The sequence below is a fragment of the Macaca nemestrina genome, chromosome 4 (genome assembly GCF_043159975.1).
Source record: "Macaca nemestrina isolate mMacNem1 chromosome 4, mMacNem.hap1, whole genome shotgun sequence".
NCBI lineage: Eukaryota > Metazoa > Chordata > Mammalia > Primates > Cercopithecidae > Macaca > Macaca nemestrina.
The window spans coordinates 59,848,236-59,992,390 of NC_092128.1; the positions used below are offsets into that span (position 1 = coordinate 59,848,236).

General features: G+C 36.8%; 1 protein-coding gene and 1 long non-coding RNA gene across 5 annotated transcripts; one reads left to right on the top strand and one right to left on the bottom strand.

The window, feature by feature from the left end:
- Positions 1-35,449: 35,449 nt before the first annotated feature.
- LOC105475386 (G protein subunit alpha transducin 3) lies at positions 35,450-119,628 on the bottom strand. 3 transcript variants are annotated; one of them, XM_011730585.2, is made up of 8 exons: positions 119,425-119,628; positions 73,078-73,120; positions 66,902-67,043; positions 56,783-56,940; positions 52,195-52,323; positions 40,153-40,282; positions 39,810-39,963; positions 35,450-36,546 (listed from the first exon to the last, which is right to left on the bottom strand). In XM_011730585.2, exons 2-8 carry the CDS (start codon positions 73,080-73,082, stop codon positions 36,356-36,358), a joined length of 909 nt encoding a protein of 302 aa, XP_011728887.1. In that variant the 5' UTR covers positions 73,083-73,120; positions 119,425-119,628; the 3' UTR covers positions 35,450-36,355. The 3 variants fall into 3 exon arrangements, with proteins under 3 accessions (XP_011728887.1, XP_070950185.1, XP_070950184.1); XM_071094084.1 differs by lacking the exon at positions 119,425-119,628 and adding an exon at positions 92,859-93,089; XM_071094083.1 differs by lacking the exons at positions 66,902-67,043; positions 73,078-73,120; positions 119,425-119,628 and adding an exon at positions 58,392-58,769.
- Positions 119,629-125,471: 5,843 nt separating this feature from the next.
- LOC139362781 (uncharacterized) lies at positions 125,472-131,459 on the top strand. Of its 2 annotated transcripts, none has more exons than XR_011622090.1 (3): positions 125,472-125,538; positions 127,283-127,392; positions 131,408-131,459. It is a non-coding gene; the product is annotated as an uncharacterized lncRNA (long non-coding RNA). The 2 variants fall into 2 exon arrangements; XR_011622091.1 differs by having other exon boundaries at positions 125,478-125,538; positions 127,299-127,392.
- Positions 131,460-144,155: the final 12,696 nt, after the last annotated feature.

The following is a 144,155-nucleotide window of genomic DNA, read 5'->3' on the forward strand; positions in this document are numbered from 1 at the left end:
TGTGCCTGGCCCATCAATATTTCAATAAATGAACTGTTTTACTGAGTCTATATGGTGAGCTAGTGGGTGGATATTCAATTAATGATATATTACTTTTATACTAAACAGAGAATATTTTACAAATATACTTTATAAAAATAGTTTGCAGTAAAGTATATGCTATTGTTATGGACTGAATGTTTGTTCCGCCAACTCCAATTTATATGTTGAAGTCTTAACCTCCAAAACAGTTGAATGTGGAGATGGGGTCTTTGGTAGGTAATTAGGTTTAGATAAACTCATGAGGGTAGGACCCTCATTACCGATGAGTCTTTACAAGAAGAGACACCAAGAGCTTGCTGTCTTTCTTTCTCTCTCTATACAGTCACAAGGATGTCACGTGAGCACACAGTAAGATAGAAGCTGCCTACAAGTCAAGAGAAGAGGCCTTAGAATGAAGCCCACCTTGTTGGCACCTTGATTTTTGACTTTACAGGCTCCAAAACTGTGAGAAATACATTTCTGTTGTCTGTGATATTTTACTACAGCAACCTGAGCTAAGACACTTATGTAACTGTATTTTGTTAAATATCCTAATATGTGTGTACTAAGAAAACAAAAGGAAGAATAGACACCAATCTTCTAACAATGATTAGCACTAGAATATAAGAATTCAGGGTTCTTCACATTTTACACTATAAATTTGTGTATTATAGTAATATTTTAATAAGCATGTAATACCCTTCTGATTTAAAAAAGAGAAAAAGATACTTTAAGAAAAAAATAAGAATAAAATCTTAGAAAGAACACTTAAGTTTAGAGTCAAATGACTGATATTTTTCTTGATCGTTTTGCTTAAAAACTATATAGGCAAAGATACTCAAGTTTCATAAACCTCAATCCCTTCATAAATTATATATAACAATATTTGCCATACCCAAGGTCTGCAAATTTTGTGGGGAAATTTTGTGAGAGATAAAACATAAGAAAAAAATTAAAAACCATGGAAGTACTTTTTATAACTTATTGTAAATAAGTTAGTCCTTAAATTTCTAAAGGAAACATATTTCTGAATAAGAAAGAGAAAAAAAAAGCCTCTAGACATGAGAACTTTAAGAACTAGCTAGCAATACACAAAGATGCTTTTAAAAATCTTATTCATCCATATGAAAAGGAGTGGAAATTGAAACTGTTAACATTGCTAACCATGTCTGGGAACAAAGAGAACTGGCCTATTATTCTGAGATGTCACATATTTCCAATGATAAGGTTCTTATCTTTTTTTTTTTTTAAAAAAAAGCATTATTCTGATATTCTCCATCTGCTAAGCTTATCTTTTTTTCTTCTTTCCAATTTCTCTGCATTTCTGTCTTTGAATGTGTATTTCACAAAATTGAGAGTTAACATCCTTAGCTCTGATCAGAATAGACTAATTCAAGGTCTATGTTTCCTCATTACTTTCAATAGTTCAGTAAGACCTATTGACCAAAAACAATACTTAGAGTTTTCCTATAAAAAGTAATATGTGCTACTAAAACCAAACAAATGACTCATTTCTGTCCGCTGTCTTGATTGATGCTGAAGTAACTTTAGCAGTGCCTGCAAAAACAGGCTAAGTTTGACTTTGAGTGGCTTCACGGTGTATTTGACAGATCATTCACTTTGAAAAAAGTAGTCCCATTTTCCTGTCACTTACCTTCATTGTATTGTGGGAATAAAAAGCTTGATGAAACCAAGGTCATATATAGTATTAAATTTAAAAAAATGTGACATTGCTATCTTAGAGGACAAGTTTTCTATGGAATAACTGGCAACCACAGCTAAAAGTAAATCTGTTCTTGGTGTCATCTTTTACTCAACAAGTAAATAAATCACCTTGTTAGAAGATGTATGGATACTCTGTCATATGTACATGATCACAAACATCTAACACTTCATATTTTCCATTTGCGGATTAGGATAGAAAATTTCCAATAAAGAAAATTTAATGTTACAGGCTTTGAGTTGTCACTGCAGTTTGTTTGTTTGTTTGTTTGTTTTTTGAGATGGAGTCTCGCTCTGTCACCCAAGCTGGAGTGCAGTGGTGCGATCTTGGCTCACTGCAATCTCTGCCTCCAAGGTTCAAGCAATTCTCATGCCTCAGCCTCCCAAAAAACTGGCATTACAGGTGCACACCATCACGCCCAGTTAATTTTTGTATTTTTAGTAGAAACGGTGTTTCACCATGTTGGCCACGCTCATTTCAAACTCCTGACCTCAAGTGATCCACCCGACTCAGTCTCCCAAAGTGCTGGGATTACAGGTATGACCCACCACACCTGGCCTGCAGGTTTAAAAAGAAGCATGCACTGTTTCACATTAAAGTATAAAGTAGATCTGGTATTCTATGAAATTTCTTTAGTCTATGCTTCTTTTAGAAAAAAGTAAATAAGGGCAGAATTCTCTCTCTAGGTTCTCTACATTCCGGATTAACTGACAGTGCCAAATTAACTAGACAAGAAGTAAATATATAAAACACAGGTTCCGTTTGAAATTTAAAGTAGTTTTTTCTAATTCTGTGAAGGAAGTCAAGGGTACCTTGTTGGGGATAGCAGTGAATCTATAAATTACACAATAGCAAAAACTTGGAACCAACCCAAATGCCCATCAATAATAGACTGGATGAAGAAAATGTGGCATATATATACCATGGAATACTATGCAGTCATAAAAAAGATGAGTTCAGGTCTTTTGCAGGGACATGGACGAAGCTGGAAACCATAATTCTCAGCAAACTGTCACGGGGACAGAAAACCAAACACTGCATGTTCTCACTTATAAGTGGGAGTTGAAAAATGAGAACACATGGACCCAGAGAGGGGAACATCACACACCAGGGCCTGTTGAGGGGTGGGGGCTAGGGGAAGGATAGCATTAGGAGAAATACCTAATGTAGATGACAGGTTGATGGGTGCAGCAAACCACCATGGCACTTGTATACCTATGTAACAAAGCTGCACGTTCTGCACATGTATCCCAAAACTTAAAGTATAATAATAAAGAGAATGGTTCTACTACCATACAAATTTCCTGAGTGTGATGTATTAATTAACCTTATTTAGTAAAATGCAACATCATACGGGACTTCTGTAAAACAAGAATGTGCCAAGAATAGTTTTCAGAAAAAAAAAAAAAAAAGGAAGATGTGAAAGTCTAAACTGATAATTTAGAAATGAAAATGGAGTTAAACCAGAGTGTTATACTTTCAAAATGAAAATGCTTTAAGAAAAAACAATTTTCGAAAAGGTTATTTGAATGCTTAGTGGATTTATTTAAGTGTGTTTAATTTTATTTTGATATTTGTATTAAGATATAATTCACATACCATATAATTCACCCATTTAAAGTGCACCATAGCAAGCCGAGCCTGGTGGCTCATGCCTGTAATCTCAACACTTAGGGAGGCTGAGGCAGGAGAATCATCTGAGGTCAGGGGTTCAAGACCAGCCTAGGCAACACAGTGAGACCCTACAAAAAATTTAAAAATAAATCAGGTGTGATGTTGTGTACCTACACTCCCAGATACTCAGGAAACTGAGGTGGGAGGATAGCTCGAGCCCAGGAGGTTGAGGTTGCAGTGAGCCAAGTTCATGCCACTGCACTCTAGCCTGGGCAACAGAGTGAGACCCTGTCTCAAAATCAAATCAAATCAAATTAAATTAAAAAGTATGCAGTATTTTTTCATATATTCATGCTTTCACAACCATCATCACAATCTAATTTTAGAACAATTTCTTTACTGCTAAAAGAAACCTTGCATGGATTAGCAGTCAATCAGCATTATCACACACTCCTATTGTCCAACAAGATCAATTGTTAATCTGCATTCTATCTCCATAGATTTGCCTATTGTGGATATTTTATGTATATGAATCATACAATATGTGGCCTTTTGTGATTGGCTTCTTTATTTACCATAATGTTTTTCAAGGTTCATACATTGAACACAAAAGTCATTCCATGTACCAATATGCCATTTCTTTTCATTGTTAAATAATACTTCATTGTATGGATGTGCCACATTTTACTGCTCCATTCATCAGTTGATGGACATTTGCATTGCTTCTACTTTTTGGCTACTGGGAATAATGCTGCTGTAAACAGCTACCTATCTCCACAATAGGCAAATCTATGGAGACAGAATGCAGATTTACAATTGATCCTGCTGGAAGATGGGAGTGGGTGATAATGCTGATTGACTGCTGATCAGTGTAGGTTTTCTTTAAGCAGGGAAGAAAATGTTTTAATATTAGATTGTGTTGCTGCTGTAAACATTTATGCACACGTTTTTGTGTTTTCTGTTCTCTTGAGTATGTAAATAGGAGTGGAATTGCTGCATCATATAGTAACTCTATGTTTAATTCCCAGGAAGGATGTAGTGACGTTATTGTTACAGGATCAAGTCACAACTTGACTCTTGGAATCAACTGGCGAGTCCATTCTATACCAAGCTCACATGATGGTTACTTTTACGTGTCAACCTAGCTAGGCTCTGGTCAAACAAAAGTCTAAATGTTTCTATATTGTACTTGTTAGATGTGATGAACATGTTAATCGGTTGACTTTGAGTAAAGCGGATTGCCCTTCATACTATGAATGGGTCTCATGTAATCAGTTGAAGGCTTTAAGAGCAAAGACCGAGGTTGCCCAAATAGGAAGGAATTCTGTGTGAGTTTCCAGCCTTTGGACTCAAGACTGCAACACTGACTCTCAGACTTTTCAGCCTACCAGCCTACTCGCAGATTTTCTACTTGCCAGGTCCCACACTCATATAAACCAATTTCTTAAAATAAATATCTCTGGATATATATCCATCCTCCTGACCTGTTTCTCTAAAGAGTCCTGTCTAATATACCACACGATTTAAGATTGAGGGAGACGTGGTTTCACACAAGACATCAAGGTTCTGGTAAGAAGGACAAGAGATACAAAATATGTGTTGGATGATAAAATAAATGTGGATACTACTAAAAATCTTCTAATGTTTTAATCTAATATCCAACTTGCTCTGAAAAGTTCACTTGCAATGTCACTTTCTATATTAATATGCACAATAATAACACAAATATTTTATTTTTTTGAGATGAGGTCTCACTCTCTCACCCAGGCTGGAGTGCAGTGGTGTGATTTTGGCTCACTGCAACCTCCGCCTCCAGGGTTCAAATGATTTTCCTGACTCAGCCTCCCTAGTAGCTAGGATTACAGGCACCTGCCACCACCCCTGGCTAACTTTTGTATTTTTACTAGAGAGGGACTTTCACCATGTTGGTCAGGTTGGTCTCAAACTCCTGACCTCAGGTGATCTGCCCACCTCAGCCTCCCAAAGTGCTGAATTACAGGTGTGAGCCCCCATGCCTGGCCAACACAAGTATCTTTTAGAAGGTGGAGGAGAGCTCTGATTAATATGTTATGTTTTCTTTCTCTGCTCTATTAAGATATTATTAGCATATGTTACTTATTTTCCATCTTGAACATTTTTGAAGAAACGAAGTCATTGGATGGCATAGAACAAATATGTTTTAATGTATAAAATGATTATGGTGCATGTCAGATCTATGAATTTGGGTATAAGCACTTCACAGATGTTGCCCAGAGAGAGAAGTCTGGGGTTAAAGTAAATATAGGCATACAGAGAGAAGTAGCGACAAGGAGCAGTCAAATATTTCTCTAATACCAATCTCACAAAGGTTTCCATTTATTTTATAGTTGTACAGATTCCCAGGGAATCCCAGGATTTGAATGTATTAGACATTGCAATAGTTATTCTCTAAAAATAACTAGGAGCTTATCTACTAAGTATCAGTATATAAACGTACACATAAACATATACACACATTTGGTCTGAGTCTAATGGGATCTGGCAAGTGCTAGGTGGACATGTTCAGAAGCATTTCTAGACGGTACCAAGAAATATGGAAATATAGGAATAATAAAGCATAGCATGTAAACCTATGCAAATTACAATAAATTTTATTGAATTCCCATTATGGGCAATGCTTTGTGTTTGGCACTTAGGATAAAAAGGTACATGAGACCGATGACATCTCCCACAGATGTAAAAGTCTTGTTGAAACAGACAGCAGAAGCATTATTTCCATCAGTCTGCTTTACTCTACGAGTAGCCACACATCCAAATCACTTTGAGTTAAATAAAAAATAAGTATATCACAATGTCACATCCTAAGGTAGGGAGGATAAGGATAACCTAATTGGCAAGTCTTGCCTCTGCTTCCCTTGACTTTCTTCACTTTGCTTGTTCTTATGTGGCAGTGGTGTGGACCTCATCCAAGGTTTATGACTTTTAGAAGAAGGAGAATCCTATAATTCTAAGTTTTAGCCTTCCATGTCAGAGTCTTGGATAGTACCTGTCATTGAAACTAAAAACAATCTCTGAAACCACAAGGTTGCTGTACAATAAGAAGGGAGAAGAATGAGTTACTATGGAAAAAGCATCAATTTTCTTAATAGATATAAAAACACAAATCATGTGTGCCAAATTTAAGGAAAACACAATTATTACTACAATAACTCAGAGAAAATAATTAACAGATTTGGAATTAATGGGAAGTCTTAACGGAAGGTGTATGTGAAACTGTTACAGTAAAGGTAAGAGTTAGAAAAGAGATAATTTCATATATATATAAATATATATCTCCTGAGCAAAAACACAGAGACAGCCTTGCACAGATGTGCTTAAGAAACAATGAATAAACCCGATTGTCTGAACACCATGTGTGGAGCATTTGACAGAACCCGGATTACAAAAGGTCTTATACTAGTTTGAGGAATTAGTATTAATCTTTTGACAGCAAATTATACAATTGTACAGAAAAATCAATTGAGGCCATCTGAGGCCTAAATTCTAGTTTGCTACTAACTTTGCAACCTCTGGTAAACCGCGTAAATTGCCTAGGTTTAAATTTTCTCATTAATCAAATGACTAGGTTGGAATATGTGATTCCTAATTTACTTTCCAAACTTTATTTCCTTTTGACTCTATAAAACTCTGAAACGACATCAATGTGAAAGTTGTTCAGCAAAGGAGGAATACAGAAAGCACTGGATTAGAAAGGCAGAACTTACGAAAGTGTTTGAACCACTTTGAATGTAAAGGATGTAGCTTCAGGGGGTTCAGGTAGGAGACAATTATTGTTTGGGGTCATGTGATAAGAGCCCTAACTAGAACTGAAGCTCTGGGAATAGAAACAAAAGAATAGTTGATTTTGAAAAGAAAACATTTTTGGAGATTTAAGACTTTTGACAAGCTTGATGATAGGGAATAGGAAGGTGAAATAAATCAGGATCAATCTAGGAACATTAGCCTGAGTAAGGTATAAAAGGTAAAAAATAAGGAAATTAAGAGCAGGAGACGGTTTGGGGAAAAGATATCACTGAGCTCTCTAAATAAAGACGGCCATCGGACTTTAGAACACATGCTGAAATGTGGCTGAGAATGGTGGATATGAGACTCATTCACAGAGGGGCAATGAGTGATAAGATAAAAATAAAGATAAGATCAGAAACAAAACAAAATGAACAAAATGGAAAGAGGCAACATGATGATTCAAGGGTATGTCCATTTTGAAGCAGTCAATGTGAAGGGGAAATTTAAGAAGGGAGGAAAAGAGAGCTGTGTTCTGAAACTGAAGAAAACCAAGTCGAGGCTGCAAATAGCTCACGGAGAGCAAGAATAGAGACTTGGATATTAAGTGTGGCAAAAAGGAGACCAAACATTGGTGACCTTGAAAATAAGAGTTTGGGTAGGGTGAGAAAAGTAGTACTATGTAACAAGGAGTGAGAGTCAGGAAAGGGGCCAGGGCAGACTCATATTTAGAAACTTTGGTTTCGCAAAAAAAAGGCTGTGATAGGGCTACATCTCAAAACAGAAAAGCATGTTTGTTTGTGCTCAGGGAGGAAAATTCGGTACATAGGAAAAGAAGTTTAAAAGAGGGAATCATTAATAGAGAAAAGGAGCAGGTGATGTGATAGAGCTTAAGACGAAGAACACAAGTGTGGGTGGACCCTTCAAGAGAACCTGACACCATTCTCATAGGTATACACTGAGGTAGGGAGGGAAGTTGCCTTTGGAGAAATTTTGGTTTGGGTTGCAGAAAATACCGAGTAGCGAATTGAATTTTCATTATTACTTTGACACCTATTAAGCATGTATTATATTCCAGGAACCATGGTAAGTGCTTTCTGCATGGAATTTAATGATCACAACAATCTTATGAGATAATTAAGATTTCATGGGATAACTGACATTTTATAGATGATAAAACGTAAGGCTTAATGTTTAGGCAACTTACCTAATATCACAGGACAATCAAGGTACGATGTAAAACCAAACCTGTCTAACTCTGCTTTCAACCATTATCCATGTCCTTCTGTTATGTTGGCCTCAATCTTTTTCATAAATTAAAAGAGAACATCAGCCGGGGGCAGTGGCTCCCAGCATTTTGGGAGGCTAAGGTGGGAGGATCACTTGAGCCTAAGAGTTTGAGACCAGCCTGGCCAACACGGCAAAAATTTGTCTCTACAAAAATAACAAAAATTAGCCAGGCGTAATGGCATATGCCTGTAGTTCAACTACGAGGGAGGCAAAGATGGGAGAATTGCTTGAGCTCCAGGGCTCGAGGCTGCAGCAAGCCAAGATCATGCCACTGCACTCCAGCCTGGGTGACAGTGAGAGCCCATCTCAAAAAAAATAAATAAATACAATAAAAGAGGACATCATCTGCTGACATTCAGAGTGAGTGTGGCATATGTTTGTGGACTAGATTTGTAACCTATTTTATTACTTAGAAACATAGTCTAGGGTGGACATAAAATATGAAAGCTTAAATATATCTGAGCCCTAAATTTCTACCTTGAACAGAGCTGGGAAAACAATGATACTAAGGCTCATTGTTGCCTTACCAGTGAATTCATGGCTTTGCTATTCTCCAGTAGGGAGCAGCACACAACCACCTATGCAACCATTTACTCTGTTGCGAATAATACAAGACAAAGAAAACCTTTTGAAGATTCCACTATAAGTAGTGAAGAAACCGAACCTCTGATAATTGGGTCCTGCCTTCAGAAAGCTTTTAATGAAGTACGTAGATTATAGATTTACCCTTTATTGGATTATATATGCATTAGTTAAAAGAGCTATTTTGTCACTCCTATTTGAGAATCGTAAGAGAGCTTCCTAGAAATACTCTTGATTATAGATTAATGTAAAGAGCAAATAAATTGTAACCTGATATCAAACATAATTCTTAAAATTCAGAGTAATGAGAAAAATATTGTCAAATCAGTGCTTGGACATTGATGCATAAAAGATATTTCAGCATTTAAAACTTTGGAGTATAAATAAGAAAGTACTATTTGTCATTGATCGAATTAAAAAGGACATAATAATACTACAAAATGAAGGTTTCATTTTTATTTTATTTTTTTTGTTAGAAGGCTACTGGGCCATGCCGAGTTTTTGTTATAAGTATGCTACATCCTATGTTTGTGATTTTATGAATTTGGTTCATAACACTGCTATTACATTAAATACTTTGTTTCAAAAATAATTTTGGGGTGTTGAAGGGATAATTATTACCAAACAGAAGAAAAATCATGGTTGTTGCTGAAGACGCAGGCCAGAAATGTAAAAATGGAAGAGAAATTCAAATCATCTAGTGACTAAGCTTTTTGGTTAAAGGTAAATATTATGTTTCTGGGCAATCTTAGATTTTTTTACTCAATGAACACAACATTTTAAAATTAAATACACTAGTTCTAGCTTTAGAACGCTCAAAATTAACCATAAGAAGTAAGCTTTGTTGTGTAGGTGTCAAGGCCTTTGGCCCTCTGGAGGTTCAAAAATCTGACATGAGGCAGATTAATAGGAGAAAAGGCGACACGTTTATTTGACATGTATACAGAGGAGCCTTCAGAATGAACACTCAACCCCCACTAAGGTACTGAAGCTTATATACCATCTTGAGGTTGTAGAAAGACAGTTGGTTCAGAGCATGGGAAGAAACAGATTATGCTGTTAAATCAGGATTTTGTGGCAAGATAGGTGATGGGAGAGGCAAAATAGGAGGCTTGCCTGGCAAAGGTGGTCTTGTTATGTCGATGAAACTGTTAGGGGAAAGAGGTCCGATCCAGACCCCAAGAGAGGGTTCTTGGATCTCACACAAGAAAGAAGTTAGGCCAAGTCTGTAAAGTGAAAGGAAGTTTATTAAGAAAGTAAAGGAGTAAAAGAATGGCTACTCCACAGACAAAGCAGCCCCAAAGGCTGTTGGTTGCCCATTTTTTATGGTTATTTCTTGATGACATGCTAAACAAGGGGTGGATTATTCATGCCTCCTCTTTTTAGACCATATAGGGTAACTTCCTGATGTTGCCATGGCATTTGTAAACTCCCATGGTGCTGGTGGGAGTGTAGCAGTAAGGATGACCAGAGGTCACTCTCCTGGCCATCTGGGTTTTGGCGCGTTTTGGCCAACTTCTTTACTGCAACTTGTTTTATCATCAAGGTCTTTGTGACCTGTATATAGTGCTGACCTCCTATCTCATCGTGTGACTTAGAATGCCTTAACTCTCTGGGAATGCAGCCCAGTAGGTCTTAGCCTCATTTTACCCAGCTGCTATTCAAGATGGAGTTGCTCTGATTCACATGCTTCGGACAAAACCTCAGAGATAGCAGCCCTCAGAAAGATTAGGTGGTGTCTCTTTTTGGAACACTAAAGGTGTCCCATTCTTGGCTAATCTATCCTAGATCCAGGAAAGGGCCTAGAAAGGGATCTAGGAAAGATTAGCTGAATTAATGGAGATTCTCTGCAGATGCAAATTTCTGCCACAAAAGACTGCTTTGCAGGGCCACTTTAGTTGGCTGGCCCTGTGGCAACCATTTCAAAATAAATTATGACTTCCTTTAGTTTGGTAACCAAACATGAGTTTTATGTATATTATTGTTAGAGTAGGTAGCTAGTCACACATGAGCATGGCAGGAGAGGGAGCTCCCCACCCCCCACCAGGAATGTCAGGTGACCATCAGGTGATGGTGAAGTGGTTGTTAACTGTCTCTCTAAAATAATAACTGGTCACAGCCAGCACCAGGAAAAGGCAGTCTCCCAATTAATACAAAAAACCTGAAACTGGGGATCAGCAACTTCCCGATAAGATCTTAGGAGTTGGGTAAGTGGGTCCAAGTATGCACATTAAGAGGCAAAATGGTGGAGTTTAAATGGTGTATGGCCTTCTAGGGATATTCAGCTGGTAAGGGAAGAACGCCTCAAATGAGCATGCATGTAGTTTCACTAAACACGTTGTGCATGCTCCTCTCCCAAGTACTGGCAGGACACTGTACATGTGGACAGCCCACCCTAAGGGAAGAATCAGGGGGAAGGGACACATGACCCCAGATGTATGCCAACATATAAAACCCAAGTCAAAGGTCATACAGGGCCCTTGACTCTCTCAAGTCACCTGCATGGCCCTCTTTCAAGTGTACTTTCATTCCTGCTCTAAACTTTTTAATAAACTTTCACTCCTCTTCTAAAACTCACCTCAGTCTCTTTCTCTGTCTTATGCCCCTCAGTCAAATTCTTTCTTCTGAGGAGGCAAGAATTGAGGTTGCTGCAGACCTGTATGGATTCACTGCTGGTAACATTGTTGGTAAATACTTCTTACTACCTATGAGGTAACCACTTTCTGTTGCTGAGGCTCTGACACCTCACCTGGCACCAGTGACACAGCCTCAGGAGATGTGCTCAAGGTGATTGGGCTACAGCTTGGTTTTACACATTGTAGGGAGATATGAGATATCAGTTAATACATGTAAGATGTATATTGGTTCAGTCCAGGAATGCAAGACAACTAGAAGCAAGGACTTCCAGGTCATAGGTGGATTCAAGAATTTTCTAATTGGCAATTGGTTGAAAGAGTTAAGTTATTGTCTAAAATCAATAGGAAGGAATGTCCGGGTTGAGATACGAGGTTGTGGAGACGAAGGTTCCCATTATGCAGATAGAATCCATAGAAGGGAATGTTTCTTACCAGACTTAAGGTCTCTGTTTACATGTTAATGTTGGTCAAATGTGCTTGAATTCCAAAGGGAGAAGAGTATAATGAGGCATGTCAGACCCTCACTTCCCATCACAGCCTGAACTAGTTTTTCAAATTAACTTTAGAATACCTTTGGCTGTGAGGAGGAGTCTGTTCAGTTGGTTGGGAGGCTTACAATTTTACTTTTGGTTTACTTCTAATAAAGTTTTTGGATTTTTTATAATTTAGTTGAGGTATAACTGAATTGTAATACAATAAGTTGCATATATTTAAAGTATATAATTTAATTTGTTGTGACATCTGTGTATGTCTGTATAACCCTCACCTTAATGAGGATAACAAGAATTTCCATAACCCTGAAAAGTTTCCTTGTTCCCCTTGCAACTCGTCCCTTCTTCTACTTTGTCCCAACGCAATCACTAACTTGATTTCAGTCATTACCACTTTCTTTACAAGAATTTTTAAGTAGACTCACACCATTTGTAGAAGGTATAAGAATGGTGAATGAGCAGATGAAAATTTCAATGTTTGTAGTCATTAGGCAAATGAAAACTAAAACTACAATGGTACTAATATATACTTATTTGAATTAATAAAACGTAAAAGGTTGATGACCAAACCATGTGTTGGCAGGGTGAAGCAACTGAAATTTTCATACATGGGTGTGGGAATGTAAAATGGTACAGCCACTTTGGAAAACAGTTTGACCATTTCTTCAAAAGTTAGATACACCTGTCATATGACCCAGTCACTCCACTCCAGGGCATTTACTCAAGATAAGTGAAAACATGTCCATGCCAATACTTTCACATGGATATTCATAGCAGCTTTATTTGTAGTAGCCCCAAACTTGAAACAACTCAGATGTCCATCAGTATGTGCATGGATAAACAAATTATGACATATCAACACAGTGGAATATTACACAGTAATCAAAAGAATGAACTATTGACACATGCAGCAACAGGGCTGAATCCCAAAGGGTGTACATTTTTAAAGCCACTTCCCTGCCTTTAAATCAGGGGTTCTCAGTGAGGGAGAGTGAGGAGGCAAAAAAGGAAGAAGGGAGATCTGGCTTATTGTAATCATGTAAAGACTTTTTCCCTAAATGTACACACAAGATCAATTCCATGGAGTATATCAGGCAGAGAAAAACAGAAAGAAGCCTAATATATTTGCAACTTCTTTCCTTGTCTCCCTTCCTCCACGGAAATGTCAAACATGGGAAAAGGAGAACTAGATATATTTAACTTTCTTGGCATGTCTTTTGTCAAACTACACAGCTTTCAGCTTTTCTTAGGCCAAATGAATCCTAGATATTGACAGCATGAAAATATCCATGACTTTTAAGTATTTCTCCAAAATAGGAGAGACTCATGATGAATGACAGATAGGAAACCCTTTTGAGCAAACAGATCTACTAGAATTTCCAGGCCCACATAGAGACTAAGCAAAACTGAGAGCCCACAGTCCATTTTCTTTTGGGTAATATTACTTTGTAGGTGTTTAATATTGCCCAAAAGAAAAAAGAAGAAACATCATGAGTTAATGCAAAATATGAGCTATCTAAGGGATAAGAAAATCATTCTAGTCTTTTTATTAAGACTTTTACTTCACTATAGCCTAATTTCTTTATAATTGGTCATCCTGATAGTGACAGGAGACAATCAAATGCCCAGGCAGATAGGGGTGGGTATCTGGTGAAACCTCACCTCCAAGCTGAAGACAGTTTAAACTTGAAAGCCAAGCTACAAGCTAAATCCTGGGATTAGATTGAGAACTTGTCCTATTGTTTGGTGTGCTTTCCTCTGATTGATCCCCACCCTTCACCTATTTTATGTACACCTACCCTTTCCTAATTGGTTTTCTATGCTATTGTGCCCACCTTTGAGTCTTTGAGTGGTGTTTTCACTTTAACCTTTGTTACATACTCACAAATCAATCAGCATACACACCCCATCCTGTGCCTATAAAGACTCCAGACTCAGTCAATAGAGGGGGAAATGAACTGACTTTGGGAAAACACAACCTGATTTTTTGGAAGATGACCAATATACCCTTCCTGTCCCTTCTGTAGCTCCCCCTCCTCTGAGAGCCATTTTCATTGGTCAGTAAAATTCTCTACCTTCACCTTCTTTCAACCATCTATGTGACTTCAATATTCTTGGATGTGGACAAGAGCTCAGGACCCACTGAGTGTGGGTACCCAGAAAGGCTGTCACACCAGCCCTTTGCCCTCATTGGTGGAGGGCAACTGCCCCATGGGCTGAGGTAAAGAGCCAAATGAGGGTCACAGGCACCCTCACATGGGCACTGCCACATTCCCCTTGAGGTGACATGCCTGGTCCGGCTAAGGGCCCTACACGGAGCTTGTTCCTGTGTTGGCACCCTGTGCAGCCAGCCAGATCCTGCACTGACTCACTCTCATGTTCCCTCCCTCAAGGGTTGGAGTGCAGTGGGCCGAGTAGAGGAGGTGCCCCTGCCATGAGTCCAGCAAAGGGACTAAGAAAATTCCTGCATCAATTCTTTCATAAAGCTCTTCCAATTTCAGATATCCTCTTACTATATATTCAGTCATAATTTTTCTTTTTGCTATTCATTCTGAATGAAATGATTGCTGTTCTTGTTATTATGGAAAGTTCTTGATTTGGATTTCAGTGTGGTATGTTTGTCTAGGTGCTTCCAACTGGCTCATGACTACTGTGACCTTTATTTTTTCTCCCCAATAGCAATCTCCCACTCATCTCAGGTTTGTAATTACAGTCATTAAAAAACCTATGTTTTTCTTTACCCTTTTCCTTTTCCCATTTCAATTTCATCTTTCATTGTTCCAATAAACAAATCTGCTATTATTTTTCAAGTTGATAATATGACACATATTCAGCGAATCCCATAGCTCTATGTATGACCTAGACAAGGGCCCCTGTCCTTCAAACTGACCTTCCACATTTGCATGCATTCCCTATGTCTTATTCCTATATTTTTGTTTTCTCCAGATGTTTTATAATTGCTTCCATTGTCTCTCTTACAAAAGAAGACCCCCCCATAATAGTAATTAAAAGCAATCTTCTGCTTGGATCAACTAGACCAACATATGACAAGCAAAACCTCTTAGATAATAATAGGATCAGAATCTTCCTCCAAACTTGAAGATGGCAGATTTTTGGGAAAATCATGATCAGCATATACATATCATAAACTGAAAGACATGTTAGCAATTGTAGAAATTTAATGAAAAGTAGAAGAAAAACAAGCAGCTTCATAAACTTTGCAACAAATAGGAAGATAATTATATTTTACATTTTTTTTTAATGTGGGAAACATTTTAATTTTATTGAAGTATTTATTTCTGTAAAACATACTATCACAAATTTGTAATTTAGAGTTAAAAATTAAGCTTTTAAATATCTGTAATCAAATCCAATTAATGCAAAAAAGTCAGTAATTTTAGTGTATGAATTAATATATTTCAATTATAGTAATACATTAATTACTATTAATAGCCATAATGACTCAATCTTTCACACAATCCAAAAATACAGATTCTAGTATTATTAGAAATCTACACATAGGAGACTGAAGCTCAGAAAAGATAAAGTAAATTGGAAAATATAAACAAGATAAAGCAACAACAAAAATTCATTATGAGAGTATTATGTAATCAAATGCATAACAATGCAAATCCCCTCCTAGAAGGGGAGAGAAATGTCTCTAAATTATTTTTCTGCAATGTTTCTTGGAAGAAAGATTTCTCCATCCATGGAAGTAAATTAAAGTGTATAAATTTTCTTCAGAGGAAGTCTCCATCTTTCCCTGGCTCTCTGTTTATAAAAGCCTTCCTAAAAAGGTAGTTGTAGAGCAAATTGGCTGTTTTGCCTGAATGTGGAATAACATAAGAGTTTAATGGAGAATTGTCTCTCAACAAAAAGCAATTGGACTATCCTCAATGTATCTATAAACGTGACTAAGTTCAGAAAACTAAGGAAGTTTGTAGAGTTTGTGATATAGTTTGGATATTTGTCCCCAACCAAATCTCATGTTGAGATGTAATCTCCAGTGTTGGAGGTAGGGCTGGGTGGGAGGTGTTTGGGTCATGCAGGCAGATCCCTCATGAATGGCTTGGGATATCCCTTTGGTGATAAGTGAGATCTTGCCTTGAGTTCACATGAGATCTGGTTGTTTAAAAATGTGTGGCATCCACCACCCCCACCTTCTCTCTTTCTTGTTCCTGCTTTTGCCATGTGATATGTCCACTCCCTCCAGGTTTGCCTTCCACCATGATTGTAAGTTTCCTGAGGTCTCCCTAGAAGCTTAGCAGATGCCAGCACCATGCTGCTTCCTGTAAAGCTTGCAGAACCATGAGGCAATTAAACCTTTTTCTTTATAAATTACCTAGTCTGAGGTACTTCTTTATAGCAATGCAAGAACCACCTAACATAGTTTCCGTTATCTGAGAGTTACCCTTAAAAATGTATAATAGGCTCAAGGTGATAGTTTTGAGAATTTAGCAGCACTGGTTGCAGGACATTGGAGTATTAAGAGATATGAAGACCAGTTCAGGTGATACTGAGGAGATTGCCAGTTTTCAGATATTACAAGAAGGGTAGGTATTTCATGAAGCCTACAATAAGAAAATAAATAAAAGATGTGTCTTCCAAAAGAAGGAACACAAAACAAGAGAGGGAGGAGGAAGTGGAGGAAAAAGAAGGAGAAAGAGACAGAGAGGGAGAAAAGGTAGCATAAACACCCAATGGGTTAATTTTGCCCACTGCCCAGCTACAACTAATTTATTAAGACAAGGAAATTGCAATAGAGAAAAGTTTAATTCATGCAGGGCTGGCCGAACTCTTGGTGTTGTACATTCTATGAGTTTTGGTGTTGTACATTCTATGAGTTTTGACAAATGAATGACTCGTGTCCATGATTATAATATACGAAGTAGCTCTACGACCCTAAAAATCTTCTGTGTTTTGCCTGTTCATCTTTCCCTACCCTCAACCTGGCAACCATGGATTCTTTTACTGGCTCCAGAGTTTTGCCTTTTCCAGAATGCCATATACTTGGAATCATACTGAATATAGTCTTCTTAGATTGGCTTGTTTCATTTAGTAATATGGATTTAAGTTTCCTCCATGACTTATCATAGCTTTATGGCCTTATTTTTAAGAGCTGAATAATATTCCATTGTACCTCAGTTTGCTTATTCATTCATCTACTGAAGGACATCTTGGTTGCTTTCAAGTTTTGACAATTATGAATAAAGCTGCTATAAACACTTGTGTATGGGGCTGGGAGTGGTGATGCATGCCTGTAATCCCCGCACTTTGGGAGATCGAGGTAGACAGATCACGAGGTCAAGAGATTAAGACCATCCTGGCCAACATGGTGAAACCCTGTCTCTACCAAAAATACAAAAATTAGCTGGGTGTGGTGGCAGGCACCTATAATCCCAGCTACTTGGGAGGCTGAGGGAGGAGAATCACTTGAACCCAGAAGGCGGAGGTTGCAGCAAGCTGAGATTGTGTCACTGCACTCCAGCCTGTGCAACAAATTGAGACTCCATCTCAAAAACAAACAAGCAAACAAACAAAACACTTGTGTATAGTTACTTATGCCCACATGTAAAAGTACATTTGTGTACAGGTACTTATGTCCACACATAAGAACTCTGATGAAATAACCAAATAACTAAATAAATAATAAGACATTCCATGTTCATGGATAGGTGTACTCAATATTATCAAGATGTCAGTTCTTCCTAGTTTGCTTTATAGATTAAACACAATTCCAATAAAAACCCTAGTGAGTTATTTTGTGAATAACAACAGATTCTAAAATGTATATGGAGAGGAAAAAGTCTCAGAATAGCCAACTGAAACTTTACTTCTTAGGACAGAGTGACCTCATCCAAGTTCCTTCAATGTCAGACTGGAAACTGGGAGTCTTTCAGAGGCTTTTCAGTGTACTTTTTGTCACTTCTGTATTTGTAAAAAAGCTGCAGTCACAGAAATAGCAGCTAGTACCTGTTTGATGTTTAATATGTACCAGACATTGTGCTATGTACTTCATACACATTAGTGTACTACTTGTAATAAATCAATGGATTAGGAAACCATTATTATGGTCATATTCACAATGAGGAAACTATCATGGTGGCTCACACCTGTAATCCTAGCTGCATTAGGAAGACAAGGCAGGAGGATTGCTTGAGCCCAGGAGTTTGAGACCAGCCTGGACAACATGATGGGACCTCCTCTTTACAAAAAATTAAAACATTAGCTATGCATAGTGCTGTGTGCTTGTGGCTCCAGCTACTCAGGAGGCTGAGCCAAGATGATTGCTTGAGTCTAGAATATCAAGGCTGCAGTGAGCCATGTTTGCACCACTGCACTACAGCATGAGTGAAAGAGTGAGACCCTGTCTCAAACAATAAAGAAACTGAAGCTCAGCATTTAAGTCACAGAGTTAGCAAGCAGTAGAGCTTAGGTTTGAACTTGTAGTACAGCCTGGGTTTGAACCCAAGGAGTCTGGCTTCAGATCTTATATTCCTGAGCAATAGACTTTGTTGATTCATATCACACAATATTACTTCTTTCAAAGGTAGCAGGTGGGAGAAGGAAGGAGTAAATAACAGGATTTCTCTCACTTAATAGTGTCTATGATTCCTCTAAGGGTTTCACTGAATCAGGGTAGAAACCCAGTGAATCTGAATCTGTAAATTTGAGAAACAGCAGTTTAATACTGCTCTATATTTATATTAATTATAGACATAGTGATTAGAAAAAACTTGATATTGTTCACACACGCCTTAAGGAAGTTATGTTCTTCTTTTCTTCTTACCTTCCTTTCTTGCTTCTATCCATTAGTTTATATTGACACAGTCCTAAAATAAAGTTTATTTATGATAGACTTATAAATGTTCTCTTCTTTTTTCCTGATTCATATATACATTTTGTATTTTATCTGGCAAATTTTTTGCTAAGGACAGAAACATGTTTGTCCTCCTGTGTGATAAGGAAATTGTTACTTACATCTTGAGGTAGGAGAGACACTAGTTAAGGTTGAATGCTAATAGTGTGGTTATACCTGATAATATATGATTTATCCTAATCCACAATGGTGCAACTTTGTCTCATATATTTGACCGCATATTCTTTTGGGAAATCTTAACCTAAGTGCTAACGTTTTTCTAGGTTCAATTGTGTGGACTAAATTGTCTGGAAAATAGCTAGGCTGAGGAAGCCAATGTTAAGATTATTACAACAGCATTTTAGTGAAAAATTAGAGTATTAAGGAAGAAATTTGCTCAGATGAATAACCTCATATTGATTTTTTTACAAAGGGACAAGTGGTTACCAAGTAAAAGGGAGAGAGAATCTTGTCTTTTGTTTGGCATGTTAAAATGCTGATAAATCAGATTAATAACATTCTAATGGTTCCAATTTTGGAACAATCAAGATTTCTGCCTGTGTGGGATTTGGGTTTAAACATTACAATTTCATATTTTAAACATAGCCATCTTTATTTTTCATAACTTAAAGATAGCCATCTTTTTTTCATGCTCAATTCACCATGTAGAGTCAGGATAAAAGTCAAGTCCCTGAAGAACACTAAGGACTTCTTCTTACCCAGTGCTTTTTTTTTCCATAAAGAAAATTGCAGTACAAAATTTCTTCCTATATTATCTAAGTTCTATTCAGAAAAGAATAGTGCTGGCTGCTGGCAGAAGCCCATTATCCAGAAGGCGGCCTTACCAGGTTCAGGACAATACTCCCTCCCTGTGAACTGGCCTTTGTCAGTCATCAAAGCTGCCCTTAACTGTGAGAAAGTCTGTTTCCAATGTAAGTGATTTATCTAAAGGGACACAAGTGGTCCCCTATTTCATTGAAATTTGCTTTGGGATCACTTTATGCTGAACAGAATTGAAAATGAGGAAGTAGAAAAAGTCATTTCCAAAAACCACTCACAAAGTCCATGGAATAATGTTATTGATGTTAACTTGCGTAGTATTTCCCAAACTAAATTTTCTAAAATAAGAGTTGTATAAGTACGAGTTCAAAAAGAAAGCATTCTTATACTGTGTTCCTTTTTTGAAGATGCATAGCAGTAAAGAAATATGTTGAACCTTATTTAACCTTGTATGTCAAAATCTTGTTTAAGGACACTAATCCCTTGCAGATTACCATAGACTGGGTGGTATAAGTAGCAGAGGTTGATTTCTCACAGGTTTGGAGGCTGGGAAGTTCAAGATCGAGGTACTGGCAGATTTGGTACCGCCCACTTCCTGGTTCATACTATGCTGCCTGCTCTCTGTGTCCTCACATGGTGGAAGGGATGAGGAATCTCTCTGGGGACTCTTTTATAATGGCATTAATCCCATTCGTGAAGCCTCCACCCTCATGACCTCATCACCTCCCAAAGACCTCACCTCCAAATACTATCTCAGTGGGGATTAGGCTTCAGCATATGAATTTCTGGGGAACACAAGCACTCAGTCTACAGCATGTTAGGTTGAGTGTTTGTTGTCTCAATATGAGGACAGACACAGACACCTCATATTGAACCTTAATCATTACACAGTAACTTTTAAGGTGCCCATTCATATAGTTATTTGTTAAAAACATGAATGAATAAGTGAATGGATTAGTGGATGGATGGATAGAAGATAGATGAACAAATAAATGAATAAAAATAATCCATAGACCTAACACAATGAATATAATTATCAAATATAATTATGGTAAGGATGGAAGAAGAGTTGCTAAAGTCATGTGTTACTGGTAAGATGACCAATATTTGCAATAGATATAAAAAAGTTCTGTCAGATCATTCTTTTAATTAATATGCTAACCTCTTAGAGGATGTTGCTTCCGAATCTCTTTCCATTTTACCTCTACTTTCTTCAAATCCCTTCCCCTTCCCCAACCAGAGGTATACTACAAAGAGGTATACTACAAAACCTCTCTATATTTTGGCTGGGAGTGGTGGCCCATGCCTGTAATCCCAACACTTTGGGAGGCTGAGATCGGCAGATACCTGAGGTTAGGAGTTTGAGACCAGCCTGGCCAACCTGGTGAAACCCCATCTTTACTAGAAATACAAAAGATTAACTGGGTGTGGTGGTGTGCACTTGTAATCCACTCAGGAGGCTGAGGCACAAGAATTGCTTGAACCCAGAAGAGGTTGTAGTGAGCCAAGATCACACTACTGCACTCCAGCCTGGGCAACAGAGCGAGACTCCATCTCAAAATAAACAAAAAAACGAAAAACAGCCCCCCCCAACAAACCTCTTTATATTTTTATCATACAATATAATAATTACATGTTAACTGCCCCCTGCATTAATAATTATTCATCTTTACCATGTACCAGGTGCCAGGCACTCTTCTGAGCATTCCACACATATTATCTCATTCATTTCTCATTCATAATAACAGCAGTAGCTGTTATTATTTTCCTTATTTTATAGATGCAGATGCTGAAGAGTTAAGGGCCTCACTCTAAGCTGCACAGCTAGTAAGTGAGAATGCTAAGATATCAGCCCAGATGTCTAACTGAAGAACCCTTACTTGTCACTACTCTTCTCTATTTATAATTTCTCCACACTGGGGAGGATGTTCCTCTTATTTTTTGTCTTTAAAAGCAAGGGTTTTTTTGCTCCTGTTGACTAACATTAGCTCCTCGTATACACAAGTTCCTATAACAGTGAATAAAATGAAACCCACATGCCTAAATTGAAACTCCGACTATTATTGTATTACATAGTAACTATTGTTCATCATAATGATTACAAGACACTAAGAAAGGGATAAACTATGTTGAAAATATTCTGCCTCAGAAGACAGAATAGTCTATAACACAGTTAAACTATTCATTATGCTTTAAGATACCAGGGTTTAAAAGGAACAAATGCCCTTATAGTCTAAAAACATTCTATTTAGTAAAAAATCCTCTATGTAGCTAGGTGTTAAAAATAAATAATGTCCTTTGAGTTCTGGATCCCAGTTTTATTATATTCTGCTCACACAACTTGCATATCTACACAGAGTTTTTACTGTCAAAATTTATACTCAGTTATACTTCCTCGCTTCATGACATCTCTTGTTGGAATCTTAATAAAATATGGTCCTACATGAGCTACTTGATGAAGTGATTTAAACTAAAACATGTTTCTCATGCAACCCTAACATCCTTCGTCAGTTGATGGTTAGAGATTAATGTCACAGTTAGCATGTGGGTATTTAATATTCCAACCTCCTGGGTTTGGAACACTCATAAAATGCTATGAGCTCAGCTGGGCATTTTGTTATCATAAGTCACAAAGGTAATATAAACAGACATCTGCTGGGCCTCTGCCGAGACAGAGTTTGAAGATAGTCCTCTCATCGAGTAAGATTTTATTTAGGCGAAAAAATGGACTTTCAAAGTGGAAACATTGTTTCAGCAGGTAAACATCACAATGCATTTTGTAGACTATTACATGATCATCAGAAAGTCAAATTGTGTACATTCACCATTCTTGTTCTGAGTTTAATCAATTCCAAACTGGTTGCAATTTGGTCTGGTCATTATGCATGGGAAAAAATTTCCCTCTTCAAACCTCTTTTAAAATAGAAAGTGACACTAACCACATTTTTGGAATTTAAATACAACTAAGAAATAGCATAGGCTAAGTGTAAGAACTGTAGAAATTTATTGAATCTGTGAGAAGTTTTTAATGCAATTTTTCAGTAATGAAACCATGAATTCTGTGCGAAAAAAGGTACAACCCTCAATCAGTTGGACTTAAATTTGTGAGCTTGAAAAGGACTAAGTAAATGCTAGGTTTCACTAGTTAATTTTTTAGAAAACACTTATATATTTGGCAAAAAAATGTTTTAGATTTTCATGAAGCATGAGCTGACGTAGTTGACTATATTCAGCAACTTGATGCTTTACAGCTAGAAGACAAAACCCTTGAAGTAGCTAGGCCTGATGAATTTATAAGTTTAAGGAAGGATAATAGAAGAAACTTGAAAATGTTATGATGACTTCCCTAAGTTACACACACAGGCATGGTGTGCACTCATACACACATATATCTATATATGTACATATATATAATGTTTTGCTTAATAAAAATGATCATACTCTTCAGATACATACATCTAAAAAATCGGTGCACAAGAAATTCTTATTGAACTTGACTTTTTTACTTCCCTTAGCATGAAACCATGAATATTCATTCATAATTTTAGTATTAAAATCATAGTTGCTAAACTTCCCCAAGAATCTATTGAATTTCAATAGAAGTCTCTCATAAATGGCTAAGTATATTCTTGTACATTTCATTGAGGAAAACACTTTTATACAAAAATATTTTAGGCCGGGCATGGTGGCTCATGCCTGTCTGTAATCCCAGCACTTTGGGAGGCCAAGGTGGGTGGATCATTTGAGGTCAGCAGTTCGAGACCAGCTGGCCAACATGGTGAAACCCCATCTCTACTAAAAAGAAAAAATACAAAAATTAGCCAGGCATGGTGGCACACACCTGTAGTCCCAGCTATTTGGGAGGCTGTGACAGGAGAATCACTTGAACCTGGGAGGCGGAGGTTGCAGCGAGCCTAGATCGCACTACTGTACTTCAGCCTGGGTGACAGAGTGAGGCTCTGTCTTAAAAAATATAGATAGATAGATGGATAGATAGATAGGTAGGTAGATAAATAGATATAAAAAATATGTAATATAAATGTGAGAAATTCAAAGGAAAAATACATTCATATTACAAAAAACTACAAATAAGAGTTCCCCTATTATCTACTTGTAATTGTAGGCATTAGAAAGTCATTAACCTATTTATTAGTTATCCAAGTTATATTGCAAGGTTTGAAGTGTAAGCATTTTCCAAAGCTCTGTGATAAAACTTTAATCAGGTATATATGCCTTGTTATCTCTTGGAAGGTTACAGACAGTGGTCGTTTATAGTAGAGGTTGTTACTAGCTTTAATTTAGTACTGATATTTTGGTGAAAATATGTTTTAGGTTTGTGAAGTGGTTGAGTAAACAGTTCAGAATCTGTACTGACATTAAAGAGACAAAGGCTATCCTTGGAAGGCTCAGAGATAGTAAGGGAAAAAGACTATTAAAAATATAGTGGTGTATTTAAATAGGTTACACTGTATTTATTGTAAAAATATAATTTAAAAGTTATAAAACAAAATGTTTAAGGATTTTGAAGGTTGACTCCTTTACTATTGTGTTTTATTGCTCCAAGGACAGTGCTTCATATGTCATAAATCTGCTTTTGCAAGCAGTTAGACTGAAAAAATGCTCCTAAACAAAAATACTCCTAAACACATTTCAAGATTCATGTTTCTTTTCTTTTCTTTTTTTTTTTTTTTTGAGAAGGAGTCTTGCTCTGTCGCCAGGCACTAGATAGAGTTCAGTGGTGTGATCTCGGCGCACTGCAATCTCCACCTCCCAGGTTAAAGCGATTCCCGTGCCTCAGTCTCCCAAGTAGCTGGGACTACAGGAACTCACCAGCATGCCTGACTAATTTTTTGTGTGTTTTAGTAAAGACAGGGTTTCACCATGTTGGCCAGGATGTTCTCTATCTCCTGACCTTGTGATCCGCCCACCTTGGCCTCCCAAAGTGTTGGGATTACAGGCATGAGCCAGCACGCCCAGTCTCATGTTTCTTATATAATGGACAGATAAATAGTTACAGACCTTTCGGATGTGCTGTGCTTTGTTATCAAAAGACTAAAAATCCATTTGACTTGTATGTCTGCCCTTAGTTCAGCAATCTTACCTCAAGCCTTCTGAGACACTAAGGTGGATCTCTGTTTACAGAAACATCTATCAGGTGGCAAAGGCAAGGGTTGTGTTGCTTTCTTTAACATGACTTTAAGATTCTACCATTACTTTGAATAGTGAAGGGTCTGGTTTCCTCTCTAGAAGCATGTATAACTTTTGTTGACACCAATGAAGTTAGGTAAATGGCTTTGGGAGAACAGAGATTGCTGACCTTTATGTAGCCTTATTTGGAATATAAAATTAATGTGTAAAGCTTACCAATTGGAAATTTTACCAAATGTACTCAAGATTTAAAAGTCTGAATTGGGTAGAAAAAAAATGATGGCCTTTTACTCATAATACCTCATTTTCCTTAGACATTTTTATTATTCCTCCCTTTCCCACCAAGAGCATTAATACAGAACTGGAAACCTTAACACCGACATACATGTACATACATACACATGCTCTGTCACTCACAGAGTAACAGAGCATACACATAACTATGCTTATTTAAATGTGATTGTCTGTTTTGTGTACTATTCACAGAGATTTACTTGACTTTGTTATAGTGATGAGGGCCTATGAAGAAAAAGTACAAGTTGGTCAGAGATCACATAGGACAGACGGGCAGCCAAGAACTGGCTGGTAAAGGGAGCACTTCTTAAAAAAGTAAAAACCTAAAGGTTGAGTTAGTTAGTTAACCAACAGGGAGAAGAAGAATGTTCTGGGAGAGAGGGTGTTTGTCATTGTATTTATAAAGGTAAAAGATTGGTCTAGCCAGGTAAAAAGATGCCAGGTCATTAAGAACATTTAAATGGTTTGGGAGCTGGACATTGTTCTTACAGGCATTAGAGAACCATGGAAGCATTCGAAGTTGTGTCATGTAATTGCTCTGCATTTTAGAAAGAGCATCTGGTAGTTGGGTGAAAACACTGGAAGTGGCAAGAGTGGAGGCCGCCGGACAGTTTAAGAAGGTGTTTCAGTAATCTCTGCAAGAGAGATGAACAAGACAAGGGGCAGTGATGATGGAGAAAAGCAGATCATTAAAAAAAATTTAGAATGAGAACGCAGAATAAACAAAACATGTTGAAGAGTTTGAAATGTGAAAGAAAAGATAGGCCAGAGGCAGTGACTCATGTCTCTAATCCCAGCACTTTGGGAGGCGAAGGTGGGTGGATCATTTGAGCCCAGGAGTTCAAGAACAGCCTGAAACACAGTCTCTACTAAAAATACAAAAAAAAAAAAAAAAAAAAAAATTAGCCAGGCGTGGTGGTGCACACCCATAGTCCCAGCTACTTGGGAGGCTAAGGTGGATCACCTGAACTCGAGAAGTTGAGGCTGTAGTGAACAGTGATTGCGCAACTGAACTCCAGCCTGGGCAACAGGAGTGAAACCGTGTCAATTTAAAAATAAAAAGAAGAAGAAGAAGAGGAAGAGGAAGAAGAAGGAGGAGGAGGAGGAGGAGGACAAGAACAAGAAGAACAACAACTAATCCAGCTTGAATAACTCAGAGGAGGGATAGACTTGGTGGAGGCAATAAATCGTGGGCTTTTTTTTTTTTTTTTTTTGAAATGTTGAGTTTTATTTGTCTGTATATGTTTGAAGAGACAGTTAAAATATGCATGTAGGGATCAAGAGACTAACCTTGTCTAAAAAAAACGAAGCCATGAAAGACTTAAGATTTCTCAGAATATATAGAATGAGAAGAGAAGATGGTCTAGTGAATATTTTTAGTAATACTAACATTTACATGATGATCAGGGAAGCTTGAGGAGAAGAAACATGAGATACAGGAGAAAAACCAGGGAAGTATGGCATTCTGGAAGTCAAGAGTAATAGGGAAGCTGTCTAGGAGACCTTGGTAAACAATCATTGGCTAATTTGTTTATTAATTCACATTCATTCATTAAGTTTCTATTTTGTGTAAACAGCAGTAGGGGAAAAACCCGTATCTGGTCTCTGATCTCAGGGAGTGTATAGTAATATGGAGAAATAAATATAAGTTGAAAAATTATTCACATAAATATCTCTTTGTAAACTTTAATAAGTAGTAAAGAGTAAAATTATGGGCTAGATACGGTGGCTTATGCCTATAATCCCAGCATTTTGGGAGGTTGACAGGGACAGATCACTTGAGGCCAGGAGTTCGAGACCAGCCTGGCCATTATGGCAAAACCCTATCTCTACTAAAAATACTAAAATTAGCTGGGCATGGTTGTGTGTGCCTGTGGTTCCAGCTACTCAGGAGAGTGAGGCACAAAAATCACTTTAATCCAGGAGGTAGAGGTTGCAGTAAAGCCAAGACTTCACTCCAGACTGGGTGACAAAACAAGACTCTTCTTAAAAGAAAAAAAAAATAAAGAGTAAAATTATGAAGACCTGTAGAAGTACATACAGGCGAATGAACTTCTATTCTGTGACGTTTGAGAACCCTGTCTTAAGAAGTGAACTCTAACCTAAGATTTAAAGAATGAGTAGGCGCCAATAGGGCTTGTAGGGCAGAGGGCAGTCCTGGCAGATAATCCTGCAAGTGGACTTTGATCCTGCAAAGGACCGAACATGTGACGTCAGGGCCACTTTCCTTGAGTTCCTGCACTTCTGAAACTTTGTTTTAACCCAGGAATGATCTCACCTTCTAGGTGTTTTAAAAAGCAAAATTTAACTATTACTTTTAGGCAACCAGCTATGCAGGGAATGTAGACCTATATTGACAGGGATGTTGAAGTTTGGAACATTTCCATTTCAGGCTGAGAGGTCACTGTGGAAAATATGGACTCAATATTTATTAATTTATGAAATACTTTTTAATTCTCTTACATAGGTGAGACACTATGGGTATGAATGAATGCCACGTTATTCCTTTAAAAATCACCTTTATTATTTTTGTTATGATTTTTGGGAGCTAACAGATATTGGCCCATTTTATGTGTTCAATTCAGTGATGTTTGGTAACTTACCAAGTTTTACATTATTCTTTAATAAAATTTTTATACATTAATTCATTTTCCCTCTCTTGGATGACAAGAGATGATCTTCCAGGCTTAATAATGAAATGTTGCCCTTGTGAAATCTTTACTAGGGGCAACATTAGATATCTGGTTCGTTTCCCCAGGAATAAATAACACTTTTAAGCCTTCAATGTAAACCTAAAATGAAAAGGAAATCACAATTTTTAAACATAAAGGTCATATTTTAAATGTTCATTAAAAATCTTTTGCATACCGTTCCTCTTCCTCTTTTGTTTTCTTTTAATAAGAGTTAAGACAAGCTTACTCTGGTATCAGTTTTCAAAATAAATTGCTGAGTCAGAGGCTGAGTTTATGTTTGTCTGTGGTCTGTGGTGGTTGTTTAATCTCTCTGTTCATGGGTAAGAAAAATTACCACCTCAAATAAACAACTGTTCAATGTCTCACAGTGGGTTGGTGCTCAAACTGAGATTTAAAATTAAGTCCTTAAACATAGCCCAGGCTTCCCTACAGTGACTGTGTCACCTGTCCCAAGAGGGAAAATATACTTCAGGGGAACGTTTTTTGTTTGTTTGTTTTAGTTTTTTGATTTTTGATTTTTTTTTTGAGACTGAGTCTTGCTCTGTCTCCCAGGCTGGAGTGCTGTGGTGCAATCTCGGCTCACTGCAAGCTCTGGTTCCCTGGTTCACACTATTCTCCTGCCTCAGCCTCCCAAGAAGCTGGGACTACAGGCGCCCGCCACCACGCCTGGCTAATGTTTTGTATTTTTTAGTAGAGACGGGGTTTCACCATGTTAGCCAGGATGGTCTCGATCTCCTGACCTCGTGATCCACCCGCCTCGGCCTCCCAAAGTGCCAGGATTACAGGTGTGAGCCACTGTGCCCGGCCTAGTTCAGGGAAACTTTTTGCCACAAATTCACAATGAAATACCGGATTAGTGATTTGCTGTTGGAATCTAAGTTTAATGAAGACTTCCAGGAGTGCAGTCCAAAATATAACTGCATATGTGCTTCCACTACTATTTTAAGGTAAAAAACATCTTAGGAAAAACATAGCAAAGCAGCATCACTGTGGCTTTAGATCATCAAGCAGTTGTAGGGGAGAAAAGCAGTATCTTTTCCTCATCCATGACTAGGTTCAAGGCTGAAACCCTTATTACAAAAGACAGGGTAACAAGAGAAAGGCATGCAAATTTAGTACAAGATTTATGTGACACAGGAGTCTTCAGAAATTAAGACCCAAAGAAGCAGGGAAAACTGTGTGTTTTAATGCTTACATTGAATGAAGGTTGGACAGTTGATATGGTTTGGCTGTGTCCCCACCCAAATCACATCTTGAATTGTAGCTCCCATAATCCCTGCGGTATCATGGGAAGGACCTGGTGGGAGGTAATTGAATCATGGGGGTGGGTTTTTCCCATGCTGTTCTTCTCCTGATAGTAAATAAGTCTCATGAGATCTGATGGCTGTATAAAAAGCAGTTCCCCTGCACATGCTCTCTTGCCTGCTGCCATGTAAGACGTGCCTTTGCTCCTCCTTAACCTTCTGCCATGACTGTGAGGGCTCCCCGGCTATGTGGAACTGTGAGTCCATTAAACCTCTTTTTCTTTATAAATTACCCAGTCTTGGGTATTTCTTCATAGCAGTATGAAAAATGGACTAGTACAACAGTCATGTGGAAGTATGATTGAATGAAAGAGGGCGTGATCTAACAGTAATAAGCAAGAGGGACGTTAGCAAGGCCTGTTCAAATTATTCTCAGTGTCTCTGTGTCTTTATTTCTTTCCTTTTGGTGTAGGAAGTATCTCTCTAGAATGAGGACTTTCTGATCCTACTAAGAAGGAAGATCAGAGAATTCTTTTATGGTCTGCTTCAGGGAAGAATGGTGAGAGAAAGTCAGAGAGACTTTCTTATTCAATCTCTCTTCTCAAATGCCAAGTGCTACATTGTGGGTGCATGTGCTGAATGCTGTCACAGTATCATTTGTTCTTTTTTAAATATGAAAAGGAACACAATTGTGAAGATGAAATAAGCATTTGTGTCTGTTTTTTTATGCACTTTTATTTATTTATTTTTAAGACAGGGTCTCACTGTGTCTCCCAGACTGGAGTGTGGTGGCACCATCATAGCTTACTGCTACCTCAAACTCCAGGACTCAAGCTATCCTCCCACCTCAGCCTCCCAAGTAGCTGAAGACAACAGGCACATTCCAACATGCTCTGCTAAGTTTTTATATTTTTAATAGAGACAGTGTCTTACTATGTTGCCCAGGCTGGTCTGGAACTCCTGGGCCCATGCAGTCCTCCCACCTCGGCCTCCCAAAGTGCTGGGATTACAGGTGCATGCCATTGCACCTGGCCTATGTACTTTTTTTTAAATAAAATCCTCTGCCTTTTGTTTCCAAAAGTGTAGGTGATTATGCTATTCTGCCACATGTATCATTGTAGCGCACACCATATATGGGAATAAAAATGTTAAGGGATTATTTCTTGAATAGAGGCTAAGCATTTGTGGATTCAGGTGGACTGACATACTCACAGACCTCTAACTCCTAGGGAAATGAAACTGTTTCTTTTGCTGATAAGTTATCTCACCTACATTGTGCTTTATACAAATGTACACTTGTATACCAATATTTTAAGTGTAATAAAATATTCACTTTTAATGAATAAGATGAGTATAGCCCAGATCATCTTTTTCTTTGGCATTCAGGATGGGGTGCTTTATATGACAGACTTTCTTATGCTAACTCTAAGTGCAATCATCTAGTTCTTTTCTCCCAGGTAAGGCTTTTAATGTATTCGATATAAATATTCTTCATTATTTTTGATATTGTAATGCAATTAATGCTTGATCATTTTTCTTTTTCAGAGGAGAAAACTTACAGCAGTATACTTTGAAAAAATTTTTTTCAATTACATTTGTGTGATTGGTTTTGTTCCAATCTGACCACTCTAGAAAATATAAATGTCTTTCACATAAAATACTGGCTTTGCCTGTGTCTCATATATTATTCCTTATCTGAAAGGTGTAATAATTAGAAGGCCATTACTGTCCTCCATGAATTAAAATAGAGTCTTTTTATTTCCTTTTTCTTTCATTTGACTCTATTTATTACTTAACTAGTGTGACAAATGTGGCTTAAAATAAAAATTGTGTCATTATTAATGAAAAATGTGCTGGCCGCAGCAGTGGTGATAAAGAAAAATGTCATAAAGCATTCATTTTCCTCATGATTTGGTGGAGTGGTCGTTGGGAAAAAGTTGTGATAAACAGAATAATACAATGGTTAATGTTTTAGCAGAATGGGATTTTACTTTGATTTGCTGAAAAGATATACATTAATAAGCAGTCGATTGATTACAACTCACAAAACACAGTTGTCAGGCGTCAAATTATATTTCTCCTACTAGTCCCTGTGAGCAAATCAAGATTTTAAACACAATACAGATAAATTGAACGACACACTTTACAAAATTAATAATTACTTAGACTAAAACAGCAGTTAGAAAATGAACAAAAAAGTAACAAGATCGTGAAAAGAACTATATATCTGTGTAACACTCTACAGATTTGGAGCAGCTTCAGTAGCTTTGTTAATCATAAACTTGACTAAAATGTTATACATTATGTTTTCAGAATGTTATCATATACTACTGAGCTAAAGGCAAAAAATACACTATGATTCTTAACAAGATTTTATTAATTGTTTCACTAAAGTTATTGGTCATCTAGATGTATTGTTTTTAATAGTTGGAGGGACAAACCCGTGATGTAAGTGTGCCCTCATGTGGTTATAGATTGGTTTGTAAGAACGTCAGAAAGGCATTAATGGAAAGGGGGCTTCAATAGGTTATATTAATATTATCTTGTTAATATTTACTCCTTCCCAAGCAGAGAGTTGTTTCTCTTTTTCTAAGATAGAGGATTCTCAGTTTCTTCCATAATTCTTACAAACATATTATTTTTAGTAGTCATACATTTTAACCAATGTGTCTACTTCTAATTCTGAAGTGTATAACATAGTAAAGACACATAAATCAACACAAAAGATGTATTTTTCTTCATGTCTAAAGTATTTGGTTAAGTCAAGCCTAAGTCATTCTCTGCAAGTGTTTAAAAATACATTTTGTAATTAAATAGGATGATACATCCGGTAGGAAATTTGTATTAGGACAGGCCTATGGCCTGAGAAAATAGTTCGCCCATTTATGTGATATTTTAATAAGACTATTATTAACTCTATTATTAAGAGTATATTTGTTCATAATTCTTTTAACCAACAGGATATTGGATATTCATAATCAATGTCGGCGATTCCACAGAATTTGAAACCCCTTTTCTGTACAGCATCTTTGTGGAGTTGATTACTTCCATAACGTGTGTGTGTGTATGTGTGTGTGTGTGTGTGTGTGTGTGTATGTGTATATATATATTTGAGACAGAGTCTTACTCGGTCACCTAGGCTTGAGTGCAGTGGCACAATCTTGGCTTACCGCAACCTCCATCTCCAGGATTCAAGCGATTTTCCTGCCTCAGCCTCCCAAGTAGCTGGAATTACAGATGTGTGTCACCATGACCAACTAATTTTTTTGTATTTTTAGTAGAGACAGTGTTTTGCCATATTAGCCAGGCTGGTCTGGAACTCCTGATCTCAGGTTATCTGCCCACCTCAGCCCCCCCAAAGTACTGGGATTGCACGCGTGAGCCACCACTCCCGGCCACTTCCATATTTTGACACAAAAGTATATCTTTATTTAACTCTCTAGTCACTAGTCCAGGATGCAAAGCCTAACCTATTGGCCAGTTGATGCTTCTGGAAAATCACTGTGAGGGTTGGTTGGTAATGACCCCATTGTATACAAGCCCACATCTTGTGTCTGAGGTAGTGCAGTGTGTTGGCATTATAATCATGTTTGAGCGAGTTTGAGTGGCATTCGTTTTGTTTGTTTGTTTGAGCATGTGACTGGGCGGCAACCACAAAAAGCAAGGGCACTGACTGCGCAGACAGAAGCCTGAGCTTCAGCTTGAAATGCGTGTTTTCCTTTTAACCAACATTACTGTTCTCAGTGGAAGTTTCTTCAGGGTAGAAGCAAACTTGTCCTTATTTTATTTTGTTATATTTAAAAACTAGCCCTAAATGCTGTGTTTCTATTCTAACTTTTTATATTAAACTTTTGAAAGTGAAAACTGAAATAATTAAATTTTAAAGGTTGCAATCATTAAAGAATTAATACAAATATCTATTTAATTTTTTTCTTTACTAAAAATTTTCTTTTCTTAATTAGAATTCATTGTTTAGTATCGCAATATTTGCAATGATGAAGAAAATTTCTTTAAGTTAAATCATAATATTGGGAGGAATTTAACAGTTTTCTTTTTAAAAATAATAAGTCAAGATAAGTTCCATGTTCATTTTGGTCATTTAACATACTGTTTAGTGTTCTCAGAGAACAATATTCAGAAATTAATATTTATGCCTGTCACTTTGTGCACAGGGCAAAATGAGTTACGTACTTTGTTTGTTTGAGACGGAGTCTCGCTTTGTCGCCAGCCTGGAGTGCAGTTGCATAATCTCTGCTCACTGCAAGCTCCACCTTCCGGGTTGAAGTGATTCTCCTGCCTCAGCCTCCCAAGCAGCTGGGACTACGGGGCATGCACCACCACACCCAGCTAATTTTTGTATTTTTAGTAGATATGTGGTGGTTCACATCTGTAATCCCAGCACTTTGGGAGGCTGAGGTGGACAGATCATGATGTCAAGAGTTATGTACTTTTGAAAGGCAAATTGAACCATTTCTGACCCCACCCTTTCCACCTACATTGTCTGAAAAATGAATCCTAAACTTAAGTCAGTAACATTTCAAATGATATATTTTCCTTCATGGAAGCGTCTCTTCACACTTATGGAAGAGAACAGGTTGAAGTAGAGTGGGAAGGGAGGAAAGACAAAGCAATGAATCAAATATAGTAATATTTATTTAAAATCTCATAGTATTGAACGTCTCCAACAAACTGTTGGATGGTTGTCATACAGATGGTGATTCTCAGCTAGAAAACTTTATGGAATGTCTGAACTAAATGATTGCTCATGCTTTTCTTCATGTGTGCTTGATATCTTGGAATTTCAAATTAATTTTTTAATATAATTTTAAAAATTTGACTGTATTTGTGGATAATTGCTTTGTGTTTTTGGGAAAAAAAGCCACAGGCACTTTAGTGAAGATTATTCAATGAGTTATGATTATCTTTATGTGTTTAGAAGGAAAACATGTCATAGAAAAATGAAGTAGCAACACTGAGAGACAGAATTATCTAAATCCACCTAAACCGCAGACTGGCAAATTGTTTAATTTATGTTCCCTGCAACTCACCTAGCTTATAAGAATTTAATTAAATATTTTAAAAGAGTCATTATAAATCTAATAAGCTGACCTAATAGTCTGACTATATATTATTTTCCAGAAGTATAGAAGGATAAATGATAGTGAGACATACTTTTTTTTTTTTTTTTTTTGAGACGGAGTCTCACTCTGTTGCCCATGCTGCAGTGCAGTGGTGTGATTTCAGTTCACTGCAACCTCTGCCTCCCGGATTCAAGTAATTCTCCTACATCAGCCTCCCGAGTAGCTGGGACTACAGGCGCACGCCACCACACCCAGCTAATGTTTGTATTTTTAGTAGAGACGGAGTTTCACCATATTGGCCAGGATGATCTTGATCTCTTGACCTCGTGATCCACCAGCCTTGGCCTCCCAAAATGTTGGGATTACAGGCATTAGCCACCGCGCCTGGCCAAGACATGTTTTAAAAGTATGTTTTGCAGGGCCAGGAACGGTGGCTCAAGCCTGTAATGCCAGCACTTTGGAAGGCCGACGTGGGTGGATCATTTGAGGTTAGGAGTTTGAGACCAGCCTAACCAACATAGTGAAACCTTGTCTCTACTAAAAATACAAAAACTGGCCAGGCAGTAGTGGCATGTACCTATAATCCCAGCTACTCAGGAGGCTTAGGTGAGAGAATCCGTTGAGCCTGGGAGGCAGAGGTTTCAGTGAGCTGAGATTGGGCCACTGCTCTCCAGTCTGAGAGAGAGAGTGAGAACCTGTCTCAAAAGAAAAAAAAAAAAAAAGAATGTTTTGCAAATGGTAGACAATTTATAAAAAGAAAAAAACACCTGTAATCTTCATAAATAATATGATTTAGTTTCTAAAGCACCAACTTGGTTTGTTAAAAAGTAGACTTTGACCATTAGGATAAAATATGATAGTTAGAATAGACCATACAGTACCAGTGGAGGAGCTCAACATTTATCTTCTAAAAATCTGCTTGTTCTTCCTTCCCACTTCTTATTCACAAAACACAAAACATACGAGTACTAAAACATTATTTTTCTCTCTTGAAGTCCAGAGTTATCATCCCAAAGCCCATGTGGTCATCAATTGTAATAATGTTCCATGACAATCTGGAATAAAATGTGGGGAATTGGTGTTCCATTAAAAACTGTTATTCACTTATAAAGCCTTACATTGTGTATTTGACCATACACTTCACCCTCTATTCAACCAGGCTAGTGCAAAAAAAAAAAACAAATTATTGAAATTTTCAACTCTAAGAGTAAATTCAGCATTAATGATTTTTTTTAAAGAAACTAATGTAGGAGATAAAATTGAATATATTTATTTTGTAAATGTAATTTCCTATTAACAAAGAAGTGCATACAGAACATTTCACTTGCAGCTGCCTAACAGAGGGTAGTTGACTAATAAATGTCTCATGCCCTTTTACAATAGTCTTTCCAGGCCAAGAGCCGTGGTTCAAGCCTGTAATTCCAGGGCTTTGGGAGGCCAAGAAGAGAGGATCACCTGAGGCCAGGAGTTCAAGCCAGGCTGGGCAACATAGTGAGACACTGTTACTACAAAAAAAAAAAAAAAACTCACAAAAAAACAAAAACACAAACTTAGCTGGGCATGGTGGCATGCACCTGTAGATCTAGTTACTCAGGAGGTTGTGGTGAGAGGATCACTTGAGCCGAGGAGTTAGAAGCCATAGTGAGCTATGATTGTGGCACTGTACTCCAGTCTGGGCAACACAAGGAGACCCTGTATCTTAAAAAACAAAATCTCTACAGTACTGGCATGTTACATTATCAACAAAAATGAATGCCTCTCAAAATCTGGCCAATGGAAATAATATTATTCCATATTTCTTCATTATTCTATGAGTAAAAATAGTCCACATGTAGAAGTTTATTTCCAAGAAAATTCAGTGTCATTGATATGTACTCTTACAGTTACCAAAACATATCAGTTTTTAGATATAAGGACATCGAAGGCCCTCCCATTCCCCATGTTCCAAAGAAATTTAAACTTATCCAGATACAGATGATAATATATAAACCTTTTTGTGGGAAAACTTTTTGCTTTACAATGCTAGTTATATGTCTAAATAAGTTACTGTCTATTCAAACTAAACACATCACACAGCACCTTTTCTTTTATATTTTGAAAAGCATACATGAGCAAGAGTGGAAGAGAAAATGGTTGATTAGAAAAGCCCACAGTCTTTTAGATTCTCTTTGATTATTATATCTGTAACTGCATCAAACACAAACTTGACATTTTGGGTATCAGTAGCACAGGTCATGTGGGAATAAATTTCCTTATCTTCTTTTTTTAAATTCAGGTCTAGAAACTGGTTCTTGATGTAGTTTCCTGCATCTTCAAATGTATTTGGCCCTTGTTAAACAAAATATTTAAAGAGGTAAAGATTAATCGTATGTTACAAAGAATAGGCTATAAATAATATCAGTAAGTTTTAGGATTTTACTTTGATATGCTAAGTATTGCAAAATCATAAAGGCAAGGTTCAATTATCAGGGTGCTAGGAACTATGCTCACCCCATTGGGAGCTCCCGGTGGCTAAAAGGTAAACTTTGCATCAAAAAAGCTCACAATACAGAAGAAATCCCAAAATATTTCTAAAACAAAGTGAGTGATACAAACTTACATATACATCAAATACTGTGTGTGTGTTTGTGGGTAGGGGTGTGGGCGTTTTTATACACACTAAAAGAGAAAACGAATGGAAAAGGTAGATGACTAGGGTACAGAAGGAGATGGTATTTGAGCTGGACTTTGAGAGGTACCTACAACAGAGAAGAGGAAAGTAAGTGCAAGCAAAAAAGTGGAAGTGAGAATTGTACCACTAGACTTGAGGGTAGGGTCAGGAAACAGATTGAGCTTTGAAGAATCTACTTTGATAGAAATGAAAGATTTTTGTAGAGGAATTGTAGGAAATCAAGTAGAATAGATGTTATGGGCTACATTATAGACTATGTTACTAACAAAACAGGAGTTAGGATGAGATATAAAAGGCTATAGAGGTACTCTTGACTGATGTGTTATATAGCAGTAGTACGATGAAGGCCCTGCTTGAGAAACTTTAGTCCAATAGCAGGATGTACAATGAATCAGTTGAGAAAAGGCAGACATAAAACAAGTAGGCTAAAAAATACAGGACAACTAAAAATGACTTGTTGATGGGCTTTATAACAGAATATGCTTTATGGGGACTTGACACAGGATAGAGCAGTAGCATAAAAACTTTCTAAAGAAATACATCTTTGTTTCCTACTTTATTGTAACTGGAAGCAAAATTCCATGAGGGACAAGCTTTGAAGCCATATAACATGGCTAAAATCCAAAACACTGGCAATACCAAATGCTGGTAAGTGCATGGAGTTATAGGAGTTAATTGCTTGTGGAAATGCAAAATAGTGCAGTCACTTTGAAAGGCAATTTGGCAGTTTCTTACAAAGCTAAACATAGTCTTACCATGCAATCCAGCAATCACACTTTTAGGCATTTACCTAGAAACTTATGTCTACACAGAAGCCTGCACATGGATGTTTATAGCATCTTTTTCCATAATTGCCAAAAATTGGGAGGAACCAAGATGTCCTTCTGTAGCTGAAAGGATAAACTGTGGTTCATTTAAGGAACAGAATATTAATTTAGAAATAAAAAAAATTAGATATCAATCCATAAAAAGACATGGAGGAAACTTAAATGTATATTGCTAAGTGAAAAAAGACAGTAAGAAAATGCTACATGTTATATGATTCCAGTTATATTACATTCTGGAAAGGGCAAAAGGATAGAAACAATAAAAAGATTAGTGATTGCCAGGAGTGTGAGGAGGGAGGAGCCATGAATGGGAGAACACAGGGAATTTTTAAGGCAGTGAAGCTGTTCTGTATAATACTGTAATGCTGGATACATGACCTGCATTTGGCAAAACACACAGAACTGTGTGACAAAAAGAGTGAACCCTAATTAAATGATGGACTTGGTCGGGCACGGTGGCTCACACCTGTAATCCTAATACTTTGGGAGGGTGGGTGGATCATCTGAGGTCAGGAGTTCAAGACCAGTCTGGTCAACATGGTGAAATCCCATCTCTACTAAAAATACAAAAATTAGCCAGGCATGATGGTGGGCGCCTGTAGTCTCAGCTAGTTGGGAGGCTGAGGCAGAAGAATAGCTTGAGCCCAGGAGGCAGATGTAGCAGGGAGCTGAGATCGCGCCACTGTACTCCAACCTGGGCGACAGAGTAAGACTCTGTCTCAAGGAAAAAAAAAAAAAAGTGGACTTTAGTTAATAATGTAAAATGTGTTAATATCAATTCATCAATATAATTCATCAATTTTAACAAATGGTACCACACCAAAGCAGTTCTCTAAATAGAGAAACTGTAGGAGGGGATGAGAAAGAAAGTACGTGGGAACTCTTCATACTTTCTGTTGAAACATTTCATTTCTCTATAAACTAGAAACTGCTCTAAGAAATAAGTCCTATTATATTATATAATATAAAACCTTTAATTATGAGTTTATATTTAATTAGTAATATTCAATGTATTTGAATATTATTTGTAATATGAAAAATATATTTAATCACATGATAAATGCATGATACATTATAAATATTTATAATTATAGAAAAAAGATATAAGCCCTAACTGTAGATTGACCAATATAAGTATTTGTTTTGACAGAATGCCATGCTCCTAGTAACATCTAAATTGGATTTGTATTTTGTTTAAATCATAAAAATGGCTAGGTGCGATGGTTCACACTTGTAATCCCAGCACTTTGGTAGGCCAAGGTGGACAGATCACTTGAGGTCAAGAGTTCGAGACCAGCCTTGGCAAACATGGTGAAACCCCATCACTACTGAAAATACGAAAATTAACTGGTCGTGGTGGCGTGCACCAGTGGTCCCAGCTACTTGGGAGGCTGAAGCAGGAGAATCATTTGAACCCAGGAGGCAAAGGCTACAGCCTAAGCAACAGAGTGAGACTCCATCTCAAAAAAATAAATTTTTTAAATGTAATTTTATTACCAATGGAACATCCAACTATTTACAAAAAAAGAAAAAAACTCTTTCTGCAGGAGAAACAGCCGTTCTGTGGGATTTCACATTTACAATCGCTGACTAACAGGATTAGCACTAAAATTCCAGGATCCAAGAAAACCAGAAAAAAATGAAGATGTCATTATTCATTCTCAAATTCATTCACGCTATATCTCTAGAAACAACTCAGACATTGAAGGGCCTTTGAGATTTACTATAGCATTACAAGGTTTCAGTAGGAAATACATCAAAAATGTCAATTTGGAATAAGATTTGCATTCCTGTTATAATTTTGAAGACAATTCAGGTTCCAATGTCATTTGATAAATTCTATAGAGTAGCAACCCTGGTCCATCTAACCCCTTCCAGTTTATTTTGCTAGGGTTTTACTTTAATGTAGACAATGTAGAGAGGGTTCTTCTTTATTGTAAGGTTTTTTTTTTTTTTTCCAGTTTGGATCATAAAGATGACTCAAAAATGATCATAAGCTTCATCCTCATAAGTGTTAAATGCCAAGATCCAGATAGGAAATGTATGTTTATACAAAAATATATTACTATGAAACTAAAAGAAAAGAATCTTACCGGTATATTCTGGAAAGCAGATACTAAGATGCACCTTGGTTACCTTTTCTTGAAAGATATCTTTTTTGTTGAGGAACAGGACGATGGAGGTTGTTGAAAAATACTTGTGATTACAGATACTGTTGAACAGGTGAAGACTTTCATGCATTCTATTCTGTTAGGTATCAGAAATGAGAATGGGTAGGATTATTATTTGCAAAATGTGAATGTTGAGCATAGTGAACAAGGATGTAGAACTAACATAAATCTTTGGCAAACCTTCAGGAGTTGGGCAGTGTGGTAGTACTACTGAAAAGCACAAAGATTACTTTTAACCCTGGCTTTGTTTTTCTTTTAGACTTACCACTTCTTCATCTTCCACGAGGACCATGTCATAGGCACTAAGTGCAGCACAAAATATAATGCATGTAACTCCTTCAAAGCAATGAATCCACTTCTTTCTCTCAGATCTCTGTCCACCTACATCAAACATCCTTTAAGAAAACATCAAATGAATAATAAATCTTACAAATATCCTCCAAAATGTGCATTGAGGTTAACATTTAGAGGTATAAATGGGTGATCCCGTATATTCAAAAGGTATTCCTTTGACTTTTATTGATTAAAAAATAAAATGTATTTGGTCAAATGGCTGCTCAAGGACCACAGAGAAAAAACAGTTTTTTAAAAGTGTCTGCATGCAAACTAGAGTAAAATGATTTACACACTGACTTTGGGAAACTGGGAAATTTAAAAGAGTTTCGAGTTTTAGTAAAACATTCATTAGCCATAGAAGATTTTGATCAAAGTTTAGACATATTCTCTTGAATGAAAAGAAACTGCAAGAAGATTGGAAGTTACTGTAGTTCTGATGCTGTGATTCTTGCCTATTTTCTTACATCTTTCTACATTCATTTGTTTACTCAGACAATTATTCTTTGCATTCTATGTACTAGACACTGTGCTAGGTCTACTAGCACAAAGATGAAAAGATATGGTCTGTATCTTCAAAGAACGTTCTGTCTTGTAGAGAAAAAAACAAATAAGTTACTATAATATTATTTAAAAATATTCTAATGTACAAGGTAAAATGTGAGCATACAGGAAGACGTAAGTTAGCCTGAGGGATCATGACTCTTAGAGAAGGTGTTTGAAAACTCAGCCCTTCCTCTACTTGTGTATTTTGGTGAGAGATCATTGTGGACAGAGGGCTCAATTTTAAAAACTAGGAGCTAGGCAGCAAAAAGTTAGGTTTATATCAAAGGAATTGTTTAATGTTTGCTGCCTCAGGGCTTTCACACACAGTCTCTTTCCTTTTCCTGTGACAAAGATTTCTTTCTTCCTTCCATGCCTGCTTTTTTTCTCAACTATGAAGTCTTAGCATCAGTATCTCCTCCACAAAGAAGCCTCCTGGAGCGTCCATGTAAATTGCACCTCTCTCAATCCTCCATTTACCTTCTATAGCATCACTTTCTTTCCTTTATGGTAATCATCAATATCTATCATCCCCATAGTAGAATAACAGCCTAATGAGGTCAGGAACATTATCTGTATTAGTAACTGCTGTATTCCTAGTTCCTGGCACCATGCCCAACACATAACAGGCACGCAAAAAATATTTGCTAAATAAATGAATAGATTCCATGTTAACTGAATAGACAGGCAGGAAACACAGCAAACATGCTGTGTTCTCTCATGCCTTGATAACTTACACATGTTTTTTATAAATATGTATAAGTTACTAAGGCATGATAGAACATAGAATGCTTGGGGTAAGCAAGTTATTTATAGTTTTGGGAACATAAAGAATAAGGTAAAAACACTGAGCTATATGGTCTAATAATTATCCATTTATCCACTTATTCATCTTTTGTTCAACAAGTAATTACTAAGCACTTATTATATGCCAGGCACCAAGGATTCAGCCTTAAGCTTTTAAACTGGTGGTGGTGGTAATAGTGATTGGTGTGTATGTTTCAAAATAGATTTCAGATATCCATATAGGATATCTGATGTGTATTCATATCCTACATGAATATCTGAAAATAGACTTAATAGGAAATATCCATATGAAAATAGACTTCAGATATCCGTATAAGAAGTGTAGGGGGTGGGTTGTCCTTTGAAATGGAGTGATCAGAAACTGTAGAAGATGACAGAAGTGTAAAAACCTAAGGAGATGAGGGGTTAAGCCAACTGGATATCTGGAGCAAACAATGTTACAGGCAAAAGTGACAGAGGAAACAGCAAGAGCAAAGGACTTCAGGAGTGAGCCTCACATGATCAGCCAGCAGTGGATTTACTGGTCCTTTCATGTTACATGAGAAATGAAGATTTAATATTACAGACCATAGAGGACTATGGATGATTTTCAGATAGGGAATTGACATTTTTTGTCTGTTGTTGTTGTGTTAGATCACTTTGATCTGAGTCCAGAAGTTGGACTTAATGAGGAAGAGATAAGAAGCAAAGAAATAAATTATGGGGCTATCATAATAGTTTAAACTCAAGGTGTTAAGTACCAAAAAGCATCCAAATTGTACAGACTTCAAGGGTAATAGTTATACTTGGAGTAATAAATGTCAACCGATCTGCTTATTGAAAATAATCAAAAGTATGATATATTATACTTCATATTTCATATATGAACCCAGTAAAGATATATAGAACTAATATTCCTCCAATAATGTACCAATGCAAAATCACTACATTAAGCAGTAGACTAAAAGAGAAGTTGCTCACAATATTGAAGATAATGGTTAAGCATTCAATAGTTAATAGTGTGGAAATTTAAATTTGGTGTTTATAAAGAATATTGTGTCTGCTACTAATTACCAAATTGCAGTTTCAGGCTTGCAAAATAAATGGAGGAAGGGGACCAAATTTTGACTTTACAGTTACATTATGTGAAAATTGACCAATGCATTTAATGTTAAAAAATTAAATGACATTCTTACAGAAACAAGGATGATAAATATGCATTCAGACATTTAAATTGTTCATCAACTGTTTTGTTAATCCACAAAATACCTTAGTTTTTTTCAGACTTCATAAACAGGAGTTTTATTTATTTCTTTGTTGAAATTACTTTTAAAGTATAAATTATATTTAAACTATAAAATGTGGTGGAAATAGAAATCGTTGAGATCATGACGTTCATGTTCCACATCACCAGTTGTAATGAATTAATCTTAATTTAACACACCTAATAAGAGTTTACTATTTGTCGGGCATATAAGCACCTTACAGCAGTTAACTCATTTAAACCTCTTCAGGAACTTACAAGGAGGTACATTTAGCGTTCTTGTTTTTTCAGAGGAGCCCTTAAGCAAATTGCCTAAGAATTATATTTCAACTAATATTTGTTGAGGCTGCTATGTATGTGGCACCATGATAGGTTCAATAGGTTCTGTGGCTATGACAGCTATGCTGTGAAAGTTGTTAACTTGCTAAATATAAGTATTTACTTAGAACAGAGGTGCACAACTAGTACTCGTGCCTGCAGTTAGCGCTCAAACCCTCACTAGTGGACGGAAATTATCTTCACTGTGCAGTCTATCCTTCTCCCAGGCCGGGCAGTAGTTCTATGTTGTCAAACAGGTCACTGGGCAAAAAATTTAAACTCCCTTCCTCTGGGAGATTTCGTTCTTTTAATGAAGATAATCACCTAATGTGTTTCAGATGTAGTACATATATGCTCCATTTGGTCATATATGAATATATTGTGGATCATTTTTTGGCAAAGAAATGTGACGCTGTGATTGAACAATGATGATTAACTTACGGATTTGGGGGACCTGAGGGTAGAGTATCCATTACTAGGTTTAAACTCCTGGTGGGCTTTTCAAAGTGAAACCACCCTTCTTAACCCCACCCACGGACTTTTTAACTCGCAAGAATTTCCATAGTCCTAATCTCTTTCACTCTAATCCCCACCTCAGGGGAAAAATATCTCCCTTTCCCTTGCTTAATGACAAACCAGTCATGGAGCCAGGACAAAGAGTCATGGAATGTTTGTGCTAAGGGAGCCCAATGTGCTGCTTCCACAGCAGTGATGGCAGTGCTGTAGGAATTGAATTCTAGAATGCCTCTGGTAAGTTTTCTCCACTAAGCAGAACTTGCATTAGTCTTGTCAACCTTTGTTTGTAGTCTCCTTTTCCCTGCTTTTATGCCCAATTATGCCTTTCTGTTTCATTCCAATTGATATTTGTATTCTTTTAGTCACATTTTCAATTAGATTATATATTCAGATTATATTTACATCTTAAAAGTCTGAGAAACTCCTCTCTTTAAGGTGACTTTGTAATTGCTCAGATTTCCTGCATAGTGACCAAATATTTTATCTCAGAGCAAAATCATCTTATTTCTCTCATGTTAATAGTTTTGTTTTGTTTTTGGTGTGTGGGGGGTTAATGACAAAAATAATAGTAGGAATTATTAAGATATGGGAACTCTAACTTGTGGGTTCTATGGGGGACATAAACTACCCAGGAGGAGGAAGAAAAAGGAACCTCATATACTTCCTACATATTTATTTTCTACAATATAATTCCTCAAATGGTTTTTCCCCAAATCTGAAACATCTGAAGCATCTGAGATGCAAATCAGAGTAACAACAAACTCATTGGTTATGCCTTAATTTTCTCTGATGAGTCAGCTTCTTTGCAGCCTACTAATGATGTGTTAACAGGTGTAAGAGGTAGCTATTCTCCTCTTCTGATAAATACGTACAACTGTGATAAGTAACAATTGCAGGAAAAATAACTTACGGTAGAATAAAAGTCATATTGGAATTGTGTGCTCTCCCTGAAAAATAAATTCTAATCCATGGCTTTCTGTTTCTCATAACAATTCTTTGAAGGGAAAATAATATTCACCCATTTCTTTACCAAAGTGAAGAAACTGGCCTTTGAAAGGCTAAGGTGGTTTGTTCCTAAACTCACAATTAGTAAAGGATAGAACTGGTGCACTATGACCCTTAGCCTAGTGCTCTTTCTGCATATCATGCAGCTTCTAATAAACATGTTTTAATTGGCTTAGCTTTCTCCCAAGGAAGAGAGGACAAAGATTGCTCAGTCTTAGCATTTTGTTCATATAGATAAAATGGAAAGTCTATCTTAGGTTGAATGCATATAATCTTCTCATTTTTTTTTTTTTTTTTTTTTTTTTTTTTTTGAGGTGGAGTCTCGCTCTGTCGCCCGGGCTGGAGTGCAGTGGCCGGATCTCAGCTCACTGCAAGCTCCGCCTCCCGGGTTTACGCCATTCTCCTGCCTCAGCCTCCCGAGTAGCTGGGACTACAGGCGCCCACCACCGCGCCCGGCTAATTTTTTGTATTTTTTAATAGAGACGGGGTTTCACCATGTTAGCCAGGATGGTCTCGATCTCCTGACCTCGTGATCCGCCCGTCTCGGCCTCCCAAAGTGCTGGGATTACAGGCTTGAGCCACCGCACCCGGCCTATAATCTTCTCATTTTATGACTCATTTGATAAGCAATATTTTTGTGTGTGTGCAGATTGACGTAGGAGACATAGGTCCAGGGAGCATTGATCATTTCTCTAATGCCATCTGCTATTATTGAACTGAAATGCTCATTTGCAAATCAGACCAATAGCCGGAGTTTTGTTTTTGTATTGATTCTCTTGGACACTATGTTAGCTCTAAGAATAGTGACATTTTGTTTTGCTAATATTGTAGTCATTTATTTTTCATACTTCTCTCTTCAGTTTTAGCTTTTCCCCTGAATTTTAATTTAGTCCTTATTTTGTGGAATTGTAAAGTATTACTACCTATGAAAACATTTTGAAGATCCCCAAAGTGAAGTAATTGCTTATATTTTTTGGCTGAAGAAATAGTCTCCCTTATGTATAAACATCAAAACAAAACAAAAAGCTTCATTGTGACCATTCTGTGAGAGACAAAATTAAAATCAGAAAAAACATGTATATTTGCTGCCTGGAGTTTTGGATTGGTCAAATACAGTAGATTATTAATGAGGGAAATGGACATGCTTGAATACTCTCAACTGCCTGAATAAAATAATAAATCTTAACTACCATGATGTTACATGGAACTTACAGTCCTCATTTGGGATTTTGTGTGGGGTTTTTTGGTCTTTTTAATTTAGTTTTTTTAAGGAGGGATAATATGTATTTTGTTATTAAGTCTGACATTGGTTGGAATTCTTAAAGTTAAAAAAAATTTCAATAACTAAAATTTATGATGTAGCTGAAAATTGATAGGCTAGGCTTTTAAGTGACAGTTGAATACTGATTATTTGTTAAATTGCCCAAGGCATTAATACAGGGCAAACCATCAGATTTTTATGGCTTTATATTAAACAGTTGACTAAACATTTGTGTTTTATAGTTTTAGTAAGCGGTTGGCAAAGCTTTGAGGTTTATGGTTTATGTTAAACAGTTGGGTAAATATTGGATCACATGAGATTATTCACATTTCATATCAGAATAGATTATAATATAATCTGTCCCTTATAATTCTTGTAAAATTAGTATGTAATCTAGAGTAGCTAAAAATCAACAACGCTACTGCAGCTAATTTGTTAGATGTCTTTGCTTATCCTATAAGCATGTACTTATCTTTGAAAAATCACTTTCTGACACTCTCTACTATGTATTTGATTACATAAAAATAAAAACCAATCTGAGTAGGAATTTATTTTAAGGTATTCTATTGAATGGGATTTATTCAAGATGTTAGTCTCTATCACAGTTGTTATAATTTCTCATCATGGTTACATATGAGACCAGGTGGATCTGTGTCTTCACTACACATCCATAGCAAATGGTCTAACCAATCTTTCCCTTGTCTTGAAAATAGAGAAGGGTAGATACTTGCAGACAGGAAGGATGTGCACAGATGTCTTACTAATCTCTTAAATCCTCACGATTAAAAATCAGAATCAAAAGGATTTATAACTGTAAGGGAGCCAAGGTCTCCAAATCATCAGAATCATTAATACCATTATATACTTTCTACTAAATGTGTGTGTGTGCATTTGAAACTTCAAATAATTCTCTGATTATTTAATAATGTAATTCATAAAGCCATTAAAATAAGTTCTGTCACTAGAATCAATTAGACATCATATTTTATAACTTATTATTTTGGTAATACGAATCATAAACATGCCTGAAACAAATATATAGTATATGTGAGTTATTGCTCTACGAGATCTTATAAAGACTAGCAAAGCCAAATTGAAATGTAGCTGCTGTGTGGACAGCCAGATTCACTTGTAATCTGAGATGATGCATATGCCACACAAATGACCACAATATACACAATTCAACATCATATCTCAGGAAAACTGTAGTTTCTTTTATATCATAGATCTGCTCAAACATTCTTATAAACAGTTGTGGTAATTTATGAAATCTAAAGTTCTGTGTTGTAATAGTTGTTAACCCTTTTTCCTTAGCTCCCATATAGTTTCAGGTCCTTTCAATTCTGTTTTTCCATCATGGAAAAATTAGGGAGAAAGTTTTTTCTCTGTAATTGTTTGCTAAATCCCTGTAAATACATGTCTAAGTTATTTGTTCTGAGGAATTATTCTGTAACAATAGGAGGGCTTACATTTGCTCTGCATTTTCCACTTACATAGTATATTAATATCTATAAAGATAATTTATCAGTTTGACAGCTGCAGTTCTGGTTTGATAAGAACCCTACAGTAATTGCTATTGAATTAGATGATACACAATTATGTTCCAGTACATTGGCAGAGATAATTTTTCATTTTGGTGTTCCTATGTAAAAGTTTAGAGTTCTCTAATTTAATATGTAAATTGAGCCTTTGGTTTTAAATAGTCATAAGATGTCTTATGCTATGTGAATACAAATCAATGCTAATGTAATATATTTTAATACCTGGGTACTTGCTGAAATAAAGTTGGAAGGTACATTACTTTTATGCATCCTATTTTGAAATACTACAGAATTGTACACTCCAATACTCTGTGCACTTTTGGACTATCCTATGTAGCACTTGAAAGAAAAGCTATTTAACGGTGAGAATTGATTAAAGGATTAATCTATCTTAATTGCTCTAGCTAAACTTAAAACTGTATTTAAATAATTTTAAATAGCTCCTCAAGAAAAAAATATTTTAAAATATTTTGTAACAAAATTTAAATATTTCCAAATTGTATTGTTTAAATAAAGACTTGTTTTTAGAAAAATTCCTTGCACTGGAGTAAGGAAGTACTGTATCTTCTAACCTCTTCCTCATTGAAAAAGCCTTTAATAACGTCGTCTTGAGTTAGAGGAAAATCAAACGCTCTTAAGAAAACAAAAAATCTTGAAACCTGTTTTAGTATACAGCAAAGAGGTGGTAGTTGCACAGTAAAGAGAATGTTCTTTTTTTTGTTTTCTCCTTTTTTTGAGACAGAGTCTTGCTCTGTCACCCAGGCTGGAGTGCAGTGACGTCATCTTGGCGCACTGCAACTGCCGCCTTTTGAATTCAAGTGATTCTCCTGCCTCAGCCTCCTGCAGAGCTGGGATTACCAGGGCGTGCCACCATGCCCGGCTAATGTTTGTATTTTTAGTAGAGATGGGGTTTCACCATGTTGGCCAGGCTGGTGTGAACTCCTGACCTCAAGTGATCCACCTGCCTTGGCCTCTGAAAGTGCTAGGATTACAGGTGTGAGCCACCATGCCCAGCCAAGAGAATATTATATCAAAATAATTTCTAGCTGGGTTTCACAATCCAGTTCACAAACACCTTACATTTTAGCATTGATACTGTAATAGAGAGTTAGCGAAACCCTCCTCATTGCTTCATAAGGATCAATAATATGTGAAAGCAAAATAGCTCACCTTCGTATATGACTTAAGATAGTGCCTCACAAGATAAACCACAAAACTACAAAAGGACAGAGGAAAATGACTATGTACCAAAGGGGGTCTGGAGGTCTAAACTGAAGAGTCCTATTGTAAGAAAAAAATGTATTTTAAAATTAATATTTTATTTTAAACGTTAATGCAAATGTTATATTCTACTCTGTGATGATTAATACTGAGTGCCAACTTGACTGGATTGAAGGATACAAGGTATTGATCCTGGGTGTGTCTGTGAGGGTGTTGCCAAAGGAGAGGAACATTTGAGTCAGTGAGCTGGGAAAGGCTGACCCACCCTTAATCTGGATGGGTACAAGCTAACTGGCTGCCAGCACAGCTAGAATATAAGCAAGCAGAAAAATGTGAAAAGAGAGGCTGGCCTAGCCTCCCAGCCTACATCTTTCTATCTCTGGGAGGGCGGCTGATGTGGTGGCGGTACCAGCTGAGGGGCGCTGACGCAGGAGAAAGATGTAGGCTGGGAGGCTAGGCCAGTCTATCTTTTCGCATTTTTTTGCTTGCCTATATTCTAACCGCACTGGCAGCCGGTTAGCTTGTGCCCACCCTGATTAAGGGTGGGTCTGCCTTTCCCAGCCCACTGACTCAAATGTTAATCTCCTTTGGTAACACCCTCACAGACACACCCAGGATCAATACTTTGTATCCTTCAATCCAATTAAGTTGATACTATTAACCATCACATATTCATAATTGTTTCAAAAGTTTGATTGTTTATATTACTTGGTTCAGAGTAAAATAGATGTCTCAGAAAATGACCATGATTTTCTAAGGGTTTATGTGTTTGACAGTTGTCTTGTACCCTGCTTTTAGAAGCACTGACTTATAAAGGACCACAGGACCCTCCAACTTAAAAGATATTTCCCCAAAAGGCTGTCATTTTATCCTCCCTCCACCTTCTCTCTGAAAGAGATTATAAATCAACAACACTGAAAATAACACTCTGCAGAAAAAGAATGGTTTTCACCCCAATTTATCTAACAACTAACTAGTGCCATACAATGTAAGGAGTGGTCTTTGAAGACAGAAAGATATGCATTTTAATTCCATCTCTAGCACTTCTGTGAAAGACCTGAGGGGAAATCTTTTATCTCAGTTTAGCCTCCAGTTTTTGAGGCTATCCAGTTAGCCTCAGGATAACCAAGATTGCTTATCCTGAGTATGGATAGCAATACTCAGCTCGTGATGCTACTGTGTAAGTATAAAGATTGTGTACATACAGTGCTTGGCATAGTGCCTTTACTCATTCAGCAAAAATTCCCTGCATTCTTACTCTGTGCTAGTCACTATGATAAGCACTGGAGGTACAGCTATAAATAGACATGGCCCCTAGCGTCCGGGAGCTCAGGGGCATATGAGACAGAAACAGAAACAAAAAGAGAAAACTAATACAGAAGCAAGGCAATCTCATATATTGATAATTTTTTCTTAAAAAAAGGAAAGCAGTGTGATGTATCAATATTGCAGTGACTATGGCTCACCCTGGCTTAATTAGTGAGAGCTGTTTATCTGCATTTCTCCTCAACTCTGCATTTAGTGACATCACCTTGGTTGACTGAAATTGACCATGGTGGGGTTATTTGCACCAGAAAAATCAAGAGCTACAAATCAGCAAGCCTTCCATTGCTTTACTGCCTCAGAAACCCTGCTGTTAAACAATTATTAGCATGTTGCAGGGTGTATAGTGACAGGGATAAGCATGGATGGTACATAGATAAGATGGTTACACCTCCATGAGGAGATGAATTTGATTTCGGAGCTTAATGATAAGAAGGAGATGTTTCTTGCAGATTCAGAGGCAGAGCACTTTAGGCAAAGAGACTAGCAAGTGCAAAGGCTTGAAATGTTAAAGAACAGATATATAAACAAGATAATTTTTTAGAGTGGTCATTTTTGAGACAATAGCAAATTGGTTGGTGTTGTAGGGCGTGACTCGGGTGCTGAGCTTTTAGGTATTCAACAGGTAGCATTAATTGTCAAAACCGGTTTATGGTCCAGACAATCTAGGACCCAGAGAGTTGTACTGGCTTATGAAAGGTAAGCTACATCAAGTTATAACTCTCTGCTAGGACTTTACTTCATCTAATCTTGACAACAAACTCATTAGGTAAGCAAGTAAAGAAAAGGTTAACTGTGCTTCTTCACTCCTACTGCTAATTATTAGATAATCCGGAATTGGAACTTTGGTCGAGGCCCACACTCAGTTCTAGTCTGTTTCAGTGAGACATTTGGAGAAAAGAAAGGAGAGTAAGACAGAAAAGGGACAGTGTCAAAAATGCTTTCACTGGGGTGGGAGGGACAGAGGGGGACAAACAACTGAACTCAAGGCCCCAGAGGAAAACCCAGAAACTGGATCAAAGATGAGGAATCTGAAAAAGTAGTTGCCAAAAAGAACTATACAATAGTGAAGCCAGGACTGATGACAAACTTTTCCTGCGTTTGCCAAGACAGGATGTTGATCCCAATCGGTGCAGTCCCTTTACCCTGGTTTAATCTTTGGCTCATCTTTCAGAAAATTAACTATTTGTAGGCCTAAAATTTAGATAGGAATTTTGAAGAGTTTTTTTTCTGTATTAGTTGAAAATATACTATCTACATAATAGATATTCTACTTAGATATTATATATAACACATACTTTAAAATACTTGAAGCTTTTATCTTACTAAAATAAATTTATGATGTTGATTAATTACCATTTTCTTTTTCTTCACAAATGGATATGAATAATTCATGCCACTCTATCTTCAGTTTTTTGCTCTTTAAGATTATTGCCATTATTCGATGTATGAATAATCTTATTATATTTTCATTGATTTTTATCATTAGTAAACAATACAACTAGAACCTGCTATTAATGTTTAATATTCCATATTGTACACAATCCATACAAAAAGGTATTTAAATATTAAGGGATATTTTCTAACATTACAGTATGGGTTTCCATTTCTTGTTATAGTAAATGAGTGATTTTGCAGTAGAATTTCTAGGAAGCTCTCGATAATATAACAGCAATGAAAATAATGATTCATTTTCATACTCAAAACATGGTTATAAAATATGCCTTGTTATTGCAGTAAATAGTATCATATTCAAATAATTCTCTTCTTGGTAATTTGCATTTTTTAAAATTAAGGAAACAGATGTAATAGGAATATTTCAAGCAAATAGGAAAATAGAAAGGCAAAGGAAATAGGATTCCTGGCACCCATTTCTTGTATATTATTTAAATACATTTTCTTTTTTTTCCCCAAAGTACAGTGCCAGTTTTAAAAATGAGGAAAGTAAAATCTAGCCCCCACCTGCTCAAGCCAGAAGCATCTTAGCCTGGAAGGAGGGATGAGGCTCAGGATGAGAGGTTGGGGTGAGAGGCTATAGGAGGACAGTAAAGGACAGTGGTACTGAAGGTAAACTGGAGCTAGTGAGTACATCCAAGGATTATTGAACCTGAACATGGGCTACAGCTTTTCTCCATGAGGGAATATTAAGCCTGACGCATACTTCTGTCCACAGTTAGAAAAGATATTTGATCATACCTGAAGTGCAAGTCTTTAAAGGAGAATTGAGTTTCAATGATTCCAGTCGTTTTCACTCGAGAATGGAGAACATCTTGTTCATTTGGCACATACCCAGATGCTGTTATTCTGTCTAAATCATTAAGGTAGCTAATAAAGACAAAACAAAATTATGTACGTGTATATATAATACATAAATACATACATATATAATACATACATATATGCATATATACACATACATATGTATATATATTACATACATATATGTGTGTATGTATATGTGTATTTTTTAACTTTGCATTTGAAGAAACCAGGATTCAGTATAAATGAATTTTTAGTGTAGGATCTATTAAAAATGATAAATTGTAGAAGTGCTTTCCAAACTCTGATCATCAGAATTACAAGTTTGGTAGCTGGAATGTTGCAGAACGCAGAGTGCTGACTGTGGTACACAGCTGATCCCCAGCGTCCTCTTCTAAAGGCACCTAAATCAACACTGCCTTAACCTGTATTTTATGTGGTTTATGTGATAAATTTGCTGGTATATGGATAGAAGTATGAAAGAAAATTTCTCTTTATAGTACCTGGATCATTACAAAGCTAAAAGCTACCTTATAATGGTAGTGGCTAGATTATTCTCGAAATTCTGTACTTTGAATTTAGGCATTTTCAGTTTTATGAGAGTGATTGGTTTGAATGTACTAATTCAAAGGTTGGTTGTTATTTTTGCATGGATTTGCCTCATCCAAACTCAGCCATTTCCATTAAATGCCATTGCAATATCTAGTTAGCGCAATAAAAGAAGCCCTATTTGTCTCTCTTCCTGGTCTATGCTGGAAGTGACTCATGAATTGGCAAACCCACCCTGACCTGGCTCTCCTGGGGACAGAAGGGTGAACGTACCCACTATCCCCACTCCCACCTCCTCTTCCATCAATGCATCACTGTGTCTTTACCCCTTCCAGGAAGCTGTATTAAAAATTCCTAGAATTATCAGGCTGAATATGGTGTTTTTTTCTCCTCACAGGATCTAGGTGTGGTGATGAACAGGAATAAGTCTAATTAAACTGTGTATGCTATAACAGTCTGTTAAATTAGAGGAAAAAACCCTGCTCTCAGCTTCCTGCTCTCAGCTTCCTAACTCTTGAAACCAGATAATGTCTTTATACTAAAAAAAGTGTTTTATTGCTTTAAAAATAATTTGAAAACCACTGGTCTAGACTGTAGATATTAAGCTTTTAGTGGCTTAGCAATATCACTATTTCTGTACAAATTTTAGATACAAATAGTAATAGCATGGTAATGCTTTTATGACACATTTCACCATTACACTGAACCACATTTATAGAAAGATAAGATTCGAATGCTTCCATTGAGGCAGAATGTGTGAGGTAGAATCCAGCTGAATGTTAGTGTTAAAAATTGTTTGTTCAGTGATTATGCTGAGAAGCTCTTATGCCTTAGCACCTAGCACAAAGATTGAAAAAACAAAACCATTTTATTATTTTAAAAAATTCATTATTAATGTAGGTAATTTATTCTTGGAGGAGCTTTTTCCTTTTAAGCTGAAACAAATTAAGGGTGGACAAGTGTCCCAAAGGAATTTTGCCAAGAGTAAAAATCACACCTCAGAAACACATAACATATATAATATGAAAAATATTAACATATATAATATGAAAATAGCCTTGTTTTATTCTAAAAAAGCTTAAGTTTTCTTTTGAAAAAAGAGTGATACATCAAGATGTAAATGTATTAGAGAAAGTACTGGCAGAATTTGCTAGTGTATTTATTTTCTATTTTGGCAAGCAAATCCCTTTGTGAATTTTCTATTAACTAAGCCTGCATGTGTGATAGGTATATTGTTGGTCAGTTCATGCAAGAGAAACAACAAACAAAAAGACACCAAAAATATACCTACCAAAATAAAGATTACATTCATTTCATGATAACTAAATGAAAGCCTTGGTAAGGACACATTTATTTGCATGTATAAATGATTTCAAGCAAAGCAGAAGCATTAGCAGACTGATAAATTTGCATTTAAAATGCTTGTTTAAATAAACAAATATAGAATGTGGGAGTTCAAGCCTATAATCTAAAGCTTTGACCAAATAGAGGCCCTTAACGTATATGAATCTGATCATTGAAAAGTACTAAATTATTTTCCAATTATTTAAACTAGGATTTTTCCTGGTGAAGTCTATGGTAATTCTAAAAGCATGTGGAATTTTAAAGGCACACTACATGGCTTTACTGCAATTAGTAAACCATGCAATCAACTAAAATGTTTCCTCTGATTGTCCCTGCCATACCCCTCTTCTTTCAATTTTCTGGAACTGATGAGGTTATGTTGCCAACGATGGCATTCCTTTCCCTTATTATATTCACTTTTTTGTTAGCCTTAACTTGAAGGATCTCTAGATTTGAGGAAACAAGAAGTATCTTACTTATACCAAAAAAAGAAAAGAAAAAAAGTATTAGAGACCTTGCTCTATATAATGTATATGAAACAGACACATTGTAGTACCAATCTCATTTTATATCTAGTTTTCCAGTGTAATTCAGTGTTTGAAAAAAAATCTGCTCTTAATTGCTGGAAGAAAGCAATGAGCATTCAACTAACTTTCTCAGCAAGCTTTCCTTTTAAGGACACCTAAGAGCAGAACAAAAAATAACACTTTATTATTATTATTATTACTTTTTGGCTTATGTATGAAATTTCTCTGAAATAGGGAAAATCAGCTTTTCTGTTATTCTGTTGCACCTGCAGTAATCTGGGTGGTTGAAAACTATTACCATATAGGAAACATTTACAAAATGATTGCAAATTGATATTGTTTAATTGTTTTTAACTTGATGAACAGATTTAAAATTTTACTATGACTCTATAATGGAGTAGATAGTCCCAGTGTAAAACATACTTTAAGTGTTTAAATAAAGGAAAAAATTAAAATTAAATACTAGAAAATACAATAAAATGCTATTTATTTGCTCATTTTAACTATGTGGTTTGTACAAGACTAAATATATTAATGAGAGCCCACTTTAATCTATCTTTCTCTCTGGCTCTCTACCCAGAGCTTTACTGAGCAAGATTTTATGGGAATATTCCACAATTCAGCTTCTTACTCATTGTGACTACCCTTACCAATGAATAGTATAGAAAAGCAATGTTTTACTCCACTGCAGAGATCCTTTTTACTATTAAAATGTGGTAGGTGCTGAGACACTTATGAAAAGTTATTCAAGTTGATATAATCACAAAATGAGACTCATTCTCTCCTTCATCAGAGAGCTAGGAAAAACTCTTTCCTCCAAAAGCAATGTGTCCTTTGAAATTGTTATATAACTTATTTCTCTCCATAATCATTCTGTCCATCAGTGATTAAAAATCTGAAGTGTCATGCAAGCTTCATTGTTCTGTCTTTACCAATCTTTTTCATTTGTTTCACTTTTACATTACTGTTTTGTTTTTGTTTAATTAAATGATGCTAGCAGGTTCTGTTGGTGGGAGGAGTTCATCAAAAGAAGTATATTTACACTTTTTCACACATATGCATGAACGGAAATAGAAAATGAGTAATTAGATTATATTTACATATGCACACATCTTGCAGGCATGTAGTGGCAGGGCTATCTTAGGAATCACTTGCTAAAAGAATTGTTTTTTGGGGTTATTTTGGTGACAGGGTCTTGCTCTTTTGCCCTGGCTGGAGTGCAGTGGTGCAATCTCTGCTTACTGAAGCCTTGACCTCCTGGGTTCAAGCAATCCTCCTGTCTCAGCTTCCTAAGAAGCTGGGACTACAGGCATGTGCCCCCACACCTGGCTAATTTTGTATTTTTTTTTTTTTTTTTTTTGAAGCAACTTGGCTTTGCTGTGTTGCCCAGGCTGGTTTCAAATTCCTGAGCTCAAGCAGTCTGCCTGCCATGGCCTCCCAAAGTGCTGGGATTACAGGCATGAGCCACTGTGCCCAGCACTAAAAGAAAATTTTAAATCACTTTGATAATGAAATTATAGTGTCACGAGCCCCTAATTTCCTTATGGTTAATTAATACTAAATGGATGATATAAGCAGTGAAATTTATACAATTTTTTGAGATGCCAGAAGAATCCCCTGGTATACAAGTATTTTGGAAATCAATTCATTAATTTCTTCTAGAATTTTGTATCAAGGTCATCAACCCAGTGAGCCAAGGCATGTGTCATTAATAAAATTAATCTAGGAGATGATTTCACTAATATGAATAGAGATGAAATGAATAGCCCAAAACCTCAGTGTGCATGTCACCAGTCTGTGTTAGTGTGAAAGGCTGTGCATAATGGTTAACTCTTTTTAATCAAGAGAAGATATTTGCAACATAGTATCTTCTCGGGCAGTTTTAAGCTTAGTTATTTAAAATGCTCCCCTGCTTATATTTTTTTACATCTTATTATGTCACCTTGTTCATTTTCATTTCTCTTCGATTGCTTTTTATTTTACTCTAATAAAATGTAACACCATTTATTTTCTTCATTTGCATTTACAAATGCAAAGTATGCAGAATTATAATTCTTAATTTTAAATGTTTTACCTTCAATTCCCCTTAAAGTGAATTCACTTACTAAGCTGCTGAGTCATTGAGCTGATACTCAGATGCCCTTTCAAAGCAGGCCTGAATTCCCGGATCTCTCCATAGCCGTTTTATTACCTCAGCCAGTTGAGGCGTCATGCCACCATCTTCCAAGGTATTTGCCATTGCATAAAGTTGTCGTTGGTCCTCCTAGAACAATGTTTTGGTGAGAATAAGAATGTATTATTTGGAATCACATACTCTGTTTTCTAATAGAGTATTTTAATGGGATGATTTTAATCTTATTCCTTTAGCTAATAATTCCACCAAACATCTTTTTAAACTATATCGAGGTAAATAGAACTAAAGTTTCTCATGGCTGGTTGATGTCCAGAAGAGTTCTCCTTTGCAAAAACTATAAAATATTATGTGAAGAAATTAGCATATTTTGAAATATATCACTGACTTCTGAATATGATATCAAGAAGGATAATAATACTTTGCTGTATTCATATTGAGTTTGCAGAAGGTCTACATATTATACCAAGGTAAAAGAAAAATTAACCTGATTTAATCTGGTATTTTCTTCTTTTTTTAATCATTGCCATGAATTTTTCTAGAAAAAAAAGCCAAGTAAAAATTAGAGTAGGCCAGGCATGGTGGCTAATACCTGTAATCCCAGCACTTTGGGAGGCTGAGGTGGGCAGATCACTTGAGTCCAGGAGTTTGAGACCAGTCTGGGCAACATGACAAAATTTTTCCTACAAAAAAATTAGTCAGGGATGTAGTGCATATCCAGCTACTAGGGAGACTGTGGTGGGAGAATTGCTTGAGCCTGGGAGGCAGAGGTTGCAGTGAGCAGAGGTTGCACCACTACATTCCAGCGTAGGTGACAGAGCCAGACCCTGTCTCCAGAAAAAAAAAAAAAAAAAAAAATTAGAGTAAAAATGGGAAATGAATTCATTATTCTAAAATTGTATTTTTTCAAAAAATTAATATGTAATATTTTTGGTCATCATGTTACCTCCTCTTAATCATACAAATAAAGAATGGTAAACATTTGGATCCCTATAATATTTTTGAACATTCCTGTAGCTATTGTTGGTTGCATGCCTTTGGAACAAACCAGTAGGGCAGAGGTGAGAATTTTTTATGCAAAGCGAGGATTTATTGTCTTAGTCCTGTTGGGATAAGATCTGGAGCTTACCAGGGAAGAAGGAAAGAGAAGTTTATTGAGTTTAAGTATAAATACTATAGTCAAATATATATTGAGTTTATAGTATAAATACTATAGTCTGTAATTTATTTTAACTAATAATCTAAATAGCTTTATGACAATTTTTTTTTTTTTAAGATTAAGAGGTTGAGTTTCAGAATAATTAAATTGACTGTGGTAATAGTCCAGGCAAATGGAGAAGTCTGAACTTAACCTTGTTTTCAGCCTCCAAAGCTGATATCCTTTTTAGTTCATAATCCTCTTGGTGCATATTATTACAGTTTACAAAACTATACATAAAATATCTCACATAATCCTCACAACTGTGAGATAGACACTATATTTTCTCCATTTTACATATAAGGAATCTAAAATGCTCAAACTTTTAGAAACCAGTAAACCAGTATATACAATAAGCATCAGAATATGAGTCAAACACAAGCACCTTTTGTGCCATGTCAGGCTGTTACTGTGACAGGAAAGTGGTCCCAGTCCAGATCCCAAGAGTAGGTTCTTGGATCTCACACAAGAAAGAATTCAGGACGAGTCCGTACAGTAAAGTGAAAGCAAGTTTATTCAGAAAGTAAAGGAATGAAAGAATGACTACTCCATATACAGAGCAGCCCTGAGGGCTGCTGGTTGCTCATTTTTATGATTTCTTGATGATATGCTAAACAGGGGGTGGATTATTCATGCCTCCCCTTGATAGAGCATGTAGGGTAACTTCCTGACATTGCCATGGCATTTATAAACTGTCATGGTGCTGGTGGGAGTACAGCGGTGAGGACAAGCTGAGGTCACTCTCATGGCCATCTTGGTTTTGGTGGGTTTGGGCCAGCTTCTTTACTGCAGCCTGTTTTATCAGCAACGTCATTACGTCGGCATCTTGTGCCGACCTCTTCTCTCACCCTGTAACTTAGAATGTCTTAACTGTCTGGGAATGAAGCCCAGTGGGTCTGAGTCTCATTTTCCTCAGCTCCTATTTAAGATGAAGTTGTTCTACTTCAAATGTCTCTGACACTACCAATGAAGTATGTTCAATAAGAACTTGCTGCTTTTCTGATACAATTCAGATTATTATTATTTTGAACTGACTACAGTTTTATTCTACCATTTTATCAAGAATCTGCTTGCTCTTTGTATAAAAAATAAGGGTATGTCACTTATTGGTTTTTTTTTTTTCACGTTCAGTATCATAATTGATGCTAAGCAGATTTGATCACATTTTATTCACAGCCTTAAAAATGTATAATTTAAATACAGACTACGTGCTTAATAGTCTACAGATAGAAATGATTAACTCAGTACCTTATTTACTGAATAGATCACATAAGAAAAGCTAAAATATATGTTAAAAATTTGTGATACCTTTGATTTTTTCATCCACTTTAGTGAGGTGTTAATAGGAGATTCTGCTGTTACCACAGTCATTGGTCACTTATTGTTAAAGAGACACAGGTAAGGGGGAAAAAACAAACAAACAAAAAAAAGTATTCTATCTTTCTTCACAATCAGCTTTTATTGTTAAAAGTAAGCTGATCAGATGATCATTGGTCCACATATTCAATGTGTAAACCCAAAACAAAATTCTGAGTCCCCCAAGCAACAGAATTCTAAGCCCTGCAACCTAGAAATCCCTCTTGGCCAAGAGAATTCCAAGGGAAACCTGAAAAACTAGGTCAGGCCTGATAGGAAGGGTGGGGTCAGACGTGCCTCATGAGGCCCTCCTCCCTTTGGAATTCAGGCACAACTCATCAGCATTAACATTAAAACAGATATCTTAGGACTGATAAAACTGACTCTTTATAGCAATAAGATTCCAAATTCCAACCTGACTCCAGTATAGAGCAGGCCCTGAAATAAATTATTTTATTGCCAAATATATATTTTTTGGCATATATAAAAGAATAAAAGAAAATAACAATAAAATAAAAGCTGTCTTTTGTGGGGGAAACTTACACTGTGTAGAGAATCCCCTTCCTTTTTCAAGTCCTTTTCTGATCCTTGTGAGATTAGCTGAGAGTCTAGCACTTTTTAAAGGTCTAAATAGGAAATATTTGCCATCTATTGCCTCTAAGGGTGCCATCTATGAGACTTCATCTATATAATAAGAACTTTGGTCTCCACAACCTCTTAACCCAGAGATTCCTTTCTATTCATTCTAGGCCTTTAGACAATGACTTAATTCTTTCGACCAATTACCAATCAGAAAATGTTTGAATCCACCTATGACTGGAAGGTCCTGCTTCAAGTTATCCTACCTTTCTGGTCCTTGCATGTATTGACTGATATCTGCCTGTAACTTTTATCCCCATAGAATGTATAAAATCAGGCTATGACTTAACTACCTTGGGCATATGTTCTCGGGATCTCCTGAGGCTGTGCCATGGGTCATGGCACTCACATTTGGCTCAAAATAAATCTCTTCAAGTGTTTTACAGAGTTTGGCTTTTTTGTCAACAAATGGCCAAATCAAGTCTCAACTTGGTTTTCCTGCATCAGCACAGGATAGATTTTTAAAACCCCATTTCTCTATTAAATGGATATGAAAGAATACTGCAAGTTCAGTGAAATATGCTCTGGTCACTTTTGCTAGCATCATGCTATCGGCTCCTTCCACTATTAAAGTGCTATTTAGAACAAATGATTCAATAAAACAACCACTACACAGTTTTATCCCTAAGAAGAAAAATTATACATCTTGTCAGCATAGCTTTACAAACCAAACACACTGTTTCATTTCTTTCTTTTTTCTTTTTCTCTTCTTTTCTTTTTTACTTTTTTATTTTTTTATTTTATTTTATTTTTAGACGTAGTCTTCTCTGTCACCCAGGCTAGAGTGCAGTGGCATAACCTAGGCTCACTTCAACCTCCACCTGCCACTTTCAAGCGATTCTCCTGCCTCAGACTCCCAAGTAGCTGAGACTACAGATGTCTGCCACCACACCCAGCTGATTTTTTTTTCTTTTTTTTTTTTTTTTTTTTTTTTTTTTTTTGTAGGGACTGTGTATCACCATGTTGGCCAGGATGGTCTCGATCTCTTGACCTCGTGATCAGCCCACCTCGGCCTTCCAAAGTGCTGAGATTACAGGTGTGAACCACCACATCTGGACTTCCTTTTTTTAAAAAATGTTCTATTTTAAATTTCAATATACTTTATTTGTAGAGGTATGATGAATATAGTTCTAAACACTTACATGTTACAAAGTCTCCCTTGACCACTTCAATCCTACTACCTCCCACAAAGGCAAGTTATCCTATCAGGTTGGTTTTTGTGTCTCCAGACCTTTTACTTTTAAATTTGTGCATGCATAGGTGGAGCCCATGGAGAGGACTTTCAATCCCGGCTGCACATCATCAGCATGTGGTGTACCCTTAACAATGCTGATAGCAGAACTGCAACCTAAACAAAATGAATCAGAATCTGCATGTCAGGCTCTGCAAAGGTAGCTTTTAAAAGCTTCAAGGTGATGCAACTGTTCTGACTGCATTAAGAATCTCTGGCAATATACAGTTGTTATTTTTTTAACCATAAATAACACTTTATTGAACATAGTGTATTTCAATTCTTGATGTTCTTCTGTGCTTATTGAAAAGCTGGTATAATTTAAATAATTCTTTAAATTTAAAATTCTTTAAAGCTTTTCAGGGTTTGAGCCTATCCATCAAATGTGAATTTTTAAAATATATAACACCAAAATGTATAGGTATTACGAAAAGTTATCTTCCTCATAATGGCCAAACTGATTGAACACTTAAGTCCTACTATTTTATTGTTATATTTTTAAAACTCTAGTAATTTCTCACCAAACTCAAAACTGAAAACCCAAATCCCTTATCCCTTACTGTGACTCACAAGGCTCTACATGTTTTGACCCCCTCTTTCCCTCCTTTCTCCCTTTCTCTCGCTGACCCCAAGACTCAAGATGCACTGAACAACTTGTTGCTTCTTGAACTCACCAAGCCCCCATTTCAGCGCATTTCAACGGTTGTTCCCTCCATGTCCTTCCTGTGGTTCACTTCCTTTTTCACTCAAGTCTCTTCCCAATACCACCTCCTCAATGAAGCCTTCTCTAATCATCCTGTCTGCTACATTTTTCAAATAACAACCTGTGGATTTGAGTGGCATCCCAAATAAGTTTTATTTCCCTATGAGGTATTTGGAAAGGCTTGGGAATTACAGTGGGCCTGGAATGGCTCATTCTCTCTCTCTCTCTCTTTTTTTTTTTAAGAATATTTCTTTTATTTATTAATTCATTTCTTATTTTACTTTAAGTTCTGGGATACATGTGCAGAACATGAAGGTTTGTTACATAAGTATACATGTGCTATGGTGGTTTGCTGCACCTGTCAACCCATCTTCATTCTCTTAAGATTGTGTAACTTTGGGATTACATGGTATAGAAAATAAAATATGTGTTTTCCCTGCAGATTACTCAGACCTTCATCATTAATATTAGGTATCTCAGGTGGTCTTAGAACTTTGTGGAACTTATTCTGAACCCTACAGTCGTATTTCCAAAGATCATGGAAAAAACATCAAAAGAAAGGAAGGCTATGTCGTTTACTTAGTAATTGTGAGAAACGCTAAGTTAAAAATGCCATGTTTTGTTGCTACTGGGTTTTCAGAATCTTTGAGTAGTAATATTGGTCGCAAATTTCCAAGTTGTTATTGTATGCATATATACCAAATGGATTTGATCACAGAACTTCAATTGTAGAACATCTTGAGGAATCAGTGCTGCTTTTTGGTTCATATTGTAGAGTTTACTTTGTAGGGTTCTATGTCCAAGATGATTACAACACCACTCAAATTATGTAGTAAAAGTGTTATAATTTTCAGCATTCTTTTATGTCAGTTGAGTGGATTCTATATGCTCCAAAATAGGATATAATAATATGCAAAATGATAAGTAGTTATTTACTAAGTATCTTCATTATTTCTCCTTTCCTGTTTCTTCAGTTTAACCCTCTTTTCAAGTTTTATGCTTATGAAATATAAGTCTATCAAATACGAAGCCACAACCAATGAGAACAAGCCCCATTTAGCTGCTTCCCCTCTAACTACATATCCCATCTCTCTCCTACTCCTTGGCCATAGTTCCTAAAAATATTGCCCTTAACTGTTCCAATAGCCTATTCTAATTTTTCCACATTCTCCACAGGAGTAGGAGTCCACCATTCTTCTGAAATCTCTCTCACTATATTCCCAATGGCTCCATATTTCTAAATCCAATAGATTCTATTTAATAGTCTCCTTTCTTGACTTCTGAAGACCTTTCAGTGTCGATAATTCCCTTTGGAACACTTCTCTTGAATTCTGTGATTTCATACTTCTGACTTCCATTTACTCCTCTATCCTCTCCCCTGAAGTTTTCTTTTCCTAACAAGTGAGCAGAAAATATTGTGGTGGTTTTTTTGTTTTTGTTTTTTAACACTCTTCCCTAGACTCTGTTATCCCTAATACCTTTCCCTTCTTAATCTAAGTGCTTCATCTATTCCATCCTACTTTCTTAGTATGAATTATATGCCATAGTATAATGGCATGCCAATAACACCTAGATTTAGATCTCTAGACAAAGTGTCTATTTTGGGCTTCAAATGCACATTTGTAATTGCTTACATATGTAGATATCAAATAGAACTTACAAACTCATTTCCAAAGCCAAACTAATTAGTTCTTTTCTATCCGCATTTAATGTTAGTGTTCCCCTTCTTAGTAATACCTTCTTTCAGCAAGGATGGAGCTCCACATTTAGTTGCACAGCCTTTTTGAAATAGTATATCATTTGTAATTATTTGTTAAACATCAAACTCTCCTCTCCTGATGACAAATATTATTTCCATCTCAGTTACTGCTGAGCCCTTACTACATCCCCAGTATCCAACTAAATGTCTACCACATAAATAGTTTAATAAAAAATAATATTTTCAAATGATGTTGGATGCATAGATTTCACTACATAAATTTTAATGAGCCTATATTCAAAACAAGTATTGAAAAATAATAATACCTAATATTTATTGAAAATTTTCATTCTATAATACTCTGTATTATAGTGGATTTCTTATGTTTTTGCTTCCTCTTTTAATAGTGATTGTAACTCAAGGAGGAAAACCATAATATTCTGTGGAAGCAGACACTGAAGTTTAGAGAGGTTAACTTGTCCAAACTTATAGACCCAGTGACTAATAAAGCTCACATAAATTTTCTATCAGAACTTCCTCTCCTTGGCAGTCTGTGTGGTGATGTGCAGATGGTTGTATAAAAGCATATGTACTTGTATAAATAATTGAGAGCTAATCAGAACTCTGAAAGTCACATGTAGGTAGTGCTTAGCAATCAATCTATTAAATAAACAATTTTAAACAGGTCATAGTATATTAATCTCAAAATCAAGTACTAGAATGCAGTTGAAACTGCTAGAGTTTACATCAGTTGAAATAAAAATATGAACTATGTTGTGCCTGACAATTGTGATGTTCTGATAGTTGAGGACATAGGTACTCCTGAGAAGTTATGGCAATGGCTAGGTGCTGCTTAAGTTGCTCTATTTACACCATTCAATGTACAGTTTGAATAAACTGTACTTTTATTTTTAATTAGCATGATGGCAGCAATGTGTATAGTTTATTATTTTCACTTCCCCTGTATGTCAAACCACTAAGACTTTTACTAATAAATCTCACGTTTCTCTCTCTCTGTTTTTTTTTCAAGACAGGGTCTTGCTCTGTTGCCCAGGCTGGAGTGCAGTGGCAACATCACAGCTCTACTGCAACCTCGACCTCCCAAGCTCAAGTGAAACTCTCACCTCAGCCTCCCAAGTAGCTGGGACTACAGGTACACACCACCATGCCTAGCTAATTTTTTTTCCTTTTTTTCTTCTCCTTTTTTTTTTTTTTTATAGAGACAAGATCTGGTTATATTTTTCAGACTGGTCTGGAACTCCCAGGCTCAAGCAATCTTCTTGCCTCACCCTCTCAAAGTGTTGAGATTATAGGCGTGAGCCACCACACCAGGTCAAAGCTCAGGTCTTTAGTGATCAGAGCATCACTGTTTCACAAACTCTGGGTCATATGAAGGATACAGTATAATTAAATAAGTAGCAATAGGCAAGGTGATTTCCAACTTCTCTGACACAAATGCATGGAATACCATATTGCATCTACAAATTTAAACATCATTAAATCATTCTTAAAGGAATTAAGAAGGTACATCTATTTTAGTGACTATTATTGCCTAAGATAAAAAGACAAAATATTTCTAATCATTAAATCCCTTAAAAGCAAAAAGCACTATAATGGAATCCAGGAGAAGTGGGTTTTGCCATGAACTCTAGCTACTTAATGTAAACCAACTAATCTTCTTTGATCCTTGTTTTTTAAATTAAGGTGGTTATACTATGTTGTCTCTTAAGAGTCAATTTAAAATCCTAGTATCTTAGAAAAAGCCAAGGTTCAGATCCATAACTGAACTACACTTAAATAAGAACATGATCACTAAGTCATAGAGAGATAAAGAATAAAAGGATCTTGGAGTTCACCTCCTCCAAGTTCCCCTTATTTATTTATTTATTTATTTTATTATACTTTAAGTTCTAGGGTACATGTGCATAACGTGCAGGTTTGTTACATATGTATACTTGTGCCATGTTGGTGTGCTGCACCCATCAACTCGTCAGCACCCATCATAGGTGGGAACTGAACAATGAGATCACTTGGACTCGGGAAGGGGAACATCAAGTTCCCCTTTTACACATGAGTGGGAAACTGTAGCCAGAGAGATAGATTGGAGCAAACTGTGGAGAAAACTAGAAATGGGAATCAGTAAAATATCTGACTCCTCGCTTTATAAAGTATCTGCCTGAAGACCATACTTAGCATTTCTTTGTTCCTTGAAGAAAAGTGACAAGAAAAAGGGGGATTTCCCCTTTCTTTACATTAAGAGCATGGAAAAGCCGCCTTTGTTTGTTTGTTTTAATTGTAATGATTTCTAGTGGTCATTTACAAGATCCAGTGGCCATTTACAAGGTCCACTAAGCTGGTTGAGGGAGTTCAAATGACTCCTCTTTCTTTATTCTTACTATGCTTTTGTTCTCTATTTTTATTGTTTCTATAGCAAGGTTTCCAAGAATTACATTGGTAGGCATTCAACTGGCACCCTCTGGAGGTAACCAGATGCCCAGCTGCTCCTGGAGGGGACATATGGAAATAGGTGAGTTCTTCTTGTGGATTCTACTCAGTTTCTCTTTTTTGGGTGGGGTCAACTATGGTTCTTTGGATAATACTATAAGTTTCATTTGCCAAATATTTTTATATATTTGCCTATAAACTTTTAAAGTAAGTGGATTTCAAATATATTTTAATATAAAATAACTATATAGCAAAATATAAAGTAGGGAGAAAATAATTTTGTTGTTACCTTACAAACAGAACTATGACTACTTGAATATACTTAATATACAACCATTTGCTTGCTCCTACAATTTGAATTCTTTTTTAAAAAACTTAGCATTATAATCATTTCCCTGTTGCCACGCAGACTTTGTAATCATCATCAAACATTAATTATAATTATTGCGTTATTAAACATTGTTAGTCTCTTTGAAATGACATAACTAAAAAATTAATGTAGAGATATTGCAAATTGTGTTTATGCCATAAACTTTTGCATTTAGCAATCGTAAACAATATTTTTGTTTCTTATGGTGTATTATTTGATATTAAGTTTAATCCTCAGGAAAACAACTAATGTTGAATAACAGTATACAGTAAAAAAGTTTCACTTCAAGGAAAATAAGAAATCTTACACAAAACATAATTAATGTTTCAAAATTCATGTTTCATATTTTTAAATTTTGGGTATAGATTAATACTATGAACTTATTAAGTCCTCTTATTTTGTGGCTCAAACTCTATTGCAGGACATACAGCTGTCATTATTTGCATACTTACTGCGCTTCTGGGATTTACATAATCAATTCCAAGGGTAGTCATGGCTTTCACAATAGCTAGGATGGATTGCAATGTATTACTGTAAATTACTGCTTTGAACTCCATGCATTCTTGCTCACTGTAACCATTCTTATGGATGATCCTATAATTTAAACATGAAAAGTTTCTGTGAGTTGAATAATTGATTGTAACACTAAAGCACATCAAAATAAGTTACTTGAATACAATTATAGTATATTTTCATTAAAAAGGAATTTTGACCATATGTATATGCTAAATCTAAACAATTTTATGCCTTTGGACTTTCATTATCATTGTCATTCATACAATATTTTCTTTCTGGGCTACCATGATAAATACAAAAGGACTTAGGATTTGTTATTTTAACATACTTTTCTGAAACGAGTAAATCATAAGCATTATACTTAGAAAGCCTGTTTTTTTGTTTTTGTTTTTGTTTTTAAGAAAAAAAAAATATAGACTCTCAGGACAAAGATATATTCACAGTTTTGAAACTTGGCCTTGTGTCCACAACCTGATGTCTAGAGGAAGTTAAGTCATTTAGAACATTCATGACTTTTCCTATCATGCTGGAAAATAGGAGTGCCTTCTTTCTATTTACAGCATCAACAAAGGCATCTTTTTTAGTACAGGTAATTGCCCTGTGTTAAATCTCTTGTCAGTTCTCCATCTGTGTACGTGCCACTGAGTTATAAAAGTTGAAATGCCTGACATTTTATTTGGCTGAACTCTTCTCTACCTTCCACTCATTCAGTCAAACTCAAGATTTTACTAGAAGTTTTGGAATAATAGCTTAAAATAGATTTACCTATCAAAAGCTAAAGTCATTACATGTGCCAGTTACGTATTTTTGCATCTTTATTGTAGAATTGTTTTTGTTCCTTTCTATAATGTTTTAATTGTCTTGAAGTGCTTTGTATTCGTTAGGCGTCTTTTTGGATGTCTTATTACTAAATGTTTATATTGTGTCTACACGTATAAAGGCTTTAGCATAGAGGGGAAAAGAGCACAAATGCCTCTTTAATGTCTTTGAAGATATTAGAACCTTCATATACAAGAAATCTCAACTGAAAGAAGTAAAAGCAGGGCCTATATTTGTTATTTGTCGTTTTTTTTTATTTGATTACAAATCATTGCTGAACTTCTATGTTAAACATGGTCATGTCTATCTTGCTGCATTGAATCATTAAATAACTTAAGTAAATAAAGTAGACAAAGACTGTAGAAAAAATGCAGTAAAATGTCTTTATGGATAGATCAAGAATAAGTTTACTAAAGAAATCCCAGTTTTCTGTCAAATCGAACTTGGAAAATTATTTTAATTATTAAAATGGCAACTGTGAATAAACGTGGGGTACTTAGGTGTTCTTCATGAAACAAGTTCTGACTGCTATCAGAAGTGAAGAAACATTTATCACAAAGAAAAATTATAAAAACAGATGTTAAAATGTCCAGTTGAAGTGGGACTTTAAACAACATCATTTTTCCAGGAGCTGCATATATCAATTTCTGTGAGACAGAGCACTCCAACTGCAGAGTTGGTTCCTAGGTCTGTTGAAATTCATAAGCTTTCACGGGGCATTTTCTGTGACATACTGTGTTATGTGGTAAAGAGAATACATTATATAAGTCCCTCCTTCCCAAACCATAGACTACAGCACTGCTGTATAATATGTTAGTCACTAGATGATTAATTAAAATTAAATAAAATTAAAAATTTAATTTCTCCATCACACTATCAACATTTCAAGTGGCTACTAAGGCCACACGTGGCTAGCAGCTGCCATATTTTAAGGCAAGATAGATAACTTTCCTATCATCACACAAAGTTCGGTTGAAGAGTACTGAGTTATAAGAAGGCAGAGCATATAAAGAGATTTTTGAACATTATGATAATGTATAGGACCAAACGCTACATATAGTAAGATGCTATAGAAAATAAAAAGTGATAAACTCTACTAGGAGTTGGTGTAAGGTATCAGAGAAGACATCTTGGAAGCAGTGATAATCAGCTAATTGTTCAAGGATAGTTTTCCTAGATGATCAAAAGGGCAGAGAATCATTCTAGGCAGAAAGATCAATATGAACAAGTAGATGCTCACAATTTTCAAGCATTCAATATGTGCCAAGCACTGTTGTAAGCACTTCATCTGTCTTCATATTTCTGACAATAAGCCCTTTAAAGTAGATACAATTATGTTCTACATTTTATAAATAAGAAATATCAGCACAGATAAATTAAGCAAATATCCCCAACTTATTCAGCTAGTGTGTGGTACAGCTGGACCACAAACACAATCTGATTTACAGTCCATGATCTTAGCCATGAAGCTCAGCCTTCTATAGTGTGCTAGTCTACAGACTTACAAAAGGTCAGCATTAGTGAAGCAGGAAGTAGGAGGGGAGAAATTATAGGATAGGAGGATGAAGACATCAGCAAGAACTGGACTCCAGTGTCTTGTGTGCCATGGCAAGGAGATTGATCTCGATAGCATGGGTGAAGAGTTGAATTCAGGAGATACAATCAGCTTTAAATGGATCAGTTCATGGCAGTGTGGATAATGTAATGAAGGGAAGGGCAGGGAGGTAGTAGCTCCTGAGGAAGATACTGAATTAATCTAGGTCAGAAATGATGACCAATGGAGATCAATGATGTGTTTGGAGACCAATTGTGTAGATGTGGCATGACTTAGTGAAAGGGTGAAGGCTTAGTATAACTATGCTGAGATTTATTGCGTTGTAGGCTGGTGGTGTTGTAATCAATTTTAGGGCAATAGAGGCCAGATGGGAGATAGGTTTAATGTTTATTCTGATTTGGACCTAGCCAGACAATATAGCAGTAGATGTATCTGCCTCCCTAGTTTAGACAAAGTGTGTGAGTTTGAAAGAAATACTCTGAAACAGTCAGCTTGAAGATTCCGGTGAAAATCACAGAACTCTGGAAGTTTTCGTTTGAAGGTGCAGAGTAAGTAGAGAAGTGCCAGTGTCTCCCAGTACAGTAAAGACACTAACATTTTAAGTGTAGTCAGAGATAGAGTTAGAAGAACAAAGGAGATAGAGTTAGATGAACTGGGAAAGAGTTCTAAAGAAGCTGAAGAAAAATATTAAGAGGGAACAGTGATGTAATATGGAATTAACATAAGGACTTAAGGAGACTTCAAATAAAATTACTATTCAAAGATGACATGATAAATAATCTTCGTAAGGGCAACTTCTGCAACTTACCAGAGGTGAAAGTGTGATGAAAATGGCTGAAAATGGAAAGTGGAAAGTAAAGAGAGCAAATTTTGATTTTTTTTTTACAGAAATTCTACTGAAAAAAGGAAAGATAAAGCAGAACAAGGAAATTTGCTCTTTTTAAATAATAAAAGAAGTGCTCACTGTAGAAAATGTGAAAAGCCTAACAATATTAAAAGCAAAGGTGCTTTGAATTTTAAATTCCACTATTGAGAGAAAATTTATTTGAACACTGGTATATGTTCTTTCATTTAAAAAAATTATCTATTTGATCATACTTGAGGTTAAAATGTTCATGCACCGGGCACAGTGGCTCATGCCTGTAATCCCAGCACTTTGGGAGGCTAAGGCAGGTGGATCACTTGAGGTTAGGATTTCGAGACCAGCCTGGCCAACATAGTGAAATCCCAACTCTAGTAAAAATATCCAAAGGAAAAAAAAATTAGCCGGGCATTGTGGCAGGTGCCTGTAATCCCAGCTACTCAGAAGGCTGAGGCAGGAGAATTGCTTGAACCTGAGAGGTGGAGATTGCAGTGAGCCAAGATTGTGCCACTGCACTCCAGCCTAGGTGACAGAGTGCGACCCTTTCCCAAATAAATAAATTAAATCAATAAAATAAAATTTAAAATGTTCATGCAATTTTGTAACCTGTTTTTTTAGTTAACATAGCATTTCCACATATTTAAACCTTCTCATACACATGAGATTAATACATGATTTGTAATAGTTATATAATATTGCAATTGAAGAATGAATACTCCTGTAACTTTGCAACCTAATTGCTTATGTTTTATTTTAATTTGTGGTACTTTATTCTATCCCATATTTCATTATCTTAGTGATATAAGCCTTTTATACAGGCTTTTATATTTTATATTTTTGAATTATTTTCACATTTTTGCATATTTTATCATTTTTGACAATTCTCAGAAACATATTTAGATCAATAATTTCAATTTTCCCAGCTTACTATGTATATTAAAATTATTTTTATAAATTTTCTGTAATATATAATTTTACAAGTAGCAATTAAAAATATCCATTTCTCAAAATCTCATTCTTATTGGGTAACATTATTTTTTAATTATTGTTTGTCAATTTACTACAATGAAAAATTACTTCATTATTTATTTGATTTTTAATTTTTATAATTAATGAGGTTACACTAAAATACATTATTTATCTATTGAATTTTATCATTTCTATACTCTCTGTTCATAGCCTATCCCTATTTATATATATTGGGAGGCTTATTGTTTTACTTAGCAATCTGTGGGCCTTTGTATACTAGTCACCAATTATTAATCTATCATATTTAGTGTAAATATTTTCTAGTTCTCTAATTTTGGTTTAATTTTATTTATGGTTTACTATATTTAAAAGTTTTAATTTTTACGTAGCCAAATAATTGGTCTTTTTTTTCTTTATTTAAGCTCACAGAGAATGGAGAAATGAAAAAAGATAAGAAAGGTTCAAGCATGATCATAGCCTGGGAGGCAAGAGCAGGCAGATACTGTGGTAATGTTATAAATGATGACTTGGTTGCCAGGATGGTCCTAAAAACTCAAAAATTGTACGATCCCAGGGAACAGAATAAAGGAGCTCTGTTCTTCAGAAACAGTAGGAAAGATCAAACGTTTGGTTGCAGATAAGTGAAGCTTAAATATTGGTTGATATAAAACTTACATGACATTATCACATAAAAGGAAAACAGTGGCTTAGATTGGAACCAATTTCATTATTGACTGGCGGGCATCACTCCCTCTTAAAATATGTCCCAAACAACAAGATCCTTTAACATATACTTTAAAAATACACTCGGCCGGACGCGGTGGCTCAAGCCTGTAATCCCAGCACTTTGGGAGGCCGAGACGGGCGGATCACGAGGTCAGGAGATTGAGACCATCCTGGCTAACACGGTGAAACCCCGTCTCTACTAAAAATACAAAAAACTAGCCGGGCGAGGTGGCGGGCGCCTGTAGTCCCAGCTACTTGGGAGGCTGAGGCAGGAGAATGGCGTAAACCCGGGAGGCGGAGCTTGCAGTGAGCTGAGATCTGGCCACTGCACTCCAGCCCGGGCTACAGAGCAAGACTCCGTCTCAAAAAAAAAACAAAAAACAAAAAAAAAACAAAAAAAAAAAACCACTCAAACATGGTCCTCCTCCTCTTTATTCTCCTTTTTCCTCCTCTTCCTCTTTCCTCCTCCCCGCTCCTCCTCTCTGCTCCTCCTCCTTCTTTCCTCCTCCTCCTCCTCCTTCCGCTGCTGTTGCTTCTGCTTCTGTTTCTTCTGCTGCTTCTTTTACTTCTTTTTAGCAACAATTATCCTTTAAAATTCTCTAGTAGTAACAAAGCCATGAGGTTTCACCCATTTACCTTTACTTGTCAATTACCATTTTATTCAGGTACACACTGCATTCTTTTTGGTTTTCTTTATTTCCTTATTAAGGAATTCAGATCTAGTTATTTCATTATAAAAAGGAAAAAGTAGAGAAAACAAATGCAAAAATACATTAAAATTCATGGTAGTAATTAAGCATTTTATTCCCAGGTAGGAAAAATGCCAATGAGATTAAAAATACAAATGCATCATTGATTGACATATTTTAAAATATTTACAGTTAATGATCACATTAAAAAGCCCTTGATATACCCAGATTAATATAAGTAATACATAATGCTTTAAGCATTTGTCTTGTTGAGAGGCACATTTAAAAAAATGGAAATTATAATATTATTCAAGTGCTACACTTTCTGCTAAAGGATACAAGGTATATTTGCACAGAACTGTGACCACTCTGTTATAATCCATGATTTAGAAAAGACTGTCAATCAGCATTTACAAAAGCATGTATTTTAAGAATGGTCAAACACACGGACAGACATCAAATATTAAACATTTGAGACAGATGTGTACCTACTTCATTTGTTTAACAATAGTACTTTTGCCAGATTCTCCTGCTCCTGCAACATAAAAAGAGGAATATTATTAACTGATACACCAAATTTGTATAGATATTAAAAACTGATTATCACTTTTCATGGATAATCTTTAATTTTTTTCATAGGTTTAGGGGGTACAAGTGCAGTTGTTACATGGATAAACTGCATAGTGGTGAAGTCTGGTCTTTTAGTTTACCCATCATCTGAAAAGTGTACATTGTACCCAACTGGTAATTTTTTTCATTCCTCACCCCCGCCCGTGCTCCCACCTTTGCAAGTCTCCATTGTCTATCATTCTACTCTGTATGTCCATGTGTATGCACTGTTTAGCTCCCACTTATGTGTGAGAACATGTGGTATTTGACTTTCTGTTTCTGAATTGTTTCACTTAAGATAGTGGTCTACAGTTCCATCCATTTGCTGCCAAAGACATCAAAGACATGATTTTGTTCTTTTTTATGGCTGAGTAGGATTCAATTATATATATCAGATTTTCTTTGTCTAATTTTCCATTGATGGACACTTAGATTCCATGACTTTGCTATTATAAATAGTGCTGCAATAAACATACAAGTGCAAATGTCTTTTAAAAATAATAATATATTTTTCTTTGGGTACATATGCAGTAGTGAGATTGCTGGATTAAATGGTAGTCCTATTTTTAACTCTGAGAAATATCCATACTGTTTTTCCATAGAGGCTGTACTAATTTACATGCCACCAACATTGTATAAGTGTTCCCTTTTCTCTACATCCCTGCCAGTATCTGTTGTTTTTTGACTTGTTAATAATAGCCATTTTGACCTGGTGTAAGGTGGTCTCTCACTGCAGTTTTTTTTTTTTTCTTTTTTTTTTTTTTTTTGAGACTGAGTCTCACTCTGTCACCAGGCTGGAGTGCAGGGGCATGATCTCGGCTCACTGCAACCTCCACCTCCTGGGTTCAAGCGATTCTCATGCCTCAGCCTCCCGAGTACCTGGGATTACAGGCATGTGCCACCATGCCTGGCTAATTTTTGTATTTTAGTAGAGACGGGTTTCCCCATGTTGGCCAGGATGGTCTCGATCTGCTGATCTCGTGATCCGCCCGCCTCAGCCTCCCAAAGTGCTGGATTACAGGTGTGAGCCACTGCGCCCGGCCTTCACTGTAGTTTTAAATTACATCTCTTTTACAATTAGTGGTGGTGAACATTTTCTTACATGACTGTTAGCCATTTGTGTGTTGTCTTTGAAAAATGTCTGTTCATGACCTTTGCCCACTTTTTGATGGGGCTATTTGCTTTTTTCTCATTGAGTTGTTTGAACTCCTCGTAGATTCTGGATATTAGTCCTTTGTTTGATGCATAGCTTGCAGATGTTTTCTCCTGTTCTGTAGGTTGTCTGTTTCCTCTGTTGATTATTTCTTTTTCTGTGCAGAGCTTTTTAGTTTGTCCCATTTGCCTATTTTTGTTTTTGTTACATTTGCTTTTGAAGTTTTAGTCACAAATTCTTTGCCTAGGCCAATATCCAGAAGAGTTTTTCTTCTAGGATTTTTAGAGTTTCAGGTCTTAAGTCTTTAATCCATCTTGAGTTAATTTTTGTATATGGTGAGAGATATAGGTCCAGTTTCATTTTTTTTCTGCATATGGCTAATTTCCTATTATGAGAAATCTGTAACAGATACCTCTCCTAGTGTACCTTCTAAAGCAAACATTATACACTGTCAAGGAAAACATATATTATTGCATTTGAATATAATTTGGGAGGCTTGTATCTCCTGGCTTTGCAACCCAAAAAGTGGTCCTCAACTTCATAGTCTCTAGATTACTCTCATTCTTCCAGAATGTCTCCTCATATACACTATTGATTGAATAGCAAGAAAAAAACACCCAACAACTAGGTAATAACTTTTGATTTTTCAGAATGGTTCAAAACCTGTTGTCATTGGAGGATGGGAGCTTGCCTCCAGCATCCCATTTACCTTGGTATATAGATATTATAATTGCTTCTGTTTTAACAAAGGAATATTGCTAATAACACTAAGCAATTCTAAGGAGGCTCCAGGTAAGAATCAATATGGGAGTATTTCAAAATGGGTTACACATTTCTGTGAAGGAGCAGGGCCTGGGCAAAGGAGGAGCTGGCAGTAATGTTATAGAGAAATGGTTGCATTTATCTAAAACAGCTATTTTAGTTGATGATATACAATATAACACTTGATTTTGTATCTAGTAAACTTTGCAAACATCATGTACAGGAATACAAAATGCGTAATATAAAATAAAAAGCATGAATCTTTGGGGAAAAATCAGTGGTTGCTTCATGCTATGCCTCAAGTTGTTTTGAGGACATTTTTGAATCTACTTTGTTGTTAAGATTTGTGTGTGTGTGTGTGTGTGTGTGTGTATGTGTTTTGAAATGAAAACTAAGAAGTATTGAAGTAAAGTGTAATGACCTAGGCTTGAGGATTTTTTTCTGTCCGTGTGTGTATGTGTGTGTGCATGTGTGTGTAATATCTTCAGTAAGTCTTTTAACTCCTTAATTTCCTCACCTACAAACTGAAAACACATACTTCACAAGATTACTCTAAAGACGTAATAAGCATAAAGTTGTTTGCAGACTACAGTGCAAAGTCAAACACAAAGCAATGTTATTTGAGAATACAAGCATCCCGAACACTTCGCAGTTTTTTCATGAAGAGAAGTCTAATACGTTACTGTAGATGCCCTACATTTATTCAGCAAATGATACTGGAGCAACTGAATATCTACATGAAAAAAGAATATTGACTCATATCACAACATACTAAAAGTTAATTAGAAATGGCTCATAAACTTATATATAAAAAATAATGCCAAAAAATCTCTAGATAAATATGTAGTTGAAAAATCTTTGCAACTTTTAACCACCAAAATTTTCTTGATAGTGTATGAAACATTGAACCAACAAAAAGTAAAAATATAACAAATTGGACTTGATCAAAATAGAATGTAAAAGGACAAGCCACTGACTAGGAGAAAACATAAACAACACATGTTTATCAGACATAGGCTAGGGACCCAGCAGTATAAATGTAATAGGGCTAGGGAGGATTAATATAGGGATGTTTAAAATGATTAAGAGGGCAGGAATGTGGCCAGGTACCATGACTCAAGCCTGTAATCCCAGCACTTTGGGAGGCCAAGGTGGGTAGATCACGAGATCAGGAGATTGAGACCATCCTGGCCAACATGGTGAAACCCCATCTCTACTAAAAATACAGGCTGCACTCCAGCATGGTGACAGAGCGAGACTCTGTCAAAAAAATTAAAAAAAAAAAAATGCAGGAATTCCATATGAAAACACACTAAAAATGACTATGGTTCTTGAGAATTAAAAAAAGAGAATTTGAAAATTACTGCAATATGTAGGGTATGGAAAGAATTAAATCTTTTTTTTTTTTTTTTTTTGAGGCGGAGTTTCGCTCTGTCTCCCAGGCTGGAGTGCAGTGGCCGGATCTCAGCTCACTGCAAGCTCCGCCTCCCGGGTTTACGCCATTCTCCTGCCTCAGCCTCCCAAGTAGCTGGGACTACAGGCGCCCGCCACCTCGCCCGGCTAGTTTTTTTTGTATTTTTTAGTAGAGACGGGGTTTCACCATGTTAGCCAGGATGGTCTCGATCTCCTGACCTCGTGATCCGCCCGTCTCGGCCTCCCAAAGTGCTGGGATTACAGGCTTGAGCCACCGCACCCGGCCAGAATTAAATCTTAACATTTCAACTTACCTACGAATCTTGGACATGTGGGGATGGGGGAGGGGAAGGAGTAAATTCAGGCAACTTGTTGAAGTTTGAAAGTTTTGGCTTTACAGTAGGAGAAAACCAGGAATTCACCAAAAGTAGATAAGGTCTGATAATAAAAATTAGTTCATAAAATTTTTAGATAAAATTAGTTGTAAATCTCTATAAAATGTTGTTGTGGAAAAATGCAGCATTTTATAATTGATATGAAATCATATCTTTAGAATGTGTCCTCAGGCTACAACCAAAATTTATCAGCAGAAATGTGATCTTGACCTACATAGACCAAGGATCTAATCTAAAATAATGATCTTTGAGTACTATTTTTTATGTCTCTAGGAGAGGCAAAGGTCTTCATCTATTACTGGCAGTTCCAAAAATTAGGTCACAGGACATCTTTGACGTCTCAAGGTATCTGTTAATTTTGGACAGATTTCAACGTAACACAATTAAACCAATTTTTGAGATTTCCCAGGAAAATCCCAAATTCAGGAATTATAGGCATAAATATATCCTTGACTACTCATTGTAGTCAACAGGAATGTTTTACTAAAACTGGTAAGATTTTATGTAAGGAAAACTAATATGACTTTTGGTAACCCCAAATCCCCACCTTTCTTTTGTTGTTGTTGTTGTTGTTATTTTGGATTTTTGTTGTTGTTGTTGTTTGAGATGGAGTTTTGCTCTGTTGCCCAAGCTGGAGTGCAGTGGCAAGATCTTGGCTCACTGCAAACTTTGCCTCCTGGGTTCAAGCGATTCTCCTGCCTCAGCTTCCTGAGTAGCTGGGATTACAAGCGTGAGCCACCACGCCCAGCTAATTTTTGTATTTTTAGTAGAGACAGGGTTTCACCATTTTGGCCAGGCTAGTCTCAAACTCTTGGCCTCAAGTGATCTGCCCATCTCAGCCTCCCAAAGTTCTGGGATTAGAGGCGTGAGCCACCGCACCCGACCCACCCTATTTAAATTTCTAATTCGACTCTCACCCACTCAGTCTTCATTTCCCTATTCTACCTTCACATTTTTCCTAACACTTTTCTTCTACATGCTTAGGAATAATTCATATATCATTTAAAAATGTTTCTGTCTTTCATCACTGCAAAGTAAATTTCATATTGCAAAGAATCTTTATCTGCTTCGTTCATTGATTTATCCAAAGCACCTAGAACAGTGCCTAACTCAGTAGAATCTCAATAAAAAAAAAATGAATTCTTTGACTCATACTTCAGAAATGAGATTTTGTCCTTTGTACTGTGTATCATTTTTTCCTCACTGAAATGTTTCTGCATGATTTACAATGTTTTCTTAAGCCTCCTTGAACAGATGTAGCTACACCTAAATTTAATTCTATTCAGGACAACTTTTTTTTTTTTTTTTTTTTTTTGTCATAGCCATATGTAAATGTATCTAGTTTCTGCAGTTGTCTGAAACAGCTGTCCACCTTATGTGATAGTGAGGAAATAAGAGTGGTAAAGCTATGGGAAATAATGTTGCATTGCTGGGTATTGATATATAGATTCTTTCCCTTGAGAAAACCTCTAGAACACACCTCTCCATGATTTTGTGCTAGTTGGCTCTCCATCACAGGTAGTGAAATATGACACCAAAGTTGATAGATGCAAAAGTCAAAGTAACTTGCTAAAATTTCTTTACTTAATGAAACACAAACTGCCAGATTGGGAACAACCATCCCATTTACTAGAGACTGCAGTGCCCAAGAATGAAACAGTTGAGAATAAAATCAAATTACCTTGCCCATTTTCCAAAGACAACTGACCCTATAATTTGGCATGGCTGAGAGTTATTTGTTTGTGAGAGTGACAACAGTAAATGAATGAGCTTTGCACAATAGTCTGGTTTGCTGGCTTTAAAAAATTCACTATTTTGCTGTAGGAAGTGCATCACTTTGAAAAAAGAGTGATCCAATAATATTATAAAACTGTCCTTGATAGATTTTGTTTAAAAACCTCTAACAATAGAACTGAATATTAGAAATTCTAGCATCATCCTGTACAAATGACAGAATCTCAGAATATCTCATTTCTTTCTCTACATATATGTGTATATATATGTATGTGTGTGTGTATATATATAAGTGTGTGTGTGTGTATATATACATATACTGTCTTAAATCACAGAGCAGTGGGGATGTGGAAGAAAAGTCAATGGGCTTAGTAGGAACTGCAGTACTTGCTCATGCAGGTGTATTTAATGTTGTATTTTGTTCAACCAAAGTGTTCAACTAGAAATGAGAAAAAAATCTCATTTCTCAATGTCAGTTAAATTTATTTAAAGGATGATATAATTTCTACAATGAAGTGAAAATAACTTAGACCACTGTCTTTTAAATGAATTGTCTATCTTGAGATATTGAGCCTAATGAGAAAAAGTGTGTCAATGATTTTCCAGAATTGTACCAGTATATGTACTATAGAGAAATATTTTATTGATTGAGAACCACCTTTGGGCAGATTAAAAAATCACAACCAAATTTTATTTTATTCACTCTATTTTATTGACTAGTTAAATTTATGATAAATTTCTGAAAAAGTGACTTTTAGACTATGTCAGTTAATGTACGTTCAGAATGGTCTTCTGTATTTCATAAATATGGCCATTTGGTAATCATACTGATGACACTAAGTTGTGGCATTTCCAAAAGTATTTCTAAGGCTACAGGGTATGTTATTGTATAACAATTATTTGTAACTTAGCTAGTAATTCATGCTGTATGCAAGGTTAGCAGAATAATCAATCACTTTTTTAAAAATGGCAGGTACTTTTAAATGAAACTACATATTAAAAGTTGATGTTTTCCCTTGAAAGTCTTTAAAAAGGTGCCTGTACCATCCTTGCTTTATGTAGTGACTTCAGTCTTCTATGTAAAGGTCCAGTATAGTCAATTACAGCATTAACAGGAAAATTCCTAAAGAAAAGCCTATCTACTTAAAATCTCTTTTATTATTTGGAACTCTATTGCAAAGTTCTTTCAAAAATAAATTATTGAGCCCCATTCTCACAATGATTCTAGGTCATAGTTCACAATAGTCATTTCAGTCTTGTAAGATTAGATCATGTTACAGAGCCAAATATAGACATTGTTACAGCATGTTCACATATGCTGATGGTGTCCTGAAATAATCTCTTCCTTCCAAATTGTGGTCATCGCTAATATTAGTTTCTGGGTCAAGGGGTACCAAGAGAATTTTAACAAGATATGCATCTGTTTCTTTGAAATAGATAATGTTACAAATAATTAAATATTTACATTTATACTTAATTCATACTTAGATACTCATAAATTATTTTTAATAAGAATAAGGAATCCTGTTCCACATTTTTAAATCTTAAAATATTAAAAACAATTTTAAATCTACCCAATATTTATACATGTAAGTGAACTTCGATTGAACACACACAAGGCTTGATTGTTCATTTCAGATAACTTGTTCAAACAGGCAAAATGAGATTACAACATTGTGACTTGTAATCACACATAAGATTTTTTTTTTGTAGGTGATCTTAAAAATCACATAATTGTATAGTAGAAAGAAACCTTAGAAATCAACCAGCTATGTATATCTCTTCAGTCTATGCATGAGAAAAATGAATCCAATAGAGATTATGATAATCATGCAAAGTTTCAGATAGGTCTTCAAACAAAGAAACTATGTATTCTGACTCTCACTAAAGCTATGTCATATCGCTTCTTTTTTTAAGTAGGCACTGATAAATACCAAAATAGTTTCAACACTTTAGAAATTATTTTAAATGCATTTTTTATAAGTTAGTATGAGAGCAGTGTACTTTTTTTGTTGGTTTGTTTGTTTTGAGACAGAATCTAGCTCTGTTGCCAGGCTGGAGTGCAGTAGCATGATCATGGCTCACTGCAAACTTGGCCTCCTGGGTTCAAGCAATTCTGCTGCCTCAGTCTCACAAACTGCTAGAATTACAAGCATGAGCCCCCTACACCTGGCCTTGAAAGCAGTGTACTTTCAGAGACGTATTGGTATTGCTGTGTCAGCTTGTCATTCACAGGTAGACTGTTGGTATAAAAGATTTTTAGGGTAGTCTCTTTTGGGCCAACTTAATTTTGTTCTGCGTATTATTTCTCCTTTTTATGGAGTGACATCAAGATTCTCTGTCCTTTCCACATGACAGCCCCTCACATAGCTGGATTCATCGTGTTTTGGAACTAAATAGATATGAGCTTGCACTAATTTCTGACTGTGACTAAGTGTCTTGATCAAATTCAGTCTCTCTGAAAGTCAGTTTCTTCTATTACAAAATTGGGTTAAGACTTGGGAGGATTAGATTACAAATATAACTTACCTGGAACATATACTAATATATAGTGAGCTCTAAGAATTTTCTATTATTTGAAGAATGTGCTCATATCCTTTTAAAGAAATATTTCAAGTATAATATGATCCACTCCTCCTTTCTTGTGGAACATGATTTTTAGATTATTTGTCCTCTGAACCTACCCCATACAAGAGCCAATGTCCTTCTGAAATGTGGTACTGAAAATTGTGCTATAGATACCAGATTTATGAACAGCACTGGCATTCTGTCACCTAGATCTGCCTCACTCCTGGTGCTTGTTTATAAATAAGTAATTTTCTTAATAAAGACCGTGATTAGTTTGCCTCCTTTCTTTTTTTTTTTTTTTTTTTTTTTTTGCCTATATTGAGCTTGTGGTAATTAAAGTTTTTCTGTTTTATTTCACATCTCTTACCCACCAGATTCTTCCACGAACCATGCATATCTAATTGATTTTGAACCTCAACAAAGATACTTATTAAATTCCATTTTGCTTATTTGTGGCAAGCATTTCTGCTAGTAGAGGTCATTTGGAATTCTAACTTGGTTTTGTCACTATATCCTTTCAAACTGAATCTCAAGTTTGAAATGCCTGCTTTATCCACCTTCACCCAAATCCCTGATAAGAGTATTGAAGAGAAGAAGGTCAACGGGGGAAACTATGCCATACTCTAGTGTCTGTTCTGTTAATAGGAAACCCATTAATCATAAGTCCTTGTTCACTATCTATAGTCAACAATGCTAAATGTTGGCCGTTAGGTATGATAATTACTGAAGGTTTTTTTACCCATAGTTTATCCGGCTACTAAGGAGATTCTCTTCTATTTCTACTTTAATTGGTATTTTTAAAATCAGGAATTGATAAGGAATTTTATTTAATTATTTTTTGGCATCTCCTACCATTGCTATGATTTTTCTCTTTTAATTTGATAGTGTGAATAATATTAATTGATGTTCTAATCATATTCTAAAAATGCATTTTTGGGATAATCACTCTTCCCCCAAAACTCCCCCTGACCTTTTTCCTTTTTGCATTTTATGTGTTTCTGGCATCGGTTGGCTAATATTTTGCTTTGCTTTTCATATTTATGTCTGTGAGGATGATTGACCTGCCATTGTCTTTGTCAAATTTTGTTGTCAAGGTTGTCAAATAATAAATTGAAAAGAATTTTCTAAAAATATTTATGTAATTTTGAAATGCTCTGCCCATGGACTGTTAGATAGAATTCCCTTATAAAGCAATATGAATAAATTTGCAGATAAATTTGTACATTTTCTTTTGCCAAAAAAATAAGTAACACATTTATTTTTCCCCAAACTTTTTATTTTGATAATTAATTTAAAAACCTACAGAAGTTCAAGAATATAGTACTATAGAAGCCCGCATTTTATATCCTTCACTGTTCTGAATTAATTTTTTGTCCTGTTTGCGTTCTCTCATATATGTATAAATTTACATATACATATATGAACATATTTTTATTTTTGTTTTGCTGAATATGAGACATTTGACCCATAAATATTTCAAAATGCATCTTCTAAGAATAAGACAATTTTTCTACAAAACCAAAATACTATTTCCACGCTTACGAAAACATATATTCTAAATGTTATCTAATACTATATACTCCATATTCAAATTTATCTGATTGTTTCAAAAAAAATGTTTCCCATACCTTTTTTATTTCTTGTATTCATAATCCAATCAAGTTTCACACTTTCATTTGTCGTTATGCTATTTAAAGTCTTTTAATTTATAACATTTCCCTTGTAATATTTTCGTTATTTTGTTTTGTTGACATTGGCATTTTTCTAAGACAATTTTTAAAATATATTCAATTATTTGTATTCTCTGATGATTAGATTTAATGTAAATATTTTAGATGAATACTGTATACATATTACGGATTTTCAGTCTGTCATATCAGTAAACACGTATCAGATATATTAATATGACTATAAATACCTATTTCTGTGATATAGATAAAATAAGCATCATGAATCTGTAAAATTCCTCATCAGTCAAACTAAGCGTGTTTCATTTAAGAGAAAGAATATTGTGGCTACGTACTATCTTTTGTTTTTAATGATCTTTTATTTAGATATTCCAAATTTCAATTTTATACTTATTTTAAAAATATCTGATAATATTTATAGTGCCTGTAGTTACCAATACTGTACTGTACACTTAAAAATTCACTAAGAGGGTAGATCTTATGTTAAGTGTTCTTATATAATAATAATAGTAATAGTAAATAGGAAGACAGGAAATAACTTTTATAGGTGACAGAGTTTACTGTGTGGATTGTGGTGATGATTTCATGGGTGTATACTTATTTACAAGCTCATCAAGTTGCATACATTAAATATGTATAGCTTTTGCATATCAGTCATACCTCAATAAAGTGGTTTAAAAATGTTATATGAGATTTCTTGGATTTTGAGAAGCATTTTAACAGGTATTTCATTTTTCTTTTCTTATTAACACAGATTTTAGGCTAAAAAATGGCAACACTAAAATACAGAATTACATGATTTTTCCCACACAGGTCTGTTGTAGATAGATATTTGTCTAAGTGTCCATTAATTGTGGGAATAGTCATGTATATTATTTTTTAGTATAAATACATATTGCAACAATGATTTTTAAAAAGGCATTGGTTAATCACGTAGTTTGCGTATACTCACAGGATATCTGGAAAAAGGAAAATATAAAATAAGGAAAATGGAGGATTGAATTTATCAAGTATGTAGTTCTTACTAGAGTTATCCCTCCTAATTTTCAGACCCATCTGTTGATCTAGTAGATATCTCCATTTGGTCCTGCTAAAAAAAACATAGGGTTGAATATCCCAAATTATTACCTCTTTCCCTTTTCCCCAGTCTCATATTTATCCTACATTTCACATACTAGTGAGTAATATAATCAACCATACCCAATTCCACCCCAATCACTCCTTCATTTACCATCCACATGCAGTCTGCCACCAAGTTCTGTCACTTTGTCTCCTAACATTCTTCAAATCTTATTTTCAAACTTATAATTTCTGTATTAATTCAGAAATGCATCAAGAATTTACACAGTAGTAACAGTTTCCTAACTGTCCTACCTACATTTATCCTCCTCATTAAATCTTTGAGCCATAGTATAGCCAAAGTAGTCTTTGATTTTTTTTTAAAAAGCCAAGTATTATCATTTTAGTTACATAGTTAAAAAATCTTTCAATATCTTCTTATTGACTACAGATACAAAATAAAATTCCTATGCAATAACATATAAATGACTTTCTTCTTGCTCATTTCTACATGCAAAGGTATACTTATGTTCTAGCCATCATGAACAAATCACAAGAATATTTTAGATTCTGATTCTGTCATTCTTCCATTTGCCATACATGCATCCTTTCCTATGCCATAATTCAATAAAGAACAAAAGCAGATATGTTCTTTGTTCTCATAGAAATTAGAATGCAGACACTAACTTAAAACTGACACATACAAATAAAAGGCTTTGCTTGGCTGTAGATAAACATTTGATATTTGGAAACCAAACTATATTCTTAAGCTGTCATTTTCTTTTTATCTATATCATGAAAGTAGTATCTATTTCATAAAATTTTCTCCTAGATTAAAGCAATAACAGAAGAAGTAGATAAAGAGAAAAATATAAGATTTATGCCAATATAGATAGAACTAAAACTAAATCTTGTGGCAACGTTGACCTTTGGACAATGGAGAGGGAATAGTCATAGAGGAGCTAAGGAGGATTGAAATATCAAATGGATATAATGGGAAAGGACATAACAAGGTACCTCATGGAAAACGTAAAAATACATGGGCAGCAAAATAAACTTGGGAAATTATTTTGAGATCTCCCAAAGTGTGATCAGGTCACTGACAAATACAAGAAATTTGAGAATAAGGGTCAACAAATTGAGCAAATGAAAGAATTTTAGAGTCATATCAATTAAGTCCTGGTGTGAGGTCCTCAAAAGAGAGTATAACGGAGTATAGACTAAAACCCACCAAGGTTTAAGAACAAACCATGGTAGATGAATCCACTTATGGATGGAAAGAGGAGGCAAGCTTCAGTGAGGAGAGGAATACAGGGGTATAAAATTGAGAACTGTTTAGGTCTCACTTAGTTTAAAAATTATTGCTGGGGGTGGAGGCTCACCCCTGTAATTCCAGCACCACACCTGTAATTCCAGCACTTTCGGAGCCCGAGACAGGCAGATGGCTTGAGCCCAGGAGTTTGACACCAGCCTGAGCAACATGCTGAAACTCTGTGTCTACAAAAAATACAAGAATTAGCCAGGTACGGTGGTGCACGCCTGTAGTTCCAGCTACTGTGGATGCTGAGGTAGGAGGATCACTTGAGCCCAGGAAGTTGGGGCTGCAGTGAGACGTAATTGCACCACTGCACTCCAGCCTAGGTGACAAGACCCTGTCTTAAAAAAAAAAAAAAAAGAAGAAAAAGGAAAAATTGTTGAGATGTGAATTTTGTGAATTGGCCATAATCTGTACTCTGTGAGAGATAATTTTTTAGTAGAGAAGAGCATATATACAACTTACATTGCAATTAATGAAAGAGACTAAAGAGGATAAGAAAATAGAAGCAGTGAGCATAGCATCCTTTGAGAAGTGTTTCAGTATAAAAACGTTTTAAAAGATATCTATATAAGGTGAATTCAAGGGTGCGTTGAAGTCAAGTAAAATTTCTTAGACTAAAGAAGGGAAGCATCTGTATTTTCCATGAAGAAAAAGCCAGTAGAGAATTTTGAAGATGGCAAAATGAAAAAATAATTGATGGAACAAAAGTTTTAAGATATGAAAGGTGATAGACTTTTTTAGCAAAAAGGCTGAAACTAATCTGAAATGAAAATGGAATACTCCTTCTTTAAAAGTAGTGAAAATATAAGAGAATACATGAATATTTAGTGAGATTTGGAGATGATCATTTAGAATTGTTTTGTATATTAGTGAGCATCACGGATGAGGTTGTGGGCAGAGTCACGATGAAAGTGATGTTGGAAATGTGGGATCGGCTGCCTTTGGAGCATTTTAGAAGAAAATGAAGAATAAGCAAAATAATTTTTGGCCCAGCTAAATTTAAAACACGATATGTGTCAGCTAGGAGACTGAAAATGATATATTGTTTTATTCTACAACATCTGGGAATGAAGGAAATTAAGAATTTACAGAGGTATCAGGGTTAGATCAGCACTAAGAACTGAAAAAGCTGTTAAACAGCATTACTTTCAAGAAAATCAGTTGGGAGAAGTATATTAGGACAATGGTAAATGGAGAACTCTGAGGGATTATCCAGGGTTGAGGGTTTGAATGTCAATTAACATAGATTAAGGAGGTGAAATATTCCTGAATTTTAGGAGGAACACAGCTGAAATGGCTGGCCCTGTTTAAAAGGAAGTAGATTAAATCAGGCAACTAATTCACTAAATAGGGAAAAGTATGAGAGATAATAGAATATAAAATTCTGGTTAGAGAGTGATATTTCTAGATATCTTTAACAATTTTAAGTAGTAAATTTATTCTATTGGAATGTAAAATACTGAGACAGGAATCAAACTCATCACTTCCTCATTTTTTTAATTAGCACTGCATCTTGTAATAAACAGAATGGATATTTCTCATATCTTATGGATTCTTAAACTTAGTTTCACCTTTAATCCTACTTCTTCAGGTTCAAATTCTACATTGATGTATTTGCACACCAGTATTTGGAGGGAAATTATTGAAAGTAATGGCAAAAACTGCAATTACTTTTGCACAAAACTAATAAATAGGGGTATGGATTCTGAACTTGGGTCTAATACGTTAAATGGAAGTATATTTTATTTTATGTGAAACAGATCATGGAGTCCTTACACTTTCCAATGTTTTGCTACCTTTCCTTTCTAACAGTATGGAGAGGTAAATAACTTTTTTAAGCTGCTCGTGTTGCTTATATAAATATTTTTAAAGGTACAATGTTTGTCTTGAGTCAATAATTCATGCTTGAATGAAAATACATGAATATAAATATGTTCTGTAATATTACTAGAGAGCTTGTTAAACTGTAGTTAGCAAGAGTCATTGTCAGCAAGACAGAATTTTCAACTTCCTTAGCAAATACAATCATTTGGCGAAGTGTAGAATGTTTTACTAAATGGTTTGCATCTTTTACGTGAGTGCGTTATGAGCCTGTTTTTAAGATGTGTTGGTCAATTGAGATAAATACATCTAAAGCAATCAGTCAAATATACACAAATTATTTGTCTATGTGCTTTTGCTTGTTTGAAAGGAGGGACATTATTGGAAACGATTTGATGCTGCCCTGGGCCATTCTTATAGATAAATGCAACATTGTAAATATTTGACAACTTTTTTGTAAACTGTAAATATCTGGAACTTTCAAATTGTTGTAGTGCAAGCAGTCCCTTGCATTTTGGAGAAAAATTTAAACTCTCCAAGTAGGTCTTTTCTGCCTAAAGTTTTCTTTCCACTTCACTGAGAAGCAGTTTTAAAGATTTGCATTAAGAACATTCATGCATCCCAAAGATTGGATACCTCTAGAAACATAAAATAAATAATTTGGTGATTTAAATTGACAGAGAACATGGTATGTATTTTTTGTGTACATCGTGGCATTTTGAAATATATATACATTGTGAAATAGTTAAATCTAGCTAATTAACATATGCATTACCTTGCATAGTTATTTTTATGGTGAGAACACTTATCCACTCTCAACATTTTTCAAGAATACAATATGGTGTCATTAACTGTAGCCATTATGCTATATAAAAATGTTTTGCAGTATTTATAAATATGTTTAAAATAAAAACGTACTATTGTCGGAGTAAGGAAAGAATGGTTTTAATTCGGATACATAAAGCAAAACAAAAAGTTGGAAACATTATTGGGAATTTGTTTTACATGTTGTTAAGAAGGTTCTTCTTTTATTACCAGTGACCAGAAGGGGACTTATTGGTTAATCCTAATATGTAATTATTCCAAAGAATGTGTTTATCTGATCTTATCCATGGACAGGCATGGACTATGTTAGTGTAATAAAATTTCAAAATAGAATTTCTTAGAGTTGATAAACTTGTAGTATAACCAGTAACTCAGAAACAACTCTAGTTTCCTGGAATCTCTCCCATTTATATCTAGGGATAATTAAAAAGAATAAAGACTGATTAAAAAGCACACATAGGGTAAAAATAGTCACTTTAATTTAACCTGAGTCTTGAGTCCTCACTTCTCTTAGTTGCATGTAAAAGAAAGACAATGGAAGAATAATGATACACATTTATTGACATTTGATTTATTTCAGATTTGGGAATCTATTATGCCAAAGAATAAACTACATTTGTCTAGACCTTTACAAGTTACAAAACACTTTGACATCCATTATTTCTCTGAGTTTATGTGACTAGCCTAAAGTCACTCTGGGAAATACAAAACACATTACACCTGATGAAGGTATTAATAAATCAATTTCTACCTCAGGTGGTTTAAAAATACATTCTGTTCTAGTATTAAATTGTATTCTCTTCATTCTGCTCCATGGCTAAACCTATTTAGCTAATTCTGCTGTGTAAGTTTTATTTTATTGATTATTTTGTGACAAGCCTTTAGATAGCATCAAAATCATAATTCTCCTACTACATACCTTCCAGAATACCCATTTGTTGAATAAGTGAAACCATTTGAAAAGCTTGAAAATGTTAACTACAATAAATATATTACCTTTGAAGTAGTTTTTGATCTCTAGACCCCATCCCTATTCATGTTTCTAAAAGGCAGAAAAGTGGAATAATATTTTAAAACAGTAAACTCAGATTACATCGTTAAAATAATAATAGTGTGATGCTTACAATATAGCACAAAGAAAAAATAAAAATAAAGGGTTTTAGAACTAAAAGAAAAGAACATCTATTATGAACTTCCCATGGTAATGCTGGAAATCACTAGCTAAAAGTGAAACTTTGTAGAATAAATACTAATTATATATATAAATGTCACAGAGGGTATTTTGAATATGAAGAAAAAAGAAAGCTAATTTTTTCCCTATACTTTCCATGGGGCTTCAAATCTAACCAGCCCATGTGATGGAAATTTGCAAAAACACAAACAAAACTGATGCAGCAAAATAAACTCAAACCGAAATTTGATATAATAAGCATAAAGATAGAAGAAAGGAAAAATGGAAACATGATCCATATTGAGTTTACAATTAAATAATAGGTATTACTTTGAATAAAAATGCCATTGAATGAAACATTTATAAATAAAACTTTAAAAATGTACTTAGATACAAATGAGAATATTTTATCCATTAGAATTTGCTTTTCTTATTAAAATGTGCTGTTTCTGGAATATCTTTGCAAGTGAATTTTTTAAAGCATATGACATTATTTTCTTGATTGCAGTTATCAAATGTGCTCAGCAATGTGTGAGTCATCTCCAGTGTTTCCTAAAAGCCTACTTTTTGCTAAAATAAAACACAGATTTGGCATCTGTTCTGTAATTTTACTGAAGGTCTGAAAGGTGTAATAAAAAAGGCATCTGTCTGCAAGATGATCCTTTAATTGTAAAGTCGCACTTTGATAGCTCTTCAGATTCAGTGAAATCTTGTGTTTGATAATACCAAATGGTTACATCTGCTTTGCAGTACATGTTAAATGTGGAAAGTTGGTGTTATGAGTTTAAACTTCTAGAAATTCATTAGATGAAGATCAACATACAGGAAAAATATCTGTCAAAAGTGGTTTTTAGATTTCTTATTTTTGTAAATGTAGGTATTGACTCAGGATCTGGTCACTACTGAGGTTAAACTGATTAGTCCCATGTGACATGTACTCACTGATAAACTTAAAAGTGCCGTTCAGACCACACTGATAAATGAGAACATCATTTCAATTATGGGAAAAATTAAATAGATTTCACTGGTGAGGAGATTTGAGGGTGGGAGAGTAGGAAGTTTTGGTTTAGTTCAACTAAACACTTTTATAATGTCTTAATGAGGTCAAATTGAATATGAAAATTACAGTTTCAAGATTTGAATTCAATCCAAACATGAGAATGAAGTAGAGCTGTTATAAGACTGTTATGAATTTGATAATTGTATCATCATTTGTAGAATTCAGATGGGACTCCAGAAGGGAAACTTAGTCAGATGTTTGTAATGTAATTGAAATAGGAACAACTTAAGAGAATTTCGTTTATTTTGTATAAATAAAATGTGACAAAGGAGTTTAGTGAACATCGTGTTGGAACCAAATAAATCCAGGTATTTTACATAGTAATGATGAAACTGAATGTATAAAATTGTAATCACCTTGGGAAAGTAAAACATGTAATAGTCCCACTAATGATTCTTTTATACTTCCAGTACAAATGTTGCTCTTTCTTCTTGATCTAACCACCACTTAAGTCTAAAAATAATTGATCTGATTTATTTTTCATTTGATAGCATTGCATACAATAAGTTGGGTCCCAGTCAATGGTTCTGTGGAGTTGTGAAATTTACTAATTCTGGAACTCCATATATGTCAGTAGTCTGTTGATTTTCAGTTCCAAATTAAAAAAAAAAATCTCTATTTTGTCCATCATTACACTGAACCTTTTTGACTCAATTTTCAGTGATGTATTTTCAGTCATCTATACATATTCTTTTTAAACATTTTTAATTTATTTTTTAATTGAAAAATAACATTGCATGCTTGTATTGTGTACAACACAATATGTTAAAGTAAAAACACACTGTAGAATAGTTAAATCTAGCTAATTAGCAAATATATTACTTCACAGTTATTATTTTTGTGGTAAGTGCACATAACACCCATTCTCTTTACATTTTTCAAGAATACAATATATCATCATTAACTTTAGTCACCTTGCTGTACAATAGATCTCTTGAAATTTATTCTTACTATTTAACTGTAATTTTGTATCCTTTGACCAAAAACTCCCTTTCCCCTTGTTCCCCCCAACCACCCTTGCCCCTAGAACCACCTTTCTACCTTGTTCTTTTCCATCAGAACTGAATCTCTAGTTGACTGGCAGCTCTGATATGCTTATCTCAAGAGTCATTGCTTTTGGCATGTTTAATAGTTTTTGTCTTAGTATAAATTGTGGTATTAGTTCTTTCATTGTTTTGGCTTTCCATTTGTATTTTTACAAAATAAGAGAATATGTAACAAAATAGATAATTGGTATATTGAAAACACACATCTATTGAAATGTTATTTAAACATGGAGATTTTTAATACATTCTATCACCATTCTTATGCCATTGATCTTAGTACAAGAGGAATATAAAAATGCATTTGTAGGAATGCTTATCTTTCCCTTTTACCTTTCATTTGCTTTGCCTGTGTCCATATTACTTTCACTCTTGCTCAGAAACTAAGAGAATTATCTGATGTGTTAGGAAGCATATATTTCCTGGTGTCATTAGCACTTAACCTACATCTTTCTAAGTCACCAATCTCTGGGTGGTTACTGACAAGTGCTCTGGGCCTGTGTGCTGGCACAGAACCTGTGTGTAAGTGGCAAGAATGTTTCCTTTCCTTTAAGGAGCAAATGCTGGGAATCCCACAGTTGGCTTCTGAAACACTCTTGCCACTGGGAGCAAATGAGACACAATGAAAGAATACTTCAATAAATTTAAGTATTTAATTCATTTAATATTAAGTATTTAAGTGTTTAAATACTTACAATATGAGGAAATGTGTTATGTGAAATATGCACAATTCTGAAATAAAATGAAGTCCTTTTGTGTATAACCAAAATCAGGGAGAACGTACAACTCATAACTGAATCAGAATTAAGTGCTTGTTTTGTATTCTTTACATAGGTCATCATTTTTATTTCAAAAACATATTTCTGTTTCAGTGACAACTGTACGTAAAATGTTTTATGCTTCATATAAAATGTTTTATGCTTTATAGAAAACATCTGCATACAGATTATTTTTATTCTTTCAATTAATTGCACATTTATTGAATTTATAGTCAAGGTAAAACACTGTGTTGAGTTTTGAGAGAAGGAAAAAAATAAGAGACATAAATCCTGACCTGAATGAATCTATAAATGTTCTAAAAGGATTTAGGTAGAGTATTTATCAAGTGTACAGGCAATATTGCAGGCAGTATTCAGGAGCCTAAGTAATATTATTAATATAATTTGAAGTACCTTATCATTATTCTCTAACTTGACTAATTGATTTTTAACTGCACAAGTAAATAACAAATATTAACTTCAATGTCAAACAACTCAACATATTTCTGTTTAAACAAAATAATATAACTCTTTATAAATTGTAACTTAAGGGTTGCTTTCAGTATTAAAAAGCTGACATTCAGAAAATGATTAGGGTGCAACAAAATAATAAATGTATCTGATTTTTCTTTTAATAAGAGGAAATCATATTATTGACAGAAATAAGCTGATAAATATTTACCTCTTTGCTTAATAAAAACATGTAATAAAATACTAAACAGAAAAATTATTAAATATTGATAAGAGTACAAATAAAGTTTCCTTAAGTTTCCAAACACATTTTATAATAAATTTCCCATATGATAATATACTCGAAATTAAAGTTTGAGAAAAGTAAATGTATCACAACTGAAAAAAAAGTCAGGTTTTTGAAAGCAAAAGGGAAAAGAAATTACCTAATAGTAGCAGCTTTACAGTTCTTGCGTCTCGCTCAGCATCCTCCTGAAGCTTTTTCTCCAGTTCTTTTGATCTTTTGGCTGACTCCTTGCTCTCTGAACTAATTCCACTTCCCATCTTGTGGTAGTAGATACTTGTCAGTTTATATGTTCAAACTTTTCAAACGTTGAGCACAGCTCTGGTTTGGACATAGGATGCAAGAGTAATGCTCTGCTGAAGTACCCAGCAGTCCATTCCCTCATGCTCTAAAATTCTGCTTTGACTAAGGAGATGCTTTCTCATCTGTCACCTGATCAGGTGGTAAAACCATACCACCCTGATGGAGGCTAGAGAGGAAGTTCATTATGCTTTCAAATTAAATGACTGCTTCGGGTACATCTTTGAAAACATGCTTATCTGCCTTAAAGAATAGTATAAAATAATGTAGAAAGTTATAAAAATCTATACACTAGAGATGATCTACAATAAGCAATTCAAATAGAATGTTTCTCACTACTGGGCAATTTTTATTACTGTGATTAAAAGTTATTATTACTAATCAGTGATGCTTACATCTTCAGATATTTGGCTTTTCGATTTCTTTATAATCACTCCTATATCACAATCAGAATATATACATGTAAGTTATACAAGTTTTATGGTCTGCCTATGCTTAGATTGTTACTTAAAGCTATTGAGCATCTATTAGCATCTGTCAGGGAACAAAAATAATCTTTTTTTAACAATGGATACAAATACGTATAGTTTTTATATTTGTACATATTGTATTGCTACAAATGTAGAATTCAACACGGTTTTCTTAAATTATTGATTTCAGTCTCATAGGATCCATCTCTATAAATTGAGCTTTTACCATCTGTAAGAAAGTCAATCCATCAACACTAATTGAGGGCCCACTTGGTGTAGACACTGAACTATGTTCAATTTAGGCAGCACATTAACTCTTTAGGGCCATTAAGCAACAGCCGCTGTGCTGGAGGGACTTTTATTGATTTGGTACCAAGGGAATAAAAACCAATGTTCTTTGAAACAGCAGGTAATTTGGTTTTTCCTACAAACTAAAAACAGTAATTACACCTAAATATGTTCCATATCTTTCAACTACCCCAACAGATACCATGTACTTGAAAATCTTCAGGATTGAGGGCAGAGATTATGTTGCACAATTTTTTATTTATATGAAGCATAAAGCGCTTGGTAGATAATCAATATTTTCCTTATAATTAGAGTTGGTTGCCTGTGGTAGCAGGTAAGTCTTTCAGTGTACATTTCGGGATTTGTGAATGTGCTTAACCAGAAAATGCTAGAATACAGCCAGTCCACCAACCTGTCAGTGGTGCTCTTCTTGTGGGATCATGTGCAAAGTTTGAACAGGTGAATTTTTACATATTCATACAACAAGAAAATAGGCTGCCAGATTAAATACATATTCCTGCTTTGTTTACTTTTTCCACATTAAAAATATTAGGCCGAAGATACATAAACATAGTCAAAACTTCCTGGGTTCCATTCGTGCAAAGCCATATTATGATAGTATAAAGATGTGCAGTGGTGGGTAGGCAAGGATTTGTGCAAATCATGTGGTGGTGTTTTTACAATGCAAATGGCCTGTCCCAAAGGAAGGAGATTTGCACTGCCTAATGCTCACCTGTGAATACAAAGCCCGCTCTGAAAGCAACACTTAGCACATTTAATCTCTTTTTGCCTATTGCTTTTTATATAGAAATTGAATATAATAGCATCCTGAATAAACTGAATTCTTGCATGTTCCATGGCAGCAATGAACTGACAGGCTACATCATATAATTTATATTCAAATATAAATATACCTCATAGCTTTTGGGCAGAGACGTACCCTGCTCTTAAGAACATACGTGTTTTACTAGGGCTTCCTAATTGGATTACTAATTAAAACTGACCAACCCTTTTGGGAGTAGAAATAGACATTTTCTACACTGTATAAAATGATGAACTTCCACTTTTCTGTTGTAACCAGTAATGTTCATCAACTTTATGAGATTATCATGTTATTTTTCATCAGTGATAAAATATTCTTGACATAAAACTCCAGGTATGTCTATGTTACAGAGAGAGAGAGCAGGAGAGCTAGAGAGGAAAGAAAGACTCATTTCTCAACCTTCTCCTCTGGGTGCCTGCGACGCAGCATCATTAATGAGCTGGGCTTACTACAGCTATTGGTTCGTACTGCTTCACTTAGGCACATAGCTTTCTGTATGTAAAGAAATGAGGAAAATCAAAACAGGAAACTCTGCTAGCATGGTGATAATATCTTACTAGCTTGAATGGCCTACATGCTATATGGCACAGTACTAGTTATAGTAAATGTTCAAAATTATTTCTTGCTGACAAACTGATAGAGGCTGGAGGCCCTTTCTTGCGCTTAGTGACCGTATACTTAGGATTTCTTTTCTACAATTTTAGAGTGACTCAAAAAAAATTTTAAAAAAGCCCAATTTTAATTTTAAATGGTGTCAGTACATACAATTGTAGCTATTAGTCCAACAGTCACACATTTGTTTCCTCAGTCTTTTCCTCACTTTTCTACAGTGAGGGAAAACTGATAGAAGATGACAACAGAAGAAAAAAAAAAAAACTAAATTAGATGCTGTGACCACAAGTTTTGTTTGTTCTTGAAAACAACAAATGTGAAGCTAGCCAAACACAAACATCATGTTAGAGTTTTATACATACATACACGCACACAGACGCACACGTGTATATAAGGTTCATGCAAAAGTAATTGTGCTTTTGGCCATTGTAAAAGTAATTACAAAAACTGCAATGACTTTTGTACCAACTTAATGTATGTTCCAGCTAGGAGAGATGGTTGCCCCATGTACACACACTTGCACGCACAGACACACACAAAAACGTGAATGCACAAGCCCATGCACACACACAAAAAGCCAGAGATTGTGTTGGAGTACTGTGGTATTTTAGAATAATCATTGAGAATGACATTTAAGAACATCGTTTCTTTATTGCATTACAGTAAAATTGATTTGAGAACAAATACAGAGATTGAACCACACTTAAGCTCCAATAGCCACTGAAATACCACAAGCATGGAGGATGAGAATAAATTTTCTCTTGCTATTTTTGGTTAGGATCTCTGTGGAATCTTCAGAAAGGAACATTAGCCTTTAAAAAGCTTCAGTAACCACTATTTTACCTTGATGATTAAACATATAGCTTGAGGTGACTTGCAGTTATTTGCTACCTGGTTTTAATAACCAGATTTCAATCTATGTTTTTGGAGATGTCTCTTTTGCCAGTATTACTTGTGTTTCTACAGTCATCAAGCTGAATTTCTCATGGGGATGTTACATGTGGTCGACTTCAATGACTCGGGGTTGTTACATCTTAGGGATGTCTCAGTGGCTCAGCTAGTGCTGGGAATTGCCAAAACAGGCTGTGATTGGTGTTACTCTTTCTGTTGTTTCCAATCTTATAGGAGGTGTTGATTTCAGGCATTCTATCCCTAGGTGGTTTGAGTCATGGCTGCCTTAGCAATGACCTTTCTCCTTGTATATTCCCATGAAACTTGAGGCAAACCATCTCTCCTTTGCTAATGGTACTCAAAGGCACACTTCAGGGAGCTTCAAGGCATGGTATTTCTTCCAGAGAGTTCCTGCCTTTTGGGGCTTCCTAGGAGCAATCTTTTGATCTTGAGGGAATAAAGCAAACCTTACTCTTTCAAGTGAGTCCATTCAGATGGTGCAATAAGTTTACATTGCCAACATTAAACAGCTCTTATGTACTAATAGGTAACACAAATATGTATATTTGTATTCATTGGAGTTGATTTCTACCTTCCTACTTTTTTTTATGAATTAGGATCGAATTTTATATATGATTATTGGATAAGAGTCGCAACTGTTTACCAGGATGCTCCTGTCTCAAATTCTGTCTCTTTTAAGATTTTAAAAATATTGCTCTTTAACACATTTCTATTACTAACTCCCATAATCATATTTCTCAGCAATTTCAGCCCTGATTATTGCAACAGCCTCTCACTTAGGTTTCCTTGCTCTAGGCTCCACTCTATCCCAGTCCAATCTGTCTGATTGTGCCAGGCTAAATTTCCCCAAAGGCAAGTTTAATTATTACTCCTTTCTGGCTAGAAAAAACAAATGATTCTATATTTACTACTTCTCCTGTGTTACTCCTGATACCATGTACTCAGTAATATAGTTAGCACTATCTAACTATCCAAATATATTTCCTGATCACAGGCAGACCTCAAGGATATTGCAGATTCTGTTCCAGACCACCGCAATGAAGTAAATATTACAGTAAAGTGCGTCACACAAATGTTTTAGTTTCCCAGGGCATATAAAAGTTATGTTTATACTATACCACAGTCTATTAAGTGTGCAATAGCACTGTGTCTAAAAAAGCAATGTGCATACCTTAACAAAAAAAAAATTGCTAAAAATGCTAACAATCCTCTGAGCCTTCAGCAATTTATAATCTTTTATAAATCACTGTAAATATTAACAAAATAAATGTTTGCAGATAAATGTAATATATTCAACATCAAGAGGTGCAACTTCATTGTCCATTGAACATGGTTTCAATACTTTTTTAAATTAAAGTATAGGAATATCGATAACTTGGAAAACAACACAAACCTGAGTTTTACATAAAGCCTAACAAGGAAATAGTTGCTACTTTTTGTTGTCCTTGTTATATAACTTCTTAGGAGTATTTATGTAGTAGTATATAAATAGTAATCTTTTTGTACTTCTTCTTCAGAGCTCTGGGTTACCATGTGCATTGTCAATTTCAATATTTCAAAAGGATATTTTGAGCAGTAAGTCTCAATAGTGGGCTTAAAATATTTCGTAAATCAGGCTACCAACAAATGTGCTGTCATCCAGGCTTTGTTTTTCCATTGAAAGAGCACAGGCATAGCAGTATCAGTTTGAAGGACCCTAGGATTTTTGGAATGGTAAATGAGCATTGGTTTTGACTTAAAGTCACCAGCCGCATTAGCCCCTAAAAAGAGTGTCAGCCTGTCCTTCAAAGCTCTGAAGCTGGATATTAACTTCCCTCCCTAGCTTTGAAAGTCCTAGGTAGCATCTTCTTGTAATATGACTACTTAATGACATTGAAAATCTGCATTTAGTGTAGCCACCTTCATCAATGATCTTAACTAGATCTTCTGGATAACTTGCCTCCGTTTCTGTATCAGCACTTGCTGTTTTGCTTTGTGCTTTTATCTTCTGGAAACAGCTTATTTTCTTAAATCTCATGAACCCACCTCTGCTAGCTTCCAAGTTTTCTTCTGCAGCTCCCTCACCTCTTTCAGCCTTCATGGAATTGAAGAGAGTTAGAGCCTTACTCTGGGTTAGGCTTTGTCTTAAGGGAATGTTGTGTTTGGTTTGGTCTTCTATCCATGGCCACTCAAACTTTCTCCGTATCAGCAATAAGCCTGTTCCACTTTCTTATCATTCGTGTGTTCACTGGAGTGGCACTTTCAATCTATTTCAAAAACTTTTCGTTTATATTCACAACTTGGCTAACTGTTCCAAGAGGCCTAGCTTTCAGCTTATCATCTCATCTTTCGACATGCCTTCTTCACTAAGCTTAATCATTTCCAGATTTTGATTTAAAGTGAGAGGCATGTGATTCTTCCTTTCACTTGAACACCTACAGGCCATTGTAGGGTTATTAACTGACCTAATTTTAATGTTGTTTTCTGTCAAGGACTAGGAATGCTGAAGGAGAGGGAGAGAGAGTGGAACGGCCAGTTGGTGGAGCAGTCAGAACACACACATGTATTACGTTTGTTGTCTTATATGGACACAGTTCCTGGTGCCCCAAAGCGATTACTATAGTAATATCAAAGATCACAGATCACCATAATAGATATAACAATAATTGTAGGTATGAAATGTTGAGAGAGTTACCAAAATGTGATACACAGACACAAAGTGAGTACATGCTGTTGAAAAAATGGTGCTGATAGACTTGCTGAAATCTGGGATGCCAAAAACCTTTAATTTCTTTTTAAAAAAGCCATATTTGCAAAGCACAGTAAGTGAAGCACAACAAAATGAGTTATATCTGTACTTCTCATAACAGTCTCTATTACAGGTGGGCTTTTACTCTTTCTGAACTAGGAGTCCCATTTTAGTTTTCACTCATTCTCCTTTTCCTCACTAGGAATATCTTGCTCTTCCACAGATGACTTTTTTGTCATATATAGTACTCATATATTAATACTCATTCATTAAGAAAGAACCTACCATTATAGTACTCATTCATTAAGAAAGAACCTACCATTACACTTCACATCTACTAACATCCATTGGGTGATCTTTTATATTTTCTTTTCTCTTTTCTTTTCTTTACTTTTCTTTTCTTTTCTTTCTTTCTTTCATTCTTTTTTCTTTCTTTTTTTTTGACAGGGCCTTGCTCTGTCACCCAGGCTGTAGTGCTGGCACAATCACTGTTCACTTACAGCCTCAGCCTCCTAAGTTCAAGTGATCCTCCCACCCCAGCCTCCCAAGTAGCTTGGACTATAGGCACATGTCACAACATTTGGCTAATTTTTAATTTTTTAGTTTTTTTTTGTGTGTGTGTGTGAGAGAGAAAAGGTATTGCTCTGTCACCCAGGCTGGAGTACAGTGGCACAATCATAGCTCACTACAGCCTTGACTTCCCAGGCTCCAGTGATCCTACCACCTTAGCCTCCCAAGTAGGTGGAACCACAGGTGTGCACCACCATGCCTGGCTAATTTTTTTGTATGTTTGCTAGAGATAGGGTTTTGCCATATTGCCCAGTCTGTTCTCAAACTCCTGAGCTCAAGCAATCCACCCACCTCAGCCTCCTAAAGTGTTGGGATTATAGGCATGAGCCACCACACTCTGCCTAATTTTTTAATTTTTTGTAGAGACAAGTTCTCACTATATTGCCCAGGCTGGTCTCAATCTCCTGGGATCCTCCTGCCCTGGCCTCCCAAGCTGCTGTTATTATAGGTGTGAGCCACCAGGCCCAGCCTGGGCTATTCTTCACTTCTCAGATCTCTAAAGGAATCTGCTGCAATTGTTTTGTCCTTCCTCATCAACCAGACAGTACACTTTCCAGTGGCCTTGCTCCCTAGTTCTCTTCGATTTGTGGGTTCTAAGCTAGTAGTACTTAAAATAAATATTTTTTTATTGAAATGGTGAATGGTAGGAGATCAATAGATGTATAGTATTAAAGAGCTCTTTACTCCATATTAAAATTGCGTAATTCTCTTTCCTAAATGATTTCAAGTATGAAATTTTAGTTCTGGAATTTTAGGAATCTGTTTACCTAACAATGTTCTCCTGTTATGTGTCAGGAATGAGAGTTTCAGCAGTAAACAAAATAGTTAGACACATGCCTTCATAGAGCTTAATTTCTGGTATTTGTACCTGTGTATGTACATGTCTGTGAGGTTAAAATATACACAGACAATAAGATACATCTGTAAAGTGTATAGAATTATAGATGGTGACAATTGCTAAGAAAACCAGAGAACAGATATAAGGAGCATGGGGATGGAGTTGAAGATGAAAGATTAGAATTTCACATAACGTGTCCAGAAAAAAAGCTCACTAAAAAAATAATCGTGTTAGAGTACGTTCTCTGAAAACTGGCTTTAAGATGAAAAACACATAGAGGAATTTTATAGAAAGTGTTCTTTGAAACCACCCTCATAAGTGAGTGAGGGAAGCAGTATTGGAAGAGGGAGGAGTTGGATACACAGCAGTTGCAACAGAGAACTCAGCCAACCTTGTGGGGAGCTCTGAAGCTGAGGTAGTTGTATGATTCATACTAAAAAGAGACAAGAAGACTGGACTGTTGTATCTCTTTCAAGAAACAGAAATTTAATGTGTGTTTGCCCTGGAAAGAGGATAAAACTGATCCTTTTCTCTGAGGGTCATTTCTGAGCAAGGCCTAAGCTGTGACCTGTCAGCCAAGGGAGTGATTTCTTAATCTTGAAGAGAAACTATGGGCAAAGTACTTGAGCTTTTGTTATAGTTCACCTCCTGTATTACTTGGATGCAAGTAAGTTGAGTGTACTCACTACATCTGGGCATGCCCAAAGACTGCAATTACTCTTTTTCCTCAGGAAACTTACAGGAAGGTGTTCAGTGACTCAAACTATAGCCCTTGTCAATGCTGCTGGTCTCAAAACTGCGACTGTGATTCATCATCTCCCTCTTCTTCGACCCATGCGAGGTTTCCTTCTCTTACATTAACACCTAAGGTGACCATCTCTCCAAGTTTTTCCAGAACTGAAAGAGTCCCTGAAACTTGGGACTTTTACTTTTAAAATGGGCAAATCAACACTGGGACTGGGACTACAGAGTTTCTCAGGATGTGAGATTTTTAGTGCTAAATCTAGGACAGCCATGGAAAACTGGGGAAAGGGTGGTCATCTTACTAACACTTGTACTTGTGTATGTGACTTATCTGTTGAGATGATGCAGATTCTTTCATGGTGAATTGCAGGCCCCTGAGCATCATACCCTTATCAGCCTGTGGCTGCTGTCCTTGCTGTTTACTATTAAGGTTGAGCAGGGAATTATCCATAAACATCTCACCTGGTCACCTAGGTGCCGCGTGTATGCTGGCCTGATGCAATTGTGTAACAGTAGTCAGTCCTGCTCCTAATGACTAGGGTCAATTGTTCACACCTGGTAGGTGACTCCTTTCCTTGCCTAGTGGTTTCTTGGCACAAAGAAGCCTGAAGTGATAAAAAGACAGCTGTAATTTATAGTTTAATAGGACCCTTATTGTGCACCTGGTGGAAGGATTGCCCTTCTGGAAACCAGAGCTAGATCCCACAAAGTTGAATTTTGTAGATGTAGGAAGCACAGATTCCCCACATGGGACATTGGGAAAGATGGTAAGTGAGGTCACTTCTACTTCCATCCCATAATTCTCAGGTGTGTCCTTTGTGACCTTAGGGACACAAGCATTGCATCATTTTTTAAAATGCATCTAGAATGTATACGGTATCCTCAGGATGACTGTCATCTCCAAGCTGACAGATTCTGGTTGGTGCCACATGAAATAGGACAAGTAGATTCCCTGGTTATAGGTCCACTGTTATGTCTCCTTTTCTACAAATTGAGTCCATTGTCTGGGTCAGTAGATCAAATAGTCTCTAAACCCCAGGAGAGTGTTATAACCAGTCAAAGTGGATGTCTGTCTCTTCCAGAGTAGAGACAAATGATTGGTATTCTGACGGGATTGTGCTCTATAGGGGACTCAGTTAATTTTTGTTGCTGGAAGGTAGAACATTTGGCAGAGGCGGTAATTATGTCAGCCTTGGTAAGTGGGAGGTCATGCTGTCAGGCTCATGCATAACCTCCATCCCTGCCACCATGGCTACTCCATTCCTAAGCCCATTAGTCTAGCACTGGGGATCTTTGTGTCTGCCTATTGGTTACTCCAAGCCTCTTCCATGCTGGATGCTCATTACTGGGTGTTAACATGCCCTACAAACCTTCAGCAGGTTCATTCACTCTCTTCCTCAGAACTCTTTGTCTCTCACCTTCTAGTCATTTCATTTCCAGGATCCAGAGCATCCAGCCAATTCATTCACAGCTATCCATACATACATTTTACGTTGTATTCTTTTTTAAATTCTTTCTTTAAGACAGGGTCTTGCTGTGTTGCCTGGCCTGGAGTGCAGTGGCACAATCACGGCTGTTGCAGCCTCAAACTCCTGGGCTCAAGTTACCCCGCAGCCTTGGCCTCCCAAGTAGCTAGGACTACAGGTGTGCATCACCACATTTGGCTAACTTTTTAATTTTTTGTTAGAGATGGGGTCTCGCTCTGTTAATCGGCTGGTCTTGAATTCCAGGTCTCAAGTGACCCTCCTACCTTGGCTTCCCAAAGTGATGGAATTACAGGCGTGAGCTACCATCCAGGCTCATTTTGTTTTAAGAGTAATTTATCTTTTCACACAAAGTGCATAATCAGGTGTATTTACCACAGGTCCACTCATTGGAAGGCTTTCTTTTTCACAGGTGACTTTCGGTTACACCCAAAGAAGGCAAATGACACACCAGCTCTTTCATTATTGTTTATACTTGTCTCTCAAGCTGAGCCACCTTTGAGCTTAGCTTGGGTTTTTTCCTCCTTCATTACCTGGCTATAAATGTCAGCTAAGGGAGGAGCATTGGTGACTGTGTCACTTGATTTTTCAGATTACTTGTGCCCTCTGTTGGGCCAAATCCCAAGTATAATACTCTGACTGAACAATGGATTTCTGTTAAGCACACCCAAGTTTATGATTTGGTGGCTCTTATGAAACCTATCTCCTGATGAGTAGCTCTGATCACATGGTCACCTGATGTCCTATTTTCCAATAGTCCAATTCCACCAAAGCTCAGTAACATAAAAGTGGTGCTTCCAAATGGTATATATTTCTGCTATAGATGGCATTACTTTGCTCCCTATGGTTCTGCCTTATGATTCTCCAATAGAGCTTTCCATTAATTCTACAATGCCTGGGACACTCCACCCCACCCCCTCACCCCTGTGCCACATACAACAAAGAATTATCTGATCAGAAATGTCAATAGTACTGAGGTTAAGAAACCCAGCTCTAGTACTGTAAGTGTACTGGGACATAGTCACTCATATTGCAGAACTTCTCATATGACTTCCTAAACTTGCTGAAATCTTTGTTCTGGAAGGCTTTTGTGTCACCTTTATCAATAAGGTGGAGCTGGAATATACTGTCTTTATAACTCAAAGAAACTTACAAGTGGTGTTTGATTAGGTACAAGAGTCAATAATTTGTTCTTTATTTCAGAGAAAGGCCCTGGCATGTTTCAGACTACTGGACTCCTAGAAACTCTGCTGATCTGGCAAGGCCTTGAATCTCTTTAGGGCTTTTGACCATCTTCTAGAGTTAATGTGTCTTACCAAGGTTTCCAAATACACTTGTCACTTCTTGCTCATCTTGTCTCATTAACATAATGTTATCAATACAGTGGATCTATACAGTGTGCTGAGGAATGTTAAGACAGTTCAGGACTCTTTGGAATATCTATGACAGAGTATGAGAATGTTAATATAAATCAGGATGAGTCCATAAATGCTTACAGCCATTTATCTCACATGAATACGACTATTTCTGTTTCTCCTTCCAGATAGGAGTGGAAAAAAAGATTTTCACTAAATCAGTGGCCACACACTATGTACTTGACGTTTTGTTAATTTGCTCTAGCAAACATGCCACAATGGGCAAAGCAACTGCAATTAAGGTTACTACTTAGCTCCACTTGTAGCAGTACTTTGTCATCTGCCAGGACCTGTTTGACTTGTACAGCTAGTCTCCTAAATTAAATAAGATACGATGGGGTCCACTCTTCCTGAGTCCTTCATATATTTATGCTGACAACAATGTGTGTCATTTCCTCTAGGGTGTAACAAGGTTTCATTTATTTTACTGGATGATGTATTAGTCTGCTAAAGTTGCCATAACAAAATACCACATACTGGGTGACTTAAACAGCAAAAATTTCTTTTTCTTACCGCTCTGGAAACTAAAAGTAAGGGGTAAAGGTCCCGGTGGGGTTGATTTTTTGTGAAACCTCTTCCTGACCTGTAGATGGCTTCCATTTTATTGATTGGCTACCGTTAGCCCCCTAATGATTACCCTTGATGCTTCTGATTATTTGTATTTAGCAATACTCATATAAGCAGCTCATTTATTTTGGCTCTAAGAACACTGATCAATTCTACCGATCATTTCCATAGGTCTCTGCAAGTCCAGATCTCCTGGCTGCTGCTCTGATCTTGACTCTTATGACCACATTATATTTACTTCAGTTATCATAATTAAATGCTGGCACCTGGCCCCTATTATTTGGAGATCATATTATCCCCATGCTTTGAAATGATGCTTAGGTGTTCAGAAACACTTTCATCAAGTAGTGTAGCTTCAAGCACATTTTTAAAATTACTTTTTCTTTCCTCGTTTCCCCCAGTCTCAAGATGGAACCTTGAAACAAACTATAAAAATATTTTTTCATTTGTCTTAAAATATGGCCTTGAAATGTGCTGTGAAACTGCACTCCTGTCTCTTTCCCGTACACTCCTTTAGCCCATGCACATTTATCTAACTGTGTGTTTGTTAAACTTACACAATGCACACATCTAACTATATGTTTAAGAAATTCCAGGGGCTAATTTAAAACAAACCAGGCATGAAGGCCCAGCTGCAGAATTCTCCTCCATGTAAAGATTGGCTCAAGTTGGATAATCTACAGCTCGGTAGCTGTCAAGATGACACCAGGTCGCACTCCAGGTGGGCAAAAACTCAAAATAGGCATTGAAGCACACCAGACAGCCCCTATACTCTACACAACTCCTGCATGCCTCCCATGTCAAGCTTCCCTTTTTCTAATCCCTGTCCTCAGCCCAAACTTTTGAAATGGTTTTTTAGGGGGTTTGTTTTGTTTTGTTTGTGTTTTTGAGACGGAGTCTCGCTCCGTCACCAGGCTGGAGTACAGTGGCGCAATCTCGGCTCACTGCAACCTCCTCCTCCTGGTTCAAGAATTCTTGTGCCTCAGCCTCCTAAGTAGCTGGGATTACAGGCATGTGCCACCATACCCCAGCTAATTTTTGTATTTTTAGTAGAGATGGGGTTTCACCATGTTGGCCAGGATGGTCTCGATCTCCTGACCTTGTGATCTGCCCACCTCAGCCTCCCAAAGTGCTGGTATTACAGGTGAGAGCCACCGTGCCGGGTTTCTTTAAGACAAGAGACTTCACCATTTTCCCACTGTTAGCTCAAGAATGAAATCACTTTCCTTCCACTGCACTTCCTTCTTGTTCATTGGCTTTGCAAGCGGCAAGTAGTGGAACCGGCCTTCAGTTACAGGACAAGGTCTGTTACTATTTTTTCTATTATCAACCCTGGCTGCAACCACTCTCACTAGCGGATTCCTTTTAAATTTTAGTACACATAAACCTTTCTGGTAACTTGTTGAAGTCATTTATTTTCCAGCCTTATGTATTAATATTATTCTTTCTAATATGTCAACTGAGTCTTTTGCCACCTTCTTCTGCCATTTGTCATAGTATAATACTATATTCAGGCTTCCATGAGTCATCGTAGAAAACAATGCTATCTCTCAGGGTGTTGAATCTGATACAAAAAAAAGGGCTTCTCTCTGATATGTCTTCTTTATCCAACTGTATTTGTTACCTTCCTTTAATTTAGCACTCTTAGAATTCAGTATCTTTCCTGAAATTTCACATTGGCTTCTGCAGCTCTTTTAGTATATGGTGGTACATGATCTCTTTCTTCTGTTAGCAGGTCCAGAACTTCCCTGGCTAGGTATAGTGTAAGTAGATTATACTTATTAACTTGTTCTCCAGAAGGAGAAGAAAACATGGATCCCCACTAAGGTTTAAAGTGCATGTTATCTTATGAGACAAGGGCCTGGGCATTGGCTTCATGCAAGAGGGATTACTAGCCTTTAAAAAGGAAGTATGCCACGTCTTCCAGCCCAAAGGGTCCAGGGGAATTTAAGAATTCAATCTTTTGATGCATCAGGGCATCCTTATTCTAAATCTCAAGGTCCCACTCCTTCCCTGTGAAGACCTTGATCTTGTTGTAGTAGATTTAACAAGCTTGAAAATTCAGTCCTCTATGGAACTTGCTATCTTTCTCATTAAGTCCTGCACCTAATCGTTATGTTTTCAAACCTCTTCTCCACTGAAGGAGATAAGTGCTTGTTTTTATGCAGCCAAAAAGGCCCTTTGGCTTTTACACTTTATATTAAATTAGTGACTAACCACTGTTGGCCTTCTGTTGTCTTTCTCTAGTGAATTGATAGTTTTCAGCAACAGTCATCAGTGTTATAGTTCTTATAATTTCCACTTTCCCTACACCTCTCAAACTCTGAAATTTGCCCCATCATTGCCTCTTACTCAGATTCCATTTTAGGTCACTATCAATGAAAGTTTAAAAAATTTTTCTGCTGCTATAAATCAGGAACTACAAGTAACACACCTACGAGTAGTAATTAGGTCCTAATTGCCCAGCTGGCTGAGGGGTGGGGTTCGGGTTGGATAATATGGTTTCAATATCCCTTTTTAGAGTCTGCATCCTAGGACCACTCCTGGCGCCAACTCTCTTAGATTAGGTTTCCTGGAAACAGAATCTAAGACAGATATTTGCATAACATGGGAGAGTGATAAGATACACCATCAGCCGATATAACTGCATGGAGTGAAAAAGACGGGCAGTGGAAACAGTTGAACTACAGTGGAGGTATAAGAGAGTCCTCTGCTGATTCTAAAGGGAGTCTATAACTGGAAAAACTCTTCAGCATTAAAACTGAAAGGAGCGTGAACCCTCACGCTCCTGTTATCCAAGTCATTGGATGTGGCTGCCCTCAGGTAGGAGTTATAACCCTGGCCAGGGAAGTCCTTTCGGTTAAGAACAATTTCTGGAGGGGAACTCAGCTGCTAATACTTCCAGTGGCTGTAAGAATGAGTGTCTTAGTCATGAAAGGGGTTCTAGGTGGTATAGCAGAATATTAACTCCAGTAACATTTGGGCAAAGACTCTAAAGAAATTAGGAAATGAAAAACACATACATCAGGAGAAAGACAAATCTAAGCCAAGAAAATAATAATTTCAAAGTCTGTGAGGCAGGCACTTGCCTAGCGTGTTTGGAGAACTGCAAGGGAATCCGGGTGTCTAGGGTAGAGTGGGTGTAGGAAGAGTAGTACACAAGGAAGGTAGAGGCTGGGCTCAGTGGCTCAGGCCTGTAATCCCAGCACTTTGGGAAGCTGATGTGGGCGGATCACTTGGTTAGGAGTTTGAGACCAGCCTGGCCAACATGGTGAAACCTCGTTTCTACTAAAAATACAAAAATACAAAAAATAAAAATTAAAAATTAAAATTAGCCGAGCATGGTGGTGGGTGCCTGTAATCCCAGCTACTTGGGAGGCTGAGGCAGGAGAGTCTCTGGGACCTGGGAGGGGGAGGCTACAGTGAGCCAAGATCATGCCACTGCACTCTAGCATAGGTAACAGCAAGACTCCATCAGAAAAAAAAAGAAAAGAAAAGAAAAGAAAAGAAAAGAAAAGAAAGAGGAAGGAAGGAAGGAAGGAAGGAAGGAAGGAAGGAAGGAAGGAAGGAAGGAAGGAACAAAGGAAGGATGGAAGGAAGGAAGGAAGGATGGAAGGAAGGAAGGAAGGAAGGATGGAAGGAAGGAAGGAAGAAGGAAGGAAGGAACAAAGGAAGGATGGAAGGAAGGAAGGAAGGATGGAAGGAAGGAAGGAAGGAAGGATGGAAGGAAGGAAGGAAGAAGGAAGGAAGGAACGAAGGAAGGACGGAAGGAAGGAAGGACGGAAGGAAGGAAGGAAGGAAGGAACAAAGGAAGGACGGAAGGAAGGAAGGAAGGAAGGAAGGAAGGACGGACGGACGGACGGACGGAAGGAAGGAAGGAAGGAAAGAAGGAAGGAAGGAAGGACGGAGCAAGCATTAGTGGGCACAGGTGTGGGCTGTCCAGATTGCTGAGGGCCTCTTAGATTAGGTCAGGACTAAGGCTTTTCTCTGTGAGAGATTGAAAAACATTGCAGGGTGTTGAGGAGGGGAGTAAACTGATATGAACATGTTGAAGATACCCTGAAGTGATCTAGGGCAGAAACAGAAAAATTAGAAAAATTTTGCAATAATCCAGGTGAAGACAACATAATGTAGACAAGAGGATCACAATGTTAAGAATCAGTGAGATTTTTGGTACCTTTGACAGGTAAAACTGGCAGGATTCGCTAAAAGATGTGGAGTTTGAGCAAAAGAAAGGAGCCTGAGTAATTGTAAGGAAGAATGTGCTATATATTGGGGTGGAAGGAGACTGGATAGCAGCAAGATGGTGGAGTAGGACTTCCTGTGCTCACCCCTCTGCAGAGTCATCAATTTGAATAACTATCCATGAATGAACATGCCTTCACAAGAGCTAGAGAAACCAGGTAGAAAGATTACAGCACCTGGGTATAGCACAGAAATAAGAAAAGGCACATCAAAGAGAGTAGGAAACACAGTTTTATATTACCCATCACCACCCCTCCCCTAACCCCAGGCTGTACAGAGTAGAGAGAGATACCCTCCAAATGGGAGAAAAGAAAAGCAAGCAAAAGGCTTTGCTTTGGACCCCCAAATCAGGCTCACTTCAATAAAACTGAGCACTGGCCAGTCCCCCACCACCATCCAGGCTGGTGCCCTCAGACCAAGCCTCCAGGTCCATTTGCTCACTAGGCTGGTCCCATCAGCCCCAGGGCCAGGCCAGTACCTGCAGTCCTAGTCATAGCCTGCTATATAGTCTCTAGGCCTCCCAAGCATCAGGTCTGTCCCTGTAGCCTCAAGCTCCAGGCCCATCTCAGCCTTTATACCAAGCCAGAACAAAGTTAGCTCACATAGCTCCAGGTTTCAGGCCCACTTCAGGTCTAGGTTGACACTCCTGGTCTCAGTCACCAGGCCAGCACTCATAGACATAGACTCCAGGCCTACCCAGTGCCAGGCCAGCTCCTGTAGCCCCACCCTCCAGGCTAGCCCCTGTGGCCTCATGTCCCAGCAAACTTAAGGTTTAGGCCCATTCCAGTAGGTATTAGCACTGAGCTGGCTCCCAGGAAGTCAGGCTCCAAGACTAAACCTGCAGTCCCAGGTTTTAGGCCATTCTCACAACCTCAGACCCAGGCAAGCCATCACAAACCTAGCCTCCAGGCCAGGGCCCACCCAGCCACCTTCCAATCTAGCCCTCACAGATCTATCTCCAGACAGGTCTCAAAAGTCCCAGACTCCAGGCCGGCACTCATGATCTCAGGCCCCCAGAATTCAGATTGTATACCCGCCCCAGCACCAGGCTGGTCTCAGGTTCCTGTGGATCCAATGTCCAGGCCTGCTCCAGTAGACCAAGGATCTGGCCCACCCCACTAGACTGTAGGGTCAGGTCAGTCCCTGTGGACTGAACATCCATGATCACCCATACAGAGCCAGGCTCCAAGCCAGCCCCTGTGGATTCAGGCTCATGTCTTATCTTGGTGCCAGGTCAGCCCCTGTAAACCCAGGCTTCAGGCCAGTCTCCATAGAACCTGGCAGGCCCACTCACTTGCTGAACCAATCAACTAAGCATTCAGGCAGTAAGCCTGACCATAGACCATACTACATCACTTCCCCAGAATCTCTGGATGGGCTCACTGGTGAAGGATTTTCCCAGACAAAGCCAGTCTGCAAAGACTAAAAATGTCCCTACTTCTTCAAATGTGCAGATACCAATGCACAGCCACAAGGATCAAGAAAAATCAGGGAAACATGGCACAAAGGAACAAAAGAAATCACCAATAACTAACCCTAAAGACACAGATATTTATGAACTGCCTTAAATTCAAAACAATTGAGATGGGAAAGACTGTAGCAAGCATATTTGGAGAAGAAAAACCGCTATGGTTTGAATGTGTCCCCCAAAAGTTTATGTATTGAAAACTTAATCCCTCTGCCTTCAAAATGAGCTCTCTCTGGCTCCCTTGCTCTTATTGTCTCACATGTGATGCCCTCTACTATGTTATGATGCAGCAAGAAGGCACTCACCAGATGTTGATTCCACATTCTTGGAATTTCCGATTTGAGGATCATGAACTAAATAAACATATTTTCTTTACTAATTTTGTGGTTTGCGGTATTTAGTTATAGCAACAGAAAATGGACTAAGGCAGAAAATCAGTACCTTAATTTTGAATATAATAGGTTTGAAATAATTATTAGCTAAATTAAGTGTTCAATCTGTCCATCTCACGTATGAGACTAGAGTTCAGAATCATGACTAGACTCTAATTTGGGAGTCATCAGGAATTGATGGCCTTTAAAGCTACAAAAGGAGCTGAAATAATTGAGAGATTATGTAAAACTGGAAAAGAAAAGAATTCCAAAGACTATGCCCAAGATAACTTAAAGGAGCTTAAGAAGTTGCAGCTAATACGAAAATTAAAAAGTCAGGAGAATGTATTGTTCTCCTAGAAGCCAAATAATGAAAAGGTTTTAAAAGAAGGGGGTGATTCAGTCTGTCAAATACTGGTGATTGGTCAACTTAAAAATATATTGAAAATTAATTCTTAAATCCAGCCAGGCCTATAACATTTTCAGCTAGAGTGTCATTTGAGGGACATGTACTACATGTCTAAATATTTGTTATTAATCAAGCTAACAAACTATTAATGAAATATATTTTTTCCTCTTACTTAGAAAAAGTAACTTCATAATGCTGTGAAGAGCCATGCTGAAATTTAGCACTGTTTGACTTTTAGAGCTCTATGCTGAAGTGTGGAACTGCAAAAATCTTCGCCCATTTTTCCCCCATCGGAATTGCTAACAGCAGCTGTTTGCAGGAGATTAAAAAACTTGCTTGTGTAACAGTTCCATCATGGCAAAGCACAGAATTGATAGGAGGAGAAAGGGGATCTTGGCCTACTGTTTGAGTTGGAACATCAATCTTTTCTTGTCTAAGAACTAGGATTACTGATCCTAGTTCTTAGACCTTCAGACTCTGTCTAGAATCTACACCGCTAGCTTTCTGGTTCTCATGCCTACAAACTACATCACCAGTTTTTCTGGATCTCCTCCTTGCAGGCAACAGATTGTAGGACTTCTTAGTCTCCAGAATTGAGTGACTCAAAACTCAACAATATATCTGTTTAAGAAACTTATTTTGATTTATTTAAATTATGTATATATCCATTTATCACCCATACTAATTGATAAACTGTAGAGTTTGGAACCAAAAAAATCTGAATTGTACTCCTGGTTACATCATTAGTTATAAGTGGCTTAGTGAATACACACACCATGCTATGGTTCAAATGTGTCACCACCTGAATTCAGGTTTGACCAATGGGATAGTATTAACAGGCAGGCTCTTTATGAGGTTGATATGGTTTGGCTTAGTGTCCCCATCCAGATCTCATTTTGTAGCTCCCATAATTCCCATGTGTTGTGGGAGGGACCCAGTGGGAGAAGATTGAATCAAGGAGTTGGGTCTTTCCCATGCTGTTCTCGTAATTGTTGATGGGTCTCATGAGATCCAATGTTTTAAAAACTGGAGTCTCCCTGTACAAACTCTCTGTTTGCTTGCTGCCATCCAAGTAAGATGTGACTTGTTTCTCCTTGCCTTCTACTGTCACTGTGAGGCCTCCCCAGCCGTGTGGAATTGTGAGTCCAATTAAACTTCTTTGTTTTGTAAATTACCAGGTCTCAGGTATGTCTTTATCAGCAGTGTGACAATGGACTAACACAGTAAGTTGGTACCAGCAGAGCGGGGTGTTGCTGAAAAGACACTCAGAAATGTGGAAGCGACTTTGTAACTGGGTAACAGGCAGAGGTTGGAAGGGTTTGGGGGGTTCAGAAAAAGACAAGGAAATGTAGGAAAGTTTGGAACTTCCTAGAGACTTGTTGAATGGCTTTGCCCAAAATGTTGATAGTGATATGGCCAATAAAGTCCAGGCTGAGGTAGTTTCAGATGGAGATGAGAAACTTGTTGGGAACTGGAGTAAAGATGACTCTTGTTATGTCTTAGCAAAGAGACTGGTGGCATTTTGCCCTGGCCCTAGATATTTGTGGAACTTTGAACTTGAAAGGGATGATTTAGAGTATCTAGTATAAGAAATGTCTAAGCAGCAATGCATTCAAGAGGTGACTTGGGTGCTCCTAAAGGCATTCAGTTTTATAAGGGAAGCAGAGTATAAAAGTTTGGAAAATGTGTAGCCTGACAATGCAATAGAAAAGAAAATTCCATTTTCTGAAGAGAAATCCAAGCTGGCTGCAGAAATTTGCATAAGTAACAAGGAGCCAAATGTTAATCCCCAAGACAATGAGGAAAAGGTCTCCAGGGAATGTTAGAGGTCTTCACAGCAGCCCCTTCTATCATAGGCCTAGAGGCCTAGGGAAAAAATGTGGTTTTGGGGGCCGGACCCAGGGTAGGGTCTCCATACTGTGGGCAGCCTAGGGACTTGGTGCCCTGTGTCTCAGCTGTTCCAGCAGTGGCTGAAAGGGGCCAACACAGAGCTTGGGTCATGGCTTCAGAGGGTGCAAGCCCCAAACTTTGGCAGCTTCCATGTGGTATTGAGCCTGCCAGTGCACAGAAGTCAAGAATTGAGGTTTGGGAACCTCCACTCATATTTCAGAAGATGTATGAAAACGCCTGGATGCCCAGGAAGAAGTTTGCTGCACGGGCAGGGCCCTCATGGAGAACCTCTGCTATGGCAGTACAGAAGGGAAATGTGGGGTCAGAGACCCCACACAAAGTCCCTACTAGGGCACTGCCTAGTGGAGCTGTGAGAAGAGGACCACCGTCCTCCAGACCCCAGAGTAGTAGATTCACTGGCAGCTTGTGCCATGTGCCTGGAAGAACTGAAGACACTCAATGCCAGCCCATGAAAGCAGCTGGGAAGGAGGCTGTACCCTGCAAGCCACAGGGGCAGAGCTGCCCAAGACCATGGGAACCCATTTCTTGCATCAGTGTGACCTGGATGTCAGACATGGAGTCAAATGAGATCACTTTGGAGCATTAAGATGTGACTGCCCTGCTGAATTTTGGACTGGCAGGGGGCCTGTAGCCTCTTTGTTTTGGCCAATTTCTCCCATTTGGAATGGCTGTCTTTACCCAATGCCTGTACCCTCACTGTATCTAGGAAATAACTAACTTACTTTTGATTGTACAGGCTCATAGGCAGAAGGGATTTACTTTGTCTCAGATAAGATTCTGGACTGTGGACTTTTGAGTTAATGCTGAAATGAGTTGAGACTTTGGGGGACTGCTGGGAAGGCATGATTGGTGTTGAAATGTGAATATATGAGATTTGGGAGGGGCCAGGGCAGAATGATATGATTTTGCTCTGTGTCTCCACCCAAATCTCATCTTGTAGCTCCCATAATTCCCACTTGTTTTGGGAGGGATGTGGTGGGAGACTACTGAATCATGGGGGTGGGTCTTTCCCATGCTAGTCTCGTGATAGTGAGTGGGTCTCATGAGATCTCACGGTTTTAAAAGCTGGAGTCTCCCTGCATAAGCTCTCTCTTTGCCTACTGCCATCCACATAAAATGTGACTTATTCCCCCTTGTCTTCTACCATGATTGAGAGGCCTCCCCAGTCATGTGGAACTGTGAGTCCAATAAACCTCTTTCTTTTGTAAATTGCCCAGTCTTGGGTGTGTCTTTATCAGTAGCATGAAAATAGAATAATACAGTGTTGGGGTGATCAGACCTAACACCAGGTTGTGGGGGCAACGACGTCTGGCAGAGTCAAAGGACTGAGAAAAAGACAGTTTGAGAAGTAAAGTGGGACCAGGGGGCCATCGCAATTGTGGAGGCTGTGAAGGCCCCTAGCTCTGGGAGCCCACACTATTTATTGGTAATCCAACAAAGAAACAGGTGGTGAGGATGTAGGGGTCAAAAGGGTAGGTGCATGATCTACAGTTGTGATGGGTTAGCATTTCTATGGAACATGTTCTGCTACTTGAGATAATGGGAATACAATGAATCTAGGTGCCTAGGAGGGCTAGAAGCAAGGAGTCAGCAAGTCCAGACACATTCCAGAGGATACTATGTCAGACATGCAAGCCCTGCCTTAGTATTTTTCCCCAACATTCAGCTTTTTCCCAACAATACAGAGCTGATTAGGCAGTGAGGGCTCCTCTCTGGTAAACGGGATTAAGGCCCTTATAAAAGAGGCTTCATGCACCTTTCACTTTTCCTTCCACCTTCTGCCAAGTAAGGACACAATGTTCCTCCCTCTAAAGGACACAGCCCTCACCAAACAACCAAACCTACTGGCACCTTGATCTTGGTCTTGCCAGTCTTCAGAGTTGTGAGAAAATACATTTCTTTTATTTATAGTTCCCCAGTCTGTGGTATTTTGTTATAGCAGCACAAAGGGAGTAAGTCAGTCCATAGCCATTTATGTTTGATTCTTTCATGAATTTCCTTAGGTAATAAGATGGAGAGAATATTGTGAGGAGACATAGTTCATACTTCTACCAGCAATACTGAGGATGTTTGAATTGCAGGACAACCACATTTGCCAAAAAGCAGGATTAATAAGTTCAGTTACTGGTTATGATATGGATAAATGAATGGTCTTAAAATATTTGGTGGAAATTAAATTGCTTTAGGTAAATTTAATCTGTCAACTTCAATTAATATTGACTTTAACATAAACAAAAATAAGGTAGGGCACGGTGGCTCACGCCTGTAATCCCAGCACTTTGGGAGGCTGAGATGGGCGGATCACAAGGTCAGGAGATCGAGACCATCCTGGCTAACGCGGTGAGACCCTGTTTCTACTAAAAATACAAAAAATTAGCCGGGCGTGGTGGCAGGCACCTGTAATCCCAGCTACTCCGGAGGCTGAGGCAGGAGAATGACGTGTACCCGGGAGGCGGAGCTTGCAGTGAGTGGAGATCACGCCACTGCACTACAGCCTGGGCTACTGAGTGAGTCTCTGTCAAAAAACAAACAAACAAACAAACAAAAACCCCCGAAAATGCTGGCATATATTAGTTTGCTAGAGTTGCCATAACAAAATACCACAGACTGGGTAGCTGAAACAACGGGGACTGATTTTCTTACAGTTCTGGAGCCTGGACATCCAAGTTCAAGGTGTTGGGAGCTTTGATTTCTTCCGAGGCCTCTCTCCATGGCTTGCAGAGAGCTGCTTTCTTGCTGTGTCCTCACGTGGTCTTTCCTCTGTACCCATCCCTGGATAGACTATTTTCTTGGTTATTATATAATCTTGTGAAAGTTTATTTTCCTTCCTTATAAAATTAGAGACTTACAAAGCTCTTTTGAATGTTAGAAACTCCTTGCATGGTTCCTGGAAGACCAATATAGAGTAACATTTATGATTTTTCCAGTTGAAGAAAACTGCATGTCCTGAGATCTGGAGGCAGGAATTTCCACAGACATAGGTGAGATTGAGAGACAGTGTGGTGAATTACCATGAAGAGGTCAGTTTGATTTGAGAACTGTGTGTGTATAAGAGCAATAAAAGACAAATACATATTTAAAAAGTGGATTCAAATAGGATTATGGCTGGCATCAAATTCCAAAGTAAGGGATTATGGTACAGGTTGGAAGGAGCTAATAGATATTTTTGAGTAAGGGAATGGCCAAGTAGAAGCAGCATTTTAAGAAAAAAAATATACCAGTGCCATACTACATAGGTAGACAGAAAAGAAAATAGAAATGAAGAATCAAGTAAGAGTTCTATTACAATATTTAAAACATTAGAAAATAAGGATGAGAATTAGGGTACTGAACTGAATATGGGAAAGTAATTTTAAAATGTCCAAATACTAGAAATAATATCAAGAAAAAGATAATAATAGATGCTTCATGGGAAAAGAACATGGAATGAAAATTTGGTGCTGTGAAAGGAGCACTATTTTTGGAGTCAGAGAGTTTTGGGCTCAAATTGTGTCTTCCCTGGTTTTGTGGATTTAATCATATACTTAGCTCATCTGTAAAACAAAAGTAATCATGCTGGTGAGTTTGCTATGGTATTGTAATATAATAAAATAGTAAGGCCTCTTTTTTATTCTAAATTGGGATAATGTTAATATAAATGAACAAGATTGGAGGTGAAGGGAAACACATTCGAAATACAAAATAATAAGACTAACACTTATTTGTTTGATTTGATATGATGGCAGGATCTCCATAAGAAAATGTATAATAGGCATTTGAAAATTCATGACTAATACTCAAGGGAGAGATCATTACTTTATTTTAAAAATGAAGTGTGTTTTAGAAGTATGGGGAGAGAATTAAGGCTAGGATGACACCAAATTGCAAAGTAAATAAATATGGAACTCTTCATCTTCAGGTTCGAACCATGATGAACTCTATTTAGATCATGGTAATAGTGCTTCTAGCCAGCTGCTGTCACTTTTCCCATTCAGTCTCCTTAATACGGCTAAGTATATTTTCCTATGCCCCCTTTAAAAACCCCCATGGTTTTGGAGGTTGACATTCTCATCTTTCTGCTATATGACTTTAATACACCCTCCTCGTCCTGTATCTTATCACATTTCTGTTATGTTCTTTGTTGTTCTAGGCAAAATCTCCCAGGACTTTTGAATTATTTATCAAAACATGCTCTTTGTCCTAAAATGTGAAATATCATCATAAATCTCATGCATTTTCAGGATATCAGAGTGTATTTATTTTAAAATTGAAAATTTGTGCAATGTGAAATAGAACATTCCTTCTACATGTGCATGGATCTAGCAGTCAATTAAATTTATATTTTGTTATTTCTTGACTCAAACAATTTGAGTCAGATGCAAAATATGGAAGAATCAGATTGACCTTCCTTTGTTTTAGCTTCAAGAAGTAGTGCAAACTCAACCTTTTCCTATAATGGGCAACAGCAAACCACTGGGAGAATGTAGAGAAAGTCTTTGTTATCCTCCAAGGAGTTTGCTTAGAATGGGCAGCTGACATTACTGCATCATAACTGGCTTTTATTTTACCTAAAACCAATCCCTCTAAAGAGAGAGTTACCCTAATGTGAAGTGAGCGAAATTGTTATTTGCATCATTCTACCTCATTTTAAGAGTTCTTTTCTTCTCCTCTCTTGGCACATTCTTTCTTAAAACTCAGAGGCTTCCCAGAACTTCCCATTTTCAAAATATACTTCATCCAAACTCTTCCACTAGACAGAACACCGTAACTCAGACCTATTCTATCCCTGAAAATGGAAGTTATCAAAGCTTTCTTAGTAAGCAAAATGGGGTGATAGAAAGTCAGACAGAACTTGTTGGGCTTAAGTTTTCTTATCTACACATGATGATGTCAAAATCTGTTGTTGCAAGTGAGTGAACAGGCACATGGCAGTTGTTCAAAGTTGTATTCTTCCTTGTCCTGTGCCAAAAAGAGTTGTCCTGATAGCACCTGCCTAAATAATTAACAATGATTATATCTCCAACACAGTTCTTTTATATTGAGTGGCCTAATGACAGGTTTGTTAGACTTTCCCATCAGTATCCTGTTACACGATGCTGTGCCCAGCCAAACAAGACTGGACTTACCTCCCCTACCCCCCTAGTTGCTAGAATGCTAACAGCAGAGAGCGGTCATTTCTCTCTAGAAATTTCTCTTAGCTAAAAATATCTACCTTACCCGTGGTCACATGCTCCTATGAGGGATAGCCTACATCCAATGACTGGTGCCTCAAATTGGGATAAATCTGAAGGCCCATCCCAGCTTCAGAGCTCCCTGTGGAGTTGGCTGAGACTTTGTTACTACTGCACTGAAGCCCATTTGCAGCCCTTCTCTGTGTAATTCTGCTGCTGTCACTGCCCCCACAGGTGCTGAACCTAAGCTTCCCTCATGTTAACCTGTTTTATAGTCAGCTTCCCAGAGAACCACATCAGAAACATACTTTAAGCCAAGTATGTCCAAAGCAGACAACCACCACCCCACCACTACCACCTCCACCAAACATGTTCACACTGCATTTTATGAGTTAAATAGTACTATCTTTGACTCAACTGCCCAATGTATCATTCATTTTCACTTCATTCCCACATTCGAGGAAACCATCTTTCTATTTTTAACTCTATAATTTCTCTACAGTCTAAGGCTCATTTCCATTCATATTTCTCCTGCTTTTGTTCAGACAGTTCATCCCTGACTTACTATAGTAACATATTAACTGGTTTCATATTTTCTTATAGTTCCTGTTCAATATGTTTAAAATATATTATTATTGATTCACATGGAGTATTTAACACACAGTGATTTCACCAAAGCCACATGGACACACTTGTGATTTACAATAATTTTGAGGACGGAAGATTATTAGATTGTCTGATCAAAGGATCACCATTTCTTCCACGCACAAAAAATTAAGGTATTGAGAAATATAAACTTTTAAGTAACCTTAGATAAATTTCCCAATGAACGTTGTATTCCAGAAACCAAAGTCATTTGTGTTGTTATTATAGTTTCCACTTGGCAGTGAATGGGTTAAAGATCACTTTCTAAAAGCAAGTCTTACTAAAAATTAGAGCAGAAGGCCGTGAAGACTTAGAGACATGTAAAGATATGGAAAGGAGGACACGAAATAGGAGCAATTGGGCAGAATAATAAACTGGTGTCATAACTGACAAGAGTAAATGTCCAGTTTACTGAGAAGTGGCCTTCCTACCACTCATTTTCTTCTGAAACCAATTGATCTTATTTATTGTTACACTCTTCTCATCATCTTCCTTCACTACGACACTCCTTCAGTGTCCTTGGAGAAAAGCACATCTATGGTTTTGCTTGCATTAACAGTTTTCCAAGTAACTCACAAGTGAAGAATATCATAAGTTAACTGCACGTGTTCAGACACATACCTTGGGGAAGACACACACACACACACACACACACAAACACACACACACACACACATCATTCATGCAGGCTGCCACATTGAAAACTTGCTTGACTTGGCTTCTCAATTCAGCCAGCAGCAGTTTGTCTTACTACTTACTGCATTATCCAGCTCTTGCATAACTTCTAGTCTCTTTTCAGGTCACCATCCCAGAGCTTCTTGTAGGGTTGGCTGAGACCTTGTTAGAATTCTCCATAAGTATCCTGTTGTGACACTAACAGGAAATTCTAACACCACACTCCCTCTCTAGTCACATTAAGCATCTTAGCCTCACAGATATACATTTTTTGTCTGCACTCTAGGATGCTGGACAAACTGTTCCCTATGCCTTGTACTTCCTCACTGCCTTAAACTCCCCCAATTTAGACAGCCCTTTCTAATCTTTCAAGTGGCGGCTTTGACGTCTTATCCTCTTAAAATAAAAAATTTAAAACCCTCTCTTCTACCCTAGACTAGGTCAAATATTCTCTTATGTTTTCCCCTAAAACTCTTGGCTTACCATGCTAATAACATTCATGAATACATAAAACTGAGTAATTTAATTTTTAACTCTTCAAACTTAGGCTCCAAAAGGACTAGAAATGTTAAATATTATTCACCATTGTAGTGGTGGATCTTGATATAATGCCTGACATATCAGAGACATTCAAATTTTTTTGAAAGAATGAGTGGTTTCTGTGTTGAAATGAGTATTCTTTTTGCTCTCTTGAAAAAATAAAGTTGTTGCTTTGAATGTGGTTAGACATGGCCCTAAGATATGAACATTAACTTTTTGGAATGTTTTTCTCTTGAAATTATTGATTTAATAGAATTGTATGGCTCTGCCTCTGTCAAAATAGAACAAGTCATACTTGCATTAACAAACAATGTCAAAACTCAGTGACTTGAAATAATGATTTATTTCTTGCTCACTGCTATAGTCTAAATATTTATGTACCCCAAATTGTATATGTTGAAACCTAATCCCCAAAGCAAGAGTATTTGGAGTTGGAGCCTTGGGAGGTATTTAGGTCATGAGGGCGGAGCCTTCATGAATGGCCTTAGTGCCTTTACAAAAGAGGCTCCAGGGTGATTCTTTGCCCCTATTACCAGGTGAAGACACAGCAAGAAGCCTTCTTTTACGAGGAAGTGACCTTACCAGACATCAAATCCGCCTGCGCCCTGATTTTGGGGTCCCCAGCTTCCAGAACTGTGAGGATTAGATGTTTGCTCTTTATAAATCTACCAGGTTTTGGTGGGTTTTTTTTTTATAGCAACCAGAATGGATTAAGACATATTATACGTGAATACAATTACATGGAGAGTATTCTTAGAATGAGGAGGACAGAATGCTGATGATAGAGTATTGGAGAATAATTAAAAAGTACATAAGAAATTATGTGTATTTAAGTGTAATTACATCAGAAATGCGTTTATATACAGTTATGTGAACAAAAGTAAATAATTGGGTGTTTCATAATATTTGCATATCCAACCTATTGCCATTAATGAAATTCTTCTATAAAACTAAGTAATTTATCTTTTGCATTATTTAACTATTTTCTCAAAAGAAGTGATTATTTATTTAAATTTCCAGTGATCATCTAGAATAAACCCATATAAAAGGATATAGTCTTTTTATGTATATGCATTAGTGAAAATGGAAATCTTTCTCACAGGAGGCTTTGATGACAGTTTGTAAATTGCTTGCAAGTTACTATATTTATTTCAGGTTTTATGTTTTAGATTAGTGCTAGTCAAATTCTAAAACCTTTTTTATTTTTTGAAATATTTCTTTATTACCAGTTTTTTCCAGATATTTGTGGACTTGTCTTCCTAACTGATGTGCTAGTATTCTCTAGATTATTTCTCACAGGTAAAGACAAAGTCTTACTTTCAGAATTTTATTGTTAATGCTTTTAACTACTGAGAATGCAGATTATAGCATTGTGTTAAATGACAATATGAATCATCTCCTACTATTGCTCAACTCTTTTCTAGTTTAGCCTTGACTTTCTTCTTCTGTAGGCAATATTCTCAAGGCAGGACCAATTCTGCTAATGAGTAGAATAGGCAGATTGATAGATAGCTGATAGAATGTAAGTGATTTCAAATTTCTCCACAAACTGGTCCCAGTGTCTCACATTCCCACATTAGCTATACTTCTAAAAATTAGCTATTTGGGCACTTTTACAAAGTTAACTCATTAAATAAATGTGTTTGTTTGGTTTCTCTATGTTATTGGTTTCTCTATGTTACTACCCTCTTTTCACTTTTTATTTCTCAGAATTTTAAAGAACAGTGTCACATTGTTGAGCTATTTTAAAGCTGTAAATAGAAAGGAAAGGAAGAGAGAGGCTTCAGTCACAGGCCAAAAGCTATTAGCACAGCTGAAATCAATCACTGTCTTTCTTGTTCCATAGGAATTACTACTCAAGGGACAGTCAGAAAGGGTCAAGGAAAGCTATTTTTCTTCCCATGATTTGGAAATACATCTTCTTTCCTATGATGAAAGCGATGTGGTGTGTGTGTGTGTGTGTATGTGTGTGTATATATATACACACATATATATATACACATATATATACACACACATATATTTATACACACACACAGAATTATATTGTATCAATTTATATATATATATATATATATATTCCTCATTCTTACTCCTGATTTCATTCACTTATTTCAGCATCTTCCAATAATTCATCTCTCTAATCGATAAAAAGTAAATGGTGGTAGAAGCCACTCTATTCCACTGAAATTATTACCACACTGCTTGGGTAAGATTATATGTCTCCTGAATTGAACTGAGGACTTCCTGAGTAGAGTGATTCTGTTCTTTTTAAAAACTTTCATAGTACCTGGCACATCAAGGCCTTCAATAAGACTTATTAGAGTAATGAATGGACATATGAATTGATGAGAATACTTTAAAACATTATATAGTTGTAAAAGAGATTTCTGAAAGTCATAGAAAATCTGTTCTTTTGAGTGGTTTTAAAGATTTAAAATCGATTTCCCAATAAACAGATGGTTCAAAATACTCAGATAAATTCACAAGATTGTTGTGAGTAATCAATAAGGTAATAATTAATAAAAATAAACAAGCAACAGAAATAAATAAATTTTAAATAATAAATGTTTTAATATAGGTTAACAAAGTATTTATCTGTGAAAGATACTACATGCTCAATAAATGAACTGCCCTTAAAAAAAGTGTTTTCCAAGATCTCAACAAATAAGCCATGATATGCCAACTATAAAGTACAGATAATCTGCTGACCAATTCCATCAAGCAAATCACATCCACATTAATCCAAGTAGACCATAAGGGAGGCACCAAAAATATCACATGGGAAGATTAATCACACTTTCCGGGAGGCTTTTGTGTATAAAGGTTAATTTGAGGTCTTCTTTTTTGAAGGGACACCACAGTAGCTTCAGAATTATATGACTGATGAGTTTCTGACTGAATCAATCCACCTTGGATCTGCTATGTTATTTTATTTGTTTTTATTCCTCTGTCCAGTTACTTCTTTAACATGACTATATTTAGTTTTAACTGTCCTCATTTCATCAACTCTGGGGCCCTTAAACACGGTTGAAACTATCTTTGTAAACAAATGCAAAAAGTATTTATGAACATGCTCTTTCGCTTTTCTTCAAAGGCATAAAAAACCCTTATGGTGCAGACTAGTATTAGATCTCTAAGAGAAAAATGCAAAGGAATCACATGAAAGATAATATTTAGTTAAAAATTCAGTTTTGTTTAGGACACCAAAGGATTCCAAAACCTTAAGCTAATTCACCCTCAATCAGTGATTTAGTCATTCTTATATAAATAGTTGTAGACAGATAAGAATAAAAATGATTCTGTTTTTGCTAACATTTGCTTGAAATTTTTGCAGAGAAATCCCAAGTTGTTCATTTATATCCTTTTGAATACTCCTGACCATAAATTTTCTTGCATTTTATTCTCTTATTAGGCAATGGGCATGCAGAGCACAATACTTGGGCATTATTGGACTGATAAGTATCTGTAAAACATTTTCTTTCCTTGATGAAATCTGCAATTTGCCTATAGCCTGATTTCCTTAAGGCTTTTGCCTATTGACTCATCTTTGACAACCAGCCAAAAGGAATTTCAAGACAAACACAAAGTGAAGAGTCACAGTCAGCTTTTTCTACACTCTTGGGAAAGACTTTCTGGGTATGAAGTTATTCTTGATTTCATTTAGCTAAAATCCATAGAAAACTGTATGGAACAGGCAATTTGGGGGTTTGGGGTTATAAATTTTTTGAAACCCATTACATCTTCCTAAGGCTGTAATTTCTTTTAGGACCTACCCTTTCTGTACTTCCTTCTCCCTCCCACTGGATTCCAAGAGTCTTCTTTCTTTCCTACTTCTCAAATAACAAACTATGGAAGTCAGGCCACTTACCTGGAAGATCCTTCTGAACAGAAAACATGTTTAATTTTAATTTTAACTTTTTTTTTTTTTTTTTATACAGGGTCTTGCTCTGTCACCTAGGTTGGAATGTAGTGGCACACTCATAGCTCACTGCAGCCTTGACCTCCTGGGCTCCAGTGATCCTCCCACCTCAGCCTCCCTAGTAGCTGGGACTACACCACGACCGGCTAATTTTTATACTTTTTGTAGAGATGGGGTTACCCAGCCATGTTGCCCAGGATGGTCACGAACTCCTGGGCTCAAGTGGTCTACCTGCCTTGGCCTCCCAAAGTGCTGGAATTAAAACAGCGAGCACCATGCCCATGCTGACATAGTCTTAAAAAAGATTTAAAATATTTTTTAAACGTTTATCTCCTCCAGAGTCCCTAAGGCATAGGAGATCCTTAAAACATATTCACTGGCTATCTGACTGCATTCCTAACTAAAGGTCCATATCAGTGAGAAAATAAATGAATGCATGAGCATATTTATTGCTATAGATAATTTCCTACTTTGCCCTCTCTTATATTATTGCCTGTGATTTTAAGAAAACAGTCACAGTAATTAGCTATTTGCTTATTCTTCACTGTATTTTAAATTTTAAAAAATATTCTTAACGGTATTTTAATTTATAACTTAATAATACTTGCTAATTTAAATGCTTTAAATTGACGACTAGGTAAAAAAAAAAAAAAAGTTACCAAAACACTGGGGATTTGGTCTAGGTCCTGCTGCTCACCACACAGAAAGCCAATCACTGAGACAATGAGTATTGCCAGGGAAGAAGGCTTTAACTGGGTGCTGTGGCTGAGAAGATGGGAGGTCAGTCTCAAATCCGTCTCCCTCACTGACTAAAATTAGAGGTTTATATAGCAGGGAAGACATGAATCCATGTGTGAGAAAATGGAAATTAGAGATTGACAAGGCAGAGAAATTGGTCAACAGGCAGCAGGTGGTACAGTCATGTTGAGTGAGGAGTCTGGCCTCTCTTTGTCTAGGTGCAGTGATCTGGTAAGTTTCAGCTCCGTGATATAATCTGGGAGGACTGATGGCTGGTTTCCTGAGAAGGTAACTCAGGTAAGACCAGTGTAACTCTCAAGTTTTAAGACTGGGAGGATTAATTTCTATGTTTACTCCAAGAAATTATAAACATCATTCTATGGAACAATTGGTCTAGTTTCAAAACTAGTACGCTCTCATAAATATTTGAAACCAACATTGTTTTCTTTTTCTCTCTTTTTTTCTCATTTCCTTTGTACTTTGGAAATATTATGCTGAAAGAAAACACAATTTGTTTAAGTAAAGGAAATATTTTTCATAGAGAGTAGAGTACAGTTTCTTATGATTCTTCATCTGCTTCTATAAGACTTTCAAGAAAGAACATCCAGAAATTGTAAGCCTTAAACAATTGAGGAATGCTTTATTTCGCTTTCTGTCTCATAGAAGGTCTACAAATTCCATTATAAGAAGAAGGAATGAAATAATAGGTAATTGATATGGTTTGGCTCTGTGTCCCCACTGAAATCTCATCTTGAGCTCTCATAATCCCCACCTGTTGTGGGAGGGACCCAGTGGGAGATGATTGAATCATGGGGGCAGGTCTTTCCTATTCTCTTCTTGTGATAGTGAATGGGTCTCATGAGATCTGATGGTGGTTTTAAAAACAGGAGTTTCTCTGCACAACCTCTCTCTTCGCCTGCTGCCATCCATGTAAGATGTGACTTAGTCCTCCTTGCCTTCCACCATGATTGTGAGGCCTCCCCAGCCATGTGGAACTGTAAGTCTAATAAACCTCTTTCTTTTGTAAATTGCCCAGTCTCAGGTATGTCTTTATTAGCACCATGAAAATGGACTAATACAGTAAATTGGCACCAGTAGAGTGGGGCGTGGCTGAAAAGATGCCCAAAAATGTGGAAATAAATTTGGAACTGGGTAATAGGCAGTGGTTGGAACAGTTCGGAGGGTTCAGAAAAAGAGAGGAAAATGTGGGAAAATTTGGAACTTCCTAGAGACTTGGTGAATGGCTTTGACAAAAATGCTGATAGTGATATGAACAATAAGGTCCAGACTGAGGTGGTCTCAGATGGAGATGATGAACTTGTTGGCAACTGGAACAAAGGTGACTCATGTTATGTCTTAGCAAAGAAACTGGTGACAATTTGTGCCTGCCCTAGGGATTTGTGGGACTTTCAACTTGGGAGAGCTGATTTAGGGAATTTGGTGGAAAAAATTTCTAAGCAGCAATGCATTCAAGAGGTGACTTGGGTGCTCGTAAAGGCAGTAAGTTTCAAAAGGGAAACAAAGCATAAAAGTTTGGAGAATTTGCTACCTGACAATGCAACAGAAAAGAAAATCCCATTTTCTGGGGAGAAATTCAAGCCAGCTGCAAAAATTTGCATGAGTAATGAGGAGCGAAACATTAATCCTTAAGACAATGGGGGAAATGTCTCTGCGTTGTGTACAGCCTAGGGACTTGGTGCTCTGCATGCCTGCTGTTCCAGCCATGGCTGAAAGGGGCCAATGTGGAGCTCGGGCTGTGGTTTCAGAGGGTGTAAGCCTCAAGCTTTGGCAACTTCCACGTGGTATTGAGCCTGCGAGTGCACAGAAGTCAAGAATTGAGGTTTGGGAACCTCTGCCTAGATTTCAGAAGAACCAGGAAAATGCCTAAATGCTCAGGTAGAAGTTTACTATAGGGGTGGGGTCCTCATGGAGAATCTCTGCTAAGGCAGTGCAGAAGGGCAAGGTGGAGTGGGAGGCCTCACACAGAGTCCCTACTGGGGCAGTGCCTAGTAGAGCTGTAGGAAGAGGGCCACTATCCTCCTGACCCAAGAATGGTAGACCCACTGACAGCTTGCACCATGGGCCTGGAAAAGCCACAGACACTCAACATCTGCTTGGGAAGGCAGCTGGGAGGGAGGCTGTACCCTGCAAAGCCACATGGCTGGAACTGTCCAAGACTTTGAGATCCTACCTTTTGCATTAGCATGACCTGGATGTGAGACATGGAGTCAAAGGAAATCATTTTGGAGCTTTAAGATTTTACTGCCCTGCTGTATTTCATACTTGCAGGGGGCCTGTAGCCCTTTGTTTTGGTCAATTTCTCCCATCTGGAATGGCTGTGTTTACTCAATGCCTGTACCCCTATTGTATCTATCTAGAAAGTAACTAAGCTGCTTTTGATTTTACAGGCTCATAGGCGGAAGGGACTTGCCTTATCTCATATGAAATTTTGGACTGTGGACTTTTGAGTTAATGCTGAAACGAGTTGAGACTTTGGAGGACTGTTGGGAAGGCATGATTGGCTTTGAAACGTGAAGATATGAGATTTGGGAGGGGCCAGAGATGAAATCATATGGTTTGGCTCTGTGTCCCTACCCAAATCTCATCTTGTAGCTCCCATAATTCCCATGTGTTGTGTGAGGGACCCAATGAGAGGTGATTGAATCATGAGGGTGGGTCTTTCCCATGCTGTTCTTGTGATAGTGTTTGGGTCTCATGAAATCTGATGTTTTTAAAAACAGGAGTTTCTCTGCATAGGCTCTGTCTTTGCCTGCCTCCATCCATGTAAGATGTGACTTGGTCCTTCTTGCCTTCGGCAATGATTGTGTGACCTCCCTAGCTACGTAGAACTGTAAGTCCAATAAACCTCTTTCTTTTGTAAATTGCCCAGTCTCAGGTATGTCTTTATCAGCAATGTGAAAATGGACTAATACAGTAAATATACTTGTCAGGGTTACACATTTTAAAATATGAAACCTGGAGGATATAATGTTAAGTGAAATAAGCAAGGCCCAAAAGGCAAATACCACATTATCTTACTCATATGTAGAATCTGAAAAAGTTGATGTCATATAAGCAGAGGGTAGAATGGTGTTACCAGGGTCTGCGGCAGTTGAGGAAAGGGGTCTGGGAAGATGCTGGTCGAAGGATATAAAAGTACAGTTAGATGGGAGGAGTAAGTTCAAGAGCTCTATTGTACAATATAGTGATACTATTATGTATCACAATATGGTGATTAGTAATATATAGAATTCTTGAAAAATGCTAAGAGAGTGGATAAGTGTTCTTACTACAAAAATTACAACTACGTGAATGAATTTGTATATTAATTAGCTGGATTTACTCATTCCACAATGTATATACACCTTGAAACAGTTGTACAGGATAAACACATATGATTTTATCTGACAATTTGTAAAAATTGACAAAAGTGATAAAAGAAATAAATAAAATAGAACTATAAGAACTATGCTATAAGGAGAATGAACAAAATGGAAGTAAAGATATTGTGAAGTAAGGTATTAAAATTAATGGTATAAATATCTGAGAAAAGCCTGGAAGTTTATGAAATATGCAGAAAAATAGAAGCTTGAAATTTTATGCCTAGGAGATAGAGATTATGTAAAAGTACATATAAATGTTTTTATATCATGGATTGAAAATCTGGATTTTTTCTCAAATAAATCATTAAATTTAGGGCCAAGACAAAATTAGAATCCATGTTTTCCTACTTCACGTCTAGTGGAAGATCACTTTAAAAAGATCTTTCAGGCCATTAACATAAGCTCTCTGATCACAGAGATTTTGCCACCTTCATTGTGGTATCTCTAGAGTCCAGAACTAGACCTGACTCCTGTATTGGGCACTCAGCTAATGTTAGTAAGATACATGAATGGGCACTAAATACATTGATTCATTAAGACCTAATTTTTGACAGGTTTGTGATAAAGCTCACATGTTAAATAAGGTCCGGGGTATGAAAGCCCTATAATATGTGATGTTATTTTCCTTAAATACGTGTAAAAGTTTAGTAACTAGCTTGAAACATGTTAGGTACTGATATTTTAATGTTTGAGATATGAAAATGACAGTTTCTTGTTTCAATTTAAAAATCACTGATATAACTTTAACAACAAATAATTCTAAGAATGTGAAGACAATAATAGTGCTGTATCATTTTAGGAAAATAATCTATAATAATCTCTGATAATGACCAAAGGGTCGTTTTATTTGATTAGGCTGGGTAGTTTAGCATACGAATCATCCCGAGAGCTTGTTAAAATAGAGATTTCTGAATCCCTACCAATTGAGATTCTGCCCTAGAAAATCAAGTGTAATTCCTTGACCTGGCATTCAGGCCCCTCATATCAGGTCTTGGCTTTCCTATCCAGCACCATCTCCTCACCAGCCTGCTCTGTCCCCTTCTCTCCCAATCATACATTTTTGCATTCTTAAGTCTCCTAATTCTATCTGAAATGCCATGCCAGTTTGTCAAATTAATAGACGTATAAGCCCTTTCTTCATAAATTTCTTGTTTTATTTATTATCCATCTCCCCCACTAGCTAGTAAAACCCTCCGTGGCAGTACCATTGCACTTGCATTTACCAAGACCATGGTACATTTTCCTGCTAAATAGAATGTGACCAATAATTATTTGTAATATGCATAATTGAATGGCATTTGTCTACTTTGTTTAGTATAAAGCCAAATAATATAAACATGAAACAGAAATACATATTCTATGCAGAGGAACTGCAGAGAGTATATTTTTCTACAAGGATGAGTGGTAGTTTTGGGAGAGGTGTTATTGAATTAGTGACAAGTCAGGTTTGAGTTTATGACTGAAGGCTAGGGATTTTGTCCAGAAGCAATTACTCACTAAGGTTCTTAGTTTTAGCTTTCTCTCATTCTTATTCTTAAATTGGTAAATGTCATATTTTTTCATTAGCTACCCAACTATTAATGTTTGTTACTATTTACCCCTTATCATTGTACAAAACCTCATTTTCATTTTCTTAAGTGGTAATTCTCTCTGTTCACTTGTTTCTTTAACACAACTAGTTTACTGTGATGAGTCTTCTTCTCTTTCATAATGAACTCCTATTCGTTGTCCATAATTATCCTGGAATCTGTGCTCAGTATAAGAGGGAGATGTCTTTTGGAAGCATCCCACAACCTCTGACTTGCGATTTGTAACATTTGCTTAGTGACACAAAAGGAAACAAACAAAAGGACATTTTTGAATAACCCCAGAAACTTTCCCCATTAACATCTAATTTTAGATTATATCAGTTCCTGCTATTGGAAGTCTTGGAGGCTGCCAGTTCACACAGTGTTTTCAAATTTATAGGACAAGGCAATGAGAACATATGGGACCAAAGTTCTGTTTTTCATATTCTCCATTTTAACCTTTCCCTTTGAAATTTAATCAACATGAAAGGAAATAAACACTTTTTGTCTTCCTTGTACAATGGGAGTGACATCCTCCTCCATTTCCCCAGTGATAGTCAGATTCCAGATACCTGCCTTTAATGGCAAAATTTAAATCATGCTGACTCCTATGAGCAACTTGGTAAGTATTTTTACCAAGCACAGGACAGCCAAATGGCTAAATACTTCTCTAAGGCTAATCATAGGATTCACAATTCAACTTTAGAGTACAACAGCTGTGTCAAAAAAAAGAACTGTTTGACATTTCACCTGCAATGTAACCCAGAAGAAAAAATTAATTACACACAGAAGATTGAAATTCGCAGAGCATTGTTTAGATATCAAAAACTGGGATTTGCATTTCAGAATATTTTCTGAACAATTACGAGGATGTTAAGTTGGAAAGGGAAGTTGACAGAGAATTGTAAGAAGCCCACTAATTTTTCTGAGCCGTTTCTCTTGCTTCCTGGGAGAAAAAGAAAGAAGGACTTCTGAAAATCTATATATCTCAAAAAGTTGACTCATTTCTTTGATTTGTTAAAAAAAAAAAGCAAAAATCATTAAATATCTATTGCTCCATTCTGATTATGTGTGAAATGGTATTGTCTAGATATTTACTCCCTATAGTGTTTACACTTAATGGTTCTACATTTTATTGACATCAAAATTAAAAACAAAGGTTTTCATTCTTTAATCTTAGAGGGGAAAAACTATGCTAAATGTAAGAGAAGGAAGTTTTACCTTTCTATGATTCTATTCTTTTAGTGAGTAATCTCTTTTGAGTCTCTGTTTGTTTTTTGTTTTTTTTTTCCAATGAAGACTTGATCAATTTACATCAATTCCTAGTTCAATAAGTCTTAAGGCAGATACAATTATTGTTTTCCTCAATTATTTGTTGAGATACTTTCATTCTATCCAAATGTTTTGTCACTGGTCACATTCTCTTTCCAAATAATTTCAGCAATTAGATTATTGCATCGTTTAAGAAACTTTTCTTCCCTATATAATGTAAAATACATAGACATTATTTTAAGTAGCAATTGTTCTTATTTATTGAGACCACTTGTGTATAAGTTACTATGCTAAGAACTTTGGATACGCTATCCTCAACTTAGAGTTTTCTCATATACAAAGGGGATAATAGAGGTATTTTCCTCATTATTTTGTTGTGTGAAATAAAGAAAACATTTTGAATGGTACTGACTAGTAATTTCTATGCATTAAATATTACTTAAAATTACACATCAATATATTACTTAATAGAGTTGTCCTATGAGGTAGGTAATTCTTAACATTTAAATACTGAGGAAATTGAAGCTAAGCAGTTTAAGTAACTTGCTCAATTTTACGAAGTAAGTAGAGGAGCCAAAATTAGAAATCATGTCTCTCTAACTCCAAAGTCCAAGTTTGTAATCTGTGTCTCCTTTTGCTTTAGTATTCTCCACCCCACATACCATCTCCTAGCATATGTACAACATGAATGTGAGGAAGACACTACATCTTCACACATGAAGCACTTGTCTGAAGCACATCCCATCCACACATGGGATGTTTCATTCCATTTTGTGATTAGTGGATGCCGCTCCTCTTTTCAAGTCTCACTTGTTTCAGGTTTGTTGCTTTCTGACTCTCCTGCTCCATTCTCCTTACTATTGTGTCTTTCATCTGCAAGCTTAGAGGAAGAAGGATACTCTTTTAAAGTAAAGCCATTCGGTCTCTCATAGTGAAAACCAGAAAGTTTTCCCGCTACAGCTTCATAGGCATAGCACAGTGCTTGCTTCATGTAGTCTCAAAACCCCTTCTTAATTTAGTTTGCAATTTTAAGAGAGGTTGGGAATACCTCAAATGGCTCTTAAAAGATTTATATCTTTTTAAGAATTCTTTAAGCTACTGTGTAAATTTATATCGAAGAAATGAAACACTAAAGCATTTTTAGTGAATCTGGTGCTCAGAATCAAGCAACACATGATTACTATTGAGGAGAAAGGCCTCATTCCTCCCCAGGACAGCTGACAGAAAAGTATTTCATTTCACTGCTTGATGCATCACATGAACTTTGTAAAAGTAAAACCAGGCAGAAAGGTGTAATTTGTAGGCAAAACCCCACAAATCAGGGAGAGATTTTTTAAAACCCCGTTTGAGTATTAATTTTCATCTTCGATGGTATAGAAATATTTGCTCTCTAGGTCAAGAGAACTTTCTGCATCTTTAACGAACAGCTGAACAATTGTAAACATGTAATTACTGAGATAAAAATCAAGTGGAAAAGTCACTCTGCTACTTCCTGCCTTTCAATTAGGAATATAGAAAGACCTTCTGTTTCTCTTCCTGTTCTCTTAGAATTAGCCTTCATCCCACTGGCCCAGAGATAACCTTTCCTGATAATAAGTTTTTCCAGCAAGAATAATTCAGTAACAATTTCTCATATAAGGACTGAGTTGCTATGGAAATGGGGGCTACTGGTATTGATATTTCTCAAAATACTACTCTAAAATGCTGACTTTCAATAGTTTAATGCTTTAAATATGCTAAATAATCTATCAGGACATATAACTTATATTTATAATGTATAAGACATCCAAAAATCAATATGGTTCCATAATATAGTAAGAGATCTGTTTTTACTGCTGTCACCAACTCTGGGTCACAAATCCTTGAATAATTTCGTCAGGTCAAGCTGACAGTATGGCTAACTTGGGACTAATTCAAGGAGTCAATTAGTTCTTCAGGGTGACTGAACACTTAGTTTGAAATAAGCATTTTGTAGAACTTAGGAATAGTTTTCATGCAAACAAAAGTACAAAAATAAAGTTCTTTTTTTTTTTTTTTGAGACGGAGTCTCGCTCTGTCGCCCAGGCTGGAGTGCAGTGGCCGGATCTCAGCTCACTGCAAGCTCCGCCTCCCGGGTTTATGCCATTCTCCTGCCTCAGCGTCCCGAGTAACTGGGACTACAAAAATAAAGTTCTAATTCAACTTCAATACTTCTTCCATGGTAACTTTTATTTATGAGACCAAATGTATTCTTATATAACTTAGTAATTTATCTAAACACTGTTTTTCCTATCCATCCATGTCTCTTCTGTTCAATTTCCACATCTCCAATAAAAACTTTTCATTTTGCTCAATTTACCAAATTTTATGACCAATTCTCTGCATGTGACTCAGAGTCCTGTGACATGCACATGTTGAAACATGTGATCTATGTGGCTTTGGAGTTTGAGGATATATAAATGTTGATTCCACTTGGCTGAAAATTCATATTCAAATCTCAATAGATACTTTTTGGATAACAAAGTAATCTGCTAGGGAATAATGCTAACTGCCAAATTTTTTTCAATTCTCTAGAAATTTATCAATTCTCTAGAAAATTATCAAAAATTTGTAAAAATTTTTTATTTTTCTTTCCATTTTTTTCACTTGTTTCTCATGTCGAAAAATATTTTCTAATAGTGTTATGTTTTTGCTTTTGCTGTTGACTGATTTTGTTGTTGTTGTTGTTGTTTGTTTGTTTGTTTTTTGAGACAGAATCTTGTTCTGTTGCCAGGCTGGAGTGCAGTGGTGCAATCTTGGCTCGCTGCAACCTTCGCCTCCTGGGTTCAAGTGATTCTCCCACCTCAGCCTCCCGAGTAGCTGGGACTACAGGCGCCTGCCACCACACCTGGCCAATTTTTTGTATTTTTAGTAGAGATGGGGTTTCACCAGGTTGGCCAGGATGGTCTCAATCTCTTGACCTCATGATCCACCTCCCTCGGCCTCCCAAAGTGCTGGGATTACAGGCATGAGCCACTGCACCTGGCCTGTTTACTAATGTTTTTATTTAGCTTCACTAATTCTTTTTTTTCTTTTCATTATTTTATTTTATTTCTATTTCAATAGCTTTAGGAGTGTGTGCCTGTTTTGTACCAGTACCATGCTGTTTTGGTTACTGTAGACCTGTAGTATAGTTTGAAGCTGGGTAGCATGATGCCTCCAACTTTGTTCTTTTTGCTTAGGATTGCTTTGGCTATTCAGGCTTTTTATTCTCCATATGAATGTTAAAATAGCTTTTTCTAGTTCTGTGGAGAATGCCAATGGTAGTTTAATAGGCGTAGAGATCTTTCACCTCCCTAGTTTTTCTAGGTATTTTATTTTGTTTTTCTGTGTGTGTGGCAGTTGTGACTGGGAGTTCATTCCTGATATGCCTGTCAGCTTGACTGTTTTTGGTGTATAGAAATGCTAATGATTTTTGCACATTTCTTTTGTATCCTGAGATATTGCTGAAGTTGCTTATCAGCTTAAGAAGCTTTTGGGCTGAGACTATGGGCTTTTCTAGATATAGGATCATGTCATCTGCAAACAGAGATGGTTTGACTTCCTCTCTTCCTATTTGGATGTCTTTTTTTTGTTGCCTGATTGCCCTGGCCAGAACTTCCAACACTATGCTGAATAGGAGTGGTGAGAGAGGACATACTTGTCTTGTGACAGTTTTCAAGGGGAATGCTTCCAGTTTTTGCCCCTTCAGTATAATGTTGGCTGTGGCTTTGTCATATATTGCTCTTATTATTTTGAGGTATGTTCCTTTAATACCAAGTTTATTGAGAGTTTTTAACATGAATAGCTGTTGACGTTTATCAAAAGCCTTTTCCACATCTATTGAGACAATCAGGTGGTTTTTGTCTTCAGTTCTATTTCTGTGATGAATCACATTTATTGATTTATGTATGTTGAACCAACCTTACATCCCAGGGATAAAGCCTACTTGATTGTGGTAGATAAGCTTTTTGATGTGCAGCTGGATTTAGTTTGAAGCATTTTGATGAGGATTTTTACAATGATGTTCATCAAGGATATTAGCCTGAAGTTTTCTTTCTTTGTTGTATCTCTGCCAGCTCTTGGTTTCAGGATGATGCTGGCCTCACAGAATGAGTTAGGGAGAAGTCCTTCCTTCTCAATTTTTTGGAATAGTTTCAGTAAAACTGGTATCATCTCTTCTTTGCACATCTGAATTTATTAGCTGTGAATCTGTCTGGTCCTCAGCTTTTTTTGGTTGGTAGGTTATTTATTCATAGTACTTTATTGTTCTGTTCAAGGATTCAGTTTCTTCCAGGTTCCATCTTAGAAGGATGGATATATCCAGGAATTTATCTATTTCTTCTAAATTTTCTAGTTTATATACACAGAGGTGTTAGTAATATTCTCTGATGGCTGTTTGTATTTCCATGGGGTGAGTGGTAATATCCCCCTTGTTGTTTCTGATTGTGCTTATTTGAATCTTCTCTATCTTCTTCTTTTGTTAGTCTAGTTAGCAGTCTATTTTATTAATTTTTGCACCAAAAAAGCAGCCCCTGGATTCATTGATCTGTTGAGTGGTGTTTTTTGTGTCTCTGTATTCTTCAATTTAACTCTGATTTTGGTTATTTTTTGTCTCCTGCTAGCTTTGGAATTTGTTCATGGTTCTCTAGTTCTTTTAGTTGTGATATTAGATTGTTAACTTGAGATCTTTCTAACTTTTTGATATGGGCATTTAGTGCTATAAATTTCCCTCTTAACACTGCCTTGGCTGTGTCCCAGAGATTCTGGTATGTTGTATCTTTGTCCTCATTTGTTTCAAAGAGCTTCTTGATTTCTGTCTTTATTTCATTATTTACCTAACAGTCATTCAGAATTAATTGGGCGTGGTGGCACATGCCTGTAATCCCAGCTACTCAGGAGGATGAGTCAGGAGGATTGCTTGAATCTAGGAGGTGAAGGTTACAGTGAGCTGAGATTGCACCACTGCACTCCAGCCTGGGGAACAGAGCAAGTCTCTGTCTCAAACAAACAAACAAAAACAAAAGTCTTTCAGAAACAGGTCATTTAATTTTCATGTAATTGTATGGTTTTGAGTGAATTTCTTAGTCTTGATTTCTAATTTGATTGTGTTGTCCAAGAGAGTGTTTGTTATGATTTCAGTTCTTTTACATTTGTTGAGGAGTGTTTTACTCTGACAATGTGATTGATTTTAAAGTATGTGCCACTGGCAATGAGAAGAATGTATATTCTGCTGTTTTTGGGTGGTGAGTTCTGTGTGTCCATAGGTCCATTTGATCCAGAGCTGAGTTCAGGTCCTGAATATCTTTGTTAATTTTCTCTGTCAGTGAAGTATCTAATATTGTCAATGTGGTGTTAAAATCTCCCACTATTATTAGGTGGAAGTTTAAGTCTTTTTGATGGTCTCAAAGAATTTGCTTTGTATATCTATGTGCTCCTGTGTGGGAGCATATATATTTAGGATAGTTAGATTTTCTTGTTGAATTGAACCCTTTACCATTACATAATGCCCTTGTCTTTTTTTTTTTTTTTAGCTTTTTTGGTTTAAAGTCTGTTTTGTCAGAAACTAGGATTGCAACCCTGCTTTTTTCTGTTTTTCATTTGCTTGGTAGATTTTTCTCCATCCCTTTATTTTGAACCTATGTGTGTCATTGCATGTGAGATGGTTCTCTTGAAGACAGCATACCAATGGGTCTTGGTTCTTTATTCAGCTTGCCACTTTGTGTCTTTTAATTGGGACATTTAGCCCATTTACATTTAAGGTTATTATTGATATGTGTGGATTTGAACCTGTCATAATGATATTAGCTGGTTATTTTTCAGACTTGTTTATGTGGTTGCTTTATAGTGTCACTGGTCTTTGTACTTCAATGTGTTTTTATAGTGGTCGGTAAAGGTCTTTCCTTTCCATGTTTAGTGCTTCCTTCATGAGCTCTTGCAAGGCAGGCCTGGTGATGAATTCCTTCAGCATTTGCTTGCCTGAAAAAAATCTTATTTCTTCTTCACTTATGAAGCTTAGCTTAGCCACATATAAAATTCTGGATTGGGATTTCTTTTCTTTAAGAATGTTGAATATTAGCCCCCAGTCTCTTCTGGCTTGTAGGGTTTCAGCTGAGAGGTCAGTCTGACAGGCCTACCTTTGTAGGCAACCTGGCCTTTCTCTCTAGCTGCCTTTTAACATTTTTTCCTTCATTTTGATCTTGGAGAATCTGACGATTATGTGTCTTGGGGATGATCTTCTCGTGGAGTATCTTACTGGGGATGTCTCCATTTCCTGAATTTGAATGTTGGTCTTTCTAGCTATGTTGGGGAAGATCTCATGGGTGATATCCTAAAATATGTTTTTCAAGTTGGTTCTATTCTCCCCATCTCTTTTAGGTACACCAATCAGTCATAGACTCAACCTCATTACATGATCCCATGTGTCTTGGAGGTTTTGTTCATTTTTTTTTCACTCTTTTTCCCAATTTTTTTTCTGCGTGTCTTATTTCAGAAGGACAGTCTTCCAGCTCTGAGATTCTTTCCTCTGCTTGTTCTATTTGGCTATTAATACTTGTGATTGTGTTATGAAATTCTTGTAGTGTGTTTTTTCTGCTCTATCAGACTGGTTATTTTCTTCTCTATACTGGCTATTTGTCTGTCAGCTCCTGCAATGTTTTATTATATCTTTCACTTCCTTGCACTGGGTTATAGGGTACTTCTGTAGCTCAGTGAACTTTGTTCCTATCCATGTTCTAAATTCTACTTCTGTCATTTCAGCCATCTCATCCTCAGCCCAATTTTGAACCCTTACTGGAAAGGTGATATAGTCATTTGGAGGAAAGAAGGCACTCTAGCTTTATTAGTTTTCAGCATCCTTGTGCTGATTATTTCTCATCTCTGTGGGCTTATCTACCTTCAAACTTTGAGGTTGCTGACCTTTGGATGTTTTTTTTCTTTTATCTTATCTGATGACCTTGAGGGTTTGATTGTGATATAAGGTGGATTCAGCTAACTGGCTTCGTTTCTGGAGGATTTTAGGGAGTGAACTTTCAGCTCCCAACTCCTGGACTGCATGCTGTAATTCTGAGGGACTTGTATTGAGCCCTGACTTTCTTTTCTGGCTCCTTGAGGTTTGAAGGTAAATTTCAAACCTCATGCTGGGAGGATCAAGGTGCAGCAGCTACAACCAAGTACTAGTGGGTGTAGGAGTGCCTGCCTCCCTGTGGGCATTCACCACAGTGGTAGACGCAAGGTAGTTAGAGGGGGAGCAGGTGGTGCCCCTGATGGAGACTGTGCGTGCTGTTGCACAGGATGTGGTGTTAGTTTGGGATGAGGTGCTGGCCACATGTGTGGGAGGATCCCCTGTTCTCTGTGCACCATTGGCACAAAAGCAGGGTGCTGGCAGGGATGGGGCTTGCTGGCTCTATGCCCACCATGCTCCATTTGCAATGGTGGTCCACAGGGGTCAGAGGAAATATTGCACTTACACGTACTGGTGGGACAATTAAAGCAAAACCCACTTGTGCAAACTTGTGCCAACAAAGTGATGTGCAGAAATGCCATAGGCACAGGGGAAGCTGCAGTATGGGAAGAAAATGTGAGGGCTGGTGTGTGGCCTTAGGGGTTGCGTTATTGGAACTCTTCACTGGTCAGGCATGGTCCACTGGCACAGAAGCTATGGTATGGGCCCCCAGGCCACCTAAGACTTCCTTGTAAACAGGTGTGGCCAGGCTGGGGCACCAAGAGAGGCCAGCAGACTAAGGAGTTCTCAGGTCAGACCAGCCCTATCTGATGTGCAAGACTTCCCTGCAGAGATCAGGTTTGATAACTCCCCAAGGGCTAATGTCTTTTATTGAGCAAGTCAAGCCTAGGGGGATGGCCGTTCCTGGCCACTTCCCAACTACAGACTCTCCTGCACGAAACCCTCTGGGCACAACATGAGCTGGCTTGCTGATCCATCACTTTACTTGTCTCCTGGGGGCTCAACCCCAGAAAGATGCGGGTTAGCAATCACTCAGTGTAATCAGCCCTGGGTTGTGCTGTGGGCCCAAGCCAGGGGTTCCCTGTCTGGTGACAAGAATTGTGGGTATGTGGGACCCTACTGTGGGAGATGGACTTGCCCCATCTCCTTGGTTCGACTGCAGCCTATTGGAGGTGTAGACAAGGTACTTAGGATCTTTGCTCCTTTATTAGTTCAAGAGTAGCAAGAATGTTTCCACTGCAGAGGCAGTGGCAGAGAGGCTTTCACTTGCCCCTAAAGGCTCTGTGTCTGGGGAGTTGCTGAGTTGCTACTGGCTAGATCACTCTGGCAGGAAGTGGCTAGAGGCCCAGACCTGGAGGACCTGCCTGGTGAGGAGACAGGGGAACAGGTATTCATGTAACAGTCTGGCCACTTCTCCTTAGGGCTGCTGTGCTATGCTGGGGGTCTACTCCCGTCCCTAGTCACCTCAGATTTTCTAGTACCTGGAGATATTACCAGTGAAGGCTGTGAAACAGGAAAGATGGCAGCCTGCCCTTCCCTCTGGGAGCTCTGTCCCAGGAAGGTATGGGCCTGTTGTCAGCCCAAACACACATGTAGGAGGTAGCTGGAGACCCGGGTTGGGAGGTCTCACCCATCAGGAGAAATGGGATCTGGGACCCACATTAAAAGGTAGCCTGGCCATGTTTTTGTAAAGCAGCTGAGTTGTGCTTAGGGTCCTCTTCAGCCCCCAGTCACCTCAGATACTCTGAAGCCTAAAGACTGGAACGGCTAATTCACCCAAACAGCAAAGATAGAGGCCCACCCTTCTCCCTGGGAGCTCTGTCCCAGGGGAGGCCTGAAACCTCTGTAAGCTGAAGACTGGTGGGGATAGCTGGAGACCCATTAAGAGGGTCCACTCAGTGATGAGGAATGGAATTGAGGCCTGCTTTAGAAAGCAGTCTGGCCACATTTTTGTAGGACAGCTGTGCTGTGCTAGGGTACCACTTCCAACCCTGGTCAACTTGGGCTCTCCAAAGCCTGAAGGCTGGAAAGGCTATGTTGCCCAAATAGCAAAGATGGTGGCCTGCCCCTCCCTCTGGGAGCTCTGTCCCAGGAGTTTTTAAATCTCTGTTGGCCAGAGAACACTGGTGGGGGTGGCTGGAGGCCCTGGTTGGGAGATCCCACCTAGTGAGGAGTAACGGGATTGGGGACCCACTTAAAGAAGCAGTCTGATCATGTTTTGGTAGAGCAGCTGTGCTGCGCTGGGGAAATGCCTTTTGTCCTCAGTTGGTTTGGACTGTCCAAAGCCCAAAGGCCATAATGGCTAAGTTACCCAAACAGCAGAGATGGTGGCCTGCCCCTGCCTCTGGGAGCTCAGTCCCAGGGAAGCACAAAGCTGTTACCAGTGGCTGGCTGGAATTCCAAGCCAACGTGTTATATATTGTGGAAGCAAAACCTACAAACCATCACTACTCAGCCCCTTGGATTCAGCCTCTTTCCTAGGGGTATGTACAGGAGTCTAACCACCCACTTTGCCAAAGTTGCAGCTAATTTTGCTGGGATGCCCAGAAAGCCAGATTATCTAAAGCTCCCAGGTCCCCATGCATGCATAAGTGGCTCCTTTGCTGAGACAGATAGCTCTGTGTGTCAAACTGAAGCCCCTGGTGGGCGGGTTCATAGGGGCCCTCCTGACCTGAGGGTTGCAAAGATCCGTGGGAGAAGCGTAGGTTTCCAGGGTTGCACATTCATTTACTGTTTCTCAGGGAAGGGGAGCTTCTCTTTGGCCCCCTGGGTGGGCCTTCACCCGGACTTGCCTTTCTCCATTCTCCTTGGGCTGAATTGTTTCCTTGATTAGTTCCAATGTGAGTACCCGGATGTTTCAGTTGAAGGTGTTGGATTTACTTACCTCTTCCATTCCTCTCCATGACAGCCACACACATGAACTACTTCTAGTTGGCCTTCTTGGCCACTCTCCCTCAACCACACTATTATGATGTTGCTATCTATCTCTTTTCTTAGGTCTAGCGAATTTTCAAGAAATCACCTCGTTAACATAAACTCAGATGTGGTTAAAAAGGGATTGTTATGAATAATAGAAAATGCTCCTTTACCTTTATTGCTCTTATCACTTAGGAAATTCTAAGTGTTTTAGAAACTCTGTGCCAGAAATGGGACAAAGACCAAATGTATATTTTTTTTATTATAAATCACAATATCACTGTGTCTAATTAGTCTTAGAATACTTGTGCTTTATACTTACCTGGTCCAATTTGCGTAATGTTATATTCTCTTTCATTGTAGAAACAGACTGACATTCTCCAGAATGTAAAGATGATTATGCATCCTGTGTACTGTATTATGAAAGAGACAGAGAGCAACCAATTTAATATAGCCTGCTCCATGACCATGGGTGGTTACTGCTTCCCATGTAAGAGTATAATGATGTTTTTTATTGTCTTTATTGATGGGGATTGCCATATATATATAAATATATGCCAGATCAATAGATAAACACTAAGTACTATATGTTGTGTTGATGTGTTCAAATAAAACAACGCATTCACATTGCAGCTGCAATGGAGGCCACTTGGTTTAGTCTATGGTAGACCATTACCAGCCATAGAGTTTTTGCAAAAGCCATTCAAATGAATTTAATGGGAATGTCATGATAACCATCACACATAAATTATTGAGAAAGGTACTAATCCCTGCAATTCTACTCAGAATATGGTTTTGTTTCTGAAGTCTCAGAAGTGAGAAATTCTATGGGCATTCTCTTGTTTTTTCTTACCCTATGCTAACGACTCTTATTCCATAGGTGAAGAAACCAGTACAAAAGTTTTGTCAGTTGCAAAACGTATCCACCCCCATTCAGCACTTAGAGATCGAGGAAACAACCACAGAGCGTTTTGGACTTGGGCTCTAGAGTCTTTTTATCACCTGGATCTACTTCAACCCACACCCTAACTGGGGAATCATCCTTCCTTTTATGTCTCCAGGGTATCCATGTCAAATTATATCTTGAGGCCCTAAAACGGTCTAGGTATTTCCCCCACCTTTTGTACAACTATTCTGGTAAATGGCTTGTGGTCCCCTTGGGGAAAGATTGGTGGAGTATTTTATTGTACGTGCTTGCTGCAGCATTGCAGGCTCTCCCTTAAACACGGCCACCTCAGAAAAATGTGTCACCATGTTCAGCCCCCACACCCAGGAGGAAAGGAATTAAGATCCACCTCTTGAAGGTAGAAGTATGAAAAACTTGGTAGGCAAACTTTAAACAAACTAAATGTCTGATTTTAGTTGTTTCAGAAAATATCCCAAAGGTACTCTTTAATATATGTACTCTCTTATCCTGTTTGTTGTTTTATTTCTCCTAGAATTTATGGGAACAGCACAAATAAAGTAAACTCCTGACTTTTTTCTTTTTGGCTGGATATTACACTTTTTGTATGTTTGGAGTAGATATTATTTCCAGCAGGATCACCAGATTATTTCAGGTGGAAATCATCTATTTTAAAGTTAGGTACTCCAATAACCAGATCAATATTTTAAAATTCTAGTTGTGAGGGTGTTTTTGTTATTGTTCATTTTATTTTTGTCAATCTCTCTGCAGCACACTTAGCCTACTAAACAGAGTCTCCAAGTAATGACCCAGCCATCTATATATATATATTTTAAAACTTCATACTTAATTTTTGCTGTACTTGGTTGAAAACTGTTAGAGTTTATTAATTTTCTCCTTGTTTTAAACTATCACTTTCAAAGTGTTGTTTTGGTTATATTTTCCTGGTTCACTAAAACATGTGAATTATACATGGAGATGATGGCTTAGGGGTGATGTAAATAATACTAATTTCAATTTAAGTGATTATTGTTTGCGTTACATAATTATCATCTCTGGGACTCTGTGGCCTTCACACAGTGAGGTCATCAATTCCTGGTGTTGATTGCTTTACATAATGAACTTTTTTTTCTGTATTTTGTTCTTAGAATCTAAGTGTGTAGGGGAAAGGAGATAAATGTTACTGAGGGTCTGAATTGTATATACTCACCGTAATTTTAAGTTACAGCTTTTTAGGCCTAAGCTTTTCATCCTATGAACACTTTTAAATATTACCCAGTGTAGTCATAGAAATATTTGAAGCTTAAAATATGAGTCTGTTGATTTGTGGAGAATCATTTTGTATGTCTGTAAAAGTTTTTGTACAATTTTTGAAATTAATCTTTATGAACCTAGAGTAGAAACTATGAAAAAGAGAGAAAACTTTTCATGTATTCTATATTAGGCCAATCTGACTACATTAATATTACTCAGTATTATTCAATGCTTGTAATATCCTGGGTTTTTAAAATTATATTTGTTTAAGTCTAAGGAATATTTGCAAATGTTTAAAAAATAAGATAGCATAAATTAATTAATTAATTTTTAAAAACAGCATAGACCCTTTAAAACAAAGGTACAAACTATGTCTTATTTCTGCCTGCTCCTACTCCCATCTCCCATAGCCTCCTTTAACTATTCCTAGTTTTATTTATTATTGTAGTTACCCTCACAATTATATGTACAGGTAGAATAATGCGATAGCTAATAGTGTGGAATCTGGAACTAAACTATTGGATTCAAATCCTGGCTTCCCCATTTATTAGCTTGACAACTCTGAGCATAACTTCTGGTGTCTCCATTTTGTCATCAAATAATAGAGATGAAAGTATCAATCTTAAAAGTTCTAGTACTTTAAAATATTTTAGAATAGTGTTTGGCATGTAGAATAGGTATTAGCTAGTCTTATTACCTCCAGATTTCTAAATACTATAGTTATATCACTATTTTTTGAATTATATATTTAGAATATTTTCTACTGATAAATGAAGATTTTACTCACATAAATGAAGATTTAACCCAGCTTGTCTGGCTGCTCCCTGCAGTTATTTCTGTGTATATTCAGGGCATGATTCCCCAGGTTCTACTTTATTTTTCTGTCATTTCCTATCCCTTTATCGCTTTCCAGAAGTGTGTTGAAACCTTCCGTAAACTGAAGGTTCTTCTTTTGTTCATTTTGTTAGCTTTTAAATAATATGAAATATTGATAGATTATCCAGTATCTTGAGTTTACAAGCCATGCTTTTTTTTTTAAAGAAATCAAGAGTACGATAGAAGGGTAAATGGTGTGCTTTAATTTTTTTATTGATATATAATATTCACACATTTTTATGCATTTGTATGATTTTTTTACATGCATAGAATTTGTAATGATCAAGTCTGGGTATTTAGGGTATCCATCTTCTAGAACATTTATCATTTCTATACGTTGGGAACATTTCAAGTTCTCTCTTCTAGTCATTTCAAAATTGTTCGAATCGTTGTTAACTATAGTCATCCTACTCTGCTATGGAATATTAGAACGTATTTTTTCTATCTAACTGTATTTTCATCCCCATTAACCAACCCTTC

What these genes read in the sequence shown, in the direction of transcription:
- LOC105475386 (XM_071094084.1), bottom strand. Translation starts at nt 92,976, where the DNA reads ATGGGAAGTGGAATTAGTTCAGAGAGCAAGGAGTCAGCCAAAAGATCA. An exon ending in TCGTGGAAGATGAAGAAGTG is followed by an intron (nt 39,964 to 40,152) that starts GTAAGTCTAAAA and finishes GATACCTAACAG; the next exon opens with AATAGAATGCATGAAAGTCT. An exon ending in CTGCTTTCCAGAATATACCG is followed by an intron (nt 36,547 to 39,809) that starts GTAAGATTCTTT and finishes TTGTTTAACAAG; the next exon opens with GGCCAAATACATTTGAAGAT.